A 144,179-nucleotide genomic window follows, 5' to 3' on the forward strand; every position below is an offset into this window, starting at 1 on the left:
CAAGTTAGGAAATTGTTATAAAAATGTGGAACTGGGTGTAATTAAAAGAAGTGTAATGACGAGGAAGTAAAGAAATTGTGATTGGGTGAAATACATATGTTTAAGTTGCGCATTCCAAGTGAGAGAAAATGATAATATTACGGTAAACCTCATACTTATTAACAAATGTCTTCTTTTATCGTCAAGGGAATCAATGGATGACGATAAAATGAAATAAAGTTGCCTGTTACAAATGAAAGAAACTGATACCGTTGTGGCAAACTTCATACTTAAATAAAAAGATCTTATTTCTATGCCGAGAGAAACGCCAAATGATGATTGAGTGAAATAATAGTTGCCTATTCAGAGTGAGATAAAGTGATAACATTGCGGTAAAACTCATATTTAATCAAAAATATCTTTTTTATGTCAAAGGAGCAAATAAATGATGATAGAGTGAAAGAAATCCTATTACAAGCGAGTGAAAGTGGTAACATAAATGAGAGAAAGTCATTATATAGTGGCAAACCTCATGTTTATTAACCATTATCTTATATTTATGTCAAGGTAAACAATTTAGATGTTGACACAGTGAATTATAGTGGCCTATTCGAAGGGGCAGAAAAAAGATAACATTGCAGCAAACCTCATTATTTACTCGGTGATGAGATAAAAACAAAATAAAACGTACAATGCGCACCGGGGAGTTGATGAAACCCACTAGTCGGTGGCCGTACCGACACCTTTTTGCTGTCGGCAAGGCTACCGACGATCTCTCGCCCTCACGTCGGTGACGCACCGATCGGGTTCGTACAGAATCGCACGACTTCTTACCGGGAGTCGGTGTGACGTCGCACCCGACGAATCGGTGCCGCACCGATCGGTTTGGAGTTACAGAATACGGCCCCAGATACGCGTGGTGCGATTTGGGAGAGACCGCCATTTTCTATGAAATCATTTCCATTACCTAAACACAGGATCATACCACGCTGGTAATAGCGCTAAATAAAACAAAATTAACTTCAGAAATATGATATGTAGTTAAAGCTATGTGAATATAACCTACCTGTTTTCAATAACTTCTTTGTATTGTGTGCTGCCTAATCACCAGGAAAACCGTTCCCTCGCAATAAGTATCCACGCTCTACAGCTCCCTATATGTGTGTGTGTATGAGCGCACAGTAAAGTTTTTCGGCCTTGCGGGGTTACGCTACGCCTGAGGCCAGATCCACCACTCGTGAAAATTTTTACCTTGCATTCCCTGAAGGGTCTGGATTTTGAGAGGAGTTAACGGTAAGGGTGGGCGACAAATCTGATGTCGCGCGTAATTTTAGAAATGCATCGCAACTTCTTGGGCCGCATATAAAATTGCAGAACTAACGGTTGTTACCTTCAATGTATCGAGACGATGCAGATATAAACATGGAAGAACCTTAATACCTTTTTGTCGACAGCAATAGTAGAAATTCACGAATTTAAGTTGCAGGAGGGCACATTCCAAAGGACACAACGAAACAATTTGTGCATACACAAACGCACCCCACCTCTTGCAGCAAAAAAAAAGCCTGCACGCTATCAAAATGTATTTCTAGCAATATTACTCTTATACGGCACTTGCCTTATCACACAAGCAGAAATTTAATAAAATTCATCGTAATCCGTACAATATTCTTTTTCGCCAAAACCAAAAATTCAGCCGCCGATGAATCCACAAAAAAAAAGAAAATAAATACCAATCGCCCTGAGGACCTATAATCCAACGGTCAATAAATTGTCTACATTTATGTAGCATTTTCTGAGAGTATAGTTATCTACCATAATCACATCACATCTTATAAATCGTCTTATAATTGCATTCTCACAACAGGTACATCAGAATAAAATTATTCTACATAATTAACAAATAGAAATATATCCATCTGACTCGAAATATTCGTAGAAATAGACCTCACATCCTTGTTTTGATTGTGGTCACTGCGTATTTTCACTGCCGAGTTATTTCTAACACTTTCGCTGCTTCTTTACCGTTCATCTTCCAGCGAAAGTTGCAAATACACACATTTCTAAATATAAAATCACTGAAAACAACATTCTTTCGTAAATTATTACAAGTAACTATGCAATCAACGTCAATGGACGCAAAAAGTTAACAACAATCGTTATCGTAAGCTAACTCGCTATCCCGACGCACATTGCATTGGTTTATTACCTCCTTAAATATAGTTTTTCACCACGTTAACAATGTTAAATTCCAACGCATACTCTGCTGAACTTCATCACTTCGATATCCTTGTATATTTTATCGAACATGAAGATTAATTAAAGTCCATCCCAGAGGACCAATTACAGCGAAGTCAATAAAATAAAAACCTTTTTCTTGAAAAATACATACACTTACACTTCTTACATGTTCATCGGTGAAACCATATTTAAGCCAATTGATCTGGAAAATAAAAACATCCACTTTTCATTTTTAGGTAGATAAAAAGAAAGAAAGCGCGCTTACACGGTGATAACGGCAGCGGTCAGTGAAAATAAACCTTTAAAACAAGAGAGGCTTCCGATAGAACCTAGTCCACCACTTTAAAGCCTTTCGAGTATTTTAATGGTGGGCCGGGTCCATTTCTTTTCATACCGTAAACCCTAAGATTCAATCAAGCCAGGAAAAGCCACTAGTCACCTAAAAAGCTGTGTAGTGATTACCCTCTAAGGCATCACCGGGACTTACATCATTAGGCCTTAGGGGATCGGGTTAGTGCGGAAGCTAACGTTGGCTTCCCACCCCGTGGGCTGGGGTTCAAGTCCGGGCGGTAGCGGAAATTTTTCCAGTCGCTCGATCCCAGATCGAGTGCTTTGTTGAGGGCACTTCTAGTTCATCACATCGTCGGATGGGACGTGGTTCCCTTGGCGTCTTTCGTTCAAAACAAGCTAATGCCAGAGCCGGGTTTCACTACGCTATTCTTCCGTTACACCCCCCGACGGTGCAAATAACATGCGGTCGCCTCCTCCAAATACATTCCAATATCGAGGATGGAGCGAGAGTTAAAATCAAGCATCGCGATGACAATTCCAATTATTACCGCTAAAACTGTCACGACAAACTATCGTGACATATCACCAGTTAAAAATGGTCTCTCAAAAGAAATCACGATAATTCACCCGATAAAATATCACAAGTCTTTGTATATCAGCAGGCCACCCGGCGTTGCTGGGGAAGGATTGAACCCAGAGAATTTGGAGAAACTTGGAATTCATGGTCACATGGATGAATTTTTAGCAAAGGAACAAAACAGGTATGATGATGGTATACATATGTAGCAACAAACAATCGAAAAAACGACTTCCGTATACCGCGCACAGGATCAGCTTATACCCCGCTTCACAGCATTGATCATTAGGTGTGTCCGTACGTGCGTAGGCCAAAAACGTCGAGTGAACGCATACCTCAACAAAAAGGTTTGCACCTAGAGGATTAATAGTTAAGTGTAGAATCCTTTGAGTTATGCTTTTCCTTTGAGCGTGTCAGGAGGCGTGCCTACCCGGCAGGATGACCAACCCCAGAAGTTGTGTGACGTGACGTAACTAACGGTAATGAGAAAGCGACCTAAAGGACTAGTCGGACGCAACCGAAAGTAGTAAGGTAAAGAACCGAAAGTAGAATGATAGATACCGTGATATAAAATTTTTTGGGATGATAAATCATGACATTTCACCGAGAGGCGATGATACACCGTTTATCACGCTGGTCCATCACGATATTTACATCGGGCGTGTCATGGTGATTTTTATTATCGGGCGTTATATCACGATTTTTATCGTACAACAACGCATCAATAATGGCCAAAACTCAAAATAGGATGGCCGATATATTAATTTCGTAATATTTCTATGAGTCGCCAAGGTCTACTTACCCACTAATACGAACTGGTGTTTCTTGGGGGTCAAGAGGCTAATTCAGCGGATTAGAAGAAAATTCTAAGGATAAAATTCACCTTTCGCCGCCCACCTTAGTTACTCCTATGCTTCCTCGTTATTAGAGTACAGAGTGATAGACAGGGGAAAGTAGTATTCACCCAATGGTCAGTGTCATCGCAGGGTACACACACCCTTCTCGTAATGATGAATATTAGAACACACATGATAGATGAATCGTCTGCCCTGAAGACCATAATGTTAACTTCAGACTCACCAACAACCAAAAGTTGACTCAAAGAATAAAAACGATGAGCCAAAAATGTCGAGTAGTGACTTTTCTGAGCACCAAACACAAATGTATTACAATGAAATAAAAAGCTTCATAGTGGTTCACAAGCACCAGCCAACCTGGTAAGATCACCCTGGCACCGGGCTTAGGCCCCCCCCCAAAATGCTCTTGTCTACAGTGAAGCTTATATAAAAGGTGTAATAAAAAATGACTGTTTACTTGAACTTGAAGTTTTTTTTGCTGTCATAAATTTATCTGTTTTCATTAGTTGCTTCATTTGCAATGTACTTAGGGTAAAAAGAATAATTAAAAAATAACTAAACAAAGTTGTCAGAAGATAAAAGAGAACCTGATGTTTTTATAAGGGTTATTTTAGTTTTTTTAAGATTTAAGTGCAGTTTCAAGGAACAAACTCAATAAAAAGTATATGACATTATATAATGGCCAACACATGTACTTACTCAAAAACAGCCAAATTGTTCGGCATGATTTTTTATAAAACCATGATTAATAAAAATTGCGAAAAAACTAATTTCAAACCCAAAGGATAAAAAACGCATGACTGAAATTTGACTGACTGGTTTGATTCATAATTTTCTAAGGCACATATAATGAAATTTCAGAAGAAAAATTGCAATTACATACTTCACTAATCAATTCGAGAGTTGTAAGTTCTTTTGAATTTATTTTAATTTTGAGGAATAGGAAAAATGGTAACATAAAAATATTTTACCCTAAACCATGTTGTTTTAATGTAAAAAATTTATTTCACATCATAAATTCATGATCTAAAACTTAGATTTATCAATAATTTTGAAATAATGCCTAATATGTGTTGCATCCCAACCATTCACTCTCATTTCCAGGCTATGGTCCAGTCAAAGAAAGAAATCAGGGGGAGCAATAATAATGTAGTCGCACATTTTTCCACAGTGTTAAGGCATGAAAAACTCACCAACATGAGAGAGTGGTATCACGTGGTGTAATATCAATGATATTTTTAACCCTTGTATATGACCCTCAGCAGTAAGACGGTGAAATGAACGACTTTCAGTTAACTCTTTTGAGTGATACCTTGGGGGATATTTCCCAGGAAAGTATGATGCACACTTTCGTGAAAAACTACCTCAATACATATCTGAGGGAGATAGTTGCATGGTAGGACCCACAGAAATTGACCACTTTCTCTGTATCTTACAAAGCTATTTATGCCATCACTTCGCCTCTTGGCGATTAGAAGATACATCACCATATCTTAAATCCATTCACTCTATTAGCTTCTAAACACAGTTAAATGGGAAAAGAGATGCATAAATAAAGAGTTGAGCCCAAAGTAATAAATTATATGCTTCTGAGTATGCATAATATGTTTTTAGGAAAAGGCTTCGGTGGAATTTGACAACTTTCCACCCTTATAAGTATTACCCAAGGTGCAAATTATGTATTACTGTTGCTTCAAAATTCGACTGGGTGTGGGAAGCAGGAATGGACTGGCAATCTTATACTTTATACTTTTGGTTAGCTATGATATGGCCTTAAGCTGAGATACCTTAGTTTAAGATTTGCTGTAAGAGGTAAGTTTGACATGAACAAAAGGAATAAACTTCAAATCACTATAGCATCTGAAGTTCATTCCTTTAATAGCTATCCTTCACTGTTTTAAGTGTTTCAGTGTCATTATTCATGGTACAAAATGGTTTTGATTTTGCATGGCTCATTAACTGTTATAAATCCCCTTAAATTCATTGACTCTAATAAACTAATTTCAGTACCCTAAGAATTAAGTTTTTAAATAGAATTCTTTTAATGTGAACTGCTATGCTGTGATGTAATGAGCTAGGAATTTATTTGGGTTACTTCATTTCTTAGGGCTAACTGCAGCTAACGCATGCAAGCTATAAGAAGATTTTATAACAATTGCAGCATGACACTGATTTCTTTGCTAACTTGAGATAGCAGTCGCTAATTAAAACAGGAATAAATGTCCTAGTTAAGTATTTTCAATAATTTAAAATGTTATATCTTCAATAAATTAAATTTTCATTAAAATACTAGCATATTTAACAGTTCCTTCACCTTATTTTCACTGTTCAGCTTAGATTCATCTGGTACATCTAGGTTGCATTATTGGACGGTTTTGGGACCAGTGCAAATACCATTTTAAAAAGCCCTCTTATTTGGCTGTGTTATGGAACAATAACAGATCCTCAAAAATTTCAGGGGGTAAGGTGGGTAGAATGAGGAAGTCCCGATTTTCAACATTGAGTGCCACTGCAATGGGCCAAATCTAAGGCCATGTCTCTAATCTTTATGGTCTCTAATCTCTCCAACATTGGAGCTACAAGGTCATGATTTAGTTAAATATTTTGTATTTTCAGTAGTTTAGAGGGTAGAGGAATTGGTTCCTGAATGAAGGTTTCCGGGTTCAAATCCAATTTGAAGGCTTCAGACACCACCTAAGCAAAATCTCAAAGTGTGAAAGGAAAGGAACTGTCTCCATGCCCTGAAAGTGTATTCCAGTGGTAGTAGTAATATCTATACAGAAAATGACATACAAGTCTAGGATAAAAAAAAATAAGTATTGGAACTGCCACTGCCCTGGGTTCACTCAAAATTACATAAATTTACTTATTCCCTTCATATAAAATATCACAATTTCCTAAATAAATGTCCAAGTGGGAAAAAACAGCATTCCAAGAGTATAAACCCTTTCCTGCCAGCGCCTACAGGAGGTAAATGTTTTCCATGCCACAAGTAGCATAACAATATTTTAACTTCTCTCTATGGAGCTTTTATTTTGGAAATCAGTTGCCCTGGTATTCTTGTCCCTACAATTCAAGACCCAACTCAACGGAACACCCTGCCATTATCCCCGCCACTGGACTAGGCCCTCCAGTGGCATAGCCAGGAATTTTGTTCGGGAGGGGTCCAAAACCAGGAGGGAATATTTTTGAAAAAAAAAGGTACCAAGTAGAGAATTTTTAACTAATTTTAACACTTTTCATAATCGAAAAAAACTTCATTTATTGAAGAAATATTTTGTAAACTCATGATTTTTCAATATTTTTTTCCTTAATCAAAGGAAAATAATTGTGTTTCTATATTTCAGGGGGACCCTGGACCCTGAGACCCTCTATGCCAATCCCTCTAATCCTAAATTAGCACAGTCCACAGTCCACGTATTGAGTAACTTCTGTTTTTTACACGAAATACTTTAGATTTCCAGTAATTTGCAGTTCTCTAAGAATAACTAACATCATTTAAGCATTGTAGAATTTTAAACTGATTTCTAGCAATGATAATAACAAAGTTAGTGAACACAAGGTACTAAGACTCTAACTCCAGATACCCATTAATAGTAACACTTAAATTTTGTTTACAAATCGCTTATGCACATAAAAAACAATGAATTCATTTAAAAATATTAAAAAAATGGAGTATGCAACAAAATTTTTCTTTGCAAAAACCATTGACAATATAACCACTTCACAATGGATTTCTACAGTGAGGCAGATCATAAATGAGTAGGAGGGTTGGAGCCAATTGCCGATGAGAGCTAAGGTCTCACTAAGCTGGGTCACAGGCAGGGCCTGAATACCTCTAACCACTGCTACCTCAGCAGTCACTTCCCTTCCCCTGCCCCAGCTCTGGTGGACGTCCGTTCACTTGCATTGAAAAATTCACGTCAGCTGCGGCCAATGTTAGATCTTTCGCAAATGAAAATGCTCTTCGGCTAGAGCAAACTTTCAGCATGAATGAGTTAAGGGCATCACCTAAGAAAAATGATGCTTAAACCATGACAGATATGACAAACAATATGGTCATACCACCATGAACACTTAAACAGAAAACCTCAATCTCCTCCTTTAAATATGAAGTAAAAATAGCAACCATCAATTGGCCACCAGCAGAAAAAGGATCATTCCCTCAAATCCAAAATTGTAATTCATTGAAAGGATTTAGTAGATGAAAGTGAAAGATGAGTGAAAACAAAAAAAAATTTTCTCATTCAGCCATTCTTTCCTAAATTTAAAATATAAAAACTCGGAAGTTATTCCCCACCCACTTCCCATGCGTTGGTGACATCATTCGAGTTCTATTCATAAACTCACTTAGTAGGAAGTTGTGAGATCATCAACGAGAAACCCAGCATCAGCATTAGCCTGATATGTATTCAAGAAAGGTGCCAAGGAGACCATAGCTTAACGTCCCACTCAACATGGAGATGGAGGACTGTACACAAAGTGCCTGCCATAAAGCACTAAAATAGGGTTCTGGCAAACTCTGAAAGACCTCCACCATTGCCAGGATATGAACTCTGTCCCACAGGATGGGAAACCGCTCTAGCCACCACACTAACCCATTGCCCTGGATTCCTGCATATCTATGACAGGACTACATATCTCAATATGCTTAATCCTATAATTACAGCTGACACCTAAGACAAACCCTTCTTAATGAATCAGCTGTAATCATTTGGTATGACAGCAGAACGATTAACATGAAAAGTGAACCTAGAAAGAGACCAGCACATCCCCCAATCCTCATAGGTTAACTTCCACCGTAAAACATAAGGTTTCTTTATCTAAGGCCTTGGTGGATTATTAAAACCAAACAAAAAAGAGATGTATTATTAAAATTACCATTTGCTTGGACGTTCATGGTCAGTCTCAGGTAATGGAACCGCATACATTTCTGCTTTCTTCCCTGGATTGAACTTTCATTGTCAACACTACAGGGAACAATTTACACCATCACTATTTCCATGGAGTATCCATGATCTCGAGCTAAAACTAAGAATGCTATTATAAGTTTCACAGAATCCCAGGATGCAGATCATGGGTGTAAAAATGTTCATTTCGACAAATACCATGTACGTTGATAGGAGACAGAGCTTTAATAAATAGTTGGGCCGACATTCGAAGTTTCAAGAACTACTGTCGTTTTTTGAACGAATAATCCAGATAATAGGAAATGGCCACGACCACACCGACATAAAATGCACAATGATAACACTGGTTACTTGATAACTGTTCCACGGAGTCATGGTTAACTTCCAAAAGACAATACGTCATAGCCTCCCACAAAATGATAATACAAAATATATATAGCCCTCGGTGCAATAATCAATTATTAGGTGTCTAATAATGTCCATTCTCACCAGATATACGCCAGCTGCCATCGATTTCTCCAGTATTCTTCAACTGCAACACAGAGAACTTACAGAATTTGAGTACAGACAAATAGGTACACCGTAAACGATAGTCGACTAACAGCGTCATTTTTTTCATTTCTTCAACCCATAACCGACAAAAATTTCAAGCTCGGATTGCAAATACAAATTATAAATAAAGCTTTAATTACAAATAGTTGAAAATCAACGATACCAGAGGCAATTACCAGCCGCCGCAAGTGAGAAAATGTAGCATTGCTTTTAACCTTGAATGGTGGTTAAATTAAAATTAAATAGTTACGATCATAGAAACTGTATTCTTTACGCCCATATGCAATTAATAAAGTTAGCGGAAAATTTCTCGCGCGTAACCACTTAAATCAAAACCCCACGTGATGAAACAACTGAACATCGTGATCCAGCGAAACAAAACATTGACCGCCAAATTCAATTGCTAGATAACTGCTTGCATACACTTCGTATAAGTTACTGCTGGGTAAATAGCGCATGCGCTCATATATTTGAAATTCTTCAGCTATTACAGAAAAAATAAAACTATAACCACTAATAAATGGGTGCGGTAATAACTTCAGGTTCAGTTACAAGTTAGGTTGAAGTTATATCTTTATGTTAATTGCAAATCTCAATACTTTCATCAAGTTGTAAAGTGTTATCACGAGGTATATCATTATTTTGAGCACATGTTAATAGAGCACTTGATCTAAAGGACTCACAGGACATTTTTTGTCCGGAGGTATTGGATGGGACCAAAAGCTGCCAACCTTCTGGCACCTTGAGCTAAGGGCAGGCTAACTCTGACATTTGGTGCTCTCCAACCTTCCTTTCCAATAAAGTCCTCCTAGAACATATGTCCAAAGCTCTCGGCCGCCTCCTTCAAACACAGTGACCAATTAACAGTGAAATAATCAGGTAGGAAGTTAATGGAACATTCAGAACAAGGCAAAAAGTAACTGCTTGATTTTCTACTCTAACAGACACCAAATGCAACATATATGCAGCAGAGCTAGCTTCACCCTCAGCCTTATTTTTTTTTTATTTACCAGAGACCTATCCATTAACTCATGTGACAACTATTCTGGGCAGGGGCGCAGTCAGGAATCAAGGCTAGGGAGGGTTTTAGGCGCAACTAATACTGGGGGTCTGGAATACCCACCAGGGGAAGTAGGAGATGCAGGGGCTCTCCCCCGGAAATTTTTGAGGTAAATAGTTAAAAATGGTGAGTTTTATGGCTTTCTGAGGGATATTTTATTAATCTTTACACTACTTTTTAAGTAATATTAATCCAATTAAGTAAAATGGATTAATTAAACTTAAAAATTTCTCTGGACTCTGGGGGTTTATCCCCGAAAACCTTGCTGCGCCACTGATTCAGGATGCTGGTGCACCACTCTTGGAATGCAACCCTCCTGTTTGATCCTCTTACCACACCATAATCATATCTGCCCTTGAAAAAATTTACACCAATAGGGTAGTTTCCTTCATCAAAGAAAACGAAAGGCATTGATTGCGATTCGTTACCTACCATTAGTGTATTCATAATACACAAATTATTTGGTTTTTGAAATACCGGTTTAGACGAATGGCAAGGGTCAAATTTTATCCTCATTTGAAAAAGGCCAGATTGGCGCCCATGCGATTCCACTCCACGTGACGTCACAGGGACCTAGTTTCTACACGAGAGGATAGGAGTTATACATCGTCTGAGGTTACCAATGCATGCATGAGGCACAGAGCTCAGGGAAACATGTCTTAATAATCACCTATTAAAACTGGCTAAGTTCGGAAAGTTTTCTTCATTTGATAAGGTATTAATAAACCTTTTTTAAGCCAAGCACTACCATCCAGCAAGGTACTCAGCTATCCGCTAGCATCCTGCGACGTATCAGCGCTAAGCCTCGCCTCAAGGTCACCTCACCGGGCGGGAGGGGGAACCAGAAATACGACGTACGGAGATATTTCCCGGCATTCATACTTAAGCGTCGCGTTTTCGCGCACTTGAAAATTTTCACTTTTCATTTAATCGCGAAAAATAGATGTTGTCATTAAAAAATCTAAAAGTGTGAAATACGTACTCCAGGAGTAATAATCTTTCGATTAAAGCAATAAAAAAATAATAGGAAACCACCCTATTCTTTCAGTTGAGTTTTTGGTCGCAGAATGGGCAACCAATACCTGGCCATCCTCATACCTCTTCATAGAAACATATTTTGTCTTATTCATAAGTTGCCTTGAGAAAAAATTCCCCTCACAGTAATTGGACCAGAGAATTTTGGCTTTCCAGGTCACAGCGTAGATCACTACACTATAAATTTTCCTGAATTACCATGGCTATAGTACCAAAACTTATGGTACTAGATGTTAGGCCCTTGTGGTGCATCAAGGATAGCAATGCAAGGAGAAAAAACTTAAATGAAGCCACAACCGCTTGTGAGCCTCAAACCTCCACTAAATCCACTCATGGCATTTCGTAATATTTTGAAGCTTACTGTGTGAATGGAGGTGAAATGTTTAAGATTTTCCAGGAGAAAAAAATTCCCCTGGACCAGGCATCAAACCTTTGGCATTCCAGGCCACTGCACAGACCACCATAGTTTATGTTATCCAGGTTCCATCGTATCTAGCACCATGAACCTCAGTACAATTCCCAAGGGAATTCGGGAACCTGGATAGTGTAGTGGCCCAGAAAGACGAAGGTGCGTGGTTCGATTCCTGGTCCATGTGAATTTTTTCTTATGGCATTTTGTCAATATTTCACTGCTGTTCATACAACAAGCTTCGAAGTACTACACATATTTTGATTTTATTGTCTTGAAATCCACAGGAGTATATAGGACTCTCTGTTTACTGCAAAGATGGTTAGCACAGGGGCGCAGCTAGGAATTTAGGCAATTTTAGGCGCAACAAGCCCTGGGGTGTGTGGTATGCCCGCCAGGATTAGTGGGAGGTGTGGAGACCCTCCCCCAGAAATTTTTTAAGATAAATGGTTCAAAATGGTGAGTTTTATAGCTTTGTGGGGGATATTTTATTAATCCTTAGACTCTTTTATAAGTATATTAATCAATGAAACAAAATGGATGTAACTTGAAAGTTTCTCTTAACTCTGGTGGGGGGGGGGGGGTTATCCCCAAAACCCCCCCCTCGCTGAACCACTGGATTAGCAGTATTGCTATTCTCACTCTTCTTAGAAGTATTGCACTCACATATAATTTATCAAAACATTAAAAAGATTGTAATTATCAAGGTGGGTCTCGGATGTGCATTTTCATTCAACCAGCTCAACAATGTTTAAAAGTAAGTGATGGATATCTAAAAGTCCACCTATATCAGACCTCAGATGCATTATTACTGCAAGATCTTGCGTATCACCACTGTGCAGCAGTAGGTAATGATCTGTCTCCCCAAAACAATGGCCCCAACTTGCCTCTGCCCAGGCCAGAAGTTGTTTTCCACCTTTCTGGCCATGGGCAGGAGATAGCCTTGACCCCTTAATACTTGGGATGATTATTATTTGCATTCAACTATTTTTTTAAACAATGGCTTTGCCAAAAAGTCATAGATACAGGCGGGACATCTATTTCATCAGAAAATAATAATTTTTTTTTCTCAAAAGAAAAAGTTATGCCATTTTAAAATGTCATTCGTTCTCTTGCAAAGAAAAATGTATGCTACCTTAACCTGTCACTTGAAATAAAAGGGTTACTGAGTGATAGCATAAAAAATGCAGTGTTAAAAGAAAATCTTAAAATAATTTGATGCAAATTACGAACACTTGGAAAAAAAATTCTGTGCAAAAGATTGACTTTTACATCAACACTTTGAAAATTAATGGGATAATATCCGTGCGCATTTTAACTACTACAACAGTGAGTGATGCAATATTATGTCCACCACTAAATAACATTAATTTTTCTGTCGATAATTTTATTTTATACTATTCTACCAATCCTAAAATTGGAAGGTCTAAAAGAAAGATAAAATAAAAATCAGCACAATAACAAAGTAGAAATTGCGAAAAATCCACAGAGGAAAAATCATTCGCCTTGACCGGGATTCGAACCCGGATCCCTCGATTTCCGGCCGAGTGCTTTAGCCAGTTAAGCTACTGAGGCGTCATTCTCCCGGGTGGAAATTTGTGGACTATACCACATATAGTCCACAAATTTCCACACGGGAGAATGACGCCTCAGTAGCTTAACTGGCTAAAGCTCTCGGCCGGAAATCGAGGGATCCGGGTTCGAATCCCGGTCAAGGCGAATGATTTTTCCTCTGTGGATTTTTCGCACTATTTGTGCATTGCGGGTGACTCCGTAAAAAGTTATCACCGTGGCTAGTCCCGGTATACTTTTAAAGTAGAATGTATCTTGCAGGCTTTTATGGTTATGGAAAATTGGCCCACCAAAACCAAAGGCACCCCTTTAAATCAGGCCATCCTCAAAGTAAGAATGAGTACACTAATTAGGTATTGATAAATTAAAAAATTGGCATTAAAATAACAATTTTTAATTTAAATAAATATGAAAATAAATGCCTATGAGAAAGCAGTATAGAAGATATAGGCATTAATTTATCTGTTCCAGCAATGATGGGGACAAATAGATAATATAATATCCTGGTGCATTGCCTCGACTAAAAGTATGTAGCAGTATGTAGTGCCTACAGGCATTATATACTGCTACCTTTTGGATGACCCACTGAAGCGGACATTCATGGACATAAATATACATGGGTAGTGGAGCATTAGCAGCAATGAAGTACACAAGAGGCTCATGAAAAATTTTCTCCTCGGGTCCCTTCATCCTATCACTCACCACCATTCCCTGAAAAGTGCTGACCTGGAGCAAACTGTCCTCCTGAGAGCTCCACTCTAAATAGCCCTGAAGAGGTGTAGTTATCATCCCCATATTTAAGTTGTCAAATTGTCTGCTAGCAGTCATACACTTACCACCACATGCTTACAAATAGTAGCAAATATCAAATAGGTATGTACCTACTATTTTTATCCCCTTTCAATTGGGTGATTTCCAGCTGTTCCCTTTTGGTAGATGAGAGTTACCACCTTATTTAACAATAAATAAATGCCAGAAGAGTAGATATAGAGCATGTTTTCCCATTTACCTTGAACACGAATGAGGAGCTTCTTCATTCAAATTTCCCAGAATAACAGGTTGACAAATGTATGCAACCCACGGCTTACATCAGCTACATAATCCCATGTATTTTATTCAAATACAGTGGCATGTTAACCCTTATGCAAAGTGATTTTTGGAAAAATTGATAAGATGGCAATCTTTGAAATGGCTCTCCAATGAAAGTTTTTATTTCAGGAGCTAAAAGAAAACAAACAATTGATGAATATCTGAAAGGAAGTCGTCTATGCATACAACACCTCAGAGACATTATTAATGTATAGCATTGCATACCACCAAGGTGCAGTGGAAAGTGATAAACCCCTGTGAAAAAATGAAGTTTATGCTACTTGCGCCTAAATGTAGAAGTAAATAAAAGGCAACACGAATTATGATGATCCTTTGAAGCAGATATTTTTTCTGAATGGAGGAAGCTGCTCTGCTGTAGGGTAGTAGTGCAGATGGTATTTTGCATGCATGATTCCAGTTGAGAAAGTAACTTTGTGATTGCAGGAGCTGAAACCTGTTTGGCTATTAGTATTTCGAGTGGTCACCTTTAGCAATGAACGGAGATGAGAAGTTGAAATGCGAGTATTTTCAGACAAAATGTAGTAAATTCGATTCATTACTCATAGGTATTGTGAGTACTGCAACATTGCTTTCAGATTTAAGGCTTTCTGTTTCTTATTTTACCAACAAATCCAGGGGTAAAAATGGCCCCTTTGTCCACTAAAGTGGTTGACAAATAAAGTCCTAAAATGTACAGAACTCCGTAGTAATAATTTGATGCCCAAAGACTAAGTGAGTCAGACATAGGCATGGATGGGATTCATAAATTAGCTTCCATAACGACGAAGGAGAACCCTTGGTCTAGCAATATCCACATCATTTGTACTGAATTGGAAATATCATCAATTTTGAGAGGGCAGCCACCTTCTTGGTTGGCTATCATCCAATCAGATGTGTTCCTCCTGCAAACTTAAAAAAATACCTGTTCTCCACTATTTCCATCACATAAAGCTGCTCAGATGTGACAAGAAACTCAAACTTTAGACAATCCCAAGGATCTCTTCAATCTACTATGTATATGTTTTTAATAGAGGTGATTTTAATAGAGGAAATAAATTCCAGCGATATATTGAGGTTTTTCATCAATCAATGATCGAAAAACATCCATGATATCCAGCTGGAATGCTTTCCCTCTATTAAGAGTGCTAGTGAAGGAGAACAAGCAAAGCTATCAAAAGATAACACCAGGAGTCAAAACCTAGGTCATCACATTACACCTTAATGCAGACTTTTTTTCATTTATCCATATGATCATTTCACTCAAATGGCCTGGAAATGTAAAAAAATGTGACCATTATGACATATATTCATGCACTTTTTCAGTTACATTTATTCTGGAGGATATTTAAAAAAATTGCTCCTATGGCAAATGTTTAATTGTCTTGCTTCATAGATGTTCAGTACTCACATAAAAGCTTCCACAAAGCAACAGTTGCACATTGCACACACAATATCTTAAGATTTTCAGAAAAATACAGCCGTTATGGACAAATGTATTCAAAATATAATAACAAAAATTCATAACATATTTAAAAAATATTAAAATTACTGAAATAACATAGATTCAAAACTTAACATGACACAACTTATGACCATATTACAAAACTAAATTGGGTTTCACAAATTTCCAAAATCTATACAAGAAAAATAATGATTGTTACTGCTACTTTATTTTCTGAAACCTAAAAATTATAACTACTCACCCATTGCTTTTACACGTTTTAACATGTGTGAAATCATCATATTTTTCTTCATTATAATTATATTTTCTGTGTTTCATTAAAAGTAAAACAGTAAAAACTTTGACAATTTTAAAGGAATGGCTGGAAAAATCTTTTGAGTACGCCCTGCCAACCCCATCTACCCTCATAGCCATTCCGTAAATAAACATATGCCCAATAAATAGATCACATCAAATGAAAATTAACTTATGGGTTGGCACATGAACTAAGTCATTACATTATCAAAGCGAGACCTCCAAAAGAGTCATAAATAAAAAACAGAAATATCAACGATAAATCAATATACATGCAGCAATATCAAATTTAAACAAAAATTTTTGGCCCAACTCATGCCCATAATTAACATATTTTAAAGCTAATAATAATTTAACAATAAGGCAAAATAAGTGAAGACAAGAGTGCAGCTGATGGAAACAGAAACACATCGAATGAATGATTCTTAGGAGTGTAACCAGCTTTGCACACTGTCAATTTTCAATCAAGCAAACATACAATTTACACCTACGATAAAAATATCACAATGCACATGACTTAATCAATCAATCACATCAACAACACAGTATTTTAAAATTCCAAGTAGATAGTATTAATGCCAGGTTTCCATTCATGACTTCCAATATATATTTTTATTAAGTATGTTATTCACTTGTGAAATTTTTAGAATCTCAAGGCAATCCACAAATACTCAAATATACTCAGAGTGATAGGACCCTGTCAGCTCTGACCCTGCGATGCTGATGGTGAGGTAAAATAAGCCACAGCAGGTAAAAACAAAAAAACAAGCAAAACTTTTATGCACTCTTACCTTACCTTCAGTGTCTACGCAATGATATCAAATCTAAAAAGAGCACTAGGAAGCAAAAGAGACCACAAGACAAAGCTAAATTCTATCCCAAGTTGTAAGTATCCCAAGTATCACTCTAGGATTTTATCTCGAGATCACTTCCATACTACCATGAAAAAGGAAAAAATACCCTGAAATTAGCTTGAATCTTCTCAATACTTCTTACAGGATATTGATCTCAAAAAATTCAAAAGCTAAAAGAATGTTATGAGGGCAATGCCTCCTGATTAACTCAAAGGAAAATCCACATTAGTGTCATATGGACACACATTAGCAACTGAGTGTAACAGGCCTATGAAGCACGCAGTGTTTGGAGAATGTCTGAAACATGTCCTCTACATTGAAAATCTGTCAGCAATTTTCACGACTATCATAGGATGTCTGGCTGATGCCCATGGTCTCCGTCTGCTAACAGCATGAATTCATGTGTCCAAATGATTTCTGATCACTCTCCCAAGCATTCACTTCATTATTCATTTAATTATCATCGTTACTTGCAAGGAAGACAGTTATGGCGGCTAAAATCCTATTTGTTAGGTGTTCTTTTATAAATTATACTTGAATTCTTTCATGTGCTTAACCCAACCTGGGTTTTGTACATATTTCAACCCCAAGGAGAACAAGTTTTGAACAGATATGCATTTTATCATTTAGATTTAAAAATGTGAATTTATTGCTCCAATTTTGAGTTTAAAACCTATTAATTGAATTTGTCTCCAAGTCATGCCAATGACCCAAAATATGTACACTAACAATGGAGTTCTTTCGTATACCCTTAGCTCCATCACTTGACAATTGGTTTCTTAAAAAATTCTATAAACATAATTTTACGGTAGAAAATGAGATAAAATTGATGAAATTCATGAGTTGTAACAAATATTAATTCAGAAGTGATTTAGTTTTAGAATTCTACTAGAAAAGTAAAGATTTAGAAGTGGAGCATAAAAGTTAACTCTGTGAAATAATTGGTGAGCTGGAAACCTGGAAATTATGTAATCTATACGAAATGAGGCAGGTAGGTTTCATTGCGTCTTGGATGGACATGTGAATTCAAGACCTTCATGGAACTAAACCAACTGTTGGTGGTAGTCAAGTCATTGAGGCATCGCTTACAGGTCCATGATCACTGTTGCACTGCATTTACGACAGATTAATGGATGGATATATATGCAATTACTCTGCTCCAGGTTATTATAAGAATGAAGAAAAAATAATCATAGGCAAAACCATACATGCCTCCCCTTCGTTTAGGCCTAAAATCATAGCTAATGTGTCGTTCTTACCCTGGTCTGAATGTGTCAGTTTCAATTCCACGGCAGAGAATTAATGCTTGGCTGTCCTGCTGACACCTGCTCTGTGAACATGAACTAAATAAATAAATAAAAACGACTAAGTTCTTGAAGGCATATAGGTCATGTAGGTTTCTGGCATTCGGCTACAAATGAGGTAGGAATTGGAATTTACGAAATAAAAATTTCTGAAAATAATTGCTCAAATCAAATTGCATCTTCCAAATAATAGGGTGGAATCATATTATTTGAGGCCAGTATGCACATATTTTACGAGTCATGGATTTGTTTTTAACATCTGTGTTAGTATATAATTTTAGTAGCAAGTCCCAACATCATGCATTGAACAAGGATTATTATTGTCAAATATAGTTGGAAGATATTAAATTCAATCAGCCATCTTTAAAGTTAACAGGTTAAAAAAAATGAAGAGCATAAAAATTTCTAACACTCACTAGAGAGCTACCGGCCATGGTAGACCAACAGAAGTAAGTCAGAGACAACAAAGGTCTAAGCAGATAATGTGCATTTGAGTAATTCCAGCATGAAGCCGTAATCATGAATTGAAATGTTGAATAACACACTAAATAGAATTGGAAATCATGATCTGCTCATTTTTTAGGTTTGCAAGAGATGACTACTCAAAGAAACATGAATGCACATCATGAGGTATACACAATTTCTTCTTTGCATGCATCTTAACATATTTCACTGCCAGTGATTTCCAGCCATTACTTGACATGTGAGTATTTTTACACCCCTCATGCTATGGCTGGATATTAGCAGATAATGGTAAAAAGGCAATAGTCATACTAAGATGAAATACCTGAAGTCATAATCATTCCAATGGCCTAGCATGATTTGAGGCATGACTCAATGCATTTACATTTTGACCAAACAAAAATAAATGGGAGATAATCATTGTCTGAGCAATGCCACGCACTAGCTTAGAGAACTAAATCCTAGTCCAGAATAAAATATCCAGAAAATAACACTTCATTTACAGAAACACAATAATCCATATGTCAGCCATGAAATGTTGACCACAGATAAATAAATGGGAGATAATCATTGTCTGAGCAATGCCACGCACTAGCTTAGAGAACTAAATCCTAGTCCAGAATAAAATATCCAGAAAATAACACTTCATTTACAGAAACACAATAATCCATATGTCAGCCATGAAATGTTGACCACCATTTAATAGAGAACAAACTTGGAATAATCTGTCAATTACTCCTTCATCACACAAAACAATTAAAAAACTTCTTCCCACAAATAACAATGGTAGCATGGGGTGAAATTGACTTTCATACATGAGCTATCACTGCATAATTTCGTTTATCAAAACATTAGCATATTTTACTTTTAAATTCTAAAACAAATATAATTTGGCCCATATAGTTGGACATCAAAGGCCAAAAGCATTCATATAACTTTTTATTCAGTAATATGCACCATCCGAGAGTAACATAATAACATAAAACGATTAGACCACTTTTGGCCTTAGAAAGACAATTATTCCATAAAATGACATACGCTTAATGCAGGGCCTTCACAATATCAAAAAAGCAAACAGGTAAAATTATACGATACACTGGGAGTTATTGCCACTGACAAAGAAACTTAATATGGGCTCTGAAAGAGTTCTCTTGCAAAATAAACCCCTAACAAAACCCAACCCCTCAGTCCAAATTTATTGTATAGGAAAAATGCAAGCCTTGCAACATAAACAAGCATATTTTTGTCTTTGAAACTTAAAAATGAAACTATCACAAATCACATACCTCTTATTGAAAAATAGTTGCACCTATCAACATATTAACTAGCAATATTGAGTGTTTCAGTAGTGGTGGTTGCAGATGAATTGTAAAATTTAAAAATGCAATCACCTTCACAGTCTTACGGAGTCAAAAACCTGGTTGCAATAAAAAGGAATAATCTTAATATGATTTAGAGGACTTGATCTTTGCTAATGAAAACTGGACTTCCAAGATTCAAAATAGTTTTATCCAGCTTTACCATCTAATGGCCATCATTTCCGCAAAAAAGAAACCTACAAATTGGACTTGCAGCAGTCCTTGAAAAGTACATGGAATCTTACTCGAGTTTCCAGCAAGCGCAATGGCACATATATGACCAGAAAAATAATAACTTGACCATTCACTTTTTTTTTTTAGAATGAGTGAATGAAAATTGGTGTAGCTTTGAGTTTTCTTTAGTGGAGGTGTGTAGTTAAATGTTTGGAGAGGTAATCGGCTCGTGCAAAGCGCTTGGAACATACATTGCAGCGATATGGCCTTTCGCCGGTGTGAATTCGCAAATGTCGCGTCATATCACTCTTGCCTCCAAAGGCTCGGCCACAAACCGAGCACTCAAATGGGCGCTCACCCGTGTGCTTCCTCACGTGCAGGCGCAGGTTCTCTCGAGAGCGGAAACCCTTTCGGCAGAAGGGGCAATCCAGGAAGGAGCGACTTGAGCTATCCTTTGCAGCAGAAGTACCCGAGTCCTCCTCTTCCTCCGGCTCTCCATCTTGAGCAGTGTTTGCATTGCGCGTGGATGAGGATGTTTGTAGGAGAAGTTCCCAAAGCTGAGGCGTATCCTGGTTGGCAACACTCGTCGCACTGCCATCTTGTTGGGAAGTATCTTCTGTTTTCTCAGGGAGCAAGGCACTACCGTTGTTTCTTTCTTGCCACGGTGCAACCCAAGATGGCTGGTTTTCCTCAGCAGTGCTTGCAGTCTCTCTTTCTTCAATCCTACTCACATCCTCATTTATTTCAGTCTCTAAAGGAGTTTTCCAATCTTTTTCTGAGCCTTCTTCCACATCGTTCATCTCCATATTGCTCTGTGGAGAAATCTCCTCCTTAGGGTGGGTTCCATCTTCCTTTGATGAATAACTTTTAGATCTTAACTTATCCAAGGTGTGGTTCAATCGGTGTTTCTTGAATGACTTCAAGTAACGAAAGCGCATACCACAGGCATCACATCGAAATGGTTTTTCTGCAGGAGGCCTGGCACGGTGATCCTGCTCTCGATGTCGTGCAAATGCTGACCCATATTTGTAACATTGACCACATTGATCGCAACGGAAAGGCTTTTCATTGCTCTCTTTGCCTGCATGGCTTTCGCCTTCACACGCCCCTTCCTCAATGATAAGAGAATGGCTCTCCATGTGATTCGCCAACTCTGCTTTGGTCCTAAAGAAACAGGTACACACAGAGCATTTCAAAATTCCTGTTCCACTCTCATCATAATCTTTATCCAAGACCTTGTCTTCTTTGGGATCAGAGCACAACATAAAGTCAGAATTTTCCTTATCATTAAGTTTCTGCATTGATATTTCAGGGATAGATGAAAAGTTATTGAAGGCAAAGTTTGACATAGAAGACAGAAAATGATGGAAAACAGGTTGAGGATTTGACTCCAGCTCCATGTCACAGGAGGATACTTTGGATGACAATGGCTTGGAGATATTTTTAACTTTGTGTGAATTAGACACTAAAGAATATTGGGACATACTTTCTGAGCTGGGTAAGTGTGAGGCATTTAATGGGTATGTAAGAGGGATTCGTTTCATTAAGTCATGATGGAGCAGAGAGGAAGCAACTAAAGGTGAATTCCCAGCATACTGAGCAGGAAATGAGATGGCAGCAACATCTTTATGAGCACCATATCCGGGGGAATCCTCAGCATGTATACCAACACTTGAAGCATAGGAACCATTCTTCAGCAAAGCATCAGAGGCAAATTCCTAGAAAAAGAAAAGGACAAGTTAAATTCAGATTTCTACGGTTGAACAAAAAAAATCTTCAGTATTCTCAAATGAAAATAAACACAGCAACTCATTAGAAACTGCACGAGACTGATTTATTTACTATTCATTCAATTATTGAGGCATTTGCTTCATTACTTTATTTTCAGGACATTTCCAAAAAATCCCTGGCATGCAGTTTACAACCACAATAAAAAAAGAAACTGTGGTCCCATTACAGCCTTTTAAATTAAATTCCAGTGCTATCAACTACATCACAACTAAACTTAAAATGTGAAAATTAACAATATTAAACAAAAAGGGTAATATACTGACATTGACCAGCTCACTCTACAAACAGCAAAATCACTGCTCTAAATTCCAATAATTTCCTCCATTCCACAAAATTTCCGCACTACTTACCAGGTTTAACCAATACCAAAAATAGCTAGTAACCATCGCTAAACTCCGTCTTCTTCATTGGCAACCCATGCCAGCTGTCTTAAAGGAAAACTTTTACCTTAGTTCAATTTTCCCTAAGCTTGAACTGAAAGAGCAAAACATTGAACACACAAGATATGTAACGGCTAAAGCTTAAGTTCTGCTGTCACTTGTTTAGAAGAAAATCCCAACTTTGAAAACAAGCTACGACTTTCCAAATTTTATGCCAATCACTGTCACCATCACTTTTTAGTATGTACATGCCCAAAAGTTAGCAGCAACAATCATGACTGAGGTTTTCTGATATCATTTCTCTATACCTCAGGAAAAAAGATGATCATTAGTTTTCTCATGAAATAAGTGAATTTCGTGGAAATAAATGGTGATACAGTGGTTTAGCAAGAAATCTACCAACAACAAATGGTTAACAATGGACAGCCTGAAGATTCCAATGGAACACTTTCAACCCCATATCTATTAGAAAGCAGAGAGGAGGGACCCCTTTCTTGCACTACAAGGCAATTCATGGGAGCAAGTTTTCATGTTTAAAATTTCTTCAGGATTGCCCAGGGTCCACATAAAGTCTACCCGAACAACCACTACCTCTTTTAATTTAGGGGTTATGCTTAAAAAAATATTTCCTGTGACACCACCTTCGTGAAAAGACAGCTGATAAGATCAACCCTAGATTCACACCGTTTCATCTTGAATCCACCTGATATCACCTCAATGATGGCTCATACTTCCTGTGAATACATATCGATGTGAGAAATGTTTCTCAACAGAGAGGTTAAAAAGCTGACCGAATCAACATATATAAGCAAGAAAATATGTGGCTCCCTAATTTTACTTGGAAATTTTTGGAAGTTGCTTGTTTCACCATAAGGCCTCACTAGAGTCAACATGCCATAAATTTCTAGATATTCACAGGGTAAGCGAGTCAAAACCAAGCTAATAGGAGCGGGATTCAGGGTGAACTGATGAGAAAGCATGCCATTCAATGTTGCTGGTATTAGCTCTTACCTACACAAGGCCAGATAAATGAAAAATAATGAAGCAACTTGTTCTCTTTGGCACCAAATCAGGGACTCCAGCAATGCTTTATACAATTAATCTTAGCTATACTTGAATCAGCTTACCTTTCTTCTAATTAGCAATTTTTAGAGGCATAAAATGTGTTGTCACTTACAATTAATATTTTCCAAATAAACAAACACCATTTATTCTTTCTTACAAAAGAAGTGTCAGCAGGAATTGAATAAAACATGTAGGACAAAAGATTCATTCCTGAAAAGCTGAGGGAAAAATTATTAATAAACGATATTCCACAGGATACTCCATTTGATGGCTACAATGAGCAATCTTCACCTTTATCTTGGAGCCATTGCTACAGAAATCAAGCAAGAGGAGTGAGACCTTAGACCTAGTAATAAAGAGGCTCATTACAACATTGAAAATGAAATACATAATTACCCATAGTTATATCTACTTGATGAAAGTTTGAAACAAAAATTACATTCCTATTCATCACAGTATCTCCATGTTTACTTATTATCCTATTCTATTCATTTTTTGAAAAAAAGTAGTCGCCATTCATATGCCATTTTGGTCCAGTGTAATAAATGGAAACTGTTCAAGTATATTATAAGAAAGCATTAAAGCCAAACGCTCCACGAATTAAGTAATTAACCCCTCACTTGAACGTCAGTTAGAAGAGGAACTTCTACTTCAGATCAAATTTTAACAATCATCTACTTCTGATCAGCAGACTGGCCACAGTCATAAGCGAAATATGGCCAAATACCTAATACAATAAAAATGCTTCAAACCAAACACTTTACCATTTACCAGCTTTTTTTTACCTCAGTTAGACATCCGAGAACAGCAAATAACCTCAGAAGACTATACTCATAGACTCTACTATCATGGATAAACTCTTTCGAAGCTTCACTACTAGAACAAACTTATTATTGGCAAAAAGAGCCAGGCATCATCCTCAGTGCATTACGTTTCTATGGTTAACAGTTGGACATGTTAGCAAAAGAACCCTTCAACAAGAACTAAAAAAAATCTTCATCACAACACCCACTCAGTAAGCGAGGACCCAAATGGATTTAAAATAAGAGAAATAGCCCTTGAAATGGAATACCATTCATATGTTAAATTCATAGATATAGACAAATCAAGAAATGGTATAGAAGAAATTTAGATGAAATGACATCAAAAAATTTTCTGTATCATCAGAAATCTCACCATGAAATGGCAATCTTGATGTACTTAGTTAACAACAGCAGACCACAAATGAAAATCATACTTTACGAGAGATTTATCACTATAAAATAACATTTACCAGCAATTTCATACCATGTTACCATGTACCATCTCCTAATATGCAAGAAGCAAAGTTCTTCTGCTCATATTTCCTAAAAGATAATGTCAATACTTAGAAATCTGAAGAAAATGAATCTGACAACATTTCAAAAGCAACTACCTCATTAAAATTTAAATCCCAATTCTAAATCATTAATCTGTGTTGACACATGCTCAACTGTAGCATAACAATGCCATAATGTAACACATTGAAGGCAGAGTATGTAAGTTGCATATCCCACTTTTGATAAGAAGTGCCTAGATTTTAGGATATTAAAATTACTACCTTCATGACAATATACAAAGGCATTAAATAAAATTATTTTTTGTACAGCATTTTATTTGTCAAAATTTATACAGCTATGATATGCATTTTTGTTCGAAAGAGCATAAAAATAAAGCATTGCAAAATGGCAAACATATAATTTCTATAATATATTGTATGAAAAAAGCAAATATCACATAAAAAAAATAAGATACAAGCACAAGATTATGCAACTGACTTAGAATGAAAAGCAGATCCTTACTAGTGCATTCCAGATAGGACATGGATATAATAATCTATGATCAGGAACATGAATCACTTATAAAAAACTACTAAAATCCACCTATTTTAACTATGTTGTAAACAAGAATGTCAGGTCTGATTGGAAATTTTAACAGGAACTTCAGCACAACTATGAATTAAAACATTACTTGTCCATAATTGCAGGAAATTAAAAACACTTGTCAATGGCCACGGCTAGACTATAGGTCAAAGCCACAGCCAGACTGTTGCTGTGACCAATAAAATAAGATCAAAGATGTTGTGTGATTGGTAGGAGAAAACCACATTATACTTCCAAGCAAATAATAAATATCACTGGGTTCTTGAAAATAATCACTAAAACACAATCATTCAAGAATCCCAAACAGCTTCATCACTAACCCAAGAGTTAAAATTCGCCTGCACCAAGCCACTTTTAAAGGTAATTCTACAGAAGGATTTAATTTCTCTCACCAGATTTAGATATACTGGTCAAAAAGGGGATGAATAAAAATATTTTTGACCATTAGTTGGTGTCCAGGATTACTGTTGTGCACTGAAGACAAATCAATTCCAAAATGTCTTTTGTATCAACATGTGTACACCACTTAAGATGTTCCATGTCAATGGAAGGTTTCTTGCAAAATGACCCTGAGCTACTCCTACTTCTTGATATATTTCTAGGTATTGAATACATGTACAACTGATGATGATTTCAAGTGTAATATAAATCACCTAATAAAATGTATCCATAAATAAAATTGAATAGAGGAGCTTCTTTCAAATGGGTAAGCACTCAAATAACCTTGTGGTTAAACTTCAGTAACATTTCCTTAAAAATTGAATAAATCCTTTGCACAACATACACAGTATTAAAGACCTTTACAAATAAACTGTGGATAAGAAAGCATCACAAACTATCACAGATTTACCTTATAAGTCCTTTTACTCTCAAGAATATGTTTTTCTTTTCACACACATTAACAACTCACATCCTTGGTTAGCATCAGAACACTAGATCAAAAAAGCATCTTAACTTTTCCACCTTCACGCTTAGAAAAATACTTTTCACACACTCGATACACCACTAGAAAGACCATTCGAAGAAGGCAAACCACAGCCAGCACAATTGCTACAGTTTCCCCACCAAATATGGGTATGCATCACCTCCATGTCTTGCAGCTCATAAAGTTTAATGATTGCTCTATGATATTTACCACCTTTTTACGTCAACAAAGGATTATAAAATACACAAACATGCCGCTAATTTCATGGCATTTGTATGCAGGAAAATAACTAAATATAAGACATTTGGTATCCTACCTATGCTCATTAACATCATACAACAGTCATGTTTCACACAACACAACGATATCTTTACTAACAGTGTTATCACCAAAAGTAACTGCAAATATCTTTCTATTGACATTTCATTAGATGTATTGCATTTTCCAATGCCAATATCAGTAAAATGAATATCAATGAAAATGAATATGATAATTCAAATTCACGACTCTGTTACGAACTCCTTGCCAATGCCTACCTCAAATCTCCAAGTAAGAATATTGACAATCATGGCAGTGGCTGCTGCTACAACAGTATTTATAAAATTGCCTTCTGTTGGCAGTTACATCACAAAGCATTTCCAATATTTCTTAAAGTTTCTGCTGATACTCAACTGGAATGGTTACTTATGTTACATATCACATTGCTATCATTTTTATCAAGTCACTTTGTTTTGGTCTCTTGTGTCTGTGGCTGACAGTTTGGGCTAATGAAGCAATTATTGACTCAACAACTTTTATTTCATGTAAATTGAAATAAATAAATAGCAAAAAACTAGAGAAAATTAATACTCAACCATTGCTAGCAAGCAGTTATAAACATTCCATTAGTGGACTAATTGGTAAGTATATTCACAAGCGGTCATGTAAATTGTTGAATGACACACGACTTTCACAGTATATTTCCACGAATGGCTCATTATCACATTTTAATATGCACTATGTGTACATATAAAAGAGAGAACAAACATCAAGTACTCAAGGCAAGTTACAAAAACCAGACTAATTGACAAAAGTGTGCAACTAGAGTTGCACAAAGAGTAAATCACATGGGATTGTAAATCAGGTAAATAAGATGAGACAAAGAAATAATTGTGAAAATCAATATCATCAGACCAGAAACTTAGGTTGTATGGCGATATGGTTATGAGTAATATGGACACATAAATAACTTGAAGTCATGGATACTTTCAATGAATTCTAAGTGCAAAACTTGTGCTACCAATGCACTAAATTCTAACTGAACGTACACCATGTAGGAACTTTCACTAATACTGCATAAATGAAGGTATACTTCAACAAAAAGTCCTTAGGATATGCTGTACATACATTTCTCTAATTATCACTCATCCCCATACCAACTCATAGTCACCTGTTTCAGAGAATGATTGTTAAGTATTTAGCTCCATTTACATTTAAGCATAATTTTAGATAACAACCTTGTTAGCTCCACTTTAACTGCCACTGATCACAGACATTTTGGAACTTCGCGAAAGTTTGATGTGACAATCACAGAACAATAATGCCACAAGCATCAAAGAAAGAATATTCCATCTCAATAATTCCTCTCAATCACAACACAAATATGCAATCCTAACACTTACGTATAATTGAAAATCCAACTTTTAATAGTTCCTATGTTTATTCATTAAAAAAATCACTACCTTTAATCCTCAGAATACAAATGGACCCTGTACTCCTGTCAAATATAAATATTTTACAGTTTAGTATACGTAACAATCTGTTCACATAGTTTCCTCCATTACTGTGAAATCCATGAAGTATCACTCCCCCTAATTACATTCACAGTGTCATGCAACAAAGGCATTCTTGGCAAGTTTTTAGTGATGAGGGAATGGCTATCGTCACATGCTTTTAAATGATAAAAACCAACCCAAGTAAGTACGCAGATGCCTCATGCTTTTGATACAACCAAAAAGCTCACTGCAACTGATCAGCTGGCAATGAATGCACTTAGGCAATGTGTTTTATGTCATCCTTTGTCAAACATTTTTCCATTAATTCTAACAAAACAGGCCCACAAAAACTAATTGTGCTACAAACTTCACAACCTATTTAGGCATTGTGTAATACATACCCTTCCTCAAGAAGATATCATCACTCTGTGCATATACAAATAATAAATAAAATAAAAATGCCATTCTAAACATTTCTCAACTCTTTACATTATGATAATTACACTTTTCTCTAAAGCTGGACTTAACGGCTGAAAGAGTGATTCTGATTATGAGGCTACTGCTCAGAGAGCGATTTCTGCTTAACCCTTAGTGATTATTGCTCATTTATTATTCCCACAGTCCACAACCAATTCAACAGACTTTATTCCATTCATTTGATATTACAAATTGGACAACGGCTTTATAACATCTCAATCTAGAATAACAATCTAATCTTGAATGACTATGAAATGCCTATATTCAGACACCAGCTATTAAATTACATCTCATAAATAAAACGAGTACTTTAATAAACTTGCCTAAAAATTTCTCTGCATAAAAGTGAAAGAAGACCTCATTAAAAAAAATATCCATTTCTAATGCATGCAAACTTCATACCACTTCAATTATGAATTATAAACCCACACCATTCATTCTCTAATTTCATTCACACAACTCGCTAAAGGTTACTTAGTAATACTAATACCACTTTCAAGCTTTGCAACATGTAACTTCCGTCAAAATTGATGCTCATGTGTTTCGGTGAACATTTATCACATATTTATCCATTAAAAAAAATAGCTTCCCTAAAATGTACTAGTTGTAAACTTAAATAAATGAAAAAGAATATTTAACAGGTTTAAGAAACAAACATACAGCAGCCTTATTGATATTGTCGTATGGAAGGCCACTACATCATGAAAACAGCATCTATGACTAAAAGCATAAAAATATACTACATACACCCCAAAGATGCTTGCATACAAAACATAATACAACCAATGTGACCAAAGATTAGTTTGCAGTGAGATTTTCAACTTCCATACTGTTGTCCAACAAGAGATTATCAGGCAAGGGTGAATCGTTTCACACTGGACTTATCAACAATTTAATCCCAGTCCCACGTGGTGAGTTCTAGAGGAAAAATAAGACTTTCCAATATTTATATTCAGCTGATTGAGTTTATCTATGCCAATAACAATAATAATTAGGGATGGACGGATCCAGGATTTTTTTACAGACCAGGATCTGGATCAGATCCTTGATTTTTGGAGCTGGATCTTCGATGTTTTCAGGTGCCAATGCATTTTCAATTGCCTGCTGTTTTAATATTTTTACTGATTAGAAATCATTTTTATAAGTTTCAAATTATTTTTTAAAAACGATAAAATTGGATGAAACACGCTTCAATTGTTCTCATGTAACTTGATCTTTTCTCTCAAAGATAATGATTTACGGACTGTGTGGTATCTGAAAGGAAAACATATCAAGAGGCATGGGATGATGGAGGGGCAAGGGTGTATTATTTTTAAATCTGTGACGTAGTCACTTTTGACCCGGTTGTTATCCTATGGTGTTGAGATTCTTCCCATGGCTGTTCAATCTTTTTAAAAGAGTCACACTATGTGTCTGTCGTATTTTGGCATACAATTATCTGCGGCGTAAATTCTGTTGCATAACCCCTGCGAGAGCTTTTACACAAAATGGTTCGTGAGTAGGTTAAGCATCGCAGTGCAAAGGCACAAGCGAAGGTTGGATCGGAACTCTTTCCACTCCCTCGTACGGGATGCTGCATTCACCGAAGCATAAATTTAAAATTTCTGATCCAGATATGATGCCTTCAGTATACTTGGATTCTAAGTATACTGCTGATGAAGGGCAATATCCGTGGATATTTGGATCCGAAGTATCCGATCCGACCATCCCTAATAATAATTTGAAGTGCTGATCATTGGTGACACAATTGCCCTATAATTACTAAACCCTGGACAGGTAAGGATAATTATGCCTTCAAATTTGAATATGTATCAGGGACTAAATGCACATTAACAATTCTATAAAAAAATACAGTAGAAAATACAAGACAAAAGGAATCAACCATAATGTAGCTATTTTACCTAACAGAAAATAATTCCCTTTGAGTTGGTTTTCTTTCAATGTAGAAACGCTACAAGGAAAAGACAAAAAAAATAAAGTCTTCACAGTTATAATAGCCAATAGTTATTACAAATAAATAAGCAGAAAGTATAGCTTTCAGGCAATAAAGAAGCTACATATTGGTTTTACTACCTTTAGAAAATACATCGAAGCCTTAGTCTTAATTTCATACAAAATAATCTCTACATTGAGGGTATCTTCAAGATATTAAATGGAACTTTTCCATCTTTTTGAATTTACTTGAATGCAACTTTAATACATAGATTTAAACCATGGTAGTTTTATTTCATTATTTTTATTTCCTTATTTAATGGCCTTATTGGTTAAAACACTGAGGAATATTTTAAAATGGAAATTCAAGGGAAACCATCATGAGGAACTTATGGGATGGCATAGCACTGGAGAGAAAGCAAATGAATAAATATTCCATGTACTTGGTGAACATATATTTATCCTCAACTTATGATTTGGCCTACGGCACTCCAACTCAATCACATGGCCTCTAGGATCATCATGCTTTCAGCTGTCAAATGAGGGGCCAAATATGCAACAAATGAATTTTAACATCTTCATCCTTAGGCGATTGGATTCAAATAAATACAACCTATACAATTAAATTCTTAGGTAATGAGATTTATCAACCCCCATAAATTTGATTTCATAGTACTAAAAATTTTCCACCGCAATATAATATATCATTTAAATTTGGGACACAAGACTTGACTAGACAAAATATTGCATCATTAGATCACCAGGAGTTATAATTTGAAGGGCATTGTACCAGATATCTGGGGCTACAGTAACAGGCATGAAAGGGACAACATGACTGAGTGGCTTATTTGTAAAAAAAAATCAATAAGATCAATTGGGAAGATTCTATGGACCACAATAAGCTACATTATATAGTTAAACTTCATTATGAAGCATTGAATAAAGACGGAAAAAATAATCGTTACGCGCTGACTCCTTCCTCTAAGTCACTATTTAGGTAAGGAAAAGTATTCTTCACAAGGTGCATTGGACTTTGAAAATAAGACCACCTCAACATTGTTGACAACATAAAGTTAGATAAAACTGCACTCGGAGTTATTTACGTTAATGGTGGCTTCACAGGCAGCAACTAAAAAAAAAATTCTCCCAAAATTCAAAGCTGATGTTCTCATTTTTCATATGCATTCAATCTTTGGGTTAGCATGAAAACCACAGTAAGGGAATAAGAATTTCTCCGTTTGATAAACATGAAGTTTTTGCTGTTTTTCCTCAATTATAGTATCCGAATACTTTATTCAAAAACAAAAAAGGCAAGCTTATAGCAAAAAAATTAGGCAACTTTTCACTATGCAAATTTTATGGCCTACGCCCATAATTATGGACCAATGCGCAAATTATAATTTCATAAAGGAAATGCCCATTTATATGGACATTATTACTGAAAGAGTTAAAAGAAAGTGAAATAAATCGACATTCTTAACAAGAGCATTTAACTGTGATCTACAAATAAGCTGCCAAGCCACAGCACTTCAAAACCCAAGGTCTCAACTTTTTTCACTGGGAGTAAATTACTGAATATGAGAATTATTGCTTTCCTGGTGAACGATGTGGATGAATGCTTCGCGGGATTCATCCTAGTTTTCTGAAGTTTTTAACGTAGATAGTATACAAATGATCCACTTCAAGATGATAATCACAGATCCACCTTTCATACTCAAAGATACATTTTTACTCTAACGTGAATTTCTATTCATAGCTTGCAGGCAAGGCAGAAAATTCTTGAGGAAAAGAAATCATTTTAGGGACTCTTATCATATGATCAACATTACCATGAAAGAAAGAAATAATGACTAAACAAAAAGCACATACTGGGAACAGAATTAACAGGAAAAAAGTGAATCAATGAAGGGGATAGTAAGCAATACCACGATTTCTTTAATGTTCAAAGTAAGCTTAAACAAGCCTGAGATTCTAAAGTACTAGTGATAGAATTGTTAATATGCATTGAAAATGAATCAGTATTACAAATCAGAAATGATTCCAAGAAACAATTGCTATATATGCTAATTCCACCTCATTATAATGAAAATAAAGCATGTGTATTACTTTAGAATTCAGTAAATCCCATAGCAATATTAACTGAGGACTCTTATGGCAGGCATTTTTTCAGTTCTCCTTGGTCCGGAACAGTTTTGCTGGCTGCTCGATGAGCATCCTTAAGAGGCCTCATCTGGCCTAAGCTAGCCTATTTTAAAACCAAATATGCACCCATACTGACAAGAGCGGATCCAGGATTTTTTTTCTGGGGGGGCACAAGGGTCTGACAGGCAAACGGTCTTCTCGTATTTAAGATTAAAAACAACATGCAACAATTACTGTACGAAATATTCTCTTTATTTTAATATGAAAGTTATTAATCTGAAATTAAATGATTGAGGCTCTGCAATACATAAAACAAAATGAACGCAATGATAACCGTATCAAAAATCTAGTCCATTTCTTAAGCTTTCGGGAGGGGGGCACCCCTTCCCTAAATCCACCTATGCATACTGAGGAGATTCTGGAGCTAGACTATCTTTGCAAGTCAAATGAATATTTTTTACTTCAAACTGAATATCAGTATCAGTCTCCTCCATTAGAACTGTTAAGAAGGATACTTGAAGCAAGGTACTGATATGACCTCAATCTACCAATTTGAAATATTTAACTTTTCAAGACTGATCGTAAAAAAATTTGAAATTTCCAATGAAAAAGGTCACTTCATTCTTGCATTAACTGGACGTTTACATTTTAACTTCAATTGTATTTTAATTAACTTCAAACTATGCGACAGTTGAAATAACGAAATAGGGAAACTGAATAATTTATTTAAGTCTGCTTTAACTCCTATTCTTAAGTAACTAGTGATTATATGTACCTGTGTGTACATATTTTTTCACAAATTGGAATGAATTAACCTATACTGAGTTTATCTTCAAATGTTTTCATGAATTTAGATTACCCTTTTTAGCAAATTCTTGACTCTTTCATACATTTTTCCTGACATTAGCAAATTCCCATCACGTACCCAATGTCCTAAGTAGACAAGCTGATGTCCCCTGCACTAAAATGCAGCATCAGGATAGGCCACAGTACTGATGCAGATTTGGAAGTAAAACCAGCCTAGCGCACATCAGGAGATGAAAAGCTTTTCATGACAAACTTGATCCAAGGGCACTAGCAAGTGAGCTAGCTTTAACTGTCATGAAAAAATTTACCAAATTGGAAACAACCAAGGAAGATGCTAGCCATAACTATCGCATGCAATGGTAAACTGGGACCGAAATTTAACTGTTGATTGTTTTAATTAATAAATACAGGGGGCAAGAACTTGCCATATTAAAAAAAACTGAACAGAAAGCATAAAATGTTGAGCCGAGAAGACAATATAAAAATCAGATCAGTTGATAGAAGTCCATGATTACAGAGAAACAGCACACAAGAATCATCCGCTAGCATGTCAACTACAAGGCATTTTTAAGATCTAAACCTAAAACTCTTCAGTCAGCATCATCATGCTTAACTGAACTGTTTCCTATAGGGCAAAAGTGTCACCAATAGCACCGGGTTTTCAAACAATACATTAGAATCTTGGGCCACAGAAAATATGTGTTACAGGGCAAAAAAATCATCGAAACATAAAACCTTACTTCGGAGCTATGTAGTCTATGCTTTGATTGGCATATAAATTGCAATGAGGTGGCTATAAAAATTAATGTATACTAAAACTCAAATTATAATATAGCTTTCTCATCTCTTAAAATTAAGATATATTCTGTTTTCAGGCTGATTAAGAAGTTTTTCTTACTCCTAATAGCAACTTTTCACATAGTAACACCTACGTATCACTCAGCTCTCACAACTGGCCAACTTGACGTTAGCTGTTTGATGCCTTTCAATACTACATAAATAACTTTCAACATGAAAACCACACACACAGTAAAACATAAAGCCATATTGTCAAAGCACGGTTGCAAACAATTAACATGCAGACAAGAATGAATGATGACACTCTTTCAATCACATAACATCTCATGCCAGGCACAAATAATTTTTATCGATAAGTGTACCATGTTTAATTATCAGGATTACTTTTTCCATTTCCCACCAAGAAAGTCTTTTAGGAGGGTCATTGCTCAATAAAATCACCCATTATTTGTGTCCAAACATATTATGCTCATACAAATTGAAAACTTTCAGATTTAACGCATGCAGTAAAACAAAAATAAAATATCAATAAGGCCATAAGGGTTAAGTAGAGACTCTATTAAAAAAGCAAGGCCCACCAAATCAGTTGAAATATGTGGAGCAAATCATGCATAATCTGTCAAACGATTTATGCATGTTATACTTTAAATAAATAAATTTATGGTCAAAGAGTGACGTTATACTGATTCAACAGTTTTGTAGTGATTTCATTGTAAAAAGGCAACTCTTTGAGTTACCCTTTGTGATGGGCATATCCTTCAAGTTACCTCATACTATACTGGTCACCATCAGAATTCAAGTTTAAATTCCAAGAAGATGCTTGACGCAGCAAGGAAGTAAAGTAAATCCATAAGATAGTCCCCACTCATTGCAACAACAACCCAGCAACAAAATATTCAATAACTGAAGAAAATATTTCAATTTAAACGCTTAAATTAACTTCATTAAAATTTGAATAAGCAATCCATAATCTAATCAATAGCTTTGTTCAGCTAACACTAGTAAACCAGATACTATAACTATTTATCAAGGCTCAGTCGACCAGTCAAACTTAACTCAAATTTAAGTATGGCATTACAAAATATGCGGATCAAAATATAGAACTACATTTATAAATTGATAGCTGCTGTTTCCTTCACAGCCAATTTAAGCTCCCCAGACTTCACCAATATGAAATGCATGGATAACTATGCATTTTATTTCACCCTCTTGAAGTCAGTAGGTTTTTTCAATAAGACACTGCCAAAATTTAGACAACATTACAGGACCATTGATCAATTTCACTGGCACCTCAAAGCCTTGGTGTGACTGACTGGAAGCTATTACAAACAATGAGCACTTATTGATTCCTCCATATTGCATGCACGACAGCGGTTTGTATTTACATTGTAATTATAGTCTGTATTGCCTTGAATTGTATTCTCCCTTCACGTTTAGGCACTCATTTTGTGACACATCAAATTGAGATTTCATCAGATAAACAAATTATTAATACATTTGTCATTGTAAAACATTTCCACAGGTAAATATTTGCAGTTATTTTTTGTGATTTATGAGGATACCTATGAGCATAATAGACACATGCCTATGCCTTTCAAAAGAGCACGTACTAACCACTGCCTATGTTTTTTGCACAACTTGTGCGAGGAAAATTGTCTATGTGTGTATATTATATAGTCATGTATAATTATTGCCTCAAATTTATTCAATGACAAAAACTGCACAGCACACTCTGCTCTGTAAGCAGAGCTCAAACACAAGTGGTGCACCAATTTATTAATGGTCACAGTAACCCACAAAATACTAGCCCATTAACAAGGCTAATGAGAGATATGGCTCTAGGCATTTAAGTGAACATTTTCAGATGTCATTGACGAAAGCAAATAATCATTATCACTTTCAACATGTGGTCAATATTCACGGCTATTTCACATATACAACAGCATTTTTTATTTCATGGTGAGGCATTATTTATAAATATGATCTCTAATTATATATACTTAGATGAAAATAATTTCCTCTTATTGCTATTTCATATGATCACGACTCTTATGGTTGCCAAATCCACTAAGGCATTCAGGGAGCTCAAAAGGAAAGTCATCTCGTGGTAACTGAATATGATATGGTTAAGATCAATGCATGGGAAATTCATTTGACTATTGGTTAGTGACACCTACACCATCTAATGTAACTTTTTTAAAAAGGGAAAGCAGAAAACTTATTTACATCGCAATTTTAACATGAAAAAAATCCCAAAAATGAGTTCTTGATCGCATCTAATGTTTACCAATAGGAACTTAAAGAAGAAACAATGGAATACAAACCCAAATCCTTCATTAGGAGCACTACAAATGCATTTCTCTTAACTTACTGCTAGAGGACGATTTGCTTGATCTAGCAACGCTAAGGAACGGCAGAGTAATTATGAAAGAGAAAGAACAACTTGGGTGTCTTGTTGGCAAAATAGTTGAAAACTGTCAATTAAACTTTCATAATACATATAGCTATTTAATTATTTGAATATATGTTTCAGTAATGATGAAATTATACTGATCATGAGGTGAATACTGTTCCATAATTTCCAACATTGATGACCTATCACATTTCTCTGAATATATATGTTTTTATTTCAGTTTCAACTTTTCAGTCAGGAACAGAGAAAATGCCATGGCATGAAGCCCATAAAAATCTTTGTAAATTATCACCTGTGTAATCAATACATGGAGGTAAGGGGCTCACTACTCCCTTTTGAAAAGTAATCAACACTTCCTATATTCACTATGCCTTCTTCACATTTGCTACTGTTACCTTGAAATACATACTATGCTACGATAACTTCTTCCAAGCACAGAAACTAAGTCAACATGCTTCAATGGGTCAATGCTAGAAAAATTATGTCACCGAAAACTCATTCTAAAAAAAAAAGGGGGACCAAAAGATTTACTAGCTTCGGTGTGAGAGCTGCATAAAAATGTCAAGGAAGGACCAAGAGAGCATGAGAGAAAAGGAGAGAGTACTTCAGATGAGCTGGAGTAATTAGATCAGGAAGAAATGAGAAGAAGAGCAAGAGAGAGAGGCCATTGGCACCTAGAGCTGTTTAGTGAGGAGGGGAGAACACCATTTGCTTCATATCCAAGCACCACTTAAACCGCATTCACAAATCTCAGGAACTTTAAATGTTGACTAGTCACATACACACCCACATGCACACACTTCACAGATACCGAAGTATGACAACCATACAGAGAAACCCTCAAGAGATGTGCATAGTAACCACTTATCCAAATCTGCCAACTATAATTACCTCAATATTTCCCTCTCCCTGCTTTAACCAAGGGTTTTCATTTATAATAAATCAATAACTATATTAATAATAATAATAATAATATAATATCACAACTTGCTGCTGATTGGGTTTTAAGTTGCTTTATAATATCCCAAAGCAGTCTCTGTTTCTCACTCCATATTGCAGAGCAATAATACTGTGAAATAATCTCTAGAAATTAAAATAAAGGATAACAGACAACTATTTTAGTAAGGAAACAAATGTGTACTCATTCATTCAAACACTGTGACATAAGAGGAATGCTTCTGCTGGTCTATAGTTACTTATTCTTGCTCTCCATCGGAAACATGAATTTTTCAACGTATGCAAATGGAAGATCAGCTATTTTTTTAATATTGATCGGGTACTACTCCATGCACCCTACTATGCATATACAAAATGAGTGAGGATGCATTTCTTATAAATCACTTGTTTTAAAAAGGATTTAACTTTTAGTAGAAGGAATGCAATAAAATATAAACGACAAATTTGCCCTTGAATTTCATTCACAGCTTACTGTAAAACTTCTATAAAACAAAACCAACAAAATGCACTTGCACCCACTAAACGTGTAACTTGAGATCCTAAAGTGTGATCACATAGTGCTTCAACAGTAAAAAATGTCTTGCTGAAATATGTACAGCGACATTCCTTCAACGCTAAAAATACAATAACTGTGATCATTATTTTTAATACATGTTGTACTAACGTGATATTTCATTTCTATCAAATCTTAACCATTTCTATTAAAAATGATCTTGATGAACATTTGCTTACGCCTTACCTCATTAAAATTGAGTTTTATGGGCTATCTATCAAGTCTGTAGCAAATTTTTTACCCAGGTCACTATGCATTTCTAGGTATACTATAGTTACAATGTATTTTATTCTATCACAGCTCTTTACAGTTGCCCTTTAAAAGTAAAAAAATACAAAAAAGGAAGATGCTTGCCCAACATGCAACAAATCACTTCCCGGTAGTTGTTTATAGGAAACTCATGCATGTGTCGAAATATCGGTGATATTAACACGAAGTATAAAATTAGTGTCTTGCTATAAAAATCCTTCAACTATGCACTGTATCCAAGATAACACACCCTGACATGCTATCCAGGGAGATACTTCACCTGGACCAGAATATGAAACTTGGAAATGAGCAAGTATTGGAGCCTACTCGATGCAGTGTATTCTAAGTAAGTGTGCTTTGGTGTAAATCGAGAATTTTCGCACCAATATAACCCAACTAAACCAAAGTTACCTGCACTTTCACATAACAACAGATTTAAGTAGCAAAAACTTCTCAGTGCATTCCATAACATTTTTGCAAACATTAAAAATAATATCGAATTTAAAATTTTGTATGAATTTCCAACACTATAAATTTCCTTATACTTATCAACAAAAAGAAGAAAAATAAAACTTTGTAACAGTTATATAAGGTACCTATAATTAAAATGTTCACCAAGAGACTAGAAACTGTAACGAACTCTTACTCCTTAAAGATTCAGATAACTATCTAACCACAATCATCTTTCCTTAATCAACCATAAGCACCATACTGGGCAGAAATAAAATACTCTATTTCAAAGCACTCTCAACAAATTCATCCAATATTTTAATTTAATACCTCTATGAGTGCAAAGTTTACTTTACGGTATCTTGGGGTGCAGGAATGATTTCTTACAGGGGATTAGAGGACCAATAACATAAGAAGTGCAGAGGCTCATAAATTTGGCTACCACTACACGAGGACAAGATATAAAGCTCTGCAATCGCTTAGGCCTCCGAGATATTTCTGACAGCCCCCTGCTACTGCCGATGTGGTTGCTGTTGAGGGGGCGGGTGCGAAATGGGAGGGGGGATCGCGGGGGGCGAGGGGTCAGCATCCACCACAGGCTGGGGCCCCGGGGACAGGAACTTTCGCACAAACTTGGGAAAGTGGGTCTTCTCGTGGGCCTTGAGGATGGTGCTTCTCGAGAAGGTCTTCCCGCAGAGGGCACACTTAAAGGGACGCTCCCCCGTGTGGACTCGACAGTGGTCCTTCATGTGATGGCGCAGCTTGAAGGCTTTGCCACAGAACTCACACTTAAAAGGGCGATCGCCAGTATGCACGGGAAGGTGGCCGATGAGAGAGGTTACGTCGGCAAATGACTTCCCGCAGAACTTGCATAGCACGGTGTTCGACTGACTCCCGCCGACGCCTCCCTCGCCTTCCAAGTCCCCGTCAATCCCCCCACCCCCCCCGCTGCCGTCCTCCAGCTCCTCCTCGTCCGTCACACCAAAGTCCACGACGTCGGCCGTGACGGAGGCCGTCTCAGGGTCGAGCGTGTCCCTGGGGTGCATGGGGTGGAAGGGGTGGGGGGGCAGGTGAGGGTGGGGGTGGAGGAGGGTGAGTGGAGGGGGGTGGGGCGAGGGCGGAGGGTGGCGGAAGTCCACCAGGTTGAGCGGCTCGATGGCCGATGGCGGGGTCGGAGGAGGCAGGAGGGGTGTGTGGGCTTGCTCTCGGTATTTAAGCGTCTCAAGACTGTGCGAGAGGATGTGTCTCGTAAGCTTGCTCTGGTGGGGGAAGGAGGCCCCACAATACATGCAGGGAAACAGCTTTGGAGGACCCTGGCTCCCATCTTGCTCCCCCACTGTCTCCTGCAAATATGAAACAAAAGAACATCAACTTCTTGAAGTCCTTCTATCCAGCAACAGCACAAGAAGTTGACGCTCATTTGTCCAGTGATGGGAATTCAAATTTTTTTAGCCAATTGTTTCTTTCTTTAAAAAAGGAGACCAGTAAGCTTCCCCCAATGCTGATCCCCAAACTTCAATTGAGAGGTTTTTCTGTGTAAAGCCATAGTTTTAAACTGCTATGGCAAATGAATGTCAACTTCTCAATGCAACAATTTCCATCCTCAAGACATGCAAGCAGAAGGATATATAAATGACATAATGATGCAAATTAATTGACAAATAGGTAATACAGAATTACCAACATGAACACCTTCACATGCAGTGGAAAGAAAATACACAAAAATTTAAAATGAATCACTCCATAAATACTTAAAAACCATGAGAAGTTATATTCATAAAGAAAATTAGGCTCACCAAACCATAGCTTTCGAGCCAAAGATGAGTTGTGGTTAACATAACATGTTCTATCACACACATCCTAAAATATATTTAAATCTACAACAATAATAGCACTTCAGAAAAATTAGGAATTAGCACCAAATAAGCAAATTAAAGTGAGTAACCCATAACATTTCCTCGAAATACTGAAAAATTAGACTGTAAAATTGGAAGTTATTTTTACTCAGTTCCATCAAATATACTCATGCTTCCCCAAAATCACATTCAAGTAAGATGCTTTCTCACTGCATAACACAATATATTTTTAAGACAGATAAGCAAAGATGCAAGTGCAACATGAATGAGAGAATCTAATGGCAAAAATCCACTGCAGCAAAAAATTGAGACAACCAAAAATTTAATCAACAAGGAATACACATAATAGACTTATATTTTCCAATAAATTCACATTTTAATAGTGAAAAGATCTCCATCCAAGACACACTGTATCTAGTTACACGCTTCATGACCATTGTGATGCTGATTATGATAACAGTTTCTCCACACTGCATAATGGTATGTTGAGAAATGCCAATTGCTAAAAATTCACGTTTTATTTAAATGTTACTGATGACCATTCACCGCATTACTTAATGAAACTACATATACAGTAAATACCTACATACTCAGTAGGTAGCTTCAGTTCAAACTGCATTGGGCAACTGACTAGATACCTTCATATTTTATGAAACTTAAGTTGCATAATTATTCTTCTTGTAGCAAAAGAATGTGTCTAAAACTATTTCTGAAATAAAATTATAAATAAACCCATAAAATCTATTCCGTTCAAAAGTAATAATGATAAATTCTTCTAATTGAAACAGGAATGCTGGAAAATATAGTCATTTCCAGATGATTCTCGCACATTAGTTAAGTTATTTAGGGCCATTATCATGCATACCTATCCTGGAAATATAACGACACTCAATTTCATAGAAAATAATTATTTGTCTTGAGGTAGCTAACCCTATTAATCTCAATTTCACAGCACAACAAAGAATTAATGCTGGAGTGATACTACAGCACTACACAGAAAAGTATCAGATACATTACTTGGCTTTATATTCACTGGCAGCTTCAATATAAAATTAAATTTGATTGGCATTCTCTGTTATAACAAGTGGCATATTGAAATCATAAGATGAATTCAATCAGCTAAAGCTGTCAGAGGTATAATACATACTCAAATTTTGGCTGTCACAGTAAATTTTTCATTCCAAGTTTAAAGACACCCTTCAATTTTTCCGTAATAATCTCCTAAGATTTGATCATAGGTCACAGGGAAAAACATGCCGTTTAACCCCAAAGAACGCATCACAAAAAGAAAGCTTATCAAAAGTCTAGAATACTTAGATCATGAAAGCTCCAACAAACACATATTATGCATGCACTGCCCATGCTCATGTTTAATGGAAACATTTCAATGAAAGATCAAATATCAAAATATTCAAGCATGAAAAATGCATGATGAAGGGAAGTTCCACTCGGATAATGCATTACTTTTCTCTCGAAAGCAGTCAGATTCACAGCAATGTAAAATTACGATGAAAAACCTACTCTTAGTAAAGAAAGATCTGAGGTTTTCCCGGCGTATGCTGTTGTTGAAGTTTATTCGGGATTGCCACCGGATAAGGTTCTCCATCTCTGCCGACGTTTCGATGGACGACTCGGCCATCGAAACGTCGGCAGAGATGGAGAACCTTATCCGGTGGCAATCCCGAATAAACTTCAACTACTCTTAGTAACCTTGCGCATATTAAACTCCATACACCTATCACACCGTTTTTCTTAAATAACTAAATTAAGAATAACATCATGAATAATTAATTTGAGGAGTAGGTTCTGATACTATAACACTCATCGACATGATAAGTCTTATACTCTTCTCTACCTTCATTCTCAGGCAACCTAACCCAACATTACCTTTCCTACTGGTTTAAGTACATACGACTTAAAGCCCAAAATCCTGTATCTTCTACATACATACTCTGTTTTTCTGTAGTCATCATGATAGTCTAACGTCATGATGACAGAGGAAAACAAATAGTGGAACAGATAAAATAGCAGGTGGGCTGTAAGCACATTTCAATCATTTGATTTGTGCACATGGCACAGTTAAGCCAGGTAAGACACCACGCCAAAACACATAATATTATATTCATTAACCGAGCCTTTAAGTTTGATAAGCTCCCTCCACTGCTATGGCCCTCATGCAGTATACATTCATTCTCCTTCATCCATATAGTCTGGACAGATTTTCTGTTATCCCTTTCTTTCCCATTCTGTGATTATAGATTGACGTACATACATATAACTAGAATTTTGTGAATATAGATTAGAGATTCGATTCGAATCCTTGAAAGATTTGATTTTGGATTCATGTCAATTGTGGAATTCTGTACATTGTGAAAGACACATTTCCCTAATACATGACCCTGATGGGTCAAATCCACAATGTCCACGAATACAAATCCAAAATTGAATCTTTTAGGGATTGTAATCAAACATCAAATGCATATTCACAAAATTCTTAAAATTTCGAAAAGTTACAGCATCCATGTATATTCACCTCCACGAATGTTTCATGAGCAATCAATAAGTAACTGAGTGACTCCTAGTTCCCACATTAGCTCAAAGGAAGTGCTATTTGTGGCTCTTGCATAGACAGCGAGAGAAACAATTCCAGAAAGCACCAATTAGAAGTCCATAAACGAATTCAAATCCCAAGGCCAGGAAACCCTGTTAAGCTCAATGCCTCAATGTAAGCAATAGTGATTTCGAAGGGTCATTATTTCCTATTTTGAGTTAACTATTTTAAACTGTGCTCTTAGATTGTAGTCACAGTAAGAAGAAATGGTAGCATTTATGTACAAGTCATCCGCACTTAAACTTTAACATAGATAAGGGTATTATTTAGATGCCTTCGTGCTCTTGTTAAAATCTCATTGAATCCAAATTCAAATCCCTGAATCTTGAGGATTTGATGAATTTTGAGGGATTGAAAAATTTGATGACATATCCCTAACATATAATATTATAAATATAAGATATTAAAATAAATATGAATGAATATTCACTAGCAAGACAATGCATATCCAACAATTTTGGAGCTAAGCAAGATAAAAAAATTGTCTACACTTCAGTTAGGCACACAAACTGCTAGCAGTTTTGACAAGTCTCTACCACCAAGGAACCAAAAAAATGGAATACAAGATTAAATTGAGAGGTCAGCAAAAATGTCGCATTTCCAGATTTCCAACCAGAAATAGTGACTCCAGCGACTTGCTTGATCATACTCAGTTGGACTGACCCTTCACAGTATGAAATCGAATGATGTCAACAGGAAAAAGGTTGACCACATGAAAGGTGTTCCAACCAAATTTTAAAATCCTTATGTAAAATCAAGAACAATGTCAACCCAGTGGGTATAAAATAGAAGTTTTCCTGTACACATATAAAAAATGGATCACGAAGGAAAAAAGAAACGAAATTCATTATGGCCATTTCGCAAAAATGAATACCTGAAAATTGTACTTACTAGGGCAATGGTAGTAAGATTTCACAAGGGCCACCAAAAATGTAAGCAAACTTTATATAAAGCTCTTGAATACATCCATTGACATGAAGCAAAATGGCCATAGAACACCAAAAATGTAATTTACAAGTGTGAGTATTCTTTTAAGAGTGGAAGAGTCATTCATTAAGTGCTTATCAACCAATGTATTTAGATGCACAAAGGTTAAGAAAAGACTTAGCTGTTTCACAAAATGACTTAGACAATATGTATTTAGAGACAAGGTACTCAGCAGTGAGTCTACCTCAAGAGCTACTGAATGCTTACTCTACAAAATGACCACCGACAATCCCAAGATAGGCACATTTCATAAAAACTATACAACTGCAGAGCAGTAATTTTATATACCTAGTTATACTGCAGCAATACCAAAATGATGGTAATTGTCAATACAGCCATTGATAGCACAGCCAATACAGCACAATTGGAACAATAAAATAGGCAAAATATCTCCTTTCCCCAGACAAGGGTTTAAAAGAGGATCGTAATTGATGAATACTTATAAGTTACCCTATTCCACTAAAAGGACAACACACACACGGGTATACACGACAAGAAACCACAAAAATGACACCACAGGCAAAAAAATTAAGAAAGCACTTGTAAGTTGCTTAAGGGGGATTAATAAAGTTGAGTTGGAAAAAGGTCTTTAAGGAAGTAGACCTTCACTTAATAACCTAATAGTGCCAATTTCCCATTAATACAATGCCTCTAAGGTTATGATTGAATTAGCCTAAATATGACTACAGACACACAATAATGATTATTGGACCCAATTTATTGATCTCACTGTTAGCTATCTATCATAGCTGGCAACTAGTACTCAGAGAGATACAGTGCTCTTGAACTGGGACCTCAATAATGATGCCATAAGAAAGTCCTAGCTTGAAAGTCAACAGCTCAACATGTAAATACACAGCAACTTTAGGAATCTGATTTTTCAAGGAAGAAATTTACTTGAAACACTAAGCTAACATATTTATTAAAATTTCATTTTGTCATTGAAGTTAAAACATCTTATATCATGTACAACTAGATTATGATAAGAAAAACAGTGAAATGGAATTGGAATAATATGGAGTGAGTAAGAGAAGATAATGAGAATTTAGGCTAAATGATTTATGGGAACTGAGAACACAGAGAGCTGATAGCATCAGCAAGGGTGGACAACTATAAACCCATCTGTCATTGCTTTTCCGCAAAACAAAATCATCAGCCAACTAACGTGATCAACATGTAAAAGAATATGACATTAGCAACCATGAGATCATACTCAGCATAAAACAGAAAGTTCATCTCTCAATCAAAAATTATCGTACAAAAATGTGACATGAGCTTCAAGATGAATCACAGCATAACTCGGGTACCATAATCACAAATTTGAAAAAGTCATCTTCAATCATCAAAACATTACAGAACAAGTACGTGAATTACACATTAAAAACTGAATAACACTGCATAACAGAGTAATTTAGAATACAATTGAGGCTCTAAAATTGGGAATAAAACTCAAACAATTCTTTCAGTGAATACTAATACATCCTCGCTGGCACCTAAAACTTGGCTAAGGAAGCACCCATTATGACGAAGGTAAAAGAAACATAAAATAAACTTAATAAATACATCAGAGTTAGAATATGTATTCCCTAATTTGCGTAGTAATGAACAAATAATATCTGTATGGGCGTAAAAGTTTTGATTACCACGCTAACAACAAATTATGACCAATTTTCAGAGTAAGTATTATTCAAGGCAATTCACAATGATACAAAAAAATAAATTCTACTTAAGGGATACAACTCAGCAGACATGGCCAAAAATTAATTGAAATTTCAAAATGCCAATACCAGCATTCCTTAACAACAAGGAGAAGAACAAAAGATGCACAGAATACTAATGCCTCACATCAAAGTCGCCTCCCAAAGGTTATTTCAATAACAAATGATACTTCCACCATCTCAAGTGGGGAATAAATGAACAACATCACATTGGTGCCTAGGAAAATAACCAGCAGGTCAAAAAACAGTCATCTTACAATGTCAAGGTCAATAAAACTTTCCCATTCTCCTCAAAATCTCCAAACTTTTTCTCATAGCACAGCTCACTTGGCAATAATCTAGACTGCCTTTTCCTACTTTTCACTTTATGAAGCACCAGTACATACTCAAATGAATAGTGTAACAAGTAGTTCAGCCTTTCTAAACAATAATTGCACCAGCATAGAAGTTAAAAAATGACCGATCAAAGGTGCTTGAAGCAATTGACTTCTCTCCTTTTCAGGGCTGCCTCCGAGGAAATTATGTTAATTTGAGAATTATCATTAATTTGATTAATTCTTCAGCTGCAGGTTGCAAGCCTTCCTCTGTGTGCAGAAATGGAGCCACTCCTTATTTTCCATGAAAACAAGTGAAGCATATGAAAGACCATTGTTAATTCCCTCCCAGCCATTTTCTCTTTGTCTCACTAATAACTGAGGAAAATTTCATCATGGGTGTTATAGGATGTAAAACATGAGAAATAACTTTTCAGCAAATTTCGCATAGCTCAGTCTAACTTATGGAGATCAAATTGCAAATTGTCAGCATTATACGTCAACTTGATGACAAACAATGAGGAAATCCGCTTCAATTTAATGGGAGTGAAAACGTCCAACACAAAAAAATAATGAAAACCAGGTTGCCTCGAAGAAAGGGTGCAAACACATGATTCTGGAAGAGTAAGCGGTTTGGCTTAAAGAAAGGATTAGCAACTAGAAAGAGTTCTGGTGGTGGAATGAATAAAAAAATGCTATCGAACATGAATCCTGGATCCAAATCCATTTATTCATTGAATCCAAATATACACCAAATCTTAGCACCTCTCCCTTCCATTACCAATTTCCAATTCATTCGTAAGATTCTATTCTAATATCCAATAATCTGCAAATCAATCCTGAAAATACTTTTCTTTGATTATGATATTGTTTATACTCAAACAAAGATATACGATGGTGTCAAAGTCACTTGTATTTGTATATTTTTCCATGCTACTTTTCCTGTGGATATATAGAGCAGTATACTGCAAATAAAAATGCCCATTAAAGAAATTTATTACAAGCTTAACCATACTAGCATCCCATTGAATTTTAATGTTTTAATCACTAGTTTAAAGAACTTGCATGATTGATGCATTTGATAAAATCCTGAATCCATGATAGATTTGAGTAAAAATCAAATCCATGGATTCACCAAGATTTCACCAAATCTTTCTATTGCATTTTTGATGTTTTACATTACAGAAACCAATGAGCCAAATAAAATTGACATTAAAAATCAAGTTAAAAAGGATGGTAACATTGAAATTATAAAAAACATCATTCAACGTATGAACTAATCATTTAAGAGCATTCAAACTCTACATATAAATACATAGTACCACATCAAGTTCCATCATAGCTGATGACAAATACAACAAACTGTACACATCAGTCCAAAATGGGAAACAGTTAAGGATATGAAAATGGGAATGTATAATCTTAAGGAAATAATTGCTTTACAGAACACGCTTATGTAGTTTCTTTCACCTCAAGATGCAAGGGCAATAGGGTAGTTTCCTACATCAAAGAAAACGAAAGGCATTGATTGCGATTCGTTACCCACCATTAGTGTATTCATAATACACAAATTATTTGGTTTTAGAAATACCGGTGTAGGCGAATGGCAATGGTCAATTTTTATCCTCATTTGAAAAAGGCCAGATTGGCGCCCATGCGATGCCACTCCACGTGACGTAACAGGGACCTAGTTTCCATACGAGTAGATAGGAGTTTAACATTGTCTGAGATTACCAATGCATGCATGAGGCACAGAGCTTGGGGAAACATTTCTTAATAATCACCTATTAAAATTGCCTATGGTCATAAAGTTTCCTTCGTTTGATAGGGCATTAATAATCTTTATTTAAGCCAAGCGCTACCTGCTAGCAGGGTACTCTACGCCACCACCATGCTCGGCAGCAAGCAGCCTGCATCGTAGCGGCCTTCATGGTTTTGTACCCAGGTTGGATCACACAGAAGCAGCCAGACATCACACGTTTCCCAGCATTCATACTTAGCCGTCGCGTTTTCGTGCGCTTGAAAATTTTCACTTTTCATTCAATCGCAAAAAATAGATATCGTCATTTAAAAATCTAAAAGTGTGAAATACATATTCCAAAGTAATAATCTTTCGATTATGGCAATAAAAAAATAAAAGGAAACCACCCTCTTCAACGAGAAAGTCCATACCTTGGTTAATGGAGGGATTTCAGATTGCATAGCTGGATTAGATTGCAAAATTATAAAGGGCAAATTGTATTAAAAAGTAATTTTTCAGTACCATGCACACAATTGTGTATGTGAATGGGATTACATAGTGCTAATGGAGATACATCTGAGGTAGTTAAGAGGGATGCAAATATTTCCAGGGTTCAAAATGGATGTCTAAAATCAGTGTGTGCATTGATGGTGCAAGAGATAAGGCTATGAGAAAATACATGAAAGGTACAAAAAACAAGTTATTTATGCAAACATGTCCATACTTTTCAGATAAAAATAATGCCTTTTTTTGGTCTTGAATGCAAAAATTCACATGAACGGCAAGGTGTATACTACTGAAACTACACTAACTATTAGCCAAAAATGAAATTATAAACATGAGTAAGAGGCACACCCATCTAAGAGGCACCCCTATCACAAATCAATTTTCAAATCACACAATCATTTTTCCGTCCCAGCACAGTTAAAATAGACATGATCGTTTGATCCCATCATTTCCAGCTATAAGGCTTCCCATTGCCTGTTCAAACATCAAGCATTCCCCTCTATCAGTTGATGGAAACATCATTTAACCACTGAGCCCAAACACTGCAGCGATAAGTTTAATCCTGAGTTCAGTCTACAAAGGAGGGAGAGTTGTAAAAATTGAGGGGACAAAGAAAATAATGGAAAAAGGGTCCATCAAAATGATGCAAAGATCAAGAAAATGACTAGCCGTGTCTTTTGCAATGAAAGGCTATCACTGGGATGATATCTCAAAAGAACAGAAAAAAGACCATGTGATTCAGGCCTATGCCATTCATCGATGCCTTAAGGGCACATTTCTGTCAATATTACCGTAAGAAGATAAAAAAAAATAGCCGTCGATTATGAAGTATATTATAGATTAATGCACAACCCATTGATGAAGTTGGTGAGAGGGAAGTGTATGGGGCAGATGGACATAGGCTGCATCACCACTACTGCACCTTCGCTCATAAGCGGGACAAGATACCCAATGCACCACCATAACTGATCATGGCAGGCAGCTTAAGAAGCGATTTTTTTCTAAGCCACATTTCTTACAGGAGCGAAAATGACAATTTAACATATTTAGCTTATGTTTACCACTGTCGGAAAGTTCAGGAAATGAATTGCTACCCATTGATTTCATATTAAGAAACTTTCTCTAACAACCTTGTAAGTAAAGGTATGATTGATTGTCGTACATAGTATGTATAAGTATATTCACTAATAAAAATGTACAGATAAGAATTAAATTTCTTATACAAAGATCTAACCTGTATGGCATGCCTCATCAAATGGAAAAATTTACTAGTTACAAATAAATTTCACAGTTCCCTTTACCTACACACCAAGAAAAAAACTGTGAAGGGCTTGCTCTCCTCCCAAGAGAAATAAGAAAAACAAAATGCCATAATCCACAAGTTGAACCTGAACAATCGTCCACACCATGAATGAAATTTGGAGTTTATTCCCTTATAAACTACTTACTCTTCGTTTCCTTTTCTTCACAAATATTCAGGGGAGAAGCAGGTGTGTATACTTCATCATTCAATAATATTTTTCCATACTCCTTATTGAAGTCTGGGGCAAAAACGTAGCATTTGAATCCATAGCTACAAATTTTAATCCTAGTAAATGGCAAAAATAAAGATACACTTATTCCATTTAAGCCCAAATACACTTCGAGAGGATTGCCTTAGAAAAGCCTAAATTTTGAGTGCTCACAACAAACTGGTTGGTAGTGCACTGATGAAGAGATGGAAGAGACCAAAAGAAGATTAAACACTTAATTACATTAGCCAAGCTTTCCAAAGCACTGCACTGTAAATTTGAAAACATGGTTGAGCAACCTATACTATGGATAACCTTAACCCTTCTCATTTTTTTGATACTAAGCCTCATAGAAGTCCATCATGACTGTGGCCTCAGAGATGTGAGATGATTGAAAGCCCAACCAATTATAGTGAGGAAAAACATGCCAGCTGGTTTTCAAATGACATAACGTATTACATGAAATACCAGGGTACTTCACAAAATTAGCATACGTCCAGAGTTTTCTTATGACAGAAATAAAGTATGAAGCCTAATTTTGGTTATAACAAACACCATGTAGAAAACAGGAGAAACACATAAGTTTACACTTGGGAATAGTGCAAACCTGCAACCTTAGAAAAGAGTCGCCTCTGCTCAAAGCTCAAATTCAAGAAAATTAGTTAGCTTTTACTTTGACACTAAAATGGCTGGATTTCTAAATGTTAACCACCCCAGTATTTACTATTTCCCGAATGCTCAGCAATGATTGTGAAGAATATACTGACAAAATGACAATAGGAAACCAAGTTGAGACTAGAGATGTGTACTGCTACAGTCATAAGAAACTGAAGCACAGAGCAGTAAAGCGGCTAACTTCTAAATTAATATCAATGAATCTATCATGGGTTTTCGATTGTGTAAGTTGCTGGCCCATGAAAACCAGCATTTGAAGGTCCAAATCTAGCTCCATCATCGAGGTGAAAAAAATAAATCATATAACGAGTGACTAAAGAAATCAGACCTTGAAATTTAGGATATTTTGGGCCAGCTCAGCAGGCTGATAACCTGATTGAAATTCATGAAGTGAATTAATTAATCCAGAAAGCACAAGCTCTTTCTTTTCACATGAATAGGTTCCAATTCTAACAACTGAGGGCATTATCTATTTTTCAAGCAGAGCTATACTCATATTACTTTCATACCAAATTGCTTAAAATCGCAGATGTTTTACAGAACCTATTCTAACATTTCTCTAGCTGGACAGCAACAATATTTTTTTGCTTTAACCTCAAGTTACTGTGATGTCTTCCAGAAGACAGTCCCCAGCTTGCCAAAAGAAATATTAATTTGTCACCACTATTTACTGATGAAGGCAATTAAATTCTTCCATTTGAAATTCCTTCAATGAGGATGATACATAGAAGGAGTGGGAAATGTTCTAAGAAAGTCAACTTTCAACTTTGGATGCTGCAACATTGAAAGTTAACTTGCACAAATAAAGGCCAACTTGGATGATTTTTTACTTAATTGCAAATTAAGAAAAAAAATCATTACTCTTTCACTAAGGAAAATTAAACCTAAGGTACTTTTTTAAATTCATTGAAAGGCTATAAAGGCATGATTTCATTTATAACAATATTCACATTGATACCACCCTGAGAATCAAAAATTCATTTCACGAACTAGAATTATATAAAATCACAGATAGTAATATGGTCCAAACTGAAGGCATACATGGAGTGTGGAAAGGTAACATTTAAAATAAGCATAAAAGACATATTTTAACAGTTGAAAAAGGTAAAAATTCAATGTAGCCTATGTAATAGAAACTTCGCTGTTTCAACAAAAACATTGAGGTTTAGTAAAGAGATCAAGGAGTAACCTCATTTGAACACTTTTTTTTTAATCGGAACCCAACATTTTTCCTAATCTTGCACATGATGCTGGCATTGCCAAGGTTTAAAGCTGTATAGCCACTAAAAAATAGAAAATTAAGACTTCATTTTCATGAACTCCTGGAACAGATTCATATTATGAGTGCACACAAAACACAGAATATACCTTAGCACCTCAGTGAAGGGGTCATTGAAAAATAGATATGACACAAGTTGGTGCCTTAAATTGCTGCAGTACGTCTATGACATGGTATATATTCTACAGCTCATCTACTTGACTGAATCATCCTCATATGTAACCCGTTGATAGTCGAGATGCACCCACCCCACAAACTATCATTTGAAAAATTTGAATGAAAACCCCAAAAATAATAGGGTAAATGCTTAGTATCTAATGGCTATTGGCTTGTGCCAGTTCCAGATATTTTCATTTCAATTTCAACGCTGCGCAAGATTCTCCAGAGAAAGATGCAAGTATTTTTTAAAATACTGCTGAAATACTCTCACATACCACAGCGCCCCTCTTTAAGTTAAGAGCCCCACAATGGGAACAACCTTAAGAGACTCACTGAGAGAGTCAACTATTCATGAAGAGACCAACTTCTTCACTATATTCTCAAAATTTTCCTTAAATGAAACGGTAAATAGCCATTCGACGTATTACTGATGCATGAAACATAACATTGCATAAAAGTCATCAACTTCTGAGTAACACTAACGAAGGACTATCACACTAAATCTGGCAAAAATAAGAACCACTCCCATACTAAATGAAGTATTTCTATTATTTCCATAAACTGAAAATTTTACATAACACAGATTTCTATTATTTTTATTAAAAGACAATAAATGGCCCAAGTAACATTTTCACTACCAAATGGAAAGAAATGTATTGGTCACAATGAATATGAATAACAAGAAAAATTATACCATCAAAGGAGAAAACCATGCAGAGCAAATAAAGTAGCAAATTTATTGCGAGAAAATTGTGATAAAAAGTTAACAATTCATTTAATTCACAGCTTAAAACATGTACACATGGAATATCAGCCAAAGAGATCTTTCCTTTAAAGTGAGCTAAATATATGTATAATAAGAGAAAATATTGAATACACGATTGTCAGAAATAAGCAGAATGTTACACACAGGAATGAGTTCAAATAACAAAACCCATGCGATTTGAGAAAAGGCAGGAAAATTTGAAAACCAACTACACAAAATTATGGAGCAGAGGCGAGATAAACACACTGAAAATAGAGTGGAACCACAAAAAAGGGCAAATTTTGGGTTAGAACTGCAAGAAAAATCAAAAGTACCACAACCAGAGTAAAGACAAATTAACAATTACAAGAGGATGGTGAAGGAGGTCACCTACATCATAATAGCAGATGAATGCATCAGCCAGGCAAGCATCCAGCTAAGGCCCATATGGATCCCTCTCCTTCAAAAAGAAATGAAACATAGACAGCACTTAGTGAGGATATAGGTGCTGACCACATCATCCATGGACCCATTCAAAATATGTATGATGCTCCACCGCAGTCAATCCTATTCTTCAAACATTTAGAGTGCACGTAAATAACAAAGAAAATGAGAACTTCATGAAGTTTCTCCGACGAAATCCCACAATGATGACAAATTAGGCTAGTTCACATAAAAACGATTACTTTAATCGTTCAAGCTAAGTTATATGATGCGGAAACTAAGCAGAAATTAATATTTTAAAAATATGATAAACCAAGACACAGAAATTGCTATTAACTTTACGATGAATGCAATGGAGGGGAAAACATTTAAGAGTATGACCTCTCTGGGTTAAGTTATACTCCATGGTTTTTTTATACTTTATAAATGTATATATGTAACAATACAGGCCATCTTATTATATGCTTGCTTGAAGCCAACCACATTCAATCACTTATGATTAAAGTAAAGCCCATACAATGGGATACTTTACCTAAATCACGTATCCATAAACAGATTACCCCACAACTTGTAAAAAAATGGACAAAAAACCGCCGAAATGCAAATATCCAAATATGCAAATGCAAGTTCTCTTTAAATGTCCCAAAAATAGAAACTAAGACCATGAAACTATTTCTGCCACAGGGAAAACCTAACCTGAGAGAGGCATTCAGTCGTTAGACCTTTCCCTACATAGTGGTTGTATATGAACTTCAGATCTATCTATACCACTATATACCTCTTCAGCAAAATGCAAAGAAAATATTGACAAGATTAAATGACAGCTGTTGAACTGAGCAACATTATAATAGCTTAGTAATCAGAGAAATGTTGATAGGAATAGTGTTACCGTGGGCTTCATAAAAGAGGCAGTCTGAACAGCAAATACTACTCAACCTAATCACTAACCATTTCATAATTAATTCATTACAATGTGATTGGAAACATAGACTACATTAAAGATTCACATTGGACAGCTACATCCTAAAATCACAATACCTGTCAAGTTTTAGTAACACATTAATCAAGGGCGTAAAACAAGGACTGATGCTCAGAAAAAATTCTGCTTAATTGTAACAGGTTAGCACACATGGCCCGATGAAAATACAAAGAGGTGATATTAACATTGATGTCCAACACTAATACATAAAAAACTGAGAATCAGTCCACTATAAACACACTAACTCTGTTATATCTGCACACCAGACATTTTCAGTAATATATGCCCTTGATCAAGATTACAAAGTTCTATCTAGCTACATAAAACATAATTGAACATCACGGCCATTAGTTATAACTAAATTAATAGTTATTATACTATAGCTATAACTAATGGGCAATTATTATAACTAAACTTTTTACATCCAAATAATAATGATCTCCCTAAAACACTACATGAAATACATAGTTTAAACTGGAGGGAATTCAGTGCCAGTTTCAAAAGCATGATTAAGCACCTCCACAGCAGCGTGAGCAGTTGGTAATAAAATCTCATCAAAATAAAAAATAAATATCTGAAGAAGCCTTTAAAATAAGAAAGAATACAACATTATGCTGTAGACTACACTGAAATTTAAATTCAGGCAGAGAAGGGTTGCTAAGGTATCCTGCCATCAAATTCAGTCATTACTCTCAAGTGTTTTCAGGAAATTCTTGTGAAAACTAGCCACTTTATTAAGAGAAATATGGCAAATGATCAATCAAGGCTAAAACTATTACCAGCAATGCATATTTCCTGAAATAAATCTAATAATATAGTTATGAGCAGTTTGTTTGTCATCCATTGCCAAATAGATAACTCGAGTTTTGAGGAAGTGTTTGACTCACTTTTTTTTCTTCAACTTGACTTGCCTCCAATTTTTAGATGCTTTTACAACCCTAAGATAATGCAATTGAAAATATATTTGGAGATAATTTCTATCACGTAAAAACATAGGCCTGACTAGTCATTGAATGGAGCAGAAAGAATCAAGTAAACTGATATACCCTAATAGATTACAATATTTGCAAAATACTGACACTTTATGCCCAAAATAATTATTTGACCAAACACCATACCATTCAGGACTTCTGAGTGACTAAAAGAGCCACTTAAATTATGCAAATGATTTTAAACTCATTCTCACCAGTTTAGCATATGTAATGGTTATGTAAGTCCTGATTAATGTAAGTCAACTTAGGGTTAATCTAATTGCCACAACTAACCAATCTGCATTCATAAGACCTACCCAAAACAGAGGCTAGGAAGCTAGTGACTTCAGCTGATATTTTATTATGTAAATGGAATTTGCAATACGGGCTGCCTAAAGGTGGAACTAGGGGCATACAAATGATAGATGAGCAAATAAGTTATGGGAAACATATAAAAATATTCTAACGCCAAGCAAAAACTTGTCCTTCAGAGATAAATATTAAAACGACCTATAACAAATGAAGTTTGAAAAAGGCACACACCTTTTTTTAGCAGGCATTATACAAAATGTTCTGATCGATAATCCTAATATTATAACTAATTAAAAATTATCAACTAATTGATTAATAAACAAGTAATTCAATACCCCATTCAAACTAAGTCTCATGTTCCATGACCTGAATTATTTTTCCTTCCTTCATTAAAATGCTTTTGATGTCGTGATGGCCCTTTATCCTGACAGAAATATTTGCTTGGGTTTAAACCAAGTTTTACTAAAAGAAATGCAAAAACGTCAACATGCATTAGCATACTTCAATGTAAATTTCACTCAAACAAATGACAACTCATCTGTAGGGTTGCAAGGTTGCACAACCATAACCACAACTGTTAAATGTATCCATTGGGCTTCTACATGCTTTAATTGAGAAAATTACACTTGACACCACATTTAAGATGATCAGAAAATACTACAACGCTAAGTTAACAAAGAATACCATTACTAATTATTTTACAAAGTATCTACCATTGTTTCAAAAAGCAGGGTCACATTCTCCTTATGCCTTTCCGATGAGCTGAGGAGGTGAGATTCAAATGGAGGCAAACATCCATTGATAATTGACCTATTTTTAATAGCAATAAAAATTCAATAAATTGAGTTAGTTCAGAGGCTGAGGGCAAAATAAATTTTTGTTGCGAGTAGTATTTCAGCCGATCTAGTATAAATTATTCAAATTCTAACGTGATATTTAAATAAGTTCAACAGATTCAGGCTTCAATTGGTGGAAGTTAGACATATTTAAGTAAATGAAAGGTCGTAGCACTTTTCCACAAGAATTTTTAATGCGTACAACGCGTTTCGGCTCACTGAGCCATCATCTGGTCTTGTACCAGATGATGGCTCAGTGAGCCGAAACGCGTTGTACGCATTAAAAACTCTTGTGGAAAAGTGCTACGACCTTTCATTTACTTAAAAATGTGATATTTAAAGATATTAGGCCAGGAGGAGTCAAAAGATTGAAATAGAGATCCAAATAAAAAGAGGTCGAAAGCCTAAAAAAATGGAACTGAAAGAATAAAATCACACTGATACAAAATTTCCTATCTAAACTCATCCATTGATTCATTAGTTTATTGTGGCCATCCTTATCCTTAAAAGTGAGGTGTCAAGAAAAGCTTCAGAACATCAACTCTCAGGATTCTATCAGTTTCCAATAATTTTACTTAAGTATCTAATTTGATGGTGTAGTATAAGCCATACCTATGGAGGCAGAATGTTGAAATATGGCACAAAATTGATTCTACATGAAGTAGTACATAAAAATTGGCATCAGTATTTTTTCTGGATGATAAGGGGTGTACAGTGTAAATACAAATGGTTCTTCCTACCCCAGTAAGAAATTATGTAATACAATCACATTAATTTCATTTTCACCACCACAAGACTGAAATCATTGATTACACAGCATTGGCAATATAAATAAGAATGGATCATTGGAGTCCTATTGTACTAAGTTTCACTCGTTTTGAGCTTAGAACCTCAACTATAGTCGTATAACTGAAAAGAATCAGCACCCAAATAGAAAATTTGTGCAACAGCCAATCTGAAAACTTTACATTAGCTGAAAGCTTCGGAAAAAATAATGGCAAAATACAGCACACTTTAAATGACAGAATTAATGATATTCCTAAGTGAAAGGATTGGTGTTACATCTCCACCCTACAAGAGCCAAGGCAGGCAGCAAATAACACATCCAACTCAACTAAAAGAATGTTTCACCATCAGAAGAGCTCCATACGTCCCAAGTCCATAGATGATGATATGAAGATTGCTATCGAAACATTCATACTACATCAACAGGTGATCAAATTACTGTGTATCTTTCACTGCCAATTTCCAGAACAACGTTACAAGTGAGGAAATACTTGATAGTGTATGAGGTTCACCAATTCTACAAGAAGTTTAACAGTTGCCATGCCCAGATATCAATGGGTGACTGCAATTCCACTTCTAGTCTAATCAAGCATGCTTAAAACTTATGTAAAATAACCACTAAACTTTAGCATTAATTTATATGCTTTTTTGGTGTGGAGGAAGATTGACAAGGGGAATGTCTGAAAACCATAGAATGTCATAGATTTCAATCAAAATTTGTAGTATAGTAGTCCATCCGGAGCTGCTCACCACCAATCCATATGGGGTTATGTAACCAATAGTTAAATTAAAAAATATAGAGTTAAACATTAACAGGTCAATATATATTCCCTTAGAAATGAGCCCAGAGAAGGTATGAGCTGTAACCTGGTGGTTATGGTGTTACAAGGATCGATTCTCAGATGCCGCACTTTCTTCATAGTTCGTTTCTACTTTTTATTTTACTAAAGCCTACTGTTCATTACCATTTCCATGATTTTCTCTAAAAATTTTATTTTTCTGCGAGAAAATCTTTTTCTGCAATGCAACAGCTTCTCATGTATTCCCATTTTTTTTCACATAGAAGCCTAATTTCAATTACGTTACCTATTTTAATGTCGCAACATAAAGCATTGTTACGTCACACATGTACTTAGTTTCCATTCATGTTGCAATATGGACTCATATTTTAAAACTTCAAGCCTAATTTTTGTAATTGGATTGCTTTACTAGCTGATATTTCATCAATATACGGATTAGGAAAGGAAATTGATAACCACCAAGCTACATGTTTTACGAATAAGAATTTTAATCCTCTTTCGGGAAGAGGTAAAAGCAAAATTTACTGACAAGATGCTTCTGGGGAGCCTCTATATACAGATGGTTTGTAAACAGTTGCGCAACTGCTTGCTAAAAAGATTGATGACTACCCAGAACTCAGAAAGAAGTCACATTTCCCTCCCTGGCTGCCCTCCTTTGGATTTCAACGGTTCTTTTCCAAAAATATTTATGAGCCTTTTACACTTGCATCCGTACCCTATTGCAGGGGCCAGGGAACCAATGTCGAAGTTGCTGTCTTTTGAATCGTATGCAAGTATTGAGATTTTTAGCTTCCAGTGTGGGCAGGTCTTCGCTAATAGGAATCGTGCATCCATAAGTAGTAGAATATATGTTTACCCTTCCTCGGGTAATTATAATATTATAATTATATTTTGGTTACAGTCAAATAATTGAAATTTAGATTATCCAAAAATATGTAATGCAAAAATGCTGTTTTGTGACATGTAAATTACATCGAAAGTAGGCTTCTGTGTGAAAAAATTCGGAAAACATGAGACTCTGCTGCATTGCAGAAAACTACTACCAAGGAGAAAAATGAAATTTTCAATGAAAATCATGGAAATAATGATGAATCGCAGGCTTTTGAAAAATGGAAAGTAGAAACAAATGATGAAAAAAGTGCCACATCCAAAAATCGATTATAGGACCTAAAATTAGGAGTTGAACACCGTAACCACTGGGCTATGGCTCATTCCTGATCAAAGCCCACATCTAAGGTAATATTTTAACCTGCAAATGTTTAACTGCATACTTTTGTTTTAACTGTTGGTTATAAAACCGCATACAGGGGTGATTGGTAAACAGCTCCTGATGGACTACAACACTACAAAAGTTTGATTGAAATCTGAGACTCGGTTTTCGGACACTCCCCTTGTTAGTAGGATTCTGGAGTCTGACCAAGCTTGCAACATTACGCTCTTATTTTGAGTTTTTAGAAAAATGTACCCCTTCAGTGGTCAACCAGGGTTTCCTTTTCGGTTTCCTGGTGTGTTGTTTAATCCTTGCTGTTGGAATGGTATGATCAAATAGTAAACCAAATTTTGAGCAACAATAGTCGAAGCTTGAATCAAGCTGACCATCGAGACAAAAGTTGTTCCAGATCTCTGTAAATAATTAAGTTTTCATATTTACAACATTTTTCCAAGAAAATAACCTCTTTTGTACGCATGCTGTGTTGGTTGCTTTCCTTAGCTCCAAATTAGCTTCTATGAGACAACGATCTGATATTCCTGCATCAACTGCAGATGATTTGACTTCTTGAGGATCGATGTTTGAAATAATATTATCAATAAGTGTTTTCTAAGTGGTTATAACTCTGATGAGTGCGTCATTTAAAAAGTTTAAGCCATAAAGCCAAAAACATCTTTCAAGTCGGCAACATGGTTGGAAACACTTAAAAAAACACAGAATCACCAGTGAGCACCAAGGTCCGGTTAAGGGTAATCAAAAAACTGATGAAGAGATCTAGCTCGAAAGTAAACATATTCATATTACTTAGTGATGACTGATACACAGAAATTATCAAAATTTCACTGACAGCCGACTTAGAGGTCAGACAGTGCACTCAAAGATTTTCTCTTCCACCACTACAGTATCCTTACATTTATTACAAAGTTTATAAATTCATTGATGAATACGGCCACATCACTGTGTTTATAAATCCTACAAGAGAACTGATAGACACAATTGTAATTTGACCAATGTATCACCTCAATTTCATCATAGGACAACCGCAGTGTTTGACGACACACACAAAATCAGGCTCAGAGCTTGATTAGCCACTTCAAGTTGTAATATTTTGTTTCATAAACACTGTATATTGATAAATCCATCTGAGAGATTGTTTCTCAATGCATCAGAAGTCTGAGGGCCATGTTTGATCGATCACCTTTGATTTTCCTTTCAATAGCATTTTTGATCCTTGTGACACGATAATTCTTGCAAGGCGTAGCTTACTGCATCTTTTGCTGAGGATGCATTCTCAGCTGAGTCACTAGCCTTCATGAGCTCCAGAGTTTTAAAGTCATGTACCTCAGAAAGGAATTGGGTATTCAATGGTTTAAAAGGATAAAATTTCCCTTCTCTTACTTTGTTCCCCCAAAATTCACTCTTAATGAGCTCTTCACAAAGGTTAATGGCACACTGGCTTCATAGGAGCGGTATATTTTGGCAATTCTCAAACACTCACACTTAAAGTTTTGTCCAGGAAATAAGTCTGATAAATAATTTGTAATATCTTCTGTTGAAGCACCAGAAAGGACTCGTCCAACATATAAATATGCTGTGTGAGGAACTCCAGACAAGTTAAAAGCAACTCTGGATTGCTTGAGGCTTCCAAGAACAACCTTCCTTTTGCATGAAGTTACATTTCTTCCTCCTTATCATCATCTGAAACTACAAAGATGGAAGTTTTCTGGCCCTTATGTGACATGAGCGTAATAAAGATGTCAGTATTCTGTGAGACAGAAATTTCAGATCACTGCTTTTGTCCACAGACATGACTGGGCTGGCAAAAATTGTTTTGATGGTGACAAATTAAGCATTTATTATTAATATATGTACTTAATCTCCAGCAGCCTTTTCTACTGAATCAGCCAAAGGCACGTGCTGCATTTTTGTTGAGATACAATTTTTACTACTTATAAACTTCACTACTTCTTCTTTCAGAGGACAACAAAATTATGCAGTAAGATCGAGCTTCGGCTACAGTATCATTGATAATGGAAATAATTTCATTGGACTTTTTTAAGTTTATTTTGCCTAGTTTGTTCTTCTGAATAGAATAGGAAGTCAAGTAAAATAAGCGGGGTGGCACAAAAAACTGGCAGAATATATTGCTTGAGGTTCAAACAAACACTTGAAGGTAAACAATCTTACCACACAAAACTAATTAGAGGATTTCGAGAGGTGAAAATTGGACCTAAGGTCAATGGTTGAATAATTAATAAGCAAAACAATACAACATGGTACGTTCTTTAAAGGAAAATCAGGCACCCACAACTAAATAACAATTGTTAGAGGCAGAGATATTAATTTCAAACAAACAAACAATCACACAAAGCAGGACAAAACCAGCAACATGGCAAAGGATATAAACACTGTTGGACCATATAAATGGCAGGAATGACATATCTGGATGATTAGCATTAGCTACTCATGGAATCAGTAGCTGAAATAGATGATGCAATCATAAAATAGACTTCAACTGAGATGGGAACGAGCCATGAGCTTGAATCTGACCTGATGACCGTATCACCTACTTAGGTGGGGATTGAGTTAGAGGTGCTAGAATACCTCACACAAGAGACAAGGCATATCAACCACAATATTAATGGAAGCAGAACTAGAAAAAAATGTCACTCCCAAAAACATTACAAATATTTCCAGGAAAAATAGTGTATACATGAATCTTTATAATGGAAACAGAAAACATATTAGTAAACCATTCCACAGGATTTATTAAGGAAGTGGTAATTTTGATTCTTCGGTTCTAAGTTTAACAAAATTCTTGACTTTAGCAGTGGAAGCAAATCCAAAAGTAATCAGTATCAAAATAAAAGTCACTAATTCAAAAACTTATCACAGGGAGAAAATGAATGCATCAGATAAAAACCAATTGACCGACAAAAACCGATAAACGATTTCTGCCTCACACAAGCTAATTCACCATAAAAAATACGCATACCATAAAAAGGCTTTCCTTTAACATAGAGGAATACTCACATTCATAAGAATGATTAGGGGTAGTGCAAAAACTATGCAAAATATTTCAGAGAATTCTTTAACCCTTCACCAAACACTGATAACAGCAGTTTTGGTCTAAATTAGTACTGTAATGTATATGATCTTTATCAATACATAATAAACTCTACTCTCAACTAGCTAGATGGCATTCCCCTTATCTGTCTCCTGTCTGGTTTGTACCTCCGGAATAAAATAGAGTTGACTTTGCACAAAACACACACCATCTCTCTCCACTGTCATATGAATGGCTTGATGCTGCTCCCCCTGTTCCCATACCCCCATTCCGAGAGAAATCAACTAATAAAAGGACAGTGACAGAACGTGATAATACGCATACAAATTATGCCACAGAGGGAAGTAAGCCATCAGTGAGGGGGCCTAAACTGGGCTTAAAAACATATATCCTACAGTCTCACTCGCAGTTGACTAATACTAATATTAAATGTGAATATAAGTATGGGTTAGCATACAAAGCTCTCAAAATGTATTTCTCTCTTGAATGCGTACATTGTATGAAACTAAGAGCCTCTTGTGCTTGCTTACGAAAGATTTTTCTATTTTTTGTTATTGCTCGATTTAAAGAAAGTCAAATAACTTATACTGTTTTTGAAGTGTTTCTTTTGCAGTCTAACATAAGTGATACAAAAGAAGAGTACAACTGAAGAATATAAGCAGTACTTGTAGGCAAATAAAATTTATTTAAGAATTCATCAACAAATTATTTTCAGTATTTGTACTGCCACATACTATTTGGGAGTTATTTTTGATTTTTTTCTACAAATGGAAAAGCAATTTAACAGTGAATGCAAACACGCATGCTGTGCGGCAAACACATCACTGCACATTTAATGGACAGAAAAGCGATCCAAAACTTCATTGGAGTATCCAAATTATCACTTCTGTCATGCACCACCTTGATGCTTAATTTTTTAGATCATCTTAATATAGTATCTATGGCTAAATTCATGCACATAAATTTCAAGAAGGAAGTTTGTGCAAGTTAAATTAACAAATACTGATGAGTAATAAATTGCATTATTACTAAAATTACGAAACAGAAGAAAGTACAAATTACGATTTTCACCATTCTCTTGGTCTTATGGAGCAATTTTTCCCCTTCGCTCTTATAAGTGACAATTTATTCCATATACATTGAGCTCTACTACAGGCCATCAAATATCCTAGGTGGCACGCTTTGACTAGATAACGCTATATAATTCTTTGTACTCATCCTTAAGATAACACAAACCTCTGTTGTTTTTAATTCTAGAAGCACTCGAAGGCATACCACATCCTCTACTCAAGACCCATCCATTATTCAATAAAGAGCAAGATCTTCCAGTTTTACGTACATGAAACTAAGCCCCCCCCCCCATTTCCAACACTACATCTCCTAACAACCTTTTACAGCAGTTACAAGTTTCGAAAAATTGAATGCTGTAATGTAAAAATAGTGATCACAGTGTGACAAGAAAAGTCATTGCAAAATATTCAATCGGCATTACTTTCCTTTCTTTCAACAAGGAATTGACTGAGAATCACCAATCTACACTATTGCTTAGGAGACAATTCATAATCGTTACTAAGACTTACATTTTTCCAAAGTAAGGTTGTTTGTCATCCATTTAATAAGAACAATTAAATACTAGTTGTAATCTTATACTGGTGCTGGTTATCTTCCTCCGGTTAAATTGCATGATTCCACTAAATAACCACAAGAACAAAGTAAGCTCAGAGGGCAATTAATATTTTTCTATACAGTAAACACAACCTCAGTTACAATAAAGATTTCAATCTTCATTGCTCTAACACCTAATATGGCAGAATTTCAGCCATTTAAAAAGCATAAGAATAATTTAATTAGGTAATAGCTGTCAATGTAGTTGTATTGAAATATTTTACATAACAGATTAACACATGGATAATTGTAAACAATATGCCATAAAAATAACCTTTCAGGTTAGTGACAATAAACAGCCTTTTAACACAAACACTCAGCAGTTCCTCTGAGTTTGTACCAAGTACTTTGAAAGAAGCTAGGAACTGAATCTGCCAGCTTAAATTACAAGAGGAGATATGCACGACTGGTATCACCGTTCACCCTTTTAGTGCACTAGTGAAACTAAAGACCAAATCACTTTGGGATACATTTTCCAGATAAAAACTGACAATAACTATGTAGTAACAAGGGTGCGATGACTGAGAAAACAGATTATTCTCACAATTATATCTCCCACAATATTTATGGCAAAGCATTAAGATTATGCTGAGTGACCATGAAGATGTATAAGCAGATACAACAGTATCCTAAAATGATTTTTTAAGATTTAAAGTCATTCTAGATAAGATGACATTTGAGTGGAGGGTCATCTTCAATTAGTGTCACAGATATCTATCACATAAAACGATTTACAATTTGTGACCGTGAATTGAATATATCTACGAGTCAGCTCTGAGCCTCAGACAAAATACCACAAATCAACACCTCAAACCCGATGAATCACTTAGCCAACAAGAAAGAAATGATACAAATAACCACTAAGATGAATAAGGCCTAATCCATTACATCCACCCAGTCTGCTTATGGTGCAATACCACACAGACAGCCACCACATAATACACCACTGCAAACAGACAGAATGTAATAGTTTTCTCAGCCAGAAAACTGAACAGGAACTGACCTCATCACCACAAGGAATTTGTGAACTGACTTCATTACTACATACAAGGAATTCACAACGATGAATTTCAAAATGAGACCTTGTGAATTTCAACTCACATCTCCAACCAGACCTTTTTCAAACTAGCAATATAAATCTCTCTTGTACATATGCAAACAATGAATTTTCACATTGAAGCTATCACTATTAAGATATTATCTGCCACTAATATTTCATAAAAACCAATGGCATTAACCACACATTGGAAGAGTATTTCAAGTCTCGAATAAAAAAGTGTACTTTTTACCATTCAAGTTCAAGTATTCATTATTCAACAGAAATAACATAATTGGCATTGTTGCGGCAAAAGAGTGAAGAATTCATAAAAAATTCATGGCAGAACAAGAGATGAGGCAATTTATCCAGAGTAAAGGTAGAAGGTACTTCCGGAGCAACAAGTTGATGGTGATACATTTCCACAGTGACAAGATAGACGGCGATATATTTCTAACGTTCAGCAGGAGCAGCTATAAAATTCATATTCGCTGCCATTGGAAAACTTTCTCTGGGCCAGGAATTAAGCCACAGATATTTCGCTTTCTGGGTCCATGCACAGACTACTGCATTTTCAAGGCTCCTTAATTTTCCATGGCAATTATACAACACAAAAACGTATGGGATGAATGGTTCTAAAATGAATGACCAACACCTAGCACCATGAACCACGATTAAAAGTTCCATGGGAATGAAGGAACCTGGATAGTGCTGCAGTTTGCTTGATGTTCTGTAAAGCCTAAGGATATGGTTTGGTTCCCAGTCCAAGGCAATTTCACCCCATGGTAATTAATGCTAACTAGATAGAATCTTCTCTGATAATTATCAAATCTGGATAGTGTTGATAGTGATGAACTTTGAAAGACTTTCCAACCTCGATAGTTACCGAAAAGAATAGCTTACAGCAGAGACAATCCCTAGTGGTCACTCATCCTATTTGGGATTGATTTCTCCATATTAAGTATCCAACATGTAACCTACACACCCTAAACCGACATACCTATCCTTTTGAGCAATTACTTTCACCAAGGATCTAAGCTATTAGTTCCATGCACATTTCCCTGATCTGTGAAAAGGTGCGGCACATGGTAAATGACGGTGGGTAATTCCAACTATATTCAACAAACATCTTCAGATCTTAGATTTTGATGAAAATTTATCAAACTAAATACCTGAAGACCAATTTGCAAAAAAAAATTGTGGATTTTTAGCTTTTTCTAATATTTTCTCATTTTTGCCGAAAATACATGCCTTGAATCATAAAATTCCTTCTATTTCACCACTAAATTGACATGATTAATGGCTTATGCTAAAGCTAAGACTTTGCTTAAGATATTAAATGTGTAAAATTCCATCTCCTATAATGGTTACCTGTTTAAAACCATATAAAAATTTTAAATTAGCTCTTCTTAAATATCCAATCTCAGAACAGGCCCAAACTTTGATTTTTTAATCCAAGCACATTCAACTTACTATGCCTAAAATAAAATTTAGTGGCACTTGATTAATCCACATTCAAACTCATTCAAAATTAACTAGAAGCCCTTATCAAGGAATATCCTTACTTAAGGCATTTGCTTTCCATCACCGCCATTATATCAAGGTTATTGTAACATGTTACCATGAATCGCAGATGACGTTCATTTCAAGCAGCCTGTAACATTCACCTTTGACTATGAACCTCTTTCCAGCAGGTTTTACCAGCTCCTGACAACAGTGATAATCTGAAAAAGCCTTTATATTTTAATTACATAAATCAATTGCAGCTAATGATTGAATAATACATATCCTATACTTATAGTTTATTGGAAAGATTTCGGTACCCCCATGGAAAGAAATTTAGTTGTTGTCTGGTCCTCATATATGATAGGTATTATGTATAATGACAGGCATGAGTAATTGTTTATCATATTAAAAAAGTAAAAATTAAACACTGAGAAGATGTAGACTGTGCCACAGAGAAAAATTTATAGCTCGAATACCTTTTTGAACGCAACAGGAAACAGAAAAAAATTACACAGGAAACCTTTCCTGCGGTAGTTGACACTAAAAGGAATCTTAGACTGTAAATCCATTGGAAGTAAAAATGCTTTAAATGAAGACGCTGTTAATTTAGAGATAAGATGTTGAATAAACATTAAATTCCAACCAATATGATGTGGATTAATACATACAGAAAAAACATGAGTAAAATTTGGGAAATTATATCTTTGTAAAACATTAGGGCATGAATAAACAAGAAAGTTAAGCCATACAAACTGATTGTTTGATCTAAATCTTCAGAAAAGATCAAGCAAATTTTTTCTAAATCCATTTACGAGTTGCCACTAAATTTTATTTTTGGGATAGGAAGGTGAATGTGTTCGGTCATAAAATAAAAGTTTGGCTCAATTCCAAGATCGGGTATTTGAGAAAAGCAAATTCACTTTTTAAAACTTTTTATACAACAATAAAAGAGGAGAGGGATTTTAAAAAATTTTTATGCATTCAATATCTTACGAAAAGTCATAAATAAGCCATTTATCATGGCTCAAGGATAATTTGGTGGTGAAATATAAGGAATTTTAGAATCAAGGCATTATTCTTCGCAAAATGTAAACAAATTAAAAAGTAATAAAAACATAAATTCACTTCACAAAACAGTCTGTGATTACAGTGAAGTGATTACAAGCCCATTACAGACATTTTTATCCAAATCTGAGACCCTTGAGGACAAACTTTTGTTAAATTGAGGTGAAATGACCCACATCTATAGAAAATGTAGGATGCAAAAATATTACACTAATTGAAAATAGCTATTTTTGTGCCCTTAGTCGGAATTCAGTAAACTACCACGAACTAATAGTGTCCAACCTGGAGACAAGCACCATTCGTAGGCATAAAGCTTGGAACTCGCAAGTATGATGCTGATCTTTGAAGATTTTAGTTGCAAATTATTCAGCAGATTTGATTCATTTGGTGGTTCCATAAGCCAAATACAATCATGGACACATTTTAAAACAAACATTTAGTTTCCATAGCATGAAACATATTTTCCACCTGATTGTAAACACCCAAGGATTTTTCAGCAATATATAATTGAGAGTCATTAATTACCAATAGCCACTGATCAACTAATAACAAAAGCATACCATATGACTTCCATGGTGAACACAATGCTTTTCTTACTTATGATGGGCATCTATACAAAGGTGTCCAACAAAAATGTGCTGTTTTTTATAACAACTATGATTCTCATTGAAGAATTGAGCACTAAAAGCAGCAGTAGTTTTCATTTGGAGGGGATCTGACTACAAAAAAAATGCAAATCAGGTCAGCATGCATTTTGAGAGAGGAAGATGTGAGCTTAAGTATGTATGGCAGAGAGTAATCAAGGGTAAGCATTGCCCTATAGCTTAAAATATCTAAAAAAAATAAGCATTGCACAGGGTCATCACCCAACTCAATGAAAAACTATTCTTGGAAGGAGAGACCTGGCTCCCAAACAAAGCTGCTCAAGAGATTTGATAAAAAACTATGATTGTAATAAGCCCTCAGGAGAATGCCAAAGAGTGATTCTGACTGAGTTCATGAATTTACTCCAAGAGTAGCAAAAATGCGAAAAATAAACTCAAATCACATAAGCAAAACCCTTAAAATTGTGATATTAAAAATTGTAAAACAGTAGGGATGCATAGAAAGTTATCCTATTTGGAGTAGAATGCTCCCATATTTCCAGGAAAATAAGACAAACCTTTATAAAAGGTAACAAAATGAACAAAAGCAATATTTCTGATTGGTGCTGAAAATTTAACATTACTAAATCTTAATAAATACAATGTATATCACGCAAAATCCCACATGACTAAAAAAGAGAACCACAATAACAAATGATAAATGTTCACAATCAACAAAACATAACTCAGGAACCAAGATATGTTGGACATAAATAGAACTACAGGCTAATTTTCACAAAAGAAACTGAGAGGGAATAAGTATGAATAAACAATTAGGAAATTTGTACAATGATCTTTGACATGTAGTATCATTAAATATTCTTTGATAGTTTCAAATGAGCTAGGCTGATCACCCTGGTCTAGCTAGGTCGGGCCATTCCAGTGATTCCAACCCTGCCAGTTTAAGGCTTTGATTTACACTACACTTGCTCACAGGAGATTTTGGACAAGTATGCAGTGAACCATTAAATTGTAAACGTCACCGCCACAAGGACAGTTATTTTACATATGCAATCATTACGTGAAGCAACTTGAGCCACAAAAGAATAGCGTTAAGACAAACAATAAACAAAACAAACAATAAACTGCCACAAAAGTGATTACATCAATCACAACAAAATGTGATGTGTACAATAAACAGAAACAATAAATAACTACATCCTTTCTTAGACATTTGAATGCTAAATATAACCTGAAATATAATTCAAGATGGTGAATGGATATACAATCACAATTATGGATGACATCATGTTCACAAGCATCTTCAAAACGTGAAATTGGAGAGCTACAGCACGAAAAAGTGAAAGACAGACAAACATGAGTATATTTATGCAAATAATATGTTTAGACCATAAAAGAATAAAGCCAGTCCCATTATCCAAGATGTAGATCACCATTATAATTATTATAAAGGTGAGACTAACCATAAGAAAACCTTCAGTATAAACACAAGAGAGTAAATAAGGACATCAAAACTATCGATTAACTCGGCATAGGAACTGTAACAACCAAGAATAAGTTCCAAAAGGTAGAGATGAAAGAAAGCAGAAGTAAAGCACAAAATTACTTACTGTTTCCTGTGGATGTCGATATTCGGAGGAGCTTTCACCAGTGCCACTCTTGTCATCAGATGACGCCCGATCCCAATCCATTTCTTTCTTCAGTGACTTCAAGGGAAAGGGAATTGATGAGAAATTTAAATGCATTAAACACAGTTTGGCATGGGAGAAGTAATGACAGGCCAAGCAATGACCTTCTCCCCAAATATATCTCACATTAGAAAAGCATAGAACAATATTTAAAGAATTGTATGCCCCATTTTAAGCATTGGTGAGCAACAAGGCGTAGAGCATTAGATTGCTTTGTGCATTGCTTTAAATATTGGAATAGTAACAAGAATAAAATGGTACTACATGCATTATATTTCAATATTATATATACTTGTGAATTAATTAGTAGGATTTAAGACCAATAATAGTATCCAAAAGTAATATAGTGCTAGATCTCCATGGATGGAGGGGAGGATAACTTGAAATAATCCTCCTATTATCTCTATGAAGGTGACACCAATGGTAGAAGCTAATGTGTACATGGATGCACATCCAACACTGTAATTTTATACTGAGTGAGTGTTTGACTGGTTATATCAAAAAATGAACGTGAGTGATTATTTAAAATGCAGACATCATTATAGATCTCATCATGTGCCAATAATATTTACGAAAAATAATGTAACAGAACCAACCAGTATATAGGTTTATATTAGCAGTAACGATGAAATGAGTTTGAATTCACACACACGATCACACATTTTACTACAATTGTAGTTGGATAGGGCAATTTATCAACTTTCTTCTAACAATACCACCTCACTAAAGAACAACAAACACCATTATTGGATCAAAACCTTCTTAGAAATACGTTTTTTTACCGTCATTTTCCACTTCAACTCCCATTTCGTAATTCCCATATCGTAGACCTCAACACCTAACCTTGAACAGGAGGATCCTTAAGGGTTTTGAAATTTTTTCGAGCAACTGCAGCACACCAGAAGGTATGGAGAGAACCTTAAATCATTACACTGCTCTTTCTATCACTGGCCAGATAGCTGAGTCAACACGAACATAGGCAAAAATCAGTGACATTAAACACGACTATTCTGACCCATTATAAGAGTTCAATTGTAAAACCCAGAATACTTAATCATGCCATAAAGCCGTTTCGCGGCACATTAAGAGTGATATATAATATCCAACACTGCCACAAACGATAAACCAATGAAGCAATCAGCCACCACATCCCCTTAGAATGCACGACACCAACATACCAATGGTACCCTCTGGACAGGCAACAGCAGGCCCGACGGCCCGGGGATCGGCCCTCCGGAGGGTGGCGAAGGCGGGGGCGGCGAGGCCACCCCGGGTGTCGCGACGTCCTCAGCCGCCGTCACTGCGTCGCCAACGTCGGCCCCCTGTACGTCACGGTGGCACGCCAACCCCCCTCGGACCTCGCAAGTCCCGCTGCCGCCGCTGCCTCCGGAGCCGTGGCGGCCGCGGGAGCGCTTGCTCCGCGGCGGAGAGTGGCATCCCGGCGGGGAGGAGTCGGTAGCGGGACGCGGAGATCCTTCGCCCCGTCCAAGGTGGCTCCTCCTTTCTGAGGTGGTCGCAGGAGGAGAGGGAGGGGTGTCCGGGGGCAAGGGGTTCGCCATGGGGGGACTTGCGGCGGCCGATGGGCTAGCATCCTCTCCCTCATGTGTCGAGGCATGGATGGTGGGTGAGGGACGCGAGCAACGAGGGTCTCCGCGGTTGGATTCCGTTGTTTCGGCCAACCCTTTAACTTTGAGGCTCTCGGCAGTTCTGAGTAGACCTGAGAGCCTTCCATACTCAACATTCACTTCCCCCCTGTACATGAAGTCCACCAGAGTGCGGAGCTCAGAGAATTTGGCGTCTTGCAGGATGACGATGGGATGGCGGTCCGGGTGCGCAGCAAAAAGGCCGTGGAAGTAAGCAGAGCATGCGGAGAGGACCACCTTATGGGCACGTAACGAGTGGCCCTCACATGCGAGCGTCACGTCGACAAGAGCTTCGTCTTGAAGGAGCTGGCTGAATACCCCCAGCAGGTTACTTTGGTGATTGTTCCACCGAAGGCAATAATGCTCACTCCCCATCGCTGCTGCTCCTGCTGACCTAACCTCGTTCTGAAGACAACAAACAAGCTTTGTTTATAAATAGTATATCGCATTACCTAAGCCTGCAATCTACACAACTCCTTGAGCCACCAATCTAATTCGTAAAAGCAAATCAGCTGAGATTAAGAGCACGTAGATCGATTGCTGCATCGAGGTCTGACCAAAAGAAACAATAAAAACAAAATGACATTTCTCATTTGAATTATCTTACGATACTCCCTCAAGATTTCACAAACAAAAATTCATTCGGGAACTTTAAGAGAAATAAAATAATGAAATTAACGTGCATCACGTTCGTAGTAAACACAAATACAGCGATTAAACCTTAGGACAATGCAGGCAAGCACTAGATCCAACGTCGCTGCTTCAAGGCACTTTTCGCACTATGTTCAACAACTCACTCAACAGAAGAAACACCAAATTTTCACAAAAACTAAAAGAAAACATGATTATGATTAAGTTTCCCACAGCCGCATTGTATGTCATTACATGTGAATCACGGAGCGCGCATTTCAAAATATAGCAATAATATATACTATTTCCATATGCTGATTCCAATAACTCACTAACATTGACGACCTAGAGTCAAGCGACGAAAGGAATCAGCAATGACATAACTACTGAAAAATCAAGGAATTCGATAATAATTGTTTCAGCGCACTTCCTATGATTATAAACCAGCTACAATTATTTTTATTCAGAGAGAACCGGAGAATCTTCAAAATGGCGGAAATTTCGACGTCCCTACTCACTTGCGAAGCTCAATAAGGAGAAGTAATAACTAATATAGAAGCTGAAGCACTACCAGTATCATAGACAACTCACAAACGGTATTGTTCTACACACATATACCATGCAACTCCCCACGATAACGATACACTGCCGTCTTACCTGGCTTCATGAATTAGGACGAACCCTGCCACTTCAGCAACGGCGGCTTACCCGGCCTACTGTGACGTAGACCGCCTTCTGTCAACCACGCAGTAGTTTAGTCAAGTGAGCGCTTGAACTCATAAACATGCCGAGAAAAAACATTATTAATGACAAATATCTGCAAAATGTAACATTATAAATCATTAATTATTTATATAATGGTTTTAAATACAATAAAACGCCCTTAAATACGATTTTTGACATTCAATACAAGATGGCAGCTTGACCTGAGTATTGTCTACGAAAGCGCTCGCATTCATAAATGCTTCAGGAGCTGAATTTACTTATATTCGTCGATAACCGTAATCTCACGAAGAATAAGACGAGTGCATTAATTTAAAACTATTTTCATATATTTATTACGATAAATAGCTTACATAAATGAAGCTAACTATTCCAAAATCGATGAAAATTCGATTATAATTATCAAGCACTCAATTCGTAGGTGAAGAAGAACTCAGATTCTCTAATAAATAAAGTCATTATTTGTTATAGAAATGCAAAATTTTGTGCACCGAAATTTGAAAAAATGATAAATCAGAAAAAATTATTATTGACAGCGAGGGCAAGAGGTAATCCTGAAATGAGTTAAGTAGCACTTCGTTTCAACCCTTCCACAAACTGAGTACAAACCTTTGTGTGAACTTAATTTTTCATCATGTCTATGCAATTTATATCTCAGAAATACATTTCTGAAACGTAAATTAATGGTTAACAGACTAAGTTTATACAACTAAACTTGGTATATCTGACGTTACTAAAAAGTTTGTTCCGAAAATTAACGGATGCAAGGAATCATTCCGCGTTAGACAGCTTAATGTTCAGGAATTATTGATAAAAATACTATTTATCAGGCAAATTAAAATAAAATAATCTCCCATGAAATTTATCCGCATTAACAATAAAGTAAAGAGAGACAGTTCCAGAGAGCATTTCTCAAAATCATTCGCAATAAACCAAACCAGAGCTTCTATTTTAGTATCAATATTTATACCTATAGATTTTCAAGTAAATCAATTTTTTTAAATCATTTGCAATAAACCAAACCAGTGCTTCTATTTTAGTATCAATATTTATACCTGTAGATTTTCAAGTAAAGAAAATTTTTTACAGGTTAAAATGTTTTTTTTTCTGTTTAGGGATACGAGTCAAATCCTAGTCAACCTAAAGGGGCGCGGGCTACGCAGACACACATTCTTCAAAGCATGTCTACGGAGTGAGCGAATGTGTGCATGTTTTTTTTTTTATAATTTTGCAAACATGACTAATTTCAATACCGGTGAGGGAGATATAAGGGATCAAACTTCCCTGAAATTATTGAAAGATGCTGTCTAAAGCGTACATCCTCCAATTAAACTTTCAGAACTGTACCCCCTCCTCAACTGAACACCCTCTGTCATAATTTTATCGCTATAGCCTTGTTTATCATGCTGATCCCTTAACTTGCTCGCTAAATAGTACAGCCTTCAAGCAATGTGTTCAGCTTGTTACGGCCACAGAACGTTTAGAATTTTTTTAAATAAAATACAATCACACTTTTATACATTTGTTTAATATTATGGAAATATGCAATTCTACTTTACTTTTTAAATGTCAAACTCCCACTATATCTCGCCTGAATCGAGTCTTTCATACACGTTTACATTTTTTTTGAAATTATGTTCCATTTGTAAGTTATTGAACAAAATAGTGGGAGAGTACAGTATTTCCAGCATACCATATTACACTTTTCGCATTTTGCTCTGAACTATTACGGAATGAGGAATTGAACTTCTCTATATTTTATTCCCGTCAGCAAGTTTTTTTTATTCACACATATTTCACTTTTCAAAAATATGATACATATGAGCTCAATGCAATGAACACAATTCAAACTGACCGAAGAACAGAGGAAACCTTCTACTAAGTATGTGCACCGAAATGTACGCTAAAATTCACATATTAAATGCATTGCAGGAGTATTGGCTCAGCAATGCACTGGGTGCCATATGGCACCCGTGGGCGTTGACGGGTTCAACAATATCTAATATATGTTAGTCGATCCACTACCACTGCAGAGTTATAATTTTTTTAAAGTCCAGTTTTTAAACAAGGTAACAGAAAACAATAAACTAATAAGACATTCCAATTCCCTAGATAATATTCTAAAGGTATGGTTTTTTGTTGACGAAAACCAAAGGCATGGGTAATTTTTTAAACCTGAGAGGATGGATCAGCCCTGATTTAGGAGTAAGATTAATTTTCAAATATTTATATTACACTTTTAAGGGAGCCTCTTCAGGTACTCTGAGAGCGGAGTCCCAGGCTACTGCCTCCTTGCCCCACGAGAGCAAATAGGGTGGTTTCCTATTTCTTTTTTATTGCCTAAATCGAAAGATTATAACTCCAGGAGTACGTATTTCACGCTTTTATATTTTTAAATGACGATATTTATTTTTCGCGATTAAATGATAAGTGAAAAATTTCAAGCGCGCGAAATCGCGACGGCGCGAAGACGGCGAAGTATGAATGCTGGGAAAAGCCCGTGTGACGTCATTCTGGTTCCGGCTGCTGCCGTGTGAGGCCACTGTGGTGTGAGGCTGTGAGCGCCGCTACGATGCAGGCTGCTAGCAGGTGGCAGAGTACCCTGCAAGCAGATAGCGCTTGGCTTATTAATACCCTATCAAACGAAGGAAACTTACCGACCGTAGGCATTTAAAATAAGTGATTATTAAGAGATGTTTCTCTGAGCTCTGTGCCACATGCATGCATTGGTAATCTCAGACGATGTAACACTCCTGACTATTCGATTAGCATCTAGGCCCCTGTACGTCACGTGGAGTGGTATCGCATGGCCGACAATCTGGCCTTTTTCAAACAAGGTTGAAATTGACCTTTAACATTCGTCTAAACTGGGATTTCTAAAATCAATTAATTTGTAGATTATGAATACACTAATAGTAAGTAACGAATCGCAAACAATGCCATGCGTTTTATTTGATGAAGGAAACTATCCTATTGCAGGACAGTGCAGCTGGAAATTTGTTGGAGATAGCTCTAAAAAGTGGACAGTGAGTATAATTCCCAGATAGAAAGACATTTTGGAACCATTCGGAATTGCATGGTATTCAAGTTATTGTACCATATCGATTTTTTGTGGGTACAACCGTGGAAAAGACAGGTATATTAAAACTTTATAGAGTCACCTGAAAATTAACGTTATGGAAATTCCGTGTTATATAATAAATTCACCTCGATTGGAAAGAAGACAACAATTTTAAATGCCTGTATATTTATAAAAAAATAGAATAATGATTTTTTAGGCGCCTCCACAGCAAAATCTTCTCCTCTTAAGGTTGGTCACTGATTACAGTGATAACTGGAATCGATTGCGACGTCCATGGGAGGGTAGGGAAGGAAGGGTGGGACTGATTATCCGCTCTTAACGAAAGGCGCCGTGGGGACCGCGGCTTAACGTCCTATCCAACGGACAGAGTGTTGTACTTGAACTGTCCTTCTCAAAGCACTCAAGTAGGGATTGGGCAGTGTCAAAAAATCACTGCCACCACTAGGACTAGAACCCGAGCCCTCAGGGTGGGAAATCAACGATCAACCCGATCCCTAATAAGAGTAGAAAGAATATTCTCGAGGTATGAGGTTCAATAGAAGTATACTGGATATCCTTTTATGGAAAAATTGAAAACGGTCAAGGAAAATGAGTTTTCCCCACTGAAAATATCTACTTTTCTCTATAAAATATCAAGGAAACACTATTTCTAGCCCTTCCTCACCCACCAGGGGTCGGATCACGGATCCTTATCCAAATCACGGATTTTCACGTACCCTTGCCCAGGGGTCGGCAACATATACATACGTGCGGGTTGTATTTTATAATTGATTGGTAATATGGAGCGTATGCGTTTTAATTTTCACGAAATGAACCAAGGCTCTCATGACGTCACCAACGTATGAACAGCGACCGGTAATTTTTCCATTTTGTCATTATATATTTACACGATAATGGCTGGACTAGGAAGATTTTTTTCTTGGTAACTTATTTTTCCCTTTCCATAAATTGCGCTCTCGGGTCATAGTAAACGACCCCATTTTCTGAAACTGTGAACAGAGCTTCAAAAAATCGTGTGTAGTTTAGTTTCTAACAATTAGTATTTTCGTGTCTCCTACTGTTGAGAAGAGAATTTCCTTTGCATAGACTTAATTCGAGATGCATGACGAATTTTCTAAATGAAATAAAATTGAAGGACTTGATGGAAGAAAAGTAAAGGGTTAACCAAAGAATAAGTCTCCTGAGGTTCCCCGGAGGCAGCTATGAGACATATACTTGGGGAAGATAAAGAAGTACATAAGGAGGAAGAGCTTCAGTGAGCAAGAGGAAGAAATGGAGGACTAATGCATATCAATCTTAGGTTTGAGATACTACGCACTGACACTAAACAAACGCATTTCTAAGTAAAACTAAATATTTGATCCGAAGTGTGGAGGCAAGATGCTCTTTTAACTCTAGCTTCGAAAGACTGCGAGAGAGGTAGTAAAGTAATTCCCTCAGTAAGGAGAGAAAATAGGCTGGAACCGGAAACTGAAAATTTTCGATTTACAAGATTTACTCGGAGATCTGAATCAAGGCATATTTCACAATTTAGGTTTCTTTTCATTTATATTCCTTATTTTATGATGAAATCAACAAAATATACTGCGAGTCACTTCAAGGGTGTTTGTAGGGAGTATTTTCACTCAACGTATTTTGGCTCCAGCTACAGCACCAATAGGCTCGTGCACGAAATAATATAATTGTTTATTGTAGTAGTGTCTAGAAAATTAAGAGAATCGTATTTTTTTTCATTTTTCGACTTCTCGACCTATGCACGGTGGAGAATCGACTACCTTAACCTTTTCTCAGAGAAACGTCAAAAGCTCATGACGAGCGTGTCACCACTTCTCGGCTCCTTCTTCTTCTCGATCGAGGGCCTCATGTTGCCTTTATTTACAGTCTGCTGAGTGATTCCTTCCATTGAAGGTAGGTTCTTCCAAAAAGAGTTGATGAATTAGAAGTCTAATAACGTCATCTACTCAGGAAAAGTGGGCGGCGACTTTACGATTCCTTACTTTAAAATTATGATATTTACAATTTTTTTGTCGTAACTTATTTTTCCCTTCGTATACCGGATTATTCTGTTGAATAACGGTTTCGAATCTACGAAAAACCCCTAATTTTATAAAAACCGCGAAATTAGTGAGCAGAGGAGTCAATGCGTCGTTTTCAGTATTGCTGCCGCGAGACGAGACGAGACTTCACCCACTCTCGTCTGTATCGTTTTCCGTACTCGGGCATCGTATCGAGTCTCGTCTCGTGAACCCCACTCTCGTATTGGTCTCGAGTCTCGGACGAGACTCTCGTCTCGTTTCTCCAAAATGAATTTAGCACCATATATAAAGCCGTTTCCTTTGCGTGCTTAAATGCTGTTTCGGTACGAAAGCCATTAATATAAATTGTAAATATATATTTATCTGGACACCAATTACATCAAATTGGTGCTAAAATCATTGTTTTTATTGATACCCAATGAATAAACTAATAACATTAAAACAAATAATATCTAAAAATGGAATATAGACACAAATTCAGTGTAGAGAAATCCACAGAAGGTTTAGGAAAACAATCGCAATGATAATGTAATTGGCATAAGAGATTATTTTCGCTTTAATAACATAGTTTAAATAATTTTCAGATTTGTAAAAGTTTATTTAATATAAAATTTTTATTTCACTTAAGCAATTTAAGCTAGAGAACTAGGCCACAAATCGAGGCATCCGGGTTCGAATCCCGGTCAGGGCGAATGATTTTTCCTCTCAGGAATTTTTCACCAGCCTGCCAATAAATTTTTCCGAGGGGTTTCTGGCCCCTAATAGAATGGACTGTACGCTTTTTAAGTAAGGTAACCTGCCGCTAACAGTTGCTTCTGGATAAAATACGACGAACAGTGTCAGAATGAGAGGCTAATGAATGAATGTCGGTCAGAGAATCCACCAATAGACTTTTTGATTAAATGTATTTTTGGTTAGCAAAATTAAGGTAAATGAAAGAAATTAAAGTCAAAGGAAAACCATTTGTAGTTATCTTTTTTTATTGTAACATCCCGAGCACAATTCATCGACATTATGCTAAGTACCCTCACTAGCCTCGAAAGATATATCATGCAGGAAGAGGTACATAGTTATTTCAATTATCATTCGTATTTCTGACGAGGTGATGTGCTCTACGAAATTCGAAATAATGCCATCATGTTCTCATAGCATGCAAAGTATAAGCAGGACTGCAATTGCCGCTTGGTGATACTTTACACACATGCAAGTTTTTTGTCGTAGAAGCACTGAAAATTGCCACTTTAGAAAATAGTCCAATTTTTCCTTAATAAATTTTAACCGAAAAACTTTTCTGCAACTGCTACGCCGGGAAAACCTAAGATCAGACAATGCAAGCATGTGCCCACTGCACATTGTTCACACCAGTACACGCTGTTTCTTCTTTTCCCTTGCTTGGCACAAACTGCACTTCTCCTTTGGTGCTTTGATTTCTTCCCAGCTGCAGGCTGCATAGGAAATGTCTTTCTGTGAGTCTTGGTTCTAAATTGTTTATGGAGTGACGACCTTGTGCAAACTGTCCGTATGGAGTTGCATATTTCTAAAATATACCCTTGACCAGCGCGAAATGATACGAGGGCCAACTTTTTATACATGTTTTCCCTGTGAATAACGTATGAATTTAGAACTGCGGCATTCAATAGTCTCCTAAATAACTTCTAAGACCACTTGTTATGGCGTTTTCTTTCCATTACGGACGAATTCAATTACAGGTCCTTGAGATCTACCCCATCCATGAACTTATTATAATCTGACACACAAACAGACTTCCATGTCTCTTTATTTCCTGTCACTACTATTCCCATTTCGTCATTGTGGAATGCGGAGATCATGAATACGATTTTTTTCTTTCTATTTGAGAAAAAAACAGCCCCGAATGTTTTCCACACATATCGTCCCTCTGCAGTTTCATCTTTTTCACGTATTTCGGGACATCCTTTCGGTTCAACCTCAAAGTCTCAACACAGTCAGGCTTTTATTTGCTTTATAGTAGTCTTGCAAGAGCAGGAGAACTATAAAAATTGCCCATTCAAATACAGCGCAGTGTTTCAGCCGTATTCCGTCAATTTCAGAATGTTAGTTGATGCAATTTTCTCCATCACTTGCCGAACTTACACTCTCGTCTGAATCACTTGCCCGTAATTCTTCAATATTTCGTCAATTGCAATTTGTAATCTTTTCCTACTTGTAAAAACCATAGTACGGATCCCTAATTACAAAAATAACCTCGCAAAGGAAGTGCACCCTACGAGAATCACAACACACTGCCTGAAAGAACATCACACAGCATGGATGGAGCGAGCGGACTGAAACGCGTGGTTTGCAAACTCTATCAAAAGAATATCTGGAAGGGTTCCTAGTATACGCTGACTGTTTCGAAGGACTCATATCTTCGTTGATTACTGTCCACGAAAGAAGAATTAAATAAATGCAGAGCGAAGCACCCCTTCGCTTAGTACGCTTAGGACTAACGAGGTGAACCAAACACACTTGGGGCTCTAGGTGATGACACACAAGGGAAAATTAGAGGGAGGACAGAGGGAGAGGAAGATATCGTATCTAATGCTAAAGGATCTGACCCTTCTTGACGTCTCACAAGCAGAGTAGGCAGCAGTTTTCAAGATAGTACAGTTGAAGAAAGGCGTTCATTTTTAAGGCCTAATTCATTAACTCGCCGGTTTAAAACAGAATTTCATCGATAAAAGACCTTGAAGACATAAAATCACTATGAATATATTATTGGAATGAAAAAAAATACCTTCAAAAATAGAAGAATTTCTTTTCCTTTAAAATTCAATATCTGACGACAAATACAATATCGACAATATCTATTTTTTAGATAAAGAAGACCAGGAAGCGTACTGGGGAAGCATGACGGCGCTGAGGGGATAGCAGTTAACACTCCCTTACTTGGCTCTAGAAGTCACGCTCTTGCATTCAGAAATTGACTTTTCGGCAAAAATTTATTTTTAAAGTTAAATGATTTATCTAGAAGTTATTATTTAATTAAATTTAAAATGTAATACGTAAGAAAAATGTAATATTTACTTCATCTTAACAGAAGGACATAGTTCTAGGGATAAAGCTATATGAAATACCAATTTAGAACCAACATCTGTGTTTCGAGACTATTGAGAGTCTCATGGAAGTGGCATCGTCTCGTCTCGTCCAAAAATGGACTCGTCTCGAATTCTACCCAACGGTCTCGTCTGGAAATCGGAAACGAGACGAGACTCGAGACGAGACGAGACTCGACACGAGACGAGAAAGTCTCGAGTCTCGTAGCAACACTAGTTTTCAGCATGCTTACGAATAATAATTCTTTAAATACCAATCATATTTTGTTAAAACTATTTACATTTATCCTAGCTATAACTAACGTTTTCCCGACGGTCTTCGTCATAAGAGGCAAAAATATTTCCCGATTTTAAAATCCGGTTTCCAAAATATTATAGTGTGAAAATCCCAACGTTTTGAATGACGATCGTTGGAAATCATAATGAAGGGCATATAATTTATTGAATTACACGAAAGGTCCATATCCTCTGTGTGAAATGAAATCTTCTTAAATGGATCTGTGTTCTTATCAAGGGCGGATTAAGGTCGTTATTTTGGGGGAACCATTTCTTACCGCAGTGCCTCGGTGGTATGCGATACAACGCTGCGATAATGTGTCTGATATCTGATATGCGCAGGCAAGTGGCTTTAAGATGTTGGGCAATTTTTTTAAACATTCTTTGTCAAGCCGAAGAAATAACAACTCACACTGGAGAGCCACCTAAAAATTAAATTTTTTTAATTTTTTCACAAATTACAGGAAATTTACATCCCCCCTGACTCCCAAAAATCGCCACTAGTCCTCTTTTGCGATAATATCGTATAATAATTCACAAAAATCTTAACTTTGAGAGGAACGAGTATCGAGCCAAGGTATACCGCAATCGCAAGCTTCAGCTTGCCAGGCGACGAATTCACCCCGACATCGAGCCGGAATCAGTAGTATTTTTCTCGGGTTGTGCACCGTGTAAGGCTGTTGAAGACCGCCGTTTCAACGAGTGATTCTCTCATCGTTATCATGGCTGAAACTAAATCAGCCTTACCCAGTGCCCATTACGAGAACATTTAACAATTATTGTTCGTTAGGAAAGCCAGCGATCTTTGAACCGTATGTGGTAACATTAAAAATATCTTTTTTCTATAAAACAATCCTTACGAGTTTATTTTGTGTAAAAATTTTAGCAGAACTCTCGGAATATAAGTTCAGTATTGTATAACACCTTCGGTATTTCATCATAAGAAGTAAGTATGGCTTCATGATCCAGGGATTTCGCAAGGAGGTTAAGTATACTTCGGAATGTCTACCGAAATGGAGACAAAAATACAATGTAGGATTTGCGGAAGGCAGGAAAGAAGATTAATATTAGCGTGCCGTAGATGCATACCATAGCCATAGTCCATGCATATCAATCTAACCTGGTAGATTATGCGGAACATACTCTTGACGGCTAATGAATCGCTGGCTACGAGAATGGAGACCCCTTGACATTTCGAATATAATTTTTTATAAAAATGGCGACCAAAAAGAATTTATTCTTTACAAGGCTAATTATATATTCTCTCATTATGCATATTTATAAATTTAAAAAAATACATAAATATATCAATGGGCATTCAAATACTTCGGTATTGAAAGTCGTAATGGTGAAAATAAGATGAAAAATAAATTATATAAAATGCAAAGATGAGGTTTTTATTATTTCAGCAAAAGAATTTTACACGAATATGAGAATATTTTCATTACTATTCGGAAATTGATGGCTAAATTAGAAAAATATTTGTTGATTTCTTGAGGAATAAATTTATTATTGACATATTTCTATGACAATATACTATTATCGATACAAATAACAATTTCAACAAAAAAACATATTAATACTTCTGGGTACTAGCAAACTTATGGTAAATGCAACGTTCCAGAATATAACGATATTTTAATGCATATAAAATTTTCAAAGGCTACTTTTTTAAACTCTATAATTCACCTCCGAAAATGGATTAAAGTCTCCGGAGAGATTCACAGTCGTTAGACACTAACGTCGATGAACTCTCAAAGGAAAGATAGGGCTATTGTTTAAAAGCTTTATCAAGCTTGTAGGAAAAAAAAGTTCCCATTAAATAGAACGGATAAAATATCGAATCCTGGGTCGTCAATACATTAGTAAAATATAGCATTTGCGTTGTACATAAATTCCAGCGAGGAGAAATTTCACATAACTTACCTTGGAACAGTAATTTTACTGAAGAATGGCATTTTTTACGTCTGACTTGAAAATTAAAATTTTTAAGAATAAAAAATCAAGTTTGCAAACCTTTGAAGCAAATAATTTTAATAAAAAGCGAAACTTAGATTGCGTGCAGTTAACATGAACAAAATATTACTATTTCCATGTGTATGAGTAAGAATGGGGTTCCAATTGAATTGTTATTGTGTCATGAACATTATTTCTATATTCCTTACGTTATTGGCTCCAAAAATGAAAGATTAAAGAGTTTATTTATATCGAAGCCATCTCACTTAATCATTTCTTCAACAGAATATTTGAAGGAAACAGATGATATAAAATCATTGCTTTTGCATTCGATTCGCTTACGCATCCCATATGATAATAAGGTATTGTAGATCTCACCTCTCCTGCTGGTATACTGAACGGAGTATCAGAAGACGATGAGAATGCCTTGAAACTAATTTTACGTCAAATATTAAAGTGGGCATTTGCAGGAAAGTTTTACTTTAACCCGTACCATATTCCAAGACACCTAATAAATTAATTCAGATTTCCTCCAGTAGAACATTTCAAAAGGAAGAAACCCGCCTGATTATAACCCGGGGATTAAAAACTCCCATGGAATATTAAAGAAATTCGCGATATATTTTCATGTTACCGGGAAAAAATCTGATTTTGTAGCCGCGAAAAGAGAAAGGAATTAAATTAAGATATTTATGCTGACATTATATGATTTATTAGCTGGATATTTAATGCAGAAGTCATGCCGTATTTATTAGATGTGCGTGTAACATGAAATTCTTATGAGTCATGAAAAATATTTTTCACTCTTAATTAATACATTACACAACTTCAAGCTTCACAAACTGCTTTCAGTTATTCCATTTACAATTTTGATATTCCTATATGTCCTTGAACTGGTCAATCAAATAGTAAGATGTTTTAGATGCCCTTAATTAAAACGGTATATCTTGAAAATTTGATATTAATCTAATTCATATCTTTTTTGTGTCTTAGGCGAAGAAACAAAACTGTTTGAGCTTTCCAAAAAACTGGATATATGGAATTTCCAAGCTCCCTATTTTAAGCTTGCTGTTTCACATGTACGTGACCATCCTGAATTTATGCAATCTGCAATACACGCTGCTTCACATCCTGAAATTAAACCGCCTGGAACACATAATACTAGTCGTGGAACGCTAAGTACATACCTATCTCGGTTTGTGCCGGGGATATTTCGGACGCCCTAGAATCAATGTGCCCATATTTGCATTTTGAAATTATTGCGGATATCACATTGAACATACTCATTTTATTATAGATATGGCTCCAGGATTTTTGGCCTTCAATGTCATGATATTTTCCGTGAATTAAATTTTATACAGCATTTTTATGAGCAGGTAAGGACTGAGAAATAAAGCCTGGAAAGCACAAGGAGTTGAAATTATCTTAACAAGCGGACACCCGACAAGCGTACATGCTTAAGAAGTCTGAAAAGTATTATTGCAATAAGATAGGGTATGCAATTGAATAAAAAAATATATTTCTGTAAATTATTCATATATGAATAAATGCTAAGTTTGAGCCTTGTCAATAATACTGGATATTAATAAATAGTGAATTAAAAGTCATTTAGTGGAAATTTTAAAATATTATCTCCCTAATAATCGGGTATGGACCGAAAAATTGGCTTTCCATGATTCATTTTTTGAAAATTGGCTTTAAAAATCCGCAGTTTTGCATGATATCAAATAATAATTCTCGTCTTAACATACCCAAAAGTGTTAATTACTTGTAAAATATATATTTCATTCTCACATAAAACTGTTATAGTGTTCGCTATATCGCAAGAATCATCATTAAATAAAATTTAAGCTCAACACTGTACTTTTTGAGTTATTAGTAAATAAGTGTTGTGATTGAAGGAATATCACGCTAGTAGCATGGAAATGGGCAACAGTTGGCAAAATATTCAGAAAAAATGGACTTAAAATTAAATGAGTTATATTATCCTCATGCCACGTACCCTAATATTAATTCTTAGCTTTGATGTATTTTATCAATGATAGCAATACTCTAATTCAGTAAAATGCGTAAAAAACGTTTGATTTGAATCGCGAAGTCGCTAACATCTCCTCTTTGTTTCGTCAGGGTTAATCTTTGTTGAATTTAGCTTTTAGCTACCACTCGAAACATACAAGACAATTAGTATTGGTGGTTAAATTACGTTGCACTGTGGAAATTGGCAGTTGGTATTCATAAACGAGGTTTATTTATTGAAAGGAACGATCAGTTTTCCGCATCCCAGATGAGGAAGAATAACTTTTCATTATTTTCTCCCGTCACCTTACTCTAAATTAGGGCCTTACTTTACACGTTTCCACACAGAGACGGAGATCTTGAGGCTCAGTCGGTAAACTAGATTTTGTGCTTCATTGCAGGGGAGGGCGAGCTAGGCCTACGCAGCGGCTTTAAGGCTCTTTTTCGCTGAGTGAGGAAATGAGTTTGACCGATAAAGGGGAAAGAACGGGGTGGGTGACGGTTGCGTGCAAATCTGCAAAGGAAAGAGGCCAATACCCAGAACAAGCTTATGAGCCTCGCACCGCACCGCTAAGGACGCTTCGCAGAGAAAGATTCATGAAAGAATTCGTTCCGGAGTATTACCGAGGTGCTTGCATAGTTATCGAAATATCACGAAACCCAACTCGTCTCGGACGGATTGCGTGAGGCACCAAGATGGGAAATCGAGCATCTCGCGTGGCCATTATCACCGCAAATCTAAAATATGAATTATAGCTTCGATATATCGAAATATCGAGAAACCCAACTCCTCTGGGATTGATTGGGTTCGCTTGTCGCATCGAGGTGATGGAGAGAGGACCCTGCGATGCCGTCATTGCCGTGACCCTAGTGACAAAGCTTCCTTTACGTGAGGCTCTGATAGCTACTTACAAAAAACGAACTCAAAGAGTACCACATCATTTGCGTCCCACGTGCTATGATTATGACTGAACTAACACGGTTACGGCGTCAAGTACGGCTTCACTTTCGAAGAGACACTACATAAAAAGGAGGGACGCGAAAGGCTTTTTAAGGCAGAAAAATATTTTACCGATAAGCAGGCATACAGTTACCGAAATACGTAAAGCTACGACCGATTGCACAATTCTATCCGTGCGAATAAATCGTTCAAAAGGATCTATATAAATATAAGTTGTTGTTGGTAGATACTGCATTGGTCGATACCTAACGGATATTTCACAACTGCCAAATGAAATACTTGAAGACAAAGGAAAATTGTTTCCTTGATTTTGGCACTTCGATTTATGCCCATCATAACTAAGTATCCAGTGGGAACCAAAAAAGTTGAATGATCAGGGCAAAATCAAGTGCTATAACCGATTGGGTCGAGAACAATTTGTGGAATGATATGAAACAGAGAAATGTGCAATTCCCTACGGCAAATTAACCCTTTAGAGGGCACAAAGTGCAGTAGGACGAATGTGCTCTCGAACGGAAATTGCTCAACGATAAATGGGCTTTTGCTTGATTATCATGTGATATATGGCTAAGAGATGGTGACAGAAAATACTAGGAGAAAGCAAAATTAAACACATCAACGATAAATATTTTGAAAAGTCGCAACGAGACTGAATGTGGCCTATTTCGTTTACTTATTGATGGGTAATGATGGAATTAAGGATAATAAACATTTATGACGATATTAATATATAGCACAGAAGGACACAAAAATTTTGGAATATAAAAAAATTAATTTTTCTATGAGGCATTATGTCCAACGATAATCAATCGAGCCGAAAGAAGTGGCGCTTGTACCGGCATATTAATTTTACGATTTCGAAAACTAATAAAGAAAGCATGAACGATAATACTTTCTCAAAATATGGCCGGTGAGTGAAAACACATATTACGACTTTTTACTTGGTGATTCGGAGACCGTACATCTTTTTCCGCCAGGTTACACTCATAACATAGTATTTGAAAGTAGATGCTCATTACAGTGAGGCATGAACTATGGCAGCAGCAGAAAAGTCATGGGTACGAGCTTTCGACAAGTGATTACGGTAAAGAATAACGGAGATGAAATGAATTAACCCTGTGAATATAAGGCGATTCCTAAGAAATGTTCCAGAAATTAGATGGATTCCGTAAATCGTAATAATAAGACTTAATTACGAGAATTGGAGTGGAGGCTTTCCGAATGTGGTACTACAGAGGAATAATGAGGATCAAATATATCAAGCGACTAAGTGTAAAGGAAGTCTTGGGAAGAGTATGAGAAAAGAGAAGCCTCGTGAGTTCTTTGATATAATGACGGGAAAAATTGATTGCCCGTATCTTGAGACATAATAGCCCGATGTAGTCGAGGGATAATTAGATGGACAGAACGGAAAAGAAAAAACTCAATTAAAATACATGGAACAGGCAACAGAAGTATGTTGAAGAGAAAACGTAGGTGTGAAAAGATTAGCAGATAAGAGAATGGAGTGTAGAGCTGCGTCAAATTAGCCTAAGAAGAGTTGACCAATGATGATAGTGATCATGAGACATCATGGACTGCTGAAAACAATCGCCTAATGGCAGCGTATTAGAGGAAAGGCCGAAAAAGCATCGCATTGGATACATGACTGGGCGATGAAGTATGAAGGAGAGAATAAATATTTCAATAGGGAACGTTTGACCGGATGAATACTTGAATTAAGAGATGCGTCAAATCTATCACAGGATTTTTGACCGATCATATGCTTATCTGCTCGGTGCCAAGTAGAAATTGAGAAAATTACGTAAAAGAGGCCACATAAAGTAAAGTATTTATATCTCACAGCTAGGATAGTGGTCACAATAACAAAGTTCCACCTGAATTCATTTTTTTGATCCATGGTTGAAAAATCTACATCTAAAATTACATAATATCGTGTGAGCTACCTTTATGGTGTTTGGCAGCGGGTGATCAATCACCAATATGCAGGATATAGGACTCCCACATGCACACCACACATGTTCATGCGACACATAAGCTACTATATACTACCTATGGTGGAAATCTGCCAATGAAGCCATAACATGCAAAATATCCAATACAAATATTAGGAAAATTCAGAATCATGCATTAAGGAATACATAAGTTAGCAAGCTTCCCTTCCAGTTAACTTATCTCTTTCTAAGTCCTAACGCTGCTGTTATAGTCTCTTATCGATCGCGGACAAAATGACATCCTAAATTAATTTGTTCTACTGCAGTAAAATACTGTATATTAGACCCCATACTTCAGAAAAAACCGTACAAGAGAAGATCTGATTCATTTGATTCATAACTATTTATCAAAATGAGTTAAGGAAAATTATGACACTTCATGGAAGAGGTGAAGGTATTAAGTGACTTAGATGATGATAGACCTACCGTAGATGTTCTCACCATGCCTAAATCCACTAATATCAAGTAAATTAACTATGAATGAACAAAAGAGAAGCATGTCAATGAAATTTTCCACCACTCATTCCAAATTATTTTTCTGAAAACGTTGGTAATGTACTCTAAGTAAATGTACACCGGCCTCCAGGAAAAACTTCCAGAAAAAGGCAATGCGCAAAACCATATATATAAAATATTTTTTCAATTGATCCTGAGACTATGGAAATGGTGTGCCTTTGAAAATATGCTATAATAATTTAATTTATTCGAATGATCCCCAATTATGAAATAATTACATTGGACGGCAAAAAATACTTTTTCTCGAGCCCCGGTACAATTCCTGCTGATTCTTACGTAAAATGACCCCCTGAGTCCAAATATGACATCCATTTTTCCACATCACCCACCATTATTGGGGGATACCCCCCTCCAATTTTTTAAAATCACTTTTCGATAATTTGGAGAGACGACAAGGATTATTTTCGCATTTACACTTATTGTAAGGGTTAAGAGAGGTGAAAAGTTTAAAATATAAACATTTATGATAAGGAGGTAGATTTGGGGGGATTTTTCAACGTAAATTGTCAACAAACGGTTTAAAATCAGGAGGTTTTCACATCAATTTTTCCTTTTTTCACCATTTTTTCATTAACTTTACCTCATATTTCAGCTTCTATTCCATCTTTCCTTCCCTCAAATATCCCAGAATGATGGAAATATGCAACAAAAATATATAGAAGAAATAATAAAAATATTTAGGAACAATGCATAGCAACAATAATTAAAATATGTAGCAACAGTTCAGAAGATACGCTGCCACTCACGCTGGATACGCTACCACGCAAGATACGCTGGCACTCTCAATACCTTGCGCGTATCAATAAAGGGTAAAATCATATGCAAAGAACGATGGATAAGATAAGTACTTTCAGTTGGCATTTGGTTCCCATTTATACCCTGAGATAGGAGTTTATCGTACCGAAAACCAGCAGTACTTAGCTAACATGCCCGCATTCCACCTCCCTGAAAATCTTCTCTCAAATTTGCTAATGTTATGATGCAATCCTTGCCCATTTTCATTTGAAGCTACTCCTCAATGTCCTGGGAAAAACTCCTGGAGTGAATGAAGGGAATGCACTTTTAGCGACCTGTTATACCCCAGGGACTTGTACGCTAAAAGCAATTCCGCGATATGAGCGAAATAATCATTCAATTTTTTGTTGTTTCCCAAAAAGTTCTCGCACACGTTTCGGATCCCAGGCCAAGCTCGTTTTTCTTCAGGTGTTTATTATCACTCAGGTGTCTCATAAGCGTCTAATCTTGGAAAATTTTTCTAATCTGCGGACTCATGAATACTCCGTCCTTGAATATAGCCTCACTAAGTCGAGGGAATTGAATTATACTAGAAATTGAAATGCATCACCTGTCTTGTCTATATCTCTCACAAACTGTTTCACCAGTCCGAGTTTGATGTGGCATGGTAGTATGTAAATATTTTATTTCGAATCAATAGGAGAGGAGGATCTTGAGAGCCTCAAGATCTTGATCGACATTTTTATAACCACGAGTCCTCTTGATGAGACCAATTTCGTGTAATGTAATGTTTTTCTCGGGCTTGACTTCCCCATTTCCGTAGGAAGCAGCAGTATTTTGTGAAGCCTGGTTGCAGTTGCGTTAGTAGAGCGACAACTTTCAGGTCAGAGCAGACTTTCCAATTATAATCATGATAATTGATTTTTCAAGGATTCCGCTGATACTGTCAAACGTCTCCCTGATATCGACAGAGTATACCACCGGGACTGAAGGAAAAACTCATTCCCAATTGGCCAACAGGACCACTTTAAAGCTTGTCTTCCGCGAATCTATAAAGGTCTTCATTTTTATGGGTCAAATCACAACATCAGTTGTATCACCAATGCATTTGCATTTGGGCAAAATACCAAGCCTTCGTTTTCTGTAAAAAGTATTAATTTCAGTACTAACTGTCTGGTCCAATAAGAGGAGATTTTTACACCTTTCTCGAGATCTAAGAAGTTGAGGTATCCTCTTAGGCAACTCCAAATCCCTTACCATGACATTCAATTCTGTCTGTGTTATGAGGTGAGGTTATCAGCTGAATCATCGGAGCACTCTTTATCATCGGTGGGAGTATCATTTGGTCCCGACTGCTGTTCCAAGTCTCTCAAATCAATTTCTCACTATAGTGGGGGCTCATGGATTGGCAAAGATTCGTTATGAGTAATTGGCCTTATTGCTCAAGGGATATTAGGAAAATAAATTATATGCTTACTTTTGCAGGAGAAGCCGACGGTAGATGTCATACAAAAGTAACAATCCGTGAGAAGACAGCGAGGATCAAGCCAAACCATGGTTACTGTAAATGGTAGTGATTTACGCGTATCTTTGAACCATTTGGTAGAACTACTGTGACAAGTAGTGCAGTAAACTCTTGAAGTTCAATTTTTGTCCTGATTGCGAAATTGGCAGCCAAAGTAAAATTTATAAATTAGCACCTTTGTCCAAACCTATGCGGGTGAATGATTGCAAGCGCCAGAATAGTAAAGCGAATCTTCCGAACTATTGCTGCATATATATCTTATTATTACTGCTATTTCTTGTTGATGAATATTTCCATCATTCGAGGAAGGACGAGGTAAAATGGAAGCTGTACAATGTAGAAAATACGTGAAAAATCACATAAAGGCAAAATCGATCACTTTTTGATTGATGCTTTTTTATATAATTTTTGGGGGCTGATGCCCTCTAAACCTACCCCCTTTATTTGCAGGAATGAAAAATTATGTGCATGTTTCAGAAGTTTTTAACTTTCTAAACCCTTATAAGTTGTGTAAATGTGAAAATAATCCTTTTCATCTCGCAAAGTTGTCGAAAAGTGATAAAAATATGAAGGGGGATTCCCCGAAAATGGTGGGTGATGGGAAAAAACGGAGATTATATTCCGATTCGGGAGGTAATTTTACATTAGAACCAGCAGGAATGGTATTAGGGCCGATTCTCATGCCGTCCAGTGTTTTATAATTATATGACCGAATGAACAACGTTCAATCTATTCCTTGATTATTAATCAGCTAAACGTTTTATGAATAGTAAAAAATTGTATCTCTCGATTACTGCTTTGGAATAAAAGTTACAGGTTGCCTCTGCAAGCATGTAAATTCTTTTCGCATTTTTGCGGGCTTCACTGCCCTCCTTACAGGCATCCAGTATTGGGGGAGGTTTTTGGGGGCTTCAGCACCCCAGATATTTTTAGCGACTGCCGATAATACATCCATCTAGAAGAAAACTAGCCCCGGGGAACTGATACTCTGGCTTTCTCCTAACTATTAAAAGTTGCGGACTGAGATCAGGGAATCATATCCAAAATTTTCTCAAAATTAGATAACATCAACTACTACCTACAGCGCCTTGAAGTTTTAGGTTTTTTTTTGAAATATCAGGCGGATTTTAGGAATTTTCAAATTTCAGCATTCAGCAAACGAAATTTGTATTCTATTTTATGAAATGTATGATCTTCCAATGCGTGGAAATGGAAAAACATTGCCTGTATTGGCAACCTGCATTAGACCCGAGCACCCCACAAAGAAATTTCTGGCTACGTGCCTGCCTGCTTAATTAGTGCATGCTTTAATTACCCTGAGTAAGGCATCCTTCAACATACCTCTTCCGCAGCAATCGAAGTCCAAGGGAAGTCTGAGGTGGGAGTGGAGACGGCTAGAGTAATTCTCAAATGCTCCATGTAACCATTCCTTAACCGGTGGGATCAGTGGCGTAACTATGGCGGGGATAAGGGGATAGATCTCCCCCAAAGCCTCAGAGAAATTTAAAAATTATTTTAAACTTTATCTTAATCATCTAGTTTTACCATGCAATACTTTCATCTGTTTAAAGCTAAATATTTGGTCCCAAAATAATGTAAAATTTATTTCCAGACATGTTATTTTTCGAAAATTTTCCCGGACCCAGTTGCCTAAGGGTGAGATCGCCACCCTAGGCCATCCCATCCCCCCAGAGCCTATTCCTGGTTACGCTACAGGGCGGAATAATTAATAAAAATTAACCGTGGGGCGTACATATTCAAAATTAGTTAACACAACCTTACATCGCCCTCTTAATATCATAAATATAGCTTCTATAGATATTGATGCGCGAGATATGGAGGGAGGTCAACCTAAAGGGCAGAAATAGCCTAACTGATTGTGACAAATTGTCCGAAATTATCCTGACAGGTGCGATCACCACTTTGCTGAGGTTAGGCCACACGATTGCTTTGATTAGTAATGGAAGTCTTCTCAGGGGCAAATGTAAGGTACCTTACCGTACATTCTGTAACGGATATAGAGGATGGAGAAAAATTGTGTCACGAAATTTCTGAATAGCTGATGTCAGTAGGAACCAAATTTACTGCTGATGCTCTAGTGGAAAACGCACAATTTTTAACCTACAGTAACTTTGAGCCAAGCGCTCCGATTGTCCGCAAGTTTGTCCTGATTCCGGACACTCTGGAAAGCTCATGACTTGGAATGCAAGCCATGATAAAACACAAATGGTAATTTCCACACTTATTTAATTTAACACAGAACGATCGACCATAGTTTCGACACTTTGTGTAATTTTCAAGGTAAACAACCTCTTAAATGACACAAAGAGTCGAAACCATGGTCGGTCCTTTAGTGTTAAATTAAATAGTGTGGAAATTACCATTTTTGTTTTTATCATGGATATATCAATACTCCACAAAATCAAGCCTGAAACGATATTATACGTTGGAATGCAAGGCCTGCTGTAGAGCACGGTGTATTTTAGGCATCCGGCATCAAGGTAAACTCGCGACCAATCGGAGCGCTTGACTCCAAGTTTCTGTGGTTTAAAAAAAGGTACGTTTTCGACCAGAGCATCACTAGTAATTCTGGTTGCTGCTGGCATCAGCTATCCTGGGTTGACACAATTTTCTCCACCCTGAATATACGAATCCTCCGCAAAGAGGATCTATATACGACACTGGTAGAAATACAGAAAGAAGATTACACAGAACAGTGAGCAAGTATCCTCAATCTATTGAAAACAAGGCCATGAAAACATTCCCTCAAGCCCGCTTGCAACACAAGACGAAGTATTTCACTGGACCGGAAAGTGCGACTCGGGGCCTGAGGCGGGCGGCAGAGGTGAACTGCGAATCGCTCTAGCGGCAGCCAGATCTCGGGTGCGGATGAGCGTGGGTTACACCGCATAAGACGGGAGAGCCAAAAAAAGTGAGTCAAAAACAAAGACAAATGTCCGGAGTTTTGGAAGAAACGCCCATTTTGTCAAGAAATCTCCTTATGCCATCCGAACGTTTTGTCCAACTTCACTGGCGGGAACAACTGTGTGATTGTTGAATCAGGGACTGGAAGTCTCTGGCATGGATCAGGGTTAAGATAGATCTTTGAATAAACGACGAAAAAAATAACTTGTATGTTTGACACAGTAGCATGACAGGGTTGTAGCCAGGAAGAAAAATCTGCAGGGTGGCGTTTCTGTGGAGGTGATACCTTCAAAATGGGTTGAGAGGAATGGATGTTCAATCCATTATGGAGAGGGATTGAACCCTAAGCCCATGTTCTCCACAGAATTGTTGTATGATATAATTTAAAAATTAAATAATCGAAAATGTTCACATTTTTATATTGCTAAAATAATAAAATACGCCTTAATCTCAGGATTTAGGTAGGTAGAAGGAAACACACTCATTATAGATATGCCCCCTTCTGTCTCCATCACCACGTTGAATTTCCCTCTTGACCCCCTAAGAAAAACTTTTCATTCCACCCGTGAGTCCTCCCAGCTCCTACCTCACTCACCCAACTTAATATTAGTCGATGATTACCGAATTTTGCCGAATATTTTTGGTCGCCAACTCTCGGATTTGTTGATTTTTGTTTCGTCTCCCAATATTTTGCACTCGGATATGTATTACATTTCAACGTAACCATCCATTCCCTTAATCATTGATAGAAACTGGATTTTCATTTGAAAACTCGAGGGTAGACCTCATCCTACCGTCAGACTGTCACAGATGTGTCGATTTCACACTTGGTGGGTAGATGAGCCAGATCCTTACCCTTGGTCACTTCGCATCTGGAGGATTATTTTGGGGGGGTATACGAAGGATTCAACCGGGATTCCATGATCAGCTGCCAAGCGCTCTACCCACTAGGCTATCACTCTCCCCGCTATGTATGTATATATACTAATTAACCAATTAAAAAAGTATTCAGCCGTTTAGGTCATGTTTCCGTTCAAGCGGGTCCACCCCGAATTGCTCCCAGTAGGTGCATTCTCTGCCTGCATATGATATCAGTCAGGATATTAAATACCCGGAAAATTGTAATAATTTTTAATTCAAGTCGTCAATTTGAAGTCATATTTTACAAAACTGTCATTTTCGTCCAGCCAGGAATTGTCTGAAAAGTGTAGATTATTTTTTATTAACCTAAATATATTTTGGTTCAATTATTTCCGAACCAAATCCACGCCCAATGGTCTTCTTTCGACCAATATCTTGTTGTGGAAGTCGGTGATATCGCTGATTCGTGAAGTAAGGAAGGACTAATTCGGAATGAATGTACAAAATTTTGTGTTCCATTGCACCCGAAATGCTTTCATATATTTCGTAAACAGTCATTTGTTTTAATTCAATCTGTAGAGATAAAAACGTCAATTAAAAACTGGAAAAAACGTTATCTTCTGTAAAAATATTCGCTTTGACTCATATATTTCAAACCGTAATGCATATCTATTTTAGATTGGATTTAGGATAAATAATGCATAATCTCATTGGAAACATAATATATAGGAATTTTAATTATCAAATATGACGATATCTATCAAATACGTGGCATAAAAAGGCGTAGGATTATATCTGAAAGTAAAAACGGCATATTCCTACGAGACGGCAATTTATGGCAATGCGGGTTGCATAACTACCTATAGATACCGGATTCGGCCAAAGTTGCGAAAACGCAACATTTATTTTTTACCATAAGCAAATTTTTTTAAGGCCCATATTTTCAATTTATCTTATTTAGCATGTTATTCGGTAAAATGAAGGGAAAAAGTTATATATGTTCAAGTATTTCTTTACTCGACCGATAATGGGTTAATACTCTGTATTTTTTTAATAGTTTGATTTTTGAAGGACAAAGAATAACAATAAATGACATTCCTTTTCATAGCAGTGTAAACAGTAAAAACATGGTAAATACTTTATTATTGTGGAACTAAGCTTGATAAAAATTAACTAATTAAAATTTTTCTGTAGGAGCTATGAGTGGAAGGGATTTGACAGTGTTTCAGTTAGCAAGTTACGAATAAACTGTAATAGGATGGTTGAATATGGAATGCCATACATCGCAAATTCTCAAGGAGAGAAAATTTATTTCAGTAGCGTTCCACATCTCATGAATCCTAGAGAGACCAATTCAGTGATATAAAATTCAATTTGTCCAAAAAATAACGGATTCCAATGCCAACCATCCAAACAAATGAGTCATTATCATCATCATCACCATCATCATCAGTCAACAATCCTAGGATTGGTTTTAGGCAGCTTTCCATTCCTCTCTCCTATCCGCTAGCGTTTTCATAGTGAAGTATTTCTTCTCTTTTACACCCTTTATAACCGTCCTATAAAACTTATTCGGAGACGCCCCTTGCCCTTCTTCCCTTCCTCCTGTCCTTCTACGATTGTCTTCATCAGGCCATCATGACTCAGAATGTGATCAAGTTGTCCCATCTTCTGCTTAAGGTTTTTAGGAGACTTCTCTTTTCTCCCACTCTTCTTAGCACTTCATCGTTACTTACACGGTCAATCCATTCAATATCTTCATCATTCTTCGGTAGCATCACATATCAAATATTTCCACTCTTGACTTCTCTGCTGCTGTCAACGTCCAAGCCTCGCTTCCATAGAGAAACATGTTCCAAATGTAGCATCTGATGAATTTTTTTCTTACTTCTATGCTTATATTCTCAGCTGTAAGAAGATTCTTCCTTTTGTAGAGAGCCCTTTTCACCAGCGCTTTTCTACTATTTCTTTCCTGCTTCGTTCATCGTTGGTAATTCGGCATCCCAGGTAAGACAACTCTTTCACCTGTTCAAGATTATGCTTTGCTAGGTTAATGTTTGTCATAGCCACCTCTCTTTTGCTTCATACTAATATCTTAGTCTTCTTTTTGTTGGTTTTCAGCTAATATCTGGTCATTGTCCTTTCCATATTTGCCAAAGTCTTCTTCAAATCCTTCTCTGTCTCGGCTATGAATACTATGTCGTCAGCAAATCGCAGCGTACTATTTTTTTCTCCGTGGATATTGACACCCAAAGCTCGCTCCTTGATTTCATTTATGGCTTACTCTATATAAAAATTAAAAATTATGTGGAAAAGTGCACACGCTTTTCTTATTCTTGCTTCAGCACCGTTGGGTACACATTTGATCACAGCAACTTGGTTTTTATACAAACTATGAAAAATTCCACGATAATTGTGGAGCACTCCGATTTCTTTCAGAACTCTAAGCATTGAATTTTATTCAATGTTACCGAATGCCTTCTCTAAATCGAAAAATGCTTTGAAATTCGGTTTTTCTTCTCCATTCCCTTCTCTATGAGCAGCCTAAGAGACAAAATTGCTTCTCTTGTGCCCTTGATTTTCCTAAATCCGAATTGATCCTCACCCAGGAATTCTTCTGCTCTTCGTTATATCCTTCTGTAAATGATTCCTGTCATAATCTTCAACGCATGAGTCGTAAGGCTCATGGCTAAAGTCTTCGCATTTCTCTGCTCTCTTCTTTTTGGGCATGGGAATGATGATTTTATTCTCGAAGTCGCAGCTACTTCAACTTTAAATAATCAGATAGAAGTCATGCGCCTTATAATTCATGGCTAAACAATGAGGGCATATTTTGAGAGCTTCACGAATACGTCATTATTTCCGTTTACGTTTGGACAAACCGAGTAATTTTGAACTAGAGAAATTAAAGCTCTCAGCGCGGGCGACCAAGATTGAAATCGCAACATCCGAGATCGCTTGATGGCACTGGTTGCCTGTTTTCCGACGATAGCGATGTTGTTAACTTCGATTGGAGATTTTATTTCCATTGATGTTATAAGAAGAGGAAAAGTAATGGGATTTTAATGAATCCATCTTAACATTTTTCATTCGCTCTTTCCATTTCTCTTAATAAAACCAAAGTTGGGGGTTTTAATGCTTGTCTCAGACTTTGGCGCCACTCAGCTATATATTTTTTAATGAATATATATTCTAAATGTCTAAATCGGTATGCCCTTCTGTACGATGGACGCTACTGGACTGAAGCTTCACTCCTTAAGGATTCGCAATACATGCCATTCGATATTCAGCCATGGCGTAACAGCTTTTAATTTTTATCTTGCAAATTGAAACACAATGAAATCTCTTTTTCTCATTATTCGCATATATTCATTAGGTTGATTTGAAAATCGAATTACATGCCATCTTCATGAAATTTTAAAATATGCTCCACTTTATAACTGTAGGTACATCAGCGATTATCGACCAAGAAAAATTGACTTTCCAGGAAATATTTTTCTGGAAATGGCATCCGAAAACCTGCGTTTATATACAAGTTCTTATACTGCTACTCGTCTAAGCATACGAAACTTCGGTATCAAGGCTATAGATATCGTCAGGACAATAACCTCATATAATGTTCGGTAAACCATGGGAATCATTGTAAAAAAATAGTATTTACCCTCATTACAGACGAAATTCTATAGATTTATCGCCAATGAATACTGTAATTGACATTAAATCTCGTTAGTTGCATCAAAATGGCGATACAGTCGTCTCCATTGGCAAGAGAAATTGTTAAAAAATGTAATTATTGAATTATCTTCAATCTCGGTACCATATTTTAGTTCTTTTCAACTCGAAGAATGTTGTCTATGATAGAGCAGCATTTATTTGCAATTTTTGCACTGTATTTTTTTCGAATATTGCAGACGTGAACCAGCGTCCTGAATATAATCCATCGGGGTTACACTTTAAGGTGTGGAGGACGCGGGTCTAACGACCGCCCGCGCACCGATAGGCACCCGCTCTCGCCTTCACGGCGCAGCAGGGGGTGGGCAGAGGAGGAGGTGGGGGCGCGTTCCGATGGCACGCAGGGCGGCAGGGAGGGGGGGCGAAGTGGAGGGGAGCTCGGAGCGTCACGGGGGGAGGGACGGAGGGGAGGGGGCGTGAGCCCGAGAAATCGTGCACTGGCGGGGGGGTGGGGGGAGATATCGTGACGGGCGACTTACGCTCGGCTGGGCGGGAGAAGGGTCCCGCGGACGTGACTACCCTCGCTGGGGGCGCGTAAGGTGCTCTCCCCCCGGCCGTGGGTGGCCGAGCGCGTCTTAAGGAGTCTCTCCTGCTCGTACAATACTCGGTGCTTCGACCCGAGTGCGAGGGTAGAGCTCAACCCAGACTAAGATTCCAGTCCAAATATACCCCCTCGTCATATACCATGCACTAATTCAAGTACGACTTCAGGATGCACTTAAGAGTACGCAAATATAAATAAGAGTACGTCTTAAAGAGTCTCTTCAGCTTTTACTATACTTGGTGCTTCGACCTGAGGGCTGGCTCGGATGGGCGAGGGTAGGGCTCAACCCAGATTAAGGCCGAATTTCATTCCAAGTATACCCTCTCAGTATATGCCATGCACTAATTCAGGTACTACGTCAGAATGTACTAAGGAATCTAAGAGCAGGTATAAACAAGACGACACAAGGAGGCCGCTTGAGTCTAAGGCAAAGGCTGAGGCAAACACTGAAATCCAGAATTATTACGGGAAATAGGCAAAGTTAGCAAGAGATCTTTACATAAACAAAGATAAATAAAGAGAAATAGATCTTATAATTATTCTGATACTCCTTCGCGATTATTATGTTAACGAAAAAATATTTTCAATCGAAATAAACAACAGGAAAACAAAAACTATAGTCGTCGCTTGTCGGCAAGACTTATCACGTACTCTCGGACGTAGCCATTTCAATCGCATGCGTAGAAGTTTAAAATCGCTCTCGTTTCTATATAATTTGACAATGATTAGGGTGCAGGAACGTACTGACGTGGAATTATAGCGCTCGTACACCAATGTGACCGTCAGCGAACTAATAAGAAAACATATTGGTTAGTGCTGAGAAGTAGTGAAGTCTGTCCTACAATAAATAACACAAATTGATGAAAACAATGATTAGAATACTATTGGCTGCCTTATAGGTAAGATCAGTGCCGCAGCGAGGGGGATTTTGGGGGGTAAACCCCCCCCCCCCCAGAGCGCAGAGAAATTTTAAAGTTTCATCTATTTTACTCAATTGGATTAATATTACTTATAGAATTGTGTAAGGGTTAACAAAATATCTCTCAGAGTGTCGTAAAAATCACCATTTATCTTTATTTTTTTATGTCGGAGGGTCCCCGCACCTCCCGTTTACCCTGGCGGGTATGCCACACCCCCAGACCCCCCAGTGTTAGTTGCGCCTGAAACCCCCCTAGCCTTTATTCCTAGTTGCGCTCCTGGGTGAGATTGATTCCTCAAAAAAAGAATATTTGTGGCAGCAAGATGTTTGGAGGAGTTAATTTTGATGATTATCGTTGGTCATCGACACTCGAGAATTGATCACTTCCTTTAGGTACTCTTTCCATAACTTTGATCTAGGACTGAAGCGTGCTGTGTGTGATGACAGCGGTCGCCAACGCCATTAAAATAACTAAAAAAAATTTATAATGGGTTATGATAACATAATTGATCATAATTTGGGGATCGGGTTGGTGTGGTGGCTAGAGTATTGGCTTCCCACCCGGCGGGCCCGGGATCAAATCCCGGCAGTGGTAGAGAATTTTCAAAGACTGCCCGATCCCTGCTTAAATGTTGTGTGGAGGACATCTCAAGCGCAACACTCAGTCCGTCGGATGGGACGTTAAGCCGTGGTCCCCTTGGCGCCTTTCGTTAAGTGCAGGCTTAATTCCGACGCCGGGTTTCTCCTCACCCTTCCTTCCATAACCTTCCCTCATGGCGCAAATGACCTCAGCTGTAGGTTGCCTCCTCAAATACCATAAATTGATGATAATTTACCGATTAACAGCACAACTAATGAAGAAAAATTAAATAGTGGAAATAGAGAGGGGTCAAAAAGACCTTTCGTCCACCAATTGTTGAACGAAGCACAATGAGCAAAGTACCTTCATTGTCTCTGTTCAAACCGAGGTTTAAACCTTGAAAGTGTTGACTGTATCAATTTCTTTACACAGTCCAGCACCTCTTAATGTATCGTCTTTATACCCTCATGGATGCTGAGGAAAGAGCCTGTTGAAAGCAACTGCCAGACCAGAAAGAGCCAGAGATTTAACACTCACCTCTAGAGATCTTTTGGAGACCCCAGCGTCAATATATCGGTAATCGTTTAATGCGTGAGGAAATAAAAAGTTTGTTGCATTGCCATTTTACACGGTAGTGGCAATTTGTCCGCAATGCTACTGAGGGGACTCTACCGTTGGTATAGTAATATTTCCCTCATGAATTTGGAGATAATCGGCAAATTCTCTCATTATATCATTGCATACGACAAAATGAGTAAAATTGAAGTATAGGCCACCTATAATAAACCTCCGGCAGTCATTTATGACAATTACTCCGAAGATTTCACCGCATTATTGCATGCTGTCTTGGCAAATACTTTTTGCTACATCCAATCAATAGAAACGAATACTCGTATTAATGATTACAAACGGTTCACTTTAAAAAAAATTTAAATTACAAAAACATAATTTAAAAATAAACGCTCAAAGCAATTAAAAATACGCATCACACTTTGCGTTTAATAATTCCACAAAAAGGAGAAAAATCCATGCATACAAATATGGAAAACGTAAAGAAAATGATCATATAAATAGAAAACCTGTTACAATGATAACTATAAAAATCATCGCAATTTTTTTAATGAATTGTATTGCTTGATAGGGACTGTTTCCGCTGCATGTTTTGTAACAAACATCAGTAAGTTCAAATTTCTTCTTAAGAACAGATTTAACATAACGATAGCTAGAAACACCCAAAACATTTCGTTAAGAAATAAAAAATGAGCTGAAGGAGTGAGTCTGAGACTCGCCCGAGGGGCAATAATGGCGTGTTTGGTTATTCGATCATTGAAGCCAATAATCGGCTTCCTCATCCATAACTATGGTTATTGTCGTTTAGTGGTTCACAGTTCACAATGGCACCGAAGTAAATTACAATTGTACGAGAAGTAAATCAGAAGTAAAAAAAAAGAAAGTTACATTCAAAAGTTTTAGGACAGAGTTTGTGGCGCCACTCCTGCTTCTCGAGGAAATTTCTCCAACTCCTTTTGCTGCCCTTGGCTACGCGCCACAAATATTTCGTTTGCGATTGATTATGTATGCACTCTAAGGGAGAATTTACTTATTATTGCATAAGAATCATTCTCCTTCGATTCATGTTGGGTTTACCGATTATTTCGTGTGCATTTACTGCGTACATGGCCTGGTTTTGACAGTTGTTTTTTTATTATATGCATCATAAGACTTGCGAAGGCCTAGTGGAGAAAATGTGCACTGCCGTAAAAGTGAAGGTAGTGGGCTGGCATTAACGTACTGTTTACAGGTTGGGGTACGGAGGTTCATATTTCATTAGCTTATTTAAACTTTATTACTCTGTATCGAATATTGTTGTCATTAATTCTTTTCTGGTATTTGTTCACTATGAAATTTCCTCAGTTTCCTCTGTTGTGAGCTATACGTATTCATCAACATGTTGATACCTCCCATTGTCAATTGAGCTTATTTCTGGAGAACTGAAGTAAAATTTTAAATTATTATGCATAAATTTGTACGCTTTGAAAGTACATGACCATGAGTATCTATCTATTATTGCAACGAACAAGACGTGCGAGGAATACATAACACGATTAAAAAAGAGAAATGTCTACTCTTTATGCACAAAAATGGGATTTGAATTTGATAATTTTGGTCCTCTACATACTAAACTTCTTTGAAATCCGGCGATGAAACTTTTCGGATGCAAATAACTGGTTTCAGAACACTTGAGAATATACAAATCTTACAGCTCAGGAAATACTTGAAGTAAATATAAGGTATTCGCTAAAATTATTCCATTGGCTTAAAGTATTTCGGCAAACAAATGATGAATGAGAATAATAAGTTCGCTCTCTAAACAAAAAAGTTGTGCCAACATAAAAAATTCCATAAATAGAAAGTAAAAGAGACTTTCAGCTATAATGCAATTCTTCTACATGTAGATACGCACTCGCAAATCTAAAACGAAAATTCTCCACCCCCATCAAAATTTTTTTTTTGACGTCTTTGGAGAATCCCATTAATTTGTTGAACTTCGAGGGTTAGGAATACTGCGGAGCCAAATTTCCAAGAAAAGGGCTAAAAATGATGGTAAATTCTCATCCCGTTACCTCTACGCAGCCGTGGAACGAATTTTGTTTCATATCCAATTTACTTCTTGGAAAGCATTTTCCCTTTCATTAAATGATCGTATAACATTTCTCTAAAGATTTTTCCATTTCTTTATTTCTTCGCGGTACACTCTGAATACCTTTCCACAAATTATAGTTAATACACAAGTCGATGAAAAGAAATTTTATCTTGCGCTGACAGGTAAAAAAAGGAAGTAAAGCGATATATTTCACTTTTCATAACATCCTTACTAGTCCGGACTCATCTCTTTGCTGAACACGCGTGTCTTTCCCGTTCGGTGCACAGCTCACCCTGGACCCATGTTTGTGATTCAAAAGAAAGTCGTCCCCTACGATATATCGGATAAAGACAAAAAACTCAATGATGCTGGAACGTCAAAACGAGACTGTTAGAAACAGGAGAAAACTCAAGGAAACAAGTCACAAGCACCGAATGCTACTGTGTGGAAAACTCAGATGAGTGAATGATAAAATTAAGTTGCAACTAAGCAGAGCTGTCTCAATGAATGATGCTCATCAAAACCGAAATACGCACAAGATAATGGATAAAAAATAATTTTGGCATGATTTACACGTCTGGAGAATAAATAATCACTTTTAATCCTAGTGCAACACATGGAAAACATAAAAGATTTCCATGATTCCAGAAATATTTTGCTTTGAGCCATCGGATGCTCAGAATTCACGGCCTATCCACAGTAGAAATCATTCCAATTACTTTTTGATCGTAAAAAATGAAAATTTGGTGACTAGTTTAAAATTATTTTAAGTTACCTCAACGTGGCACCAGGGGCACGACACGTAATTTCTTCACTTTGCTCTGCTATAATTTCTATTAATTCGGGTTTAAATGATTTTAACTATGAACAACGCATAAAATAAATTTTAAAAATGAAATTTTGATATTTTTTCAAATTGAATGAAAAAATGATGAAATCGTTATCTCCCATTTTAAACATAGCATTTGCGGGTCTAATACATTTTCAGCAATGTCACAGGGTAATTGCTTCCTTTCCTCCAAGATTCTTTGATTCAACCGAGAAATGTGGATAGCATAGATTACTAAAATTGAAGTTATCCAAAACAGTACGAGTACACTTCGCAGGAATTTAAACATTTAAAAAAAATCTTTGGGGATGCTACAGATACTACTTCGATTTTTCCTTCTATCAATGGATATTACAGAGGGAAAAGTATTATATTCAGGGGGAAAAGTTAAAGAGATGGCTTTAGTAGCTTGGAAGATGCGCTAAGTAAACTGCTTGTTTCAAAACATCAGGGCATGGACTTTGGAATTATCTTAGCTGCTTTGGAATATACGGCTATTGATGCTCTGCCAGTCAAAGAACGCAGATATCAGTCTATAAGCTCTTCTCTGGGTCTCTCTACTCCAAATTGACACCGAATGACTCAGATTTAAGTTGTCATCAATAAAACAAGATTAAATAACGTAGGTATTGGAGATTGTGATGACATAACTCATTAAGTATCACCCAGATGTAAAATTTTTATGATTCCGCTGGGCCTTCAGTTGGTAAACTATTGGAAATGCTGGTACGGTTATCTGCATTAAAATCAAATGAATGGATTGAGAGAAAGAGTTTTGAAACGGGTAATAAAAGCGCCTTTCATAATTCCTCAATATCGAGCAGAATAGGAAAATACATGATGTTATGCTCCAGCAGGTAACTCCCGAAGTATTGCTTCAAGAGAAGCCTTTGTCAATAATGGAAAAATAGTTTGTATTAATAATTCACATCGATGGCTGTGCAAAATTTTCAAGCAAATTTCATTAATGGTAATGTAATTGCTAAGTCTCCAGAACGCGGCCAAATACTGCATAATATAAATTGTTATGCCAGACATTGCTTACCCAAGTATGAGTAAGCATTTATCTCCTACAAATTTGATTAAAAATGAAAAATTGCTGTTACTTAACCTGTACAGGGGCTGCCTCGAAACTAATTATTAGCTTCAAGTACATACATAAGGTATGCGGTAGAATTATTGCACACCGTTCAGTCATTCAAATCCCCAGTTGCAATTTTTTTATTTTAATTTTTATGACAAAGAAATCTTGATCAACCATCAAAAATATAAATACTTGAAATACACTATTGATATAGAGGATAGCGTAATATATCAATCGTTAAAATACTAATCAGTTACATCTTATAGTGACTGATACCAGCAACAGTATGCTAAATTAAATTCCAGTCTATGAAATTGAAGTCATGAGAAACAAAGCTACGGAGAAACTACAATAAAAATGTTAATATTAAAGCCCCAAATAATACCGCTGTATATTAGGATTTAATAATCAAAATGCCATCAGAACCTAAAACTCTGCTTATATTGTCCCATGAACTGGTTTACATATGCAAAGAGTTCAAAAAACTGATAGAACAAATTGGACATCAATGTCACAAGTGCGACCTGAAAGATAGATGCGTATCTACAAACAGACTTTCTTCATTTTGGTTTGAAGTTCTTCCTAAAAAGTGGAAAGGTATTATCGCAGACTAAATAGAAAGCTGACTATGAAAGCTTAAGCATATCATAAACTGGTCAGGTGTGTGCAGCGTAGTGGGTACCGATACAATTTATAGCCATAGACTCAATTTAGATGTAAACGCATTACCTGAGACTTGTTAAGTTAATGGCTCCACAAGGATTACGAATGCTTGAAAAGGAAAAACATGAAGAAATTTTGAAATAATAGAGCTTCCACGCTGAATTGCTTGAGCCGCAAAAAGTTGAATAAAGTGCGTAAAAAAAGTCCGAGAGAGTGGAATACGGGCGCGGGAGGCGTTGCGGTCCGACAGTCAAGCCATCTCCGGCGGCCTCGGGAGTATTTCCTCATTGCGGGAGAGCGGGCAATAACAGATGAGTCTGGAAATTGATTCGTGTTCCCTCTATTTCAATGGCAAATACATATATTGTGGGAATTTTTTTGCGTCCGCAATAGAGGCCGATTGTGAACATGTACGTAGCTAGACGACTATATGATTCATGTAACCATTAAAATATATTTCATAATCCAAGTGATCATCGCTTTAAGCATCACATCAGTCCATCATTCAGTGTGATGGTGAATATTTCACTCAAAGACACCTAATCAAGAAACGGAAGTTATATTTAGTGCGACCTTTTCGCTTGCTCAATGCTTTGACGTGAAACAGAATTGAATGAATAAGGAGAACGGCTAATAAAGAAGAGTCAGTATGACAAGCACCAGATTTTCATAGAATCACATTTCCTTAATTAAAATACATCTTGGATCTTCGTTCCGTATTTATTTAAGGGCTGGTTACACAAGATACTTTAAAGTTAATTTGTGAATACATGAACGATTTTGATGGGCCGTTGCTGAACAGGTATGAATTCACTAACCAAATTAGATCAGGCTCTACTTCTGTTCATTCATTGGTACAAGTAGGTGGTACTCTATGCATTTTCTCATGCAGGCGTTTACACATTTATTTGCACGTGCTAAAGCATCGTGTAACCAGACCGTTAGTTTAGGGAATCGAATTTGGCATTTTCAGAACCTTGATTAACGCACAGATTTCTACGTCCAGGGAACTTTTTAATTGATTGGAAGGTAATATATAAATTTAGAATACAACAACATCATGCGTCTCGATAGGATTGTGACGGTAGGTCTTAGGACACCAGAAAACCAATTCCTATATCTATACATTCGGCAAAGTATCTCTCAAATTTTCTTCTTTTTGTCGGACTTGTAAATATAGTATCCTTCTAAGATGATGTTCTCTGTATCATTCTGGAAGATGCATGTCCTTAATTGTCCTATCTGTCAAATCCTAGGACACAGCCACCGAATCACTATTGACTCCAAACATAAGACGTGAAAAAGCTGCGTGACGCTCTCTGTTTGCTCGTAGAAACCAATTATATTTTTCAATTTAGGGTTAAGCAGAAAAATATGGACTTGAAAAACAATTAAATCCAAATACACAGATCGATTTCCAAAACTGGGTTAATATCTAGGTCTATAAGTATTTGCGATAGGAAGGTGTGAAACTTAAATTGACGAAAACTATGGACATGACTTATAAGGCTCCGTAAATATAATTACTGTCCATGAGTAAATTAGGCGCCAAAAAATCATAAATTAGAAATTAAAATGGAATTAGTTCATGCTGGACACATATCTGGAAATCATCCTTCGCTCAGCTCACAGCCAATAAAAATTAATCTACATCTAAGTATTATTAAAATAGATCCATACTCCCTCCAGCTAAGCAGTCAATGATCAGGTAATTTTTCCAGAAATGCACTCTAGGTAAAATAGTTGAAAAGTTCATTAGGCTGTAAAACGAAAGGGATATAAATATCACCATTTCGCAGCGTTGCAATAGATGAAAATATCAGTTCTTGAACTAAAACCAAACCCAAGTGTTTATATAATGATGGCCCTGAACACAATCTTAAGGTTATCGTTAGTGGTGAGGTACTGAATTTATTAAATAATGACGATCGTATGTGTATATGATCGAGTAAATTGTTGAGAGACACTCTAGAACTGGATATGATTACTAGGAAAATATTACTCAGTCTAAATCTGATGAGTATAACAATCAAAGCCACGTTGAGAGATTCCCAGATGTTTTTCAAAGAACCAGGCGTTCGCCCACCGTGATAATCTGTTTTCAAACGACCAACATACGCCATCGAAGACGGGAGACACGCTATTTAGTGCTGTTAAAGGTACTTTAAGATATATTGCACGTCTTTCCTTGAGGCATTACATTATCCTTTTCAAGACAAAACGCATTATAAGAGCTGAGGATCTACGGAAATCTGGTTCACAGCCATTGTGACATTGACATCCAATTTGTACTATTTTTTTGGACTTTTCTCACATGTGAACCAGCTCGCATCATCATAGACGATTGTCGATGGCAATCGATCCCAGTTCTTAACCATCAAAGCGCAATCTTTTCTGAATTAAATGATCCAGAAAAAGTTTTAAAAGTTGTACTTATTTGCAATGGATTTACGTGCAGCGTGGTACTGGGTGGTCCATTCCAAGTAAGGCGGATGGGCTAGTCCTTTAGATAAGACAGGGCTGGGAAATTGTCATTTAATTGAAATAAATTTAGTTTTAGAAGACAGAAATCTAATAGTGGTGGTAAAAACAGTAACTGTCACATTTATTCGAATGTTACGGGTACAATAAAAAATACTTACCTGATATTTAATTGATAAAAATACCGGTAACTGAGTTAGTTTTACTCAATTACTCCCCATCTCTGATCATCTTTGTGCTGAAAGTTGGAATGCTTCAACGTCGTTAATGCATCGAATAGTGATCTAACACTCTCTTAATCGATTCTTTCTCTCTTCGCAGTCACTATCCTCACGTGTGGGTCTTGGAAGTTAGTCAACAGCCATGACAACCAATTTCGTCGTACAGACCAGGCCTTACGTTCTCGACTATTCCGTGCGTGAGTCAAATTATCGGTCGAAGCAATTACTTCAAGCTCCACGCACTCAGGGGACGAAGCGATGGAAGGCCTCGTTTGAGGAAGCTCGAGAAAGGAGAGTCACGAAGAGTGACTCAAACTGATTAATAATATTTGTCTTGCCGAATAACCTTTGAATGTCGTGCAGACAAGTTTGAATTAAAGCGTAATTTTTAAGTCTTGATATTTTCCAAAGTTTAGTATTAAATCAAGTCTTGGTGGATTTTTTCTAAAGTAACTGAAAGAATATTCCAATTATGTCGGAGTACCAGCTGTAATCAAACATAATTCTTAATAGTTATATTTATACCAAAGGACAGAACAGGACTACTTTGTCACATTTTCATATCTCGAATTAGTTGAACGTTAAATAACTTTATGAAACAAGTGCTAATTAGTGCTTCCATATGACATTAAGTAGTAACACAGTTTCTTAAAAAGTGATCGTAAGGTGTTTCGCAAAAACTTAGCGACTAAAAAGTTTAAAGGCGTTCGTGATCGCTTTAAAACTGCTTTTACATGCAGTAGCAATCCTAAGGTCGCCTTATCTAAGCCTCACCATTTAATTATATACTCTCAAGTACGCCTATCTTTTTTCTTACGCTAATCTTTTTGTTTTATCAGTCATTTCGAAAAATGTTTGATTCACATACGAACACATCACCCCTATTTCCATTTTTTTCGGTCCTACAATTTGATTTCTCCATGTGATTAAAGAAAATCCAGATCATTCTTATCCAAAAACTAAACTGAGTTCAGATTAACAAAACATTTATAATTATTTTATCCGTTATTTCATCGACTTTTCACCACAAATAAAAAGTTTCGTCAGTAAGTATAGCCATTCTTTGTAATGTTTTATTTCCGCGTTGGTCGAACATAATGGAAGCTTAAAGATGATATATAGTTAATTTCCCAAGCATGTAAGTAAAAGCCAAAGTTTCAGTAGTCATAAGGGATGCAAGAACCAACATATTGCCTAGTTTATTTCAAAGCATCGAACCATTGAATGATAAAAATTCAAGCTAGACTTTGATTTTAAGTAGCTCGTCCGTGATTGCAAAAATCTTTGGCGCAGAGAGTTTAACAAGGTAACTTTATTGCTAGAAATGGAAGAGGCTAAACTTTCTTTGTCATCCAGGACTTTATATTCTCAAGATTTCATAATTAATTGTTCCAAATTCATCATACCTGCTTACGAAAATCATTGAAGGGGCACGAGCCTTCAACCAAAATAAAATCAGATAAAAACATAGCGTAAGCCTATCACCGTAAAAATCTGCGGTTATTGATAAAGTTTTAACGATTATCGGCCGTCCTTTGTTCTTGGGTAGCATCAAACACTAGCCTTCTTAGCTCTCTTATTTTGTGTGTGCGGGGATAGCACAGGAAGGTATTGCTATAGCCCATACTTCAGCTCAAGCGCGGATAAAAAGCAACACAAGGCTGCACGTAAAAATTTATCGAAAATATAAAAAATAACGTTAGATAGTTTCTTTGTTGGTAAAATATTGCAATTTAGTAAAATATTCATAATTTTATGACCCTGAAAACTAGATACGCATGTATGATATTACAATAACGTTTAGCTTATGTGAAATCAACAGTAGAATATAAAAAATAGGGAATATAATTGAAAAAATGACTTTAAATTCAGTCTTTATCTATTTTATTTCATCCTTCATATCCATACGGAGACTGCATGTACACAAAACTTTATCCCGCGTGAAAACTGATTGTAATACCCGCGTTCTGGAAAGTATCATCGTATTTTCATAAAAGCATGAGTTCCGTTATTGAAGATTCAGGTAATGGGTGGATTTAGAAACCAAATGGGCGGAGCATATAAGGAACAGCGCGAAGCACAAGCTTACACCTCTCATTGGATAACAGCTTTATGCTACAGATTACGTCCCCTGGCCTTCATCAAGCGCCAATCACAGACGAAAACTAATATATAGAGTATATTGACCGTAAAATTTCATTCTTGGATTATTGACAACTAGTTTCTCGGCAACATACGGTCTGTATATGTAAGGTGACTTTGTATAAAAATTCCTGAAGGTAGGCTCCACAATTACCTATCATATGAAATTAATTATTACAAGATACAGAGTAAAGAGTATCTTTCAGCCTCAAAACGGTAATTACTTTCCAAACGAAGCGCATAGTTTTTCGATGGACATTTTGGCGAAAACGAATGCACACTGAAACAAATAAAACCAGATAATAAACGCTCGTGACATGGTGGTCCGCTACATGGTCACAAATATAGTAAACGTATATGTGACCAATTCTCTTTTTCATTCGTTAATGAGTTGGCTCAAACACAGTACTTCATTGCTTCGAGTCATCAGTGCGTGCAGGCAGGCCTTATTGCTAAGGGCAATTACTTGGCAAGTGCACGGAACGGTTACGAATGCTAGGTATATTTATGTAAGAAGCATATTAATATATTTTATATAGCATCAAAAATACAGTAATTATACATAAAGTAGGTCTCAAATACCCTCATTTAACGCAGCTATTTCGGCCGCAGAAAGAACAATTAAAAACATAGAAAGGTAGCTGCAGCAGGTAAAAGTATCAACAGAGATTAGCTGGAGACGCAGTCTGTATCATGCAACATAATGCAGTTGTATCATGCAAAATATGTCCTCTTTGGTTTTTTCAAGGTATTACAAATTTTGACGAAAATAATTCGAATTATGAAAGTAAGATAAAAGCAGCAGAGACAACTATGTCCTTAGGTACAGATATAAATATAAAGAATTATAACTGACTACAGCTCCCACTCCGACATAATTGGAATATTCTATCAGTTACTTAGGGGAAAAAACACAAAAATTATTATTAATTTAATAATTGAATTTTGAAAAAGAAACGAGACTTAAAAATTACATTAAAAAAAGAATAATCTGCAAAAATGCGGAGTTCCAGGCATAAATATTGTCATAAACTCTATGGCTCCCGGGAAAATATTATTAATCAGTTTGAGTGGTTCTTTGTGACTCTCCGTTCTCAAGTTTCCTCAAACGAGGCCTCCCATCGCGTCCTCTCCCGAGTGCGTGGAGCTTGAAGTAATTGCTCCGACCAATAATTTGACTTACGCACGGAATAGTCGAGAACGTACATCCTGGTCTGTACGACGAAATTGTCTGCCGTGGCTGTCGATGATCAACATCTGCCATCCCAGACACAAACGTGAGGATAACGACTGCGAAGAGAGACTGAATCGAATAAGAGTGAGTTAGATCGTTGTTCGATGTATTAGCGAAGTTGAATCAGTTCAACATCGAGCACATAGATGACCAGAGTATTCGAATAATTGAGTAAAAGTAAATCAGTTACCGGTAACGATTAAATTTCAGGTATTTTATGCTTGTAATCGCTACACTTGAAAAATGTAACAATTACTTGTAATTTACTAACTGCTTTCTGAAAGCTATCGTAATTTTCCCATCGTGACTGCACCGACTAATGTATGAAAAAAACTTTGAGTGAACTGACGTATTCCTACGCGTGTAACTTTGCCAAAGTATCAACGAAAATCAATATGTTACACTTGTATTTTAAGGATACATTCAATAGAGCCTCATGCATGAATCTTGTACGCAGTTTTAAAAAGGTTACACGAAAAGTAACTTTAACTGGTAAAAGTAATTGATTACAAATGTTTACTCTATCTGGGCCCAGTTTTTTTTTTACTTATTGTTACTCTACCCATCTCTGTAGTTAATTATAGATACATCTCAGGCGAAAAATTTGATATGACTAGGCATGCAAAGAATGGAGCGATAGAATGTTTTTTTTAATATCTTACTGATGAGAGGACATTCGGAAGTAAGAAATGGTGTTTTGTGTAAAAAAACAGATATGATGAAAATACTTCTTAGTTGTCTTTGGAATTTCTGTGGTTTTACTCCTCCTCACAATAAGAGGCAGACTGAAACCCATGAGTCACTTATGTGCTGATAATAATAGGTTGATATCCAGCGGTATCCTCTTTTGAGTGTACCCGTGTCACGATTTGGATTACTAGCCGGCAGTTTCCCCACCATGAGAGACGAAACTGTTGGCCTGTCATCCAAACCGTGACGCGGGTACACCCAAAAGAGAATACCGCTGGATATCTTGGACCGTGAAAGCTTTAACCTATTGATAGGGACATTTGTTTTTGAGTTACTAACATGCCTGTCAACTTCGAAGTATAATACCACCTTCACTGGTGCTGGGAGTCTCCGCCGTTCTTTTTCGATGATATCAAACATGAAACGCTGGACCTAATGGAATTAAATGACGATACCCCAGCCCTGGCTGATCCAAAGTACTTGAACATTCACCTTAATTTGAATGGATCATCCAGCATCGCGCTCCTTTTAAATGCATTGGAAAGCAATTCAACTCACATTTTTTCGGATCAATTAATTGGGATAAGATTGCGCTTTGATGGTCTAGAACTGGGATCCATCACCATCGACGATCACCGATTGTGACGCTTAACTAGTTGGTGTGGACAGCGACTTAGAATAGTGAAATGCTAGTATATTTAGCAAAGATAGAGAGGGGATGAAAATATTTATATTTAACAACCGGTATTTCTTCTGTTTTTTCTCTCGTGCAATAAGAAAAAGTGTTATTACCGTTGGGATTCTGTCGCGAAGATAATAGTAATGAGGTATCGTTTTTTGGCCACTATCATTGCAGTATACCTAAGTTTGACGTGCCAATAAGCCTATTTGTTAATAATGTTATTGCGTTTGAAAATGAGGAATGATGAGCACACCGTTTAATGCCAAGGGTAAACTATTAAGTATGAAAGGAAATGAGAAAGAAATACGAAATAGATGAGCTTTAAGCGGTGGGATACCTCATGCTCAGCCAATGATTCTACTCATGTATATTCCTTTTTCATATCCAAAACTCGTGCGTCAAATCATAAATTTCCTGAGAGATCCTAAACTTATGTTTTTATTGCCGCTTTGGTTTAGTATTCTTCCACTATGTCTTTGAACTGGTTTATACACATTATAAGCAAATCTTATTGTATATTTTGTTATAAATTAAATATCCAACGAAGTTTAAAGTCATACAGAGTGCCAATGATTCGAACGTTGAAAAGTCGGACCGTCGATTATCGTATTCAAATTGGGCGAAAATTACATTATAATAGCTTTGCAGCATGAATACAGTCATTAGGATTTTCATATTCATTATCGGTTTTATTTGCTGTCTTTTATTTTTTAATTACAATCAAAGTTGAGTTTCAAGAGCTTTTCGCGATCTTTATGTTCAATACCTCAAGTGACTGTTTTGTGGTTCTTTCGAAAATTCGAACTTTTTGATTATTGGACCCGAGCGACTTCTACAAAAATTTATTTGTATTTTAGGCGCTCTACCGTAACGTAAATTTAGAGCTAATATACGCCATTCAAATAAATACCACGAGAAAAACAGGTTTTGCTTAAGACTGCGAAGGTCAATTTTTTCACATCCGAGAAAAAACATGGAAAAAGCATAAAAATGAAAAAATAATTGAAATGTTATATCATGTCCAGCCAGGGATGCAATTTATACGCATTTATTTTCATCTATTACAACATCCGACGCCAGGGAGTCTTCAACAGTCCCTCGTAACAGTCTTTCAACAGTCTCTCGTAAGCTAATTTTAGTTGCTGCCTTAATTTGACATTTTTATTTATTACTGGTTCATACTTATAAAAAGTAAAATATAATCATTTCAGGGTTTGAAGTAAAATTACGAGTTGAAATTTAAGTCCAACTGAGTGCCTATCATGCGAGCGTCAATAACGCGGGCTATCTCGATTACCCACCTGCTGTGAAAGAGATATACTTATGTTTCATCAAATCTCTACGCAATTAGTTCACTTTAATGGATGGTGTCACTTTCCTGATATCAATATTTTTCTACAGTACTTAAGTAAGGTGCTAGTTTTAAAGAAAATTTCTAAACCTTAAGCCATCGAAAGACCATTTTTGTTTCTGCTCGGATATCCAAACTTCTACGTAAACCGAGCACTCTTCGGTTGCTATATATTCGCATTAACAACGATCTAATTTACTGCCTATGTAATAAATACCAAGAGAAAAATTATTTTTATGTCCTTGATAAAATATAAACAACAAATGATAATTTCCATACTTTCTTATAGAACTCCATTGCCGACCATGGTTTCTACACTATGTCAGTTTCATAGTGTGTCAAGTCCGCGGTCGGAACTATGTATATAGGAAATTACCATTTGCTGTTAATATTTTTTCATGGATATATCGCATTTCTACCTTGCTAAGCCCGATGCGATTTCATACGATAATATTAGAGGTAAAAAATGCTCATAAAGTCTAAACTTTCACATCTGGGAAAAAATATAAGTAAAATATAAAAGGGGAAAGATAAGAGAAGGAACAGGCCATGCTCGGACAAATATCCAGTTCATACGCATTTCCTTAGCTCTTCTCCGTTAAATCAACAATCTGTAATGGTGCATTAACTTTTCATGGTGCATTGTGTATATATTCTTCCATTTCGTTTGTGCGTGTTGCGGTAAGGTTTATGGACGGAAAAGTGACAGAGAGGTACTAATTTGTAGCTAAAATTCAAGCGGCGATAGTTCAAGTGATGGAGGTTCGACAATAAGCCTCGCGTTTGACAGTCTATGACAGACATATATTTACGGATATCGACCGAATTTCACCAATTCCCTGCGATCCTCGCGTTGACTACAACACGCGCAGGCCGCAAGTAATTGCCCTCGACCGATCATTTGGCTCACGCACGGCGCAGCCCATTGCGTGCCGCTCATTTTCCGAACGGCCCTCGACCGTGCTGCCTCGTGCGGGAAGGGACGGAAACGCGCGCGGGGAGAAACACCACCCCCCACCCCCGCGATTTCGACCTTCGGAATCAGATCGAAGCGTGCTCACGACTCGCCTGCGACCACTGCCGAATCACGAAACCAACCACCCCATCCACGCGGGCGGAAAGAAGGCTTCGAAAGTGACGCTAGAACGTGTAACTGCGCCGGAGGAATGTGCCAAGTGCACTTGGGCGCAAGTTTTCGAGTATCCAGATGGTACTGACGCACATACGTAAAGTATAAGAGCACCCAAGAAATGGGTTCGTTAATTTAGACCTTATAATCACAGCTCATAAAAATATCTTCAATATTTGTGCATGTTACACCGCTAATCACCATCATGAGGTACATTTACATTACAGAATTCATTAAAGTAAATGCACCTGTTGATGCCGCTTACCAGTGAAAAATGTAGTTCAAATAAGATTTAATGCTTTCCCAGCGAATAATGTGGGTGAAATTTTCTCGGGATTTCCACCGGGTTAAATGAGGATGTGCATCAGTCCTGAGGATTAGTCCCCATTTGAAGCTCGAAGCGTCGGCTAAAATCCCGAGAACGGTTTACCCTCATGCAGTACAAATATTGAAGTTAAGTGAAAAAGTATAAATATATAATTATGAATATAAATGACTTCCTCAAAGTGAAATGTGACGTTGTTAAACGCATCATAAAAATATGCCGCAAAATGGAAGGGAAAGATATGTTACTACTTAAAAAAAAACAGTCCTCATTTTTTGTGAGTTGAAAATAACAAAATGCGAAAGTTACCAACCAATTTTCATGAGTTGGTAACGTCACTATAGTTTTGGCTCATGTACTCGTTCAGGGAGAACCTTTCCCTGAAAGAAGGAATCGCAACCATGAGTGTGAACAGCAGCAAACCACGCAGGGTACATTCACAAACTGTGAGAAACGGTGACCCACACAGCATGAGCTCGTGACGTTATCAACTTTTCTGCGAAAGGGTTGAGGTCGCCGATTTTTCTTCGCGAATAGCTCGAGAAGTTGACGTCGTAAACGGAAAAAATATGTGTGTCTTTATTTTTCAAACTCTATCATAATCGGCTATAAAAATACGAATGTACCCCTTCTTATTCCTCGAGTACGAGGCGAGAAATATCTAGGGTATGCCCTTCCAAAATGAGGGAATTAAAGAAAAAAATACGTACTCAAATACGAATTTGTTTAATGAATCATGCGCGAGGGCACGGTATGCAGTAACACTCCGCCTGAAATATTTGTACATATTTATAAACAGCATCATAGGGCATCATAATTAAAAATCAGATAACCTAGCCTTACATTGATCTTGCATCCCGCAACTATTCATGCGGTCAAACCGGAATGGCCGAAATCACCTAACTTGACGAATATTCCATAAGTGTACAATATTCCTGACAGGCGAGATCGCCTCTATCAACTGATGTCATGTTCTGCACTGGAGACAAACCAACATTAACTTAATCTAATGATACTACCATCTAATAGGTAGAGAACCTCCGGAAACCAGGACCTACTTTACCCTACTACGGTAAGCATATAGGAAAGGGAGCAGAAAGATCTGATTCTTCCACAAAGCACTTCAGCAGGCATAAAGTAACCTTTTAGACTTTCCCACGATTGGGATTTGAACCTGGGTCCATCTGGTGGGAAGCCAGTAGTCAGCCATCACAATTTCTTCAAGTGATTTTCCCAATAGGTTTATCGAAAAAAAAAAAACAAATGGATTTCTTGGTTTCAAGACACCGTTTGACGGGGAGCCCCATTAAAAATTTGTTACAAATTACAGTCTCGCGGATCGAATGAAGAAAGTAAAGTGTAGTATTTGACTAAATCAGCTCTAATGTAATTAAAGTGACATCTGCTGATCCACAAAGAAGCGTAGCTCGCCTTATTTTACTCAATATAGTCATATAAAGACTCGTGTTCCCAAATTAGCGGTAAAATTAATATTTTAGCTCACAGCCCCACCATCTATCGTGACATTGGTGAATACTCTGACTTTAAAATTCTCTCATCGGACCTAAACTTCGTTCATGCTTAAAGGCCAAAGTGAGGACTAAACAGCATCTGAGAAAATACGCGGCAGGACATTTTTTGCGCAAGAGGCCCTTCGATCCACATGCATATGTTATACGTGGAGCAAACATGAAGGCAGCAGATGAAATCAAATATCAGGAGTTGCGGTAACTTTAGATTCATCGCACGCAGCACATACATGAGAAATATTTTGTGGCATCGCATGGGCGTACCCAGCGAGGGGCAGGGGGCAGCTGCCCCCCCTAGAAGCAAAAATCACAAAAGTCTTTAAGCAAAATCAGTACTGAATTGAAACGAACGCATCCAGCAAATTTTCTTTAAACCCACAAAAAATGATTTGTATTAGTATAATATATGTAACTAAAATAAAACTACTTTTTCAAGGAAATAATCTCATAAACTAATGTCACAACTTGGTTTGCCCCCCCTAGACCATGGCTTACCCCCCACCTAGTTATGATCCTGGGTACGCCCTTGTGGCATAGCGCTAAATAATCTGGGAATCAAGCGCATTGCTGAGCGTCCACGGAAGAAATATCGAAAGAGAGGAGCTAATTCGCACTCACCTGGGATACGCTGGAAGCAAATAGAATTTAGTGCAGAAACATTAAATATGCAAACTGAATAACATTCGAAGGGAAAACGGAACCACGCGTAAAAAACTTTACAAAGGGCGTTGCATAGCCTTTACACTAATTAGTTCGAAGTCGCTTGAGACTCGGAGACTACGAAATAGGTTTCGATTGACTGAGTAATTAAGAACAGACATTTTTCAGCGTGATAAAGAGAACATGAAATCATAATCGCGCTAAATTTCCTGGTTCGGCAGAGGCGATAAAATAAGTGACTTGTAGACCTGCTGCTTGCTTAGCAGGCAGACACACCCTCGTGTACTCTTAGGGTAAAATTAGTCTATTTAACACTAGGAATACCGGACTTGTCACCCCCCCTAGAACTACCGAATGGAGTCATTTTGACTCCTACCTTATTATTGTTTATTTTTGCTGTTAATGTCTGTTTTTATTGATAGATTGCATTAGTTTATCGTTTTTGTTAATAATTGCAATATTTCAGACGTCGTTTTAACAAAAAAAAATATTTTTTTAAAATGCGAGATTCGACAGTGTTGCTTTGAAATTCTTTTTTCTTACATGTTATGTTGTTTTAATAGAATTATAATGGAGGAATTGGATAAAACAGCAAACGTAGACTTTTCAACACATTTTATCATATTGTTTCAATGATCAAAAATATTACTTAGGCTACATGGTATTTGGGAAGATAATTAACTAAAGCAAAAAAATGCAGTTGATACGCCACGCATTTGTCTAAGGTGCTTTAGAGTTCAAGCATTGTCGTTCATTTTCATTGCCCACACAAAACTTTTGGCAGGTCTTACAATTCCCAACTGATAGATTATTTTTGCACTTTGGTTTTGCCTGGAAATAATTTTTTTGCAGAAACCCGTCAGAAGAATCTGCGGCATTGGACACGCAACGCTTTTATCTACATCTAACATGAGGATCAGCCAACTCTGTGACGAGCTTTTTCTAAAACGTCTTGCGCGAAATGTTTTAGGTAGTCTCATTGTACACTATCCATGAATACCTGCTAAGTCGGGAGTATTTTCCAACGAGTAGATAGGCTATCACTGAGTAGACGTTCTTGTGGTATATTTGTGATTTCATCTCTTTTGGTTCTTCTATTCTCTCTTATTTACCTTTCCCACAATGCTAGTACCCTGGATTTTTTGCTGTTCAGCGAGTTTGACTGAGGTAAAGTAATTATATACAGTAACATTTCGCCCTTTTTCAGAAATGGTTGCATTAGTTTCAGTACTGCTAAACGGCAATCTGCATGAAGTGAATTACCTTTTCCAACATAAGGGAAGGCATTTGCAAGATATTTGCTCTCCTTGTCAACAGGTAGCCAATATTCATGGCCGTATTTGTCCGGATTAGAAGGAATGTACAGAGTGAAATATACCTAATTACACTGGGAAAAAGTTGTTCATCAACTATAATGTACGGACCAGGTTTGTAACAAGCAATGTAATTCTCTATGAATCTATCGTACACTATTGAAAAGAGGGCAAAATTGACAGTTTTGAGCCGCTGGAATCAATTAGATTTCTCATCAACTCTTAGACATTGCAAAATGTTATCAAACCTAGTCGTTCGTTGTAGAAAATGGTATTCCCCAGTCGTTTGACCAAATACTCTCAATAGAGTAATCATTTGTACCTGATATTCCTCGGGCATAAAATATGGCTATACATGCAACTAGCTCCACATCGGAAAGTGTAAAATCTTCGTAATTTTGCCTGCGTGTTTCCACAATTGTACATTGCTTTATGTGAGTCAGTATAAACGAATCGATAAATAATCGTATATAATACCTTTTTTTGTAACAACCCATGAAAGGGAAAGTAAATGTAAATTACTGCTTATATTTCGCCCGCGTTTTGTCTGAATCTTCAGACTCACTAGAAACGTTTTGAGGAATAAAATCCTCGACTTCGTCACAGCCGAAATGATCTTTTGTTTCGCGTTCCGATTCACCTTCCGGTATAGAATGCAACATAGATAGGACTTCTTCACGCTTTCGCCTACTTCTTCTAGCCATACTCCCAGTCAGGAAAAATGAAATCCTTGCTTCATAGGAGTTTTGCAGTCCACTCGAGAGTTCACTGGATTCACTAATGCAAAGGACAGCGCACGGTTTTCCTGTGCGGCACCCGGCAGCCAGCGCTGTCAGAGCCGAACGTGCTAGGACAGTAACTTTATTTCATTCTACCGATATATTTTCCTGGTTCATCAGTATATCAATTTTTCTGGGGAATCGGTATATCAGAGGTACTTTTTCATATTTGAAAATCAACTTCCACGCAGTCAAGGCTGAAATAAAAGTGCTGCAGCGCAATGCACAGTATTAGCGGGCGGCGGCAAACGTGGGCGGCGAGAAGGAAGGGGTAACGGAGGAGGGACAGACACAACGGATTCTAAACACATGGATTTGAAAATGCTATGAATTGCATATTCACCACTTTATCGCAAGGTAAAATAATATCAGGACATTCACATAGTTTGTAGATCCAAACACAGACCCGTAAAATAAGAAATGCTTTCAAAGTCTCGCAAATATGGGCCAAAAGGAAAATAATTGTATATTTAAGCCTTTGATTGATTTATATTAATTATTATTGACATAAGAAGAGATAAAAACTTGTATAAATATAACTATTTGGTGAAAAGACAAGCAAAATACAGTAGGGAGTCAAAATGACTCCCTTTGGTAGTTAAAGGTAAATTTTGAAAAACGTGCACTATTTTATTTTCTAGAATTATTTTAATCGCACAGCCTTATTTTGTGTCGAAAATGAATAAAAGTCACGGAATTTCAGGCCGGAATTCGGAATATTTTAGTCTGGGCAGAGAAATAAAAATGGCGAGGAGTCAAAATGACTCCATCGGTAGTTCTAGTGTTAATTTTTGCACCACTTTGGTGAATGAGAGCAATGGGAAAAAATAGTGGGTTAATCTTTTTGCAGTGTATTTTGTCTCCCAAAAATGAAAACATATTTTCACTATGAAACGTAACGGAAGCTGGAATTTTCTTTGTTTTTCCCTGTAGGCGCAGATCCTCCATCCCTTCTTGTCCCTACCTTTCCTGCATTTTTTTCGTCACGAAGGTACGATGAAGAAAGAGTCCAGATTAAACGCACCAGGGCTTATTTATATAGCTCAAAAATTGGATACAGGAGGACGGACTGACTGACTGATACTGTACGCGCACACACAAATTGTGAGATGAAGAGCGTGGATATACATATCAAGGGAATTGGTTTCCTGGAGATTAGGCATCCCACAGGCGACCTAGTACTCGCAAGTTGCAGGTCACGCAGTACGTCGTCTCGTCCACACTAAAAATACTACGCTCTTTTGCATTTTTTTCTGCTCCATCAACTGTTAAAAATTTAAAACTATAACCAATATATTTAGACAAAAGATCCACTTCAAATTCCAAAAACCTCATTTCTACAGCTCAAAATTTGAGACACGCAAAAACAAAATGGATACAGATCCACTGACTCACTGACTGACACAGCACAAAATTAAAATACGTAGACTCTTTGTGGGCGGATAGGTCAAGACATTTGTTTCCCTGGACATTTAATAAGTCCTAGTCTGTTATCAAATCATCTTACAGACATATTTACCTCAAAGGTCACACAGTCCCTATTTTTGTCTTTTCAATACAGAATTGAAAATAATAATTGACATGTTATAGCGAATAGAGAGCGTGACACATATTTCACACAAATTTGGTTGAGATCCGAGTGAAACTCAGAGGCTTAGTGCTAGGCAAAGGTACTTTGAGAAATTAAGAAGAGATACCTTTCAGAGCGAGACGGAGAACATCTTTGCACCGCACCACACTTGAAGGTCCGACAGAAACAATAAATAAGGCATTTATTTTGCCCAGCGGAAAGTCATAGGAACTTGTGTTTCCCTCGAGTGATAAAGGAGTTTTATAAATGTACTCATTAAGTCAAATCTCTCACAACGCGCGACTAAATTTTTCTGTATCATGGTAAGATTAAGCGCTAGTATTCAAGCAACACACGCCCACTAAGGTGGCTTGCATGGTAGTATGTAGATAGTATTCTTCTAAATCACTCATATGAAATTATTTGTACATAATATTATATATATTTGGTCAAGAACTGAATGAAAAACTATTTTGTGTTGCCGAGTAAGTTTAATATCTGATTAACGTCAATTGGTTCTCTACCCGTTTCTCCGTTCATCAAAATGGAATAGGTTGATTAAAATGAATAATTGTAGATTGATCTAAGATATACTGCCTATATATTCATGTTGTTTTAATCTATTTTATTTTTATGCACTCTTTTTTATTAACCCTGCTTTAATTTTTTTGCATGGTCACTCATAATTTTATTGCCATGTGGTGCTTACCTTGTCAGCCCAATAAGGATATATATTTATGGAAAAGCTCGGCTTTAGCTACTAACTAATATTTAATGATGACCCTTACCTCATAATGATGCATAAAATCGATTTGACGCAGCTCTCCACTCATTTATCCTAATTCATCTTTAAAAATTTACACAAGTCTTCTCTTTTACATTCTTAATCAATTGCTCCGTGTATTTCATACAAGGCCTTCCTCTGATTTTCATCCTCATGGCCTCCGGTGATAGTTTTCATTAGACCATCGTGTTTCATGATAATGCGGATTATGTTGTTCCGTCTTCTATCTAAGGCCATCAAGAGACTTTTCTCCTGCTCTTCTTAGATCTTCCACATTGCCCACAGGATCTATCCATTCAGTCTTCATTTTTTTTCTGTAGCATCACATTTTGAAAGCTTCTAACCTTGACAACCTTATCCGCTGCTGACATCATTCACACCTAGCTACTATTAAGGAGCATACTTCAAGTGCAAGTTCAAATTGATTCCTTTCTTGCTTCAACGCTTATATTCTCAGCTGTCAAGAGTCTCCTATTTTTGAGGAATGCCTTCTTCAACTGGGTTATTCTTCTTTCCATCGTCCTTCGCCTATCGCTGATCACGCGGCTACCCTAGTAGCAGAACAACTCAACATCTTGAAGTTTATAAATCCATTGTTGAAAATAAGTCTCAGGCTCTTCTCTACTTCTTCCATTATCGTTGTTTTCTTCACATTGATTTTCAACTTCTATCCAACCACTGCCCTTCCTATACTTATCAGAATTTATTTCAGATTCCCTCTCGGTCTCTTCTATAACTGCTATGCCATCGCCAATTGCAGAATGGTAATTTTCTCACTCCTTTCCTTATACTGGCTTCTCCGCAGCTGTGTGCAGATTTGATCACAGCTACTTGGTTTTTATACGAATTGCGGATAACTCTCCGGTCATAATAGCACACTAAAATATATCCAAGGATTGAAAGGATTGCGCTCAAATCCACACTATGAAGCCTTCTTTAGGGCAAAAAATGCGATGATTTTCGATTTGTTCTCCATCTTCTTCTCTACGAGCAGCTGAAAAGCCAATATTGCCTGCCTTGTGCCTTTGCTGATCCTTGATTTGAATTGGTCTTCACCCAGAAATTGGTCTACTTTCCGTTCCATTCGCCTGTAAATGATTGAACCCTAATGATATCTTCGACGCATATCTTCAAGTTAGTGGTTCTTAGATCTTCAAAGTTTCAAGATCTCTTGTGTTTGGGAATGGCAATGGTGATCTTATTCTCCCTTAGGTTAAGTCCAGTAGGGTGTTCCTCGTTAGGTACAAGTCACATTTTATTTTGCAGAGCTAAATTAATGACCATTCCCCGGCATTTTAATAACGTCTGTGCTATCGGATATTCCAGATTTTTTTGTTCATTCGTAAGTCATTTATTTCTGCGTCAAATTCGAATCTTGAAATTGAAGCTCTAAACCATCCTTTCGACTTCACTTTTCTCTTCAATTATATTCGATAAATGAGTATTTCCGTTGTGATCCTTGAGGATTATTCATCCTCGTTCCCCTATCCTTCCTCGATTTGAGACTTTTTTGTTCCTTATTTTCTTGTACATAAGTTGTCCATCCGCTTTCTGATTTTTGTTCTTTCTTCTATCTTCATTGAGTTATACGACTTCATCCGTGACTAATAGCTATATCGTGTGGTTGCTTTCCTTCTCCCGGGAACTTCTTTTGCGACCTCCGCAGTCCACTTGTTTTTCCTGCTATATTCCACTGAATTCTCTGTAAGATACTATATTATTTAATTCGCTAATACTTAAATAGTAGATGATATTGAGCCTCTTTCAGTTTTTCTAGTTGCCCAATCTATTCCACAGTTCTCTTCAGTTTCTTGAATTTTAGGGGGCATTTCATCTTCACTAAATTATGGTCGACATCTACTCTACGGTAACATTTGCTGTCTTTGATTTGATGGAATCGTCTTCTTCACTAAGGCCGTGTTCCAATCCGTCTACGCTGCACTCAACGCCCTACCGCATTTATGCTCTTACCCGCTCATTAACTTTTTTATGCTCTCCATTGCTCTTTTGATATCGAAGGGCCAAAGACCGTGACTGACAGATTTTTCTATTGCAAATAGTTGTCAAACGTATTCCAGCTACAAGATTGGCCATTGGTGGGTTTTAAAGGAAATAACCTGGAACAATAAGCTAGCATAATAATTCACGTAAACCAGAAAACTATGAAAACCTTTAAAAATGAAAAATTTAAAAATATTTAACATTTTATTCAGTATTCGAAACCATATAAACAAGAAATATATAAATAAATATAATTAATATTTATAATGCAAGGGGGTAAGGAAATTCGCAGGCGATTGATAGATCGCCTAGCCTTTATATAGGCTAAAATCAGGGGTAATGGTATTTTTAAAATCAAGGCCATATTAAGCTATATGTGGTCATTATAATGTTAAGTCATACATTATTATATTCTAACTAAAATATTAATTGTGTTATTATTATGGCTTCAAACTCTCTAATGATTACACGCAATTTCACTGCGGGGAAAGTTTCAATAAAAGTACCTACTTGTCGACTATTACCATATCCTTCGTGATGACTTCATGCTTGATCTAATTGTGCCAAAAAATTCTCATTTGGGAATATAATGATTTGAGGGCCATCGTTATTGCTACCGATTCAGGTTAAGTTTTTACACTCATTCCTCAACCACTTTTAATGTGAAATATATTTTTGAAAGTCATATGTATACCCAAATCAGACTCAAAAGTGAACATAACGGAACACAATACCTAATTTGGGCCTATTCAATATATAAGACGAACACACAGAAAGCAATTAGCAATAATGAATAACGAGATGTTTTCAATATCCTTCTTGTTGACGCCTCTTAACTATTCAGTAACGAGGCCATGAGTGTTTGAAACAGAGCTTCTTCTATCCAGGGCTCAAAATTTATTTTGCTTTTCCTAAAGTTATTCTTTATGCAAAAAATAATTGCAAATATTGAAGAAGTGATCAAAAATGATATTTATTCTGACGATAAACTTAATTTTAGAAAGCGTGAAATGGTATTACTCAAAGCAATATGAAATATGTTTATTTGCTATATTCTTATTAATTAATGAAAAGAACATGTTTATTACGTTCAATTTCCTATGCTTCTTCGTATATTAGCAGATTTTGTTACTATACCGGTACTAATTCAATGTCATTTATTTAAAATGGAACAAACTCAAAGCATTTTGGTTAATTTAGAACGCTTAGGAAACCCTACAATGATTTCTCTGAAGGGGAACGTGTGTTCCCTATATCAGGGAAAAATTCAATGTGAATTGAATATATGAAGTTGTAGAATAAACTCTTTATTGTCATAATTTACCATTTGTGTTGGTGCTCACGAATTTTATTCCAGCGTTCCAACGACCAAACGACTGCTAGAGTACCAGCGGCTAAACTATGTGTCATAAAAATTTCATGCCGATAGCGCTAGCTTTGACATATGTGACGCGCGTGGAAACCAAGGCAAAATAAGACCGGTAGAGTGTCCTTTGAGCATCGTGGTTTTAAATGATCTAAGATCTAGCCATCGTGATTGGGAAGAGAAGGCCGCACTCCATCATGAACTACGCTATGTTTGACAGCTTTGTGGGAAGACGACTACATCTAAATGTACATAATACCCCACATGCCGCCTAAAAGGCGTGTGGCAGGGGATGTTAGGACACCAGCCAATTACACATAAAGTGCGGAAGTCGTCCGTGGTTACAGCATTAACTACTTGCCTACGAAGGGAGAAATTCACTCACTCAGACACTCGGAAATGCATTCGTATAAATTATTTTCAGATACTCTTCCATATGACATTCTTTTCCATCGTTACGAGCTCACACACAGTCATCTTGCTCACCGAGACGGAGAGTAAAGTCGTGGAAATCGGCATCCCTGAGATAAAGATTCGTGAAGGGCTCGAAACGATGGAATGGGATTCATGATATTGCCAAAATGATCAACAGGGCATTCATACCGCTTTACGGCGTCTAAGCCCAAGATCTTTCATCTATATAACTGCTACCCGGGGCGATATTCCTTGGCCCAGACGAAACGATTAAATATGATACAGTGATGGATGGATAGGGTCCACCATTTGTTTTCTTCAAGAAAATTAAATGAAAATAAAAGAAAAATTGAAGCTTGTTACCTTTACTTAACATTTTCCTCCTAAAGAGAGTTCTTTTAAGCGTATTCTCGTGGAATTAAAAGATTAATGGTAACGTAAAAGATACTGCAAATTTTACATAGTTATTTTAATCACTTGAAGATAATACAAAACGCATTGCAAACGGTCATGAAATTAATGTAACTGTGGTACATTTGCTTTAAACTTATTGATATTTTACTCTAATAAGATTCCAGTTTAACTGTGGTTGTCTTAAACTTCTTGGAGGAGGCTCAGGCGGTAGAAATGGCTGAGTCCGGGTGGTATTACATGCCAAAGCTAGCTCGAGAGCCATAGTTTTAAATGCGCAAGGACAGTGAAGCAGTTAACAGCAAAATGCCTGAAACTATTTTGTCTGAACTTTAAACGTAATTCCTTTGTAATTTTAAGATTTATTTATCTGCATTTTTAGCCTCATGACTTTTTGTGAATTATATTTCTACGGAAAAGTTATTCTCGACAATCTCTCCTACCTCATCCGAAATAATTTGTAGCATATAGCATGTGAAATACTGCGATGAATTGATTTAATCTATGCTTAATTTTCCTTATGGTCAACGAAACAAAAGAACAATGAACGAAAAAGAAGAAAAAAATAACTTATAAAAAATCGATAACAAAATATTATGTATCAGTCATGAATTTAAATATTGATTTAAAATTTAAATAGCCACGCTACATTTAAGATAATGTGATAAACATAAGAACTCCCTACTTAGTCGTTTCCTGTCCACGGTACTTTAGGGTAATTTTGCGTTATGTTTTAGTTGCTGATTTACTGATAAGATGGCAGCAAAATCTGCCTACCGCCAGAGTAAAATTCAAGGCATAAGAATATTATCTTAGCAAAGCAATAAAGGAAAAAAATTGGGGTGAATATGAAGTTGAGTAAGACACGAGGACGAACATTTATCTCAGCCATAATATCTCAATTCCACTTCCTGATGTTACTTATTGAGCCTTCCGCGTCACTATACGAGCACTCCGGAAACATGAACGGTGCTTCGGGTGAATAGAAACCTTTGGATCTCCACGAGCGAGAGAGTGACTCTGAGCCCATCTAGAGGCCTCATTTTTTTCAGAGCTCGCATCTCTCGGCGTCTCCCGACACAGAGGAGAAGACGCTCCTTCCGCTCAACCCATAATGCCACGTACCCGCTCCACTCTCGGGCTATCGCCAAGCGCTCTTCATATTTTTTCCCGCCCGAAATCACGGATTCTCTGCCCGACGGCGACCCTCCTACCCACCCTCTCCCCCCCCCCACCGAGTTGCGCCACGTGGAAAAATTAAAAAACACGCGAATGAGAAAGAGAGAATAAAAAAATAAGATCGCGAGAAGTTTTTCGCGCGGCTTTCGAGAATGCAGCTCGTGGATCGCCGGGGTGAAAAAGTAAGGGAAGAAGATGCGCCTCGAAGTGTGCTCGGTCGCATATCCTCAAAACGACCCCTTCCACCCTCTCCCCCCCTCCCCGCGCCCCCTTCCCCTCGCACAAACAGCGTCTAGACGCCCCCCGCCCCCTCCTGACCCCCCCTTCCGCCCCCTCCCTCCCCCCCTCCATCGGGAGCGCACACCTTAGCATTTGCACGAGACAAGCGACGCGTGACCCGGCGTACTCTGAATGCGTGATCGGGAGGCGGAGGCGGCGGGGGCGGAAGACGCGGCGTGATGTAGGGGACGCACGAAAAAGGAGGCAGGGGGCCGGGTGGGAGGGCCGTGGGGCGTGAGAAAGTGGGCGGCCGGGGTCCGAGACATCTTCCTGCCTCCCCTCCCGCGCCCTCTCTCCCTCCCCTACTCCGCCTAACTCCCCCTCCTCCTCCTTCGCGTCTCCCTCCCCTCCTCCGCTTCTCCCTCTCCTCCTCCGCCTCTTTCTCCCCCTCCTCTCCTTCGCCTCTCTCGCCCTCCCCTCCGCTCCTGATCACGGAACGAAAGTGGCCGTCGCTTCGACCCGTAGTCTTCCATGCTCGCCAACCCCTCCCTTCCCTCGCATAGCATTATCGGCGCCCTCTTTTCTCCCCTAGCCGATCGCTTTTTGCGTCCCCATCATTTCTCAGCACCTTGCACATTTATTTTTTTCCACCCCATCCTGCTTTCTCACGGGGTCGCTCCCCACCTCCTCCGCGTCCCGGATGAATATTCGCGGGTAATTAGTGACGTGGGTGACTTCCTAGTGGGCTCAATGACCAGAGGGTGCCGGGTGTGAATTCTGAGCACCTCCAATTTCAAGTCGTGTAAATTTCACTCAGTTAAACGGACATGCTTGGTTATTTAACTTCGGCCTCTAGCACTTCGCCACATTGACGAACGAAGTGGTCCCCAAAAAATTGGTTTCTCGCAAAATTCCGTCCTTATGTAAGTCGTGCGTTGTCAGTGGTGACGTCACGGGGGTTCTTGTGATACATAGCACCCTCCCAGAGCAAGAAGTTGGTATAAAGCATACTATTTAAACACGTATTTTTGACAAATATGCCAAAGACTTTTGACAGAAAACCTTTTTTCTATATACCACATGCATTCATTTCAACAAGACCCATCAAAGTGCGACAATCGCGGTATTAAAAGTTTTCAAATATGTTAAGACGATCTCTCCACAATCTGCTCACTAATATTCGTCGGATTTGACAACTTGGTAAACAAGATATTGTCCCTAGAAAATATCCTTAGGGTGGCCTGCATGGTTATAGCGCAAAGCTTCTCTAAATATAGGAGCAATTTTGGTTACAATATCATTCTAATTTGGGGTCAATTAATAGAGGATATGCCACTGATTGACTGCGTAGTGGCTTCGCGGGTGAGCTTCTGGCAGTGGGTCCCGATTTCAAAACCTGGACACACCGGTACAAGAGCCCTTAAAAGAAAGGTTGTCGCTACAACACTCCTGAGAATTGCGCTCGGAGATCAATCCAAAGCTGTCATAATGGGGAGTATAAGAATTACCAACAACGAATATTTCTTGATTTTTCCAAATTCATACGAGCGTAATAAGGAAAAATTGGTACCTGACATGCAGCACGCAATTTTATTTACCTTCAGCAAATATATTTATTTTCTAGTATTATGGCAAAAAAGCTTTTTTGCGTTTGTGTATTCCAATCCTTCTCTCCAGAAGAAACAGATTCCATATTCTTTAAAGTGACGCGGGGAGCCGCCACCCTCTCCTCTTACAAAAATTCTCTATAGTAATGGTGACGGATCGTGAGACGAATGGTGATTAAATGTAGTGAAAAATACTGGCGGAATAATTGAAGAGATAACATTTATTTCACTTATTAAACAGATTTAAACGGAAATTTAGATAATGTGCGGATATATGCGTGTATGTGGAGAGTTAAAAAGTTCCACGAATTAAAAATAACAGAATTTGGACTTTTTGTACTAGTTTGCCTTTTATCATGACTCATTGCTCGTTTAAGACTCATGTAGCTATTTTGAAATTTTCTGAATGCAAGGAAAAGAATATTCTTGAGCATTGTTCTCTATCTGTGCTATCTAAATTTTCCATTTTAATATGTGCTGACGTAAAATTTTAAAGTTCGAGATCTGAAAAAGAGGCTACTACACACACCAAGGAAATTTCATGATGATATCGTGTGTCCTCGACGAGTAATATGTCACGGAAGAAGACCGGTCGAGCAGGAGTGATGCTTTAGGATTATAAAGATTTCAAAGCCTCGCACATTGGATTTAGCTAATCAAGAAAGGTAGCCAAAACTAGCCAGGGGCCAAAAATTACCGCCCGGCGCACAATGGGCTGAAATCGAAAAAAGCTGGCCAATAATCATATCTTCCATATTTTTATAATTAGTTCGATGAAATTTTAACTACTATTCTTGTTTATTCTATACAACATGAATATAATGACATTTTTCCGAAAAATTGATCCGGGTAGTTTTTTTAAACAAATTCGCGAAGACAGAGAAAAACCAAAAATCGACTATTTGGACCGCTTCAGTAGAGAGGAAGTATTTATTTGAAATTAATAGTTAGGAATAAAACAGCATGTAGTTTAGCAATAAATTAGTAATTTAAGTAAAAAATTTCATATTAAATATATAAAATTATTTTTAAAACCTTATTAGTGATTTAGTCAATTGACTTTACGTCAATATTTTGTCTGAGAGAAAACACATAAGAAAACACCTAGCAAACAATTTATACCATATCCGCAATACCACATAAAAATAATTATGAACCGTAATAAATTAGCATAAATATATAAAACATAAGAAAACATAAGGGATAAATTTACCAGCCCACTACCACTTTTCATCGGATTACCAGCCGTCACTGTCCTCATCAGAAGTTGGCTCCTCCAATACAAGTAAGTTTCGTATATCCTTTGAAACATTTCTTTTAGCATTTATACATACATAACTATTGGATATTAGATGATCCGAAGTAAGGAGGAGCCTTCGGAAAAGATCTCCCATTTCAGCTAAGCTCGCCGCGGCGCTCCCACTCTTGAATAATTCTTCTGGTATTATTTCTCAACCATATCTTTGTCCACTCACGGAGCACAAGAAGGAATGTTTTTGAGGAGAGAGGGGTGGGTATATCAGTACTTGTATATGCTGTCACGAGTGTTGGGGCATGGGATAAGCAATCAACTTCCTCCGAGTAAGCGTAATTAACAAAGCTTATCAATTATTTTGCCGACATAATTTGGGTATGCATGTAGATTAAGAAACACTATGCCCAAAATTAAGTACCTCCTTTTCTTCTTTGGATACCTGAGCAGTTGGATGATATAAATAATAAGTTATTGCAGATAATGTACAAGGCTCATTATGAACGCACACCACTATATTTATCAAATGAAAAGGAGTGAAAAGTAACGAAAAGACGCACCGGAAGAATTTTATTTGACGAATCCATTGCAATAGAAGTGCATCATTCGGAAAAAGAGCCCTTTCTGAAGACCTAAGATGCGCTTCCCATTTCTAATGGCCTATCACACCTTCTCGAACAGTCGTTTTCTGTCTTCTTTCGTTTTGAAATAACGTTATCATCATAAATTTTAGAGGTATGTAGGGTGGAGATTTGTTACTAGCAGCCTTTGCAACAAATAAAAAAACAATAAATATCGGAAAAAAGTTAAATTCGAGAGCCAGAAATGTGTTGACAAGGGTCTACTATACTCGCACCAAACGTTTCAGTTCAGTTTAAAATGAGAAGTACCTCACTTCAAATAGCCTTTCGAGAGGAGGTGATGCGTCCTTCCAACAATTCCTGTCTCAAATATTTCATATGACTGATATGAAGGTAAACTTAAAACACGAACTGCAAACGACAGTCGGAATGCCCTCGCTCGGTTTTTGTATGAAGGATTTTGTCTTTCCGCATACGAACATCGAGGGATCCTGGTGGATTGGGTAGTGATCTAAAGTTTTCACGTTCGAGGACTGTTCGAAGCCTTGGGATAACCAAAAACAAAAATCTTCGAAGTACGAAGTGACAAAGGGAAAGAAATGGGAAAAAGAATATGGGAAATTTAGGCGCCTAAGACTTAGTCCGGGATGAGCTCCATCCTCACCTATCCAAACCAACCTCCGAATTGCATCATAGAGTGAGTGATGCTAACATATTCATGGCACGCTGAATGTGAAGCTTCAGGATATCACACGCATTGATCTTTCTTGCTTGCCGGAAATATCTCACTTTGAAAACCCAATTGTCATCGCTTCTCACGCTCCACGCGTAATTCGCCATTTTGGTCCAAACTTGCTGACGAGAGCAGGTGGTTCGGTGCTGAGATGCGATGATCAGGCTACCTTGCCTACCCAGAACCGAGAATTATAAGCTTCTGCAGCTTCGGATATTCATGCCCATTTATTGCAAAGATGGCGTCACGAAAAAGAAAAGCGTAGCTCTCACAACTGGCTGTCTGTTCTCGAGTCACAGATGCATACGCAGAGTCAAATACGACAAATCTGACAACAGTTCTGGAAATTATTTATGACATTGGTGAAAGCTTTTCTTTTTATAATTGCCACGGTTAACTTCAATCATCTGAGAGTCCCAAAATACGTAATAATACGAGTCCAGGTAGTAAACAGAATATTTCGAAACATTCAATATTCAAGATTTCACAACCCTTATGGAATACAATCAAATTGAAATCGGATTCGCACAAATATCGGAGTAGTGTTAGAGATTATATTTATAGTTTACGGGAAACAGAAGAGAAGATTATACATGATATAGACTTTGCCAAACAAAAGTAGATATTTGATGCAGCATACGGGGAATTTTTCCTTAACTGAACATACTTTTTGTCCTTACGGTCTGAGATTTGTGTCAATATTTCTGTATGTGTGTATATTCAACTCAAAGCAAATACCCCGCAATGGTTTAGCGAAAAAGTGAATTTTACGCGCATTTTGATTTCTTCACATTATCGCCAAAGGGAGGAGCTTCAAATCATTTATCTCTGTACTTACCCCGTTATCGTGGGGCCATGATCTTAGCAAAATTAATCTATACATTAGTAATTGTCTGATATCTAGGAAAACTCATGATCTAAGCCTCATTTCATAGTTAGAAGAGTGAGATATTTTATGCAAAAGTTGATTTGAGGCCTTCCCCATGGTCCCAATTGCAAACTTTATAAGTGTTAAAAATTGTTAGTTTATTTATTTTTAATCCTTCTACTCAGAATCTGCCGAAATTTTAAATTAATAATCAAAACGTCTAATCTAAACACGTGTGGTAAGAGGCACGTTGTAGTCTACTTTTCTATTCTAAAAACATAGAATTTAATGGCAGCCCATAAAGGGATTTTTCTAAGTTATAAAAACATTTTCATTTTCCCGTGCGACATCTGACTCCCTCATTAGAAATACGTACGCTAAACTAATAACACAAGTAAATAAATGTGATACCTGCTCCAGATGATAGGAATGTGACCTGTTGCATCAATGATAAACTATAGCTTTTCATGGCTCTACGAGAAGAATAGAAAGGTAAATGACCTAAAGCATCTCTCTTTGGCGAAAATTTGAATAAATGAAATTGCGCTTAAATCGCACTTTCCTCGCAAAGGTATTTTGTTTTACTTGAATATACACCCTAGCACAAATTTGTATAGCTTTTGAACACTCTAATAATCGATCTCTGCATTTCTCCAGGGTTTTCTTCCGCGTCAGATTGTTGGTTGACCAACCAACTAGAGCAACAAACTATAGCTTTTCATGGCTCTACGAGAAGAATAGAAAGGTAAATGACCTAAAGCATCTCTCTTTGGCGAAAATTTGAATAAATGAAATTGCGCTTAAATCGCACTTTTCTCGCAAAGGTATAGACCAACCAACAATCTGACGCGGAAGAAAACCCTGGAGAAATGCAGAGATCAAACCATCGCAGCGGAAACCTACGCTCTAACTCTGATAATCGTTTTTTAAACTATCAAAAAATGATTTTGGCAAAATTTATTGAATCCAAATTGTGGATTTACATTCATAAATGAAGTACTACGTACTACTTCCGTGCAATGATGAGGGATCAATCGCTGCTTTAGCTCATCGTGCTCACCCCTTTCCACCGATTCACACGAAGTACATGAGTGGTGTTGGGAGGTCGCCGGCCGCACACAATGGCTGAGATTCTGGGTTGGGCTCACGCATCGTTCGAGCGATCGAATGTTCGAGGCGGAGGACAGGCTCACCCATGGGAGACCATGCGATGGCTTGCAGACCATTCCTCGCACAGAAATCTTTTTCATCAGTGGGCGTTTCTCATAAATATTATTATCACCTTTTACCCTAGCGAATATAGAGCTCAGGGATAATTATCCGAGAGACTTTCTTTCTGTAGTGTCCAGGTATCGGGAGTCGAGTTATCAGAGTTCTAATGTTGATCATATGACTTTTCTAAAATACTTAAAAAACTTAAAACTCACTCCTTATAAAATTTCCCGGGGCAAGATCCCCGGTTTGGAAAGCCATGTATTCTTCATGTAGAAATATTTTTCTTCAGGGGCCGTTCCTCATGAAAATTATTATCACTCGTTATCCTAAGACGAGAGAGAGAGAAAAGATTCATGCTCTCTCTTTACATACTTCAGCCGCATCACTATTGGAGGGGGAACAGTGGCGCCGACTCCATGGGGCCTGAGAGGCCCGAGCCCCCTCAAAAATGCGTTATGGGTGTGAGGAAAAAATGTGTCAGGCTTGTCGATTTTCCCTGGAGTGTCCAGATATCGGGATTCGAGTTATCAGGGTTCTAATGTTGATCATATGACTCTTATAAAATGCTTAAAAAACTTAAACCTCACTACTTATAAAATTTTCCGGGGCAAGATCCCCGGTTTGGGCCCCCCCAATATTTTTTGTAAGTCGGCATCCCTGACGGGGAATGAGGGAACCCCCTCAGAGCCCTCTCAGAACTCTCATTCCAACGATTAATCACAATATTTCCACTTTATTTTAGAGAAAAAATAAGACATTAGCACAAAAACCAATATTAAATACAGCCATGCTTTCCTCATGTAGAAATCTTTTTATTCAGGGGGTGTTCCTCATGAAAATTATTATCACTCGTTATCCTGGCGAATATACAGCTCAGAGAGAAATATCCGAGAGACTTGAGCCTGAATGACTCGGTCATTTTTTCTGTCCCTTAGAATGATAGCTCAAGCGAATGTTTTCTGGGGCCAAAATAGTGATAGATCGACCCATCATTTTCTGAATCACTCAGTCATTCCCATCATCTCTCTTTCCACCGACTTTTCCGTCACGTTCGTATTTACAGCGGTCATTCAACTGATAGCCAAGCGCGGAGTTACAACAGCAGTTAGCGGCGGTGCGTTATGATTGGCTGAAGAACGGTGCCAGCGATGGTTTCATTGACTGAGAAAGGGACATTCCGATTGATAGAAAAAGGGCTGGGAATTCTATCCCTCGAGCCGTCGAGGAAAATGATCTCGCGAAACGACCGTTTATTCCGCCATCATTGGAGCGAACGCTGGAGGTATCCCTCGTAAGAGCTAAAAAAATTATCATGTGATTCAAGATTTAAAAAAAAGTTATGTTCACTCTTGACACACTTCAGTGGAATAACTGTTGGAGGATATCAGGGGGATAGAATCCCCTCAGAACTCACTTAGAGCTCGCATCCCTTCAATCTATTATAATATTTCGCCTTCATTATAGAGAAAAAACCAAAAGACTTGTAAGCTCTCCGTAACAGATACTAAATTTAGCCATGTTTCCTATAACACATTCATGTGATAATGCGAAGTTTTTTTGTATAATAGCTCGGAATGGCTTGGCATTAAATCTGATCCATTCCTCCAAATCCAAGTCCCACTTACGCCACGGAAACCCTTTACGAAATCTTTTCTCCCCCCTCCTTCTCTTTGACTGTAACTGGGTACTATGAGGCACACTCTCCTCACTCTATGGCATAACCATTTTCCCTTGCATGCACCCCTAAGAGAGTGGCACTAGAGTTGCACGCTCTTCAGTAATGTCGATTGTGTTTTCAAATAAATTATGATTACTTGACCGCGATTGGTCAAAATGCATAATAATAATTTTTATGGGTCAAATGATTATTTAAAAAATAAACTAAACATGCTTACTCCAAAAACTGCTGTTTTAAGTTTTCTAGGAGTGAGTGTAGAAGAGCCTGATAAGTGATTAAGGATCGGCACCCACTCGTTATTCTCCGAGTGATGAAGAACTTATATTTACTATGTTGTGCATAATAAACTGTTTTTGGAAACAGCGTGTTTTTTAATCTTTTCATTTAATTTTTTGGTTAGAGTAGAGATGTGAATTTTACATTTATTTTCAAACTCCTTCAATCTCATTTTCGTTATTTTATTTGATAAAATTGAGGCCTTTAATGCAACCAAAAACTTCCCCATGTTAAATGCGAAATAGCAAAGATTTAAATTCTGCAATACACGTAAAGTCAACTTGCAAACAACATTAAAAATATATAAGGTAAACAACTGACTACTCCAGGATGCAAACCCTTGATCTGCTATTAACTTGGTAGACGCGTTGGCATTATTACTTACGCTGACGGTGAGCGATAATTTCAAATATTAATTATCAAAAATTGTAGCTCATACTGCCTTTGAAGACCAAGAAATAGCGTAAAAATGCATTTTCATCTGTTTTTGATCTGTACTAAAAATTTAAAGCCGATCCGGAAATGGAAGTGGGTTAAAATTCAAATACAATATTCCATCGACGAAACAGACATAAAGACGAAGCAAGTTAAGAAAAAGCATTTAAACTGAGGAAAATTTCATGTATGATGGAGAATGGAATGCTTTATCGGTGACTTACATGAATCGGTTTGGAATTCCGAGAAGATTTTCTGCACTATGCTTGAGATTCGTTCATTTTAAAACCACCTACTTATTCCAAGTTTTCGCTTAGAACGGCGAAAACCTTGATTTCATTGATGCCTGTTTATTACATACAAAATTTGGGCTCACAGCATGGGGAAAAGTTACCTCATATATTTTTCAGTCAATATTTATCAATTCGTTAGAGCTGACCGTAGGGCTTATTAGATTAAATTGGCGTATTTGACTTCAATAAAAGGATTACTATCATAATAAAGATACTAAAATAGTACACCTACGCTAAATTTTAAACATGATTCTTACGTAATGGCATAACAAACGTTGGTTTTATTCGAAACAGTTTTTATAATTCAATCGCAATTTATATTTATGTACACGCAAACATATATTTCCATAAGAGCCCAAAGGATTAAGATATTTTTCAAACACCTAGGTACACAATTTTAATCTTCCGAGAAACGGGATGAAAAGCTCGAATTTGCGGAAAGCCACTTACAATGGCGAAAAAAAGAATTCACTTTGATGTATTAGCGGAAATGGAACTTCCTTGTTTTTTCAGTGGGAGGCACAATGTATCGTGCCACATGCTAGAGTTAAATTACTCACCCCATGCCAAACAACCGAGAGGTACCTGGCTAGACATGAAGTAGACGCAGGTGAATGGCTATAATTTGGCGACTGGCCGCTGAGGACATCAAGAAGGGGCGGGGTGACTATTGTCCGCGTTGTGCGTAGGGATTGCGCACGAGGGTGGGTGAGAGAGGACGCATAGTAGGGGATATAGAGATGTATGGTCAGGACATTATCAAGTTTTGAAAATCGAGTAGGTATATACTGCGCTTACGAATTTACCCTCTAAGTGCCAATCTAAGAAACGACGGTTCCCTCCATCGAGTCAAGCCATGATTGCACATAAGGCCATCTTAGGAAGGACCTTCGATCATGGGGCTCCTTCCAAATGCATCGAAAATACATAAACATTTGAGCATAATGTTTTTAGATATGGAATACGGGTTAATTTTGGCTTTGAAATTTCAAATACTGTGATCATAAGCGATAGTTGGAGCACGTCAAAAACCATTATTGTTGCTTTCGAATTTTCTGCATTCTCCCATTTGAAATACATTTTCAGTTCGAATTCTGCAAATTGATTTTTATAATAATGACCATTCTAAGTCGAGTTAACCCTTTTAAAGGCGTTGTGAGCCAGTAGCCGCTCTTCTCAAGTTCTCACAACTTAACTCAGCGTAACTTCACATAATATCCCCCAGACGTATGAGTGAAATATGCCATCCATAAAAGCTTGCACCGCGCATCAATCGCAAGATTTATTTGAGTGGACTTTCAATAGTTTATACGACTGTCAATGCATATAATTACTTTTCTTACCGTAGACTACTTCCAAGAGATACTTGTTTTTTTTTCTAATAATGACCATTCCTAGGTCAACTCGAAAAAATTCGAGTTAACTCACTCTAAGGTGTGCTGGACCAGAAACTGATCTTCTCAAGAATTCAAGTCCATAGTTATACCAAGTTAAGTCTAGCTATGTTGTTGTGAACAAGGCTTTAAAATTATCATACCGCGATACCCAATCCGAGACATCGGCCGGGCCTTGTCAACTTCGTCGACGGCGCGGGCGCGGGGCTGCGGGTTTGGAGGGGTGCGCCAATCGGCAAAGGGTGCGGAAGCCGGAAGGCGAGCTGCTCCATCAAAATCGAAACTTTGGAAGTCAATTCTTCTGAGTAAGATAGAAAATGCGCTCGAGGTGGCTGCGCAGTAACCATAAGCTGAGTCGACAACCAAAACCCACATATTCAGTACCTATTATTATGGGAGAAGTAAAAATTAGAATTACTGAAGAATAATAAAACACTTTTATATAAATATCCTGATACTTTCCCTCTTTCATGAAGGTTCAATTTTGTTTAAATTAAATTTCTAGACAAAATGAAAGGCATAGGAACAAATGCAATCGCCGGATCAGCCAATCAGGAGCTCATTAGGGTTCACGTTATCTGGGGTTTCTCATAGCGCAGAATCCGAAAATCACACTAATGGCAAAACGTTTGTGGAAAAAGTCGCTGAAGACGACCAAAATTTCCTTTCACCGCTTCACATAGCTTAATGTAGGCGCTGGGGCACTTCACTTTTCCCAGTATATTCTTAAGAAATTTTAGATCTGTACAGTCAGTAATAAAACATTTTTCGTTTTCAGGTTTTTGAGAGAAATACTGATATTGAGAGAAACGGACTTCAAACTAACGTCTTTCTCATGCTTTAGGACAATCTACGAGACAAAAAAAGGAAGACATAAATCAATTACTGAAAGATTGCTCCTATATCTTCGTACGAAAAAGGAATATATTGGTTAATACATGGCTACAATATGGAATAAGGGAACGTTGTTTCTCTCCTCGTAGATTCAGCAACAATTTCAAGATAAAAAACTAGAAACATAGGCGTCTATAATCTATACTAAATATACATACTATAAATGCAAAATGTTTTCGCACAAATATAGAGCGCCAATTGCTGACACTATATGGCGAGAGAATCTCCATGAATACTCTGGTACCTCTACGGGAATTCGGATATCATCTGGCCACTCATACACTTGTATTCATGTACATTCAGCTCACTCCTAAGCCTAGAGGACCTGCAATGTATAAATAAATCTAAATTCTGAAATTAACCATTTGTTTGCAATAAATGTTAATGAATACTGAGGATCGCAGGCTTTCCCGGCTGATTGATAGAAGGACGGGTTTTCGGGTGTCTTTTGTGCCATTTGTAGCAATTTTTATTAATTTAAAGTTTTGATGACTATTTTATATCTCTATCATATCAATTATCCCTGTACAAAAGTCAATTTGGCCATGTTGCATCCACTTGGTTGCCTCAACGCCGTACTCTCCGCCGCCGACGGCCAGAACCGAAGTCGACCGCACGCTCGAAAAAACAATATAAAATTCGGGGTTGCATATATGTGCAGGATTTTACTTTAGATTCACAATTTAAAAGCTTCATAGATAGGCCTGACATAAGTTATTTGGTGGAACTCGGCGAAAGTATCTTATTTTTCTCTACGTTTATGCAAAAAATTTGGCTGAAAACAAGCTCCACCATTTTGTTATATATCAATGGTTAATAAAGAAATAAAATCATTGAAAGCCCACTAATCAAAAGGAAATGAATTTTTCACAACAAAGCAATGAATGAAACCACTTCAAGGGGGAAAAGTTGGCAATTTTAACAAAAATCGAGGTTAGTCGTTTTTCGCTAAATCTGTTCAACTTTGACCTATAAATTGTTCAAGAGCGAGCAAAGGAAAATCGAGAGAAAAAAAGCGAGTAAATCGGGAAAGTTATGCAAAATTTATTGAAGGATATTTATGCGAAGTTTTAACTCTCTAGCTTGAAATGATCGTTTTTGAGGTTTTCGCCAGCATCTTCCCATTTCAGCCCACTGTGCGACGTTTCGAAAGCGTCGTCAGCCACTATCTTCAGGGTGGTGGAGCAGCTAGTAACTTCTCCTATCATATAGAGAGGAGCTATGGTCAGGAGGGCTCTCATCGGCCCGTATTCCAACGCATTCGTTCCCTATGAGAGATGCACCCGATTATTCCATCCAGAAAAGTCTGCAATAGCTGAGCACAGCCTTGAGTTCTGAGTACCATGGCCGACTATGCCTTCGCAACGTCGCACAATGTTGCAGAAACCCGTTTTTGTGGCCGGAATTGAAAAAAAAACAAATTCCAATGATTCTATCTATAATATTGAACTGAATACAGGATTTACTGATGCGTTTAAACACGCTATCAGCTTATTAACAAATGAAAGCATGGATGCGCAATTCATTGAAGTGACTACCGAAGGCGCAGTGAAGCTGAGGCGAGTGAAATAGCAGAAGCGAGAGCGAACTTCGAAGGAACATTGAGATAAAAAATTTCAGCTTTTTTGAAAGCCGCAGCATGGATCAATAGATGGAGGTAAGCTAATAATACTTATCAGACATGTATTAAACAATAGCTTTAATACGTTTAGTTTTTAAAATAAAGTTTCAAAATACTTTTGGTCAATTAATGCTTGCGTACATTTATGCGAGAGAGAGTGCGCATGAGATTCTCGTAGGTACCTGCATTATAATGCATTTCAATTTAATTTAGATACATTTATTATTACTATTTAAGTGTAAAAAAACTCGTTTTACCTTACACGTTATGCGCAAATAAACAGAGACGATATCCGAGCCTACCGCGTGGACGCGCCATGGCGTATGTATAAGCACATGCATCAAAGGAACGCACGAAATTGAAATTAAAAAATCATTCTTCTCTTCATGACCATTGCCAGGAAGAAAAGTGAAGAATCTTTTTAGCGTAGTAATCCATTTTCATCCTCATTAATATCAAATGGCGACCGCGATTCTTTTGCAAATTGCTGTTAAAAACTATTTAAATTTAATTGAAACGAATATGGAATTGCTAATCCTATTTTCACCTCATGAACATCGATTTATAAATCAATTAGTTTCATTTAATTCGAGCAAATAATAGATCTAACAAATTTACATACTTTGTCAAGGTTATTGCAGCTGTCATTAATCCGCAATAAATTGATCCCAAAGTCTGTAGCCAATTAAACGCCCACAAGCCACTGAACTGTTGTGAACAATTTAAATTAATATAAATCCTTTGTAAATATTTTATTTATCCGATAATAAGCTTTGCTGTGAAATAATGACTTAACGACAAGATAAAAAATTTACAATGCCACGCCTAGCATTGGAGGGTATGGCATCATTTTGAATGGATCGAAAGAGGATTATAACTTTCTCAACATCAAATGTTTTTTCATAAATCTAACAGAATTAGCAATAGGTTATGATGCTCATTTGAAGTTCCCTCAGGATGCTCGATATACACCGAAAAAGGCCCACGCTACAAACATTGAAAACGGACTATCATGGAAAGGTTGAAGGAACTGAGGAAATGATTGAATACCAACTAATATTTGTCTATATGGTTTATTAATAATGTTATGCCTAGGAGCTAATACAGCTCTCAGTAATTACTGCCTCGTTCTCGTGCGAAAAATCCTCTTATCCAACGATCCTTTACGCTGTTATTTGGAAAACTTAACCACAGGCAGGTTATTCAAAACTTGGACTAACTATTGCGTAACCGTAGGGAGGAACACTTGGTGAATTAAATTTTTCAATCTCTGTTATTGATATTATGATTCAGTCATTTCTTATAAATCTCCTTCGAAGATATAGATCAGCACTGCTATCACTGAAGCATTCTCGTTTTCGTTTTTTCGTTCTGGTACCAAAATACTAACCGAAACGGCTGATTATGTACATACAGCTTTGTCATGGTAGAGGTTTTGCAAATTCCTCACATTGAAAGCTGGGCTTGTGGGAGAAATGACAATAGCTCCTTGTAAGGTCATTTTAAAAGATATAAGGTAAAGTTGAAACAAGAGTTTAGGTGATCTACGCTAAAACACTTTTTTAAGGCAGCTGCAATATTTCTAACGACGCTGTACATTAAAAACAGTCCTTGGAACTACACGCTGAGGACCGATTCAAATAGCAAAAATAGTATTGATTGTTATGGCTTTCCTTACCCTTTTCATTCTACACTAATAAAAAAGCTTGCCAACTCATCAACTGCATTTATTTTTTACGCTTTAAGTTAGATGCAAATATTCAATAAAACGAAAAAGTAATGCAATTTTCTTATAGCTAACGAAATACTCTAATTTATAGATTCCTCGATGATAAATGAAGAAACTGACATCGGCATTAAAAGATCTTGCCCTCCCATGAGGACAAATTCTTGGGTTAGTGAGGGATCAATTGCTGAAAAACGTTCCCTAAAGAATGGGATCTTTGGAGGACAGTATACCGGAAAGAGTTCATTGTCAGAACTCATCACCAATTTAAAGCCTGTTTTCCGTCGAATACAATAGGGATGGAATATCTAGATACGTCATAGACTGATTTCTCGATAAATATGTTGACTGGGTTTCCCAATCCATTAGTTTAAAATTTACGGTGCAATTTCACTAGAGCGTTGGAAGTGTCAAAAGCTGACCGAACAGGAAAGCGAATGTTAATTGAGAAACGTGTTTTGTGTATGCCTATTTGCTAAATCCAACTCCCCATCACGGATGACACGAATAGCGAAAAATAAAAAGGACTAAGAGGTGAAGAGGAAAGCTGATAATAGGGTAGATAAGATAACTACCTGCCTTTATAGTTGTATTGCGTTCTTATCTGCAGTGCTTGAAAAGTGCATGCGACTTTGGATTGTCGTGCCAAAATGAGCATCATTGCTGTTGTTTCCAAATAAATTGATACAGTTTTTTTTCTCGGCAATTGAAAGTAGCCTTAAATACCAAATATTCCTTCAATTGGAGTAATTTTAGATTTTTGTCACAAAAATGGGTTTTAGCAACGCTGTGCTCCGCCTCGGAACCAATTGACCATTTATAGCCCAATTTTGCTTCCAAGCAACATCAAAAATGTATACATTTTCAACTCTATTCAAGAAAGATTTAAACTACGTGTTCTTTTGTGCCGTAAAGTTTGATGGCGAATTATGTAGTTGCCACAATTATTACGATTGAGTATAAAATTTTCACCTTTTAAAATGAGAAGTCTTGAAATTTAAATTCTTTCAGAAGCAGCTCTGGATTAGAAA

The 144,179-nt window shown here is 37.0% G+C and overlaps 1 protein-coding gene across 3 annotated transcripts; it reads right to left on the bottom strand.

The window, feature by feature from the left end:
• Positions 1–19,797: 19,797 nt before the first annotated feature.
• On the bottom strand, positions 19,798–73,147 carry LOC124171738 (protein bric-a-brac 1-like). 3 transcript variants are annotated; one of them, XM_046551014.1, is made up of 5 exons: positions 73,078–73,147; positions 71,326–72,195; positions 70,070–70,165; positions 39,862–40,417; positions 22,114–22,198 (listed from the first exon to the last, which is right to left on the bottom strand). In XM_046551014.1, coding segments are annotated over exons 2-5 (1,494 nt in total). In that variant the 5' UTR covers positions 72,166–72,195; positions 73,078–73,147; the 3' UTR covers positions 22,114–22,196. The 3 variants fall into 3 exon arrangements, with proteins under 3 accessions (XP_046406968.1, XP_046406970.1, XP_046406969.1); XM_046551012.1 differs by lacking the exon at positions 39,862–40,417 and having other exon boundaries at positions 19,798–22,198; XM_046551013.1 differs by lacking the exon at positions 22,114–22,198 and having other exon boundaries at positions 37,827–40,417.
• Between the last annotated feature and the right edge of the window lie 71,032 nt (positions 73,148–144,179).

The sequence above is a fragment of the Ischnura elegans genome, chromosome X, assembly GCF_921293095.1.
Source record: "Ischnura elegans chromosome X, ioIscEleg1.1, whole genome shotgun sequence".
In the NCBI taxonomy this organism is placed as follows: Eukaryota; Metazoa; Arthropoda; class Insecta; order Odonata; family Coenagrionidae; genus Ischnura; species Ischnura elegans.

Bases quoted from the DNA above. Each gene is read 5' to 3' on its own strand.
- LOC124171738 (XM_046551012.1), bottom strand. From the start codon at position 72,165: ATGGGGAGTGAGCATTATTGCCTTCGGTGGAACAATCACCAAAGTAAC. The intron at 70,166-71,325 runs GTATGTTGGTGT...TTTCCCTTGAAG, and splicing joins CTGTCCAGAGGGTACCATTG to TCACTGAAGAAAGAAATGGA. The intron at 22,199-70,069 runs GTAAGTAATTTT...TTCTTTTTCTAG, and splicing joins ATCGACATCCACAGGAAACA to GAATTTGCCTCTGATGCTTT.